The following is a 144179-nucleotide window of genomic DNA, read 5'->3' as shown; positions in this document are numbered from 1 at the left end:
ACACGGCGGCCGACGCTGGTTTGTCCTCAGAGCGGGAAGGAATAGCCAGGCTGTGAGTTGCAGTGATCTGCATGTTCCTCGAGTCCCCAGGAAGCCGAGCTGCACACCTGTTAGGACACTGCTCAGTCTCACTCAGTCTGGGGGCCACTTCGTAGCAGCATCGGCTCTTTCTTTTCACCTTTGTGTAAGAGTTTTGTCTCTGGTCCTTAGAGCAATTGCTCTGACAACCCAGAACCATTACTGACCGGCCGTCTCCCAGTCTCTATGGCTTTTGTTGCGAGTTGACAGGAGCCGGGAGTGAAGAGAATGAAACACATTTTGCAGAACGGAACTCTGGTATTCCGCCTGGTATTACGTCATGATTCTTGGCGCTGGTTTCCGGTTCGAATTCTGGTGGCATTGTTTCAGTCGGCTTTGTCTTTTTCCAAGCCCCCGTGGGTTTAGTTTCAGTCAAAAAGGAATGCTTATTTCTTATCCTGTAAGGGTTAGGAAAAGAGATTGCTGGCATGAGAAAAAGCTTCTGGAATTTAGTCTTCCTCCTTCCGAGATTCAGATTATGGATTTTTAAAAATGAGGGCATATTGGAGATTTCTATGTAGAATAGTATAATTCTTGTTCTTACCAGGGAGTTGGAAAAAATAGAATGCCACTCTTAAGTGATTAGAAAAAGTAGATATACTTGAAACAGTTTAAAATTCCGAATATTTCTGTTGTTTCTCTTGTAAAAAAGGACCCTTAGTTTATCTTTTCAGTAAGTGTCTTTTTGCATGTGCACAAAGGACTTAGGTTGTGTTTGGCCACCCCTAGTTGTCCTGATTCTGAGTGACTTCTTACTTGAATTTTAAGTGTATTTTAGGGAAGGTAGTTGAAAGAGCTATAAATGTAGTGAATCAATATCTTTTGCTTCTGGGCACATTTTGTGAGGGCCAGGAAAAGTTATTTAGCACTCATCTTATGAGAATGTTTTTGTTGCTGTTTAGTCACTAAGTCCTGTAGGACACTTTTCCAAACCACGAACTATAGCCTGGCAGGCTCCTCTGTCCATGGCAAGAATGGGCTGCCCTTTCCTTCTCTAGGAGATCTTCTCTACCCAGGGATCGAACCCACATCTGAATTGGCAGGTGAATTCTTTACCACTGAGCCATTAGGGAAGCCAATATGTAGGAACATAATGGTTTAAAGAATTTGTTGGGATTGCTCTTTTCGAAAAAAATTATGGGGGTGGGAGGTGGGAGGGGGGTTCAGGATTGGGAACTCATGTACACCCGTGGCTGATTCATGTCAATGTATGGCAAAACCAATACAGTATTGTAAAGCAAAATAAAGTAAAAATTAAAATTAAAAAAAAGAAAAAAATTATGCTGTGTTCATTATAATTTCTGGAATTTTATAGTATGCTGTATCTCACCCCAGAATAGTTTTTGATGTCAGTGTAAGTCATCAGAATGCAACACTGACACTTGTTTCCTAAAATAATGTTTTGAACTTTCTTATTTTATGGTAACAATATATTTTTCATTAAAGAAATTTCCCCAAATACAGACAAAATAATATATGTTGTTTGAATCATCAATTTTGAAAGATTATTTTTTCCTAATTTACTTCGGCCTGCTGCTACAGCTAAATACCCAGTTCCCAATTTGGAATGGTGTTGGTGTTGAATATGCAATTTGGGAGGTTGAGGGACTTATTAAAAAAAAAAATACTGTTTCTCCATTGAAATGTCAGCACCAGCAGAGGCTATTATGGCATTTCCTTAAAGAAAGGGATGTGATGATAAAATGCTTTAATAATTTTGAATATTATAACCACTAACATTAAGTGCTGGAAGTTTTTAAATGACAATATATAGGAAGGTTTTGAGAACTTAGATCTTTCTGTCATTTCTCAGTGATGTGTTTGAAGCCTTAAGATTTTCCTTGAAGCATTCATGTAAGAGCTATGGTTTGGTATCAAGGCTGCTGCTGCTGCTAAGTCGCTTCAGTCATGTCTGACTCTGTGGGACCCCAGAGACGGCAGCCCACCAGGCTCTCCCGTCCCTGGGATTCTCCAGGCAAGAACACTGGAGTGGGTTGCCATTTCCTTCTCCGGTATCAAGGCTAGTAACTTTCTTTTAGACTTTTTGACATGTTACATGAGCAAAATTTTGCAGTTTAAGATTTGAAGGTTTATATGGTACCTGAGGTCTCACAGATCAAATTAGTAAAGCATCCTTTGTCATTTCCCTTAAGTACCTTATATTTTCTTTCTCATTACTACTAGGTTTTTGAAAGGCATATCACTCGTACTTATAAAAATTCTATTATTTTAGATACACTTGACCCAGCAATTCCACTTCAGGGAATTTATTCCAAGGAATGGATTTGTACACAGGGTTAGTTACTGGATGTTTGTTATGATGTTGTTTATGATGATGGAAGTTTGAAAACACTAATTGTCCCTAAACAGGGTAATAGTAAAATAAAAGAAATTTGACAAAATGAGAAAATGGTCATAATATAATATCAGGATAAAAAAGAATAAATTCTTTAAATTTCTGAATATTATCCTATTTTGGGTAAAAGAAGTATGAAAAGATTGAATTGTAGTGAAGATTATACTCAATTCAGGCTTGCCACTTTGAGAGAAATTCTTCTGCATAGTATAGTGCTAAATTGCAAGAAGGAAAAAGAAAAGGCTGTGTTCACATATCTAGGCATTGAAACCATTCTATTTCTGAAATAATCACCGAATACCTGGAGATGAATGGGGAGTTTTCAAGTGTCCCTGCTTATCCACAAGGTTTACTCCTTTTTACTTTATTTGAGCCTTTTAGTCTTATTATAGATTAATAGATCTATTGTGAGGATTAAAAGACTAGCAAGTAGGTTCTCAGGTTGGCATATAAGTATCCAAGTTCAAAATATGTGATAGGATTGCACTGATGTACATCAAAATGTTAAAAGTTATCTCTGGAAAGATGAGATTTGGAGGTATTGTTTTTAGTATTTTCATTATTTCCCAAGATGTTGAAAAAAATTGTATTTTAATTTTATACCAAGATAAAGAAGTATGACTTAAGTTTTTTTTCCAGGTAGTCAATCATTTCACAGGGTTGAAGATCAGAAAGTTAAAAAACGATGTACAATGGAAAGGCTCCCTCTTTTGCCTGTTCTTCATCTTAATTCCCTTTCCTTCAATTTGCCTACCCTGGGTAGTCATTATTACTAGTTTATTGCTTGTCCTCCAGAGATACTTCATGCATTTCCACATCAAAATGGATTTACATTTCCCCCTTCTTAAATGTATTTGTAGTTTTCTTCCATTGCTTTTTCCACTTGACAGACAGTGTATCATAGAGATCTTTTCATATCAATATACATAGCATCCTCAGTAAATTTTTTTTTCTAAAAAATGATTGTCACAGAAAGAAAGAATAAAGATAGAAAATGGACCTTGATCAGAAAGCTGAAGAGGCAATTAAGAGTTTTCCTCATGGTTGTTGAGGTATTGAGTACAAGGCTCTCTTGCTTAGTGAAGAGGAAATCACTTTGAGTACTGATGTAAGGAACTGTAAAACCTTGCAGTTTAATTAACCAGTAAATTATTTTTAAAATGTTACTGCAAGATCAAAGTAACAATATATGTCATTGAAAAAATGTCAGTTCTTAAAAGTTTACTGCAGAAATATGTAACACATTCCTCATTTCTTTCTGGGGAGGCAACTACTTTCAATTCTTACAGCCTTTTCTTCTGTTATTTACCTCTGTCTTATTAAAAGATACTTTGTATCTACTTCTTGACTAAAATTATTTCATGGATTTTTTGATAAATTGAGAACTGATAATTTAAGATGAGAATTTATCTCCTTTTCTCTCTCTTTTATTTTGACTTCTTCCATCTTCTCAATTGAGATTTTATTTCAATATTTTGTTAAATCAGTAGTTGGGTTTTATATTATTATGACTAGGTAAATATGATTAGCCTTTTAACCGAAGATAAACTAAGATCATTGTTTTATTTTTTCCAGTTACTCAAATGCCTTCAAACAAATGCAAGAATCTATCAGTTATTTTCTCCTGTAAGACTTCCTTTCTCTAGATCTCATTTTTTCCTATTTATTTTAGCAGATTACATTCCATTATAGGTTATTACTAACTGTTGGGTATAATTTCCTGTGCTATATTGTAAATCCTTTTTGCTTATCTATTTTATGTATGGTAGCTTGTATCTGTAGAAGGCAGTGGCACCCCACTCCAGTACTCTTGCCTGGAAAATCCCATGGATGGAGGAGCCTGGTAGGCTGCAGTCCATGGGGTCGCTAAGAGTCAGACATGACTGAGTGACTTCACTTTCACTTTTCACTTTCATGCATTGGAGAAGGACATGGCAACCCACTCCAGTGTTCTTGCCTGGAGAATCCCAGGGATGGGGGAGCCTGGTGGGCTGCCATCTCTGGGGTCGCACAGAGTCGGGCACGACTGAAGTGACTTAGCAGCAGCAGCAGCAGCAATCCCATACTCATAAATTTGTTTTCTATGTCTGTGAGTCTGTTTCTACTTTGTATATAGATGCATGTGTATTACTTGCACATATAAGTGATATATAGTATTTGTGTTTCTCTGTCTGATTTATTTCACTACACATAATATTCTCTAGGTCCATCCATGTTGCTGCAAATGGCAACATTCATTCTCTTTTATGGCTGAATGATATTCCATTGTGTAAGCCAAGAGTTTGTTGATGGGCACTTAGGTTGCTTCCGTATTTGGGTTATTATAAATAATGCTACTGTGAATATTGTTTGTTTTGAATGGGAGTTTTCTTTTATCTTCTGGATACGTGCCCAGGAGTGGAGTAGCTAAATCATATGGGAGTTCAGTTTGGGGGAATTTATTTATTTTTGGCTGCGCTAGGTCTTTGTTGCTTTTCACGAACTTTATCTGGTTGCAGTGAGTTGGGGCTAGTCTCCGTCGTGGTGCCCAGCTTCTCGCTGCAGTGGTTCTCTTGTTGCAGAGCACAGGCTTTAGGCGCACAGGCTTCAGTAGTCGCAGCACCCGGCTCGGTAGCTGCGAAGCAGGCTCACTTGCTGTGGGGCACAGGCGCCAGAGCACAGGCTCAGGCAGTACTTGCAGCACCCAAGCTTGGTTGCTCTGAGGCATGTGGAATCTTCCCAGACCCGGGAATCGAACATGTGTCTCCTGCTTCGGCGGGCGGATTCTTATCTACTGTGCTACCAGGGGAGTCCAGTAGTTCTGTTTTTATAGACCCTAGCTCTAACCTCATACCTTTTGTAAAGGACCTCCATACTGTGTTTGTTAGTGGCTACACCAATCTATATTCCCATGAACAGCGTACGAGGGTTCCCTTTTCTCTACATTCTCGCCAAGATTTATTTGTATGTTAACTTTTTGATGATAGTCATTCTGCCTTATGTGAGGTGATAGCTCATTGTGGTTTTGATTTGCATTTCTCAGATAATTAACATTATTGAGCATCTTTCCATGTGCCTGTTAGTATAGCTTCTTTGGAAAAATGTCTTTGTATTATTTTTTGCCCATTTTTCACTATTTTTTTTAATTGAGTTGTATGAGGTGTTTATGTATTTTGTATATTAACCTCATGTTAGTCCCATTGTTTGCAAATGTTTTCTCCCATTCTGTAGATTGTCTTTTCATTTTTTTTTTTCCTTAATGGTTTCCTTTGCTGTGCAAAAGCTTTTAAGTTTGATTAGGTCCCATATGTTTATTTTTGTCTTTATTTCTTATGCTTTTGGGAGACTGAACTATGAAAATACTGCAGTGGTTTGTGTCAGCTGTGTTTCACCTGTGGCTTCCCAGGTGGCTAAGCAGTAAAGAGTTTGCCTGCCAATGCAGGAGGCTTGGATTAGCCTCTGGTCAGGAAGATCCCCTGGAGAAGGAAATGCCAATCCACTCCCGTATAATCCCGTGGACAGAGGAGCCTAGTGGGCTACAATCCATGGGATCTCAAAAGAGTCAGAAACGACTTAGCAATTAAATGACAACAACAGTGTTTCACCTGTGTTCTCTTCTAGGAGTTTTATGGTGTCATATCTTACATTTAGTTCTTTAAACTTTGAGTTTATTTTTGTATATGAGAAAATGTTCTAGTTTCATTGTTTTACATATAGCCGTACAGCTTTCCCAACGCTACTTGTTAAAGAGACTCTCTTTTCTCCAGTGTATATTCTTTGTTATAGATTAATTGAGCATGGGCTTATTTCTGGGCTCTCTATTCTGTTTCATTGATCTATGTTTATGTTTTTTGTAACAGTACCATGCTGTTTTGATTACTGTAGCTCTGTAGTGTACTCTGAGGTCAGGAAGAGTTGTACCTCCAGCTTTTTCCCTTTTTCTCAGGTTTTCTTTGGCAATTCTGGATCTTTTATGGTTCCATATAAATTTTAGAATTATTTGTTCTAGCTCTATGGAAAATGCCATGGGTATTTTGATAGGGATTGATTGCATTAAATCTGTAAATTGGTTTGGATTCTATGGTAATTTTAATGATATTAATTCTTTCAATCCAAAAGTATGGGATATTTTTCCATTTCTTTAAATCATCTTCAGTTTCTTTTATCAGTGTTTTATAGTTTTTGATGTATAGATCTTTTATGTCCTTGGTTAACTTTACTAGTTTTTTTTTTTTTAATGTGATTTTAAATGGGTTTTTTTTTTTTTTGCTTTCTCCCTCTGATATTTCATCATTGGTGTATAGAAAGGCAACAAATTTCTGTGTGTTAATCTTGTATCTTACTACCTTGCTAAAATCATTTATTAGTTTTTGTGTGGAGGCTTTAGGGATAGAGTATCATATCATTTGTAGTGAGTTTTACCTCTTCCCTTCCAATTTGGATATCTTTTCTTTCTTCCTTCCTTCCTTCCTTCTTCTATCCCTTCCTTCCTCCCTTCCTCCCTTCCTCCCTTCCTTCCTTCCTTTAATACTGTGTTAAATAAAAGCAGTAAGAGTGAGCATCTTTATCTTGCTCCTGAATTTAGCAGGGAGGCTTACAGCTTTTCACCATTGGTATTATGTTGGCTGTGAGTTTGTCATAAATTACCTTTATTATGTTGAGATATATTCCCTCTGTACCATCTCTGATGAAGGTTTTTATCATGAATGGATGTTGAATTTTGTCAAGTGCATTTTCTGTGATTATTAAGATAATCATATGGTTTTTGTCTTTCCCTTTCCCTTTCTCATTCTTTGTACTCTAATCTGGTCTGGTTCTAGGTTTACACCAACCTAAAGATTAGGATTTTTAAAGAGATGAGAAAGGAGATTGACCCATAAAATAAGAATTGGATGCTATGAGGGGACTTCCTGGCAGTCCAGTGGTTGAGACTGCGCTTCCAATGCAGGAGGTTGGGGTCTGATCCCTGGTCAGGGAACTAAGATCCCAAATGTCTCACAGTGTGGGCAAAAGAAAAAAATGGAATTGGATGCTATGAAAGAAAGCAATCAGAGAAGGGGAAAGTGCTCTAAAAATTAAATATATAATAGCCAAGATGGAATTCTGAACAAAAGTTCTCTTGGTTTGGTGCACAGCTGGGGCTTTCCTTCTTGTCTCTCCTAGTTTGGATCATTTGTTATATAGATCCTGGGTTGCTTTACTCAGTCACTTTGGTGAAAGACTTAGTCCAATTATTTTCTAAGAAAGGATAAAATTTCTAAGTCCTTGTGTGTCTCAGAAATGCCTTTATTTTACTCTTACACTTGAATCTCAGGTATGCTTCTTCTGGTGCTCTTCTTTCTGGTGTTCTGAAATTTTATGCTTACGTCACCTTACTAAGGTTCTTTTTTTCATTTATTGGGCTTTGATGCTTTCAACCTTTTTTCCCCCTAGTCTGCTGAAATTTATTTTGCAAATTCTTTCTTTCTATTTAAAATGTTCTCTTTTTTCTGGCCACAATTCATGAGTCCTCAGATCTCAGTTCCCTGACCAGGGCTTGAACCCGGGCCATGGCAGTGAAAGCTCAGAAGTAATCACTAGGCCACCAGGAAACTCCCTGTTCTCTCTTTTTCTTTGGTGTTTTAGACCTCCTGGATTGATCCTTTAGTTTTCTTCTCTCTTCTGTTTTTTGTTTTTTTTTTAATCCTTCTCTATCTCTTTTTTTGTTAACTTCTCAAGGAAATTTTTTCAACTCAATCTTCTAGCACTTCTATTTACTATTAAATTTTGATTACTGTATTTTTAACTTTAACCTTTTTCTCTAATTGCTTCTTTTCATGCATTCTGCTCTTATTTTATAGATGTATTTTCTTATCTTTTTAAAGATATTAGGTATAGTTTTATTTTTGGAGTTTTCTTTTGCTTTTTTCATTGTTTCTGCCCATTGTGGTCCTTTCTCTTGTTTGTTTGGCTTTTCTGTTTCTCCAGGGAGAAGCCTCCAGTACTCTGTAGTGTGGGAATAATCCTTGGTGTTGACATTCTGGGAGCAGGGCCAATGAAGGGGAATATGTCGCGATTACCTGAGACTATCTCTGGGAGTTCCTGGGTGGTCCAGTGGCTAAGACTCTGCACTCCGAATGCAAGGGACCTGGCTTCAATACTAGTCAAGGCATAGATCTCATGTGCTACAACTAAGACCTGGTGCAGCCAGATTTAAAAAAAGAAAGGCTACCCCCAAAGTTCAGTGATCCGCTAAGAGGACCTCAGCATGTAGACATACTTGCGTGTGTGTATGCTCACACTCTCAGTTGCTAAGTTGTGTCTGACACTTTGAGACTTCATGGCCACCGTGCTCCTCTGTCCATGGGCTTTTGTAGGCAAGGATACTGGAGTGGGTTGCCATTTCCTCCTCTAGGGGATCTTCCCTACCTGGGGATCGAACCTGCATCTCCTGCGTTGGCAGCTGGACTGAGCCACCTGAAAGCTGTGATTTAATATAGTGAGAGGATACAGCATAAAATTGGCAAAGGGAAAAGGTAGGTGAGGCAAAGTCCAGAGGAAAGTAGGTACAAACTTCCAGAGTCCTCTCCCACTAGAATGACTCAGGCTGTGCTGAACTGCTCCAGCACTGAACTGTATCAACACGTGTGAAGTATTGTCTATCAGGGGAGCTCATTTGCAACTCAGTACCCAGGGTTTTTACTGGGTGCTGCTCACATAGGTACCCTCTGCCTGGCACACACCGAAATTCCAGACTCCCAGAAGGAAAGCAAGTCTTCTGCACAAATCGCATTGTTTGTGTTTCAGTTCAGTTCAGTTCAGTCGCTCAGTCATGTCCAACTCTTTGTGACCCCATGAACCGCAGCACGCCAGGCCTCCCTGTCCATCACCAACTCCCGGAGTCCACCCAAACCCATGTCCATCGAGTCAGTGATGCCATCCAACCATCTCATCTTCTGTCGTCCCCTTTTCTTCCTGCCCTCAATCTTTCCCAGCATCAGGGTCTTTTCCGATGAGTCAGCTCTTTGCATCAGGTGGCCAAAGTATTGGAGTTTCAGCTTCAACATCAGCTTTTGTTTGTGGTTAGGTGCATTAAACCACTCTTATCAGTTAGGGGATGGTGGGAACCTTGAATGGCTAGCCTTGCAAACAGGCCTTTCAAAAGGATAGCAGTCATAGGCCTACTATGTGAGTTCTTTCCTGCATAGGAATTGAAGGCCCCACAGTTTAACATACAGTTGACATTTGGACAATGTGGGATTGGACTGTGCAGGTCCACTTGTACATGAATTTTTTTCAGTAAATATATTGGAAAAATGGAGATTTATGACAATCTGAGAAACTGGCAGAATGAATATCATATATGGAGATACTGTGCTTATCCTTAGATAAGCATAAGGTGAGTGATATTTAATATAAAATGAATAATGTGTTACTTTTTTTTTTTACTGTTTTATAACTTCGATTTCAAAGAATTACATTACGCATTACAGTATTATATGCCTGTCTCTTCCTTTTGCCTAATTGAATCAGCCGATTATCACAGGTAAGTGGTTTCTTTGGAGTAGGAAAATGGCAACCCAGTCCAGTATTCCTGCCTGGAAACTTCCATGGACAGAAGAGGCTGGCAGGCTTCAGTCCATGGGGTTGCAAAGAGTCAGAGAGGACTGAGTGACTAAGTACACACACAGGTGTTTTTTGGGAACAGATAGCAATGTTTCCAATATTGTATTATGAATATGACTGTAATATTGTATGCCATAAAATTTTATAATGACTTATTCATTAGTGGATAGCTAACTGTAAAGCAATAGCATTGATTACACTGGGCTACCATAAGACAATCATGTTGCTTCTTTGTCATTACTAATGCATGAATTGTTATACCTACAAATATACATTTCTTTTTCACATTATCTTTTCATTTTTGATGTCTAGTATTAGTAATACATTAGATGTCTGCTGTGTTTTGTATCTTATAAGACAATATGATGTAGGTACTGATGATTCTTTAAACAGGTATATACTTACAATATCAATAAATAGAGTATAGTGTTGTAAATGTATTTTCCCTTCTTATAATATTCTTCTTTTAATGTATCTTTAAAATTTTTAGTTGGAGGATAATTGCTTTACAATGTTGTGTAGGTTTCTGCCATACAACAAGGTGAAGCAGCCATAAGTGTGCACGTATCCCTTCTCCATCCCACCCCTTTAGGTGGTTGCAGAGCACCAGGCTGAACTCCCTGCCTTACACAGCAACTTCCCACTAGCTGTCTGTGTTACACATTGTAACGTGTATATTTCAATGCTATTTTCTCAATTGACCCCCCTGTCTTCTTCCTCCCCCACCATGTTCACGAGTCTGTTCTCTAGGTCTGTGTCTCTGTTCCTGCCCTGCAAGTTGGTTCATTAGTACCATTTTTCTATATTTTCATATATATGTGTTAATATACAATATCTTTCTCTTTCTGATTGACTTCACTCTTTATGACAGTCTCTAGGTTCGTCCACCTCAGTTCAACTGACTCAAATTCATTAATTTTCTTAATAACAGTTTATTTTCTCTAGCTACTTTATTGTAAAAGTACAGTGTGTGTGTGTGTGTGTGTGTGTGTGTGTGTGTGTGTGTGTGTGTGTGTGAAGTCGCTCAGTCGTGTCCGACTCTTTGCTACTCCATGGACTGTAGCCTACCAGGCTCCTCTGTCCATGGGGTTTTCCAGGCAAGAGTACTGGAGTAGATTGCCACAGTACATAATACATAAAACATAAAAAAACATGTGTTAATCAACTGTTTGTGTTATTAAGAAGGCTTGCAGTCACAGTAAGCCATTAGTAGTTAAGTTTTGTGGGAGTCAAAAGTTGTAGGTGGACTCACTGCTTGGGGATGGGGGTCAGTGTCCCTAACCCCACATTGTTTAAGAGGCGACTGCACAGGGTTTCTCTTAACCTCCTTGTCTTCTGCCTAGTGGCCTATCCTTGTCCTCTACTGGTGACCTGGAGGCTGGAGCCTTTCACCTACTGTAGGGCTGACAGTCACCTGTTTGAAACAGGGTAAGAGAGTGGCTCTGAGTGAGTGAATAGCCAACATTTTGCTGTTGACTTGTCCTATAACTAGGACCACTAATATAGTCTCGGTGTTCCTGAGATCCTTTTCATACTAACACTTACATGATGTTTGCCTTTTTCTTACAAGCATACAATGGAGTTTTCTAGAGCCCTATAGTGTTATAATATACTGAATGCAGAAATATAAAGCAATGCCACTCTTCTCACTAATTTATTTTTTGTTTTGGAAAATATCATTATTTTTCCTTAAAAATCATGAGATTATTTTTAAATGGACTAAAGTTTTAAAATAATTTAAATTTCTCAGTTTTTTCTTAAGATAATAAATCTAATAGCTACATATAACCCACATAAACAAAAATTCTTTGGAGTATCATTGCTTTTTAGTTATGTAGATCCTTGGACCAAAAAGCTTGAGAAACCTACATATTGCATTTTTCTGAGTCTTGCAATTTGTCCTTTTGCTAGTTGTCTATCTAAACCTGTGTTGTCCAGTTTGGTAGCCACTAGCCATATACTTAACTTTTAAATGTAAGTTAATTAAAATGAAATAAAATAACAATTCTGTTTCAGTCTTACCAAATTTCAAGTGGTCGATAACCAAACGTGGGTAGTAGCTACTAAAAAGGACGACAGATCCAGAGCATTTTTATCACTGCAGAAATTTCTGTTAGATGCCGCTGATCAAAGCTGTTCACATGTAGAAGCTGTTCTTATTTCTTCCCCTTATGCTTTTCTACTCTCACGCTCTTTGCTTACATCATGATAGCTGAGCACATAAACATATATTATTGGTTCATAAAACATTTCATCATCAGATAATGATGGGACAGGCTTTCCTAATGCACACACCCATGTGAAATTATGTAACTCACCATGTCCCATGGCTGGGGCATGAACCTAGCCAAAACCCATGGTCTTTTAACTGAGATCACATACCTGGTTTCAGGACTTAATGAGGCTCAGGTTCTTGATGTCTTATCACAGAAAGAATTCAGTGAGAGACAAAGTGATAGGTAAGAAATAGATTTATTTAAACAGAAAACACACTCCACAGACAGAGTGTGGGCCATCTCAGAAGGCTAGAGGCCTCAGGATATGGGGTTGTCAATTTTTATAGGGGTGGGTAATTTCATAGTCCAATGAGTGAGGGGTATTCTAGGCATTGCAGGGAGGGGGGTGGGGATTTCCAGGAATTGGGCCACTGTTCACTTTTTGACCTTTGATGGCCAGCCTTGGTACTGCTGATGTGTTTCAGTGAGCATATACTGAAGCTCAGGGTTTAGTGGAAGTTGACTTGTCCACCATCTTGAACCTATTTGGTTCTAGCAATGGCAACCCACTCCAGTACTCTTGCCTGGAAAATCCCATGGATGGAGGAGCCTGGTAGGCTGCAGTCTATGGCGTCGCTAGGAGTCGGACACGACAGCAACTTCACTTTCACTTTTCACTTTTATGGATTGGAGAAGGAAATGGCAACCCACTCCAGTGTTCTTGCCTGGAGAATCCCAGGGACGGGGGAGCCTGGTGGGCTGCCATCTATGGGGTCGCACAGAGTCGGACACAACTGAAGCGACTTAGCAGCAGCAGCAGTCATGTCCTTGGGCTATGTCATTGTCTTAAATGTTGTGCCCTTACTCTTTCCCCTCTGTTACAGTTGTAACATCTTTTATTTTTTTGTTTATTTTTGGCTCTGCTGGGCCTTCATACTCTTGTTGTGGAGCATGAGCTTTAGTCGCTAGGGCACGCAGTTGTGGCTCCTGGACTCTGGAGCACAGGATCAGTAGTTGTGGCACATGGGCCTAGTTGCTCCATGGCGTGTGGGATCCTCCTGGATCAGGGATCGAACCTGTGTCTTCTGCATTGGCAGGTGGGTTCTTTACCGCTGAGCCACCAGGGAATCCCAGATGTAACATCTTAATGATTCCCTCATTTAATTAGTGACTTAAATAAAATGTGTTCATTTTATATCTGTATGAAAATCATGGTTTTACCCATTTTTGAAAAATTTTCTCCAACAGGACATATATCTAGGACAAGAGGGATTGATTGAGTGACCTTACCCAAAGTTTTAAAAAAGCACAGTCTATAGAATTACACTCGGCTGGCTCTTTGAGGCACTCGGGGCCGCTGCACTGTGCACCTCCGTTGGGAACCATGCACACTGCAGCCTTTGTGAATGTGTTTCACTGCATACATGGAAGCATCATCTCCACTTCACAAGCATGCGTGTGGAACTGGAGGGAAGACATTAACGTGTTAGATGATTAGTCGTGTCCTACTCTTTGCGAGTCCATGGACTGTAGCCCACCAGGCTCCTCTGTCCATGGCATTCTTCAGGCCAGAATACTGGAGTCGGTTGCTATTTCCTTCTCCAGGGGATCTTCCCAACCCAGGGATCAAACCCAGGTCTCCTGCATTGTAGGTGGATTCTTTACTGTCTGAGTCACCAGGGGATACTGTATGGAAGTAGATAGGGCATAACCTTTGAAAGAATGATGCAGCCTGAGGACATAACATAAACTGATTAGAACCAAATGGGTCCAAGACAAGTTGACTTCCACTAGACCTTGAGCCTTAGTATATGCTCATTTTAACACATCAGCAGGCTAAATGACACACCTGCAGGCCCCATGCAGTTCCAAGACTGACCATAAAAGATCAAAAAGTAGGCGGTGGCTCAATTTCTGGAAATCCCTGCCTCTTTTCCAGAATAGTTGGAACAATCCTCCCAGTCATTAGCCTATGAAATTACCCAGCCCCTAAAAACTAACCACACCATATTTCCAGGCTGCTCTCTCCTTCTGAGATGGCCCACACTCTGTGGAGTGTGTTTCTCTCTAAATAAATCCACTTCTTACCTATCACTTTGTCTCTCTCTGATTTCTTTATGTGATGAGACATCAAGAACCTGAGCTTCATTAAGTCCTGAACCTGGGTGTATGATCTCAGTTAAGAAACCATGGGTTGAAGTCCCAATCTGGGTTTTGGCTGGGTTGGAGTCCTGGCACATGGGTTCAAGTCCCAACTGGAGTTGCACAGTGTCACAGGGAGTTTAAAGGAAGAGTTCATAGAATGGACACATTTACAGATGAAGACTGTTGGAATGAACGTGCAGACAAAGTCTGAACTGGCCTCTTCGACAGTAGAGGGAAATCAGCTGAACCTCTACCAGTCAGAGTTCACATGCCTAGACGCAAGAATTATTTTGCACCACTATCAGTTTTCTTCAGTAGAAACTGAAGAAATAGCTCTACAGCAATCAAAGGCTAGAATCAGATAATCTGGTAGAGTGTGATCCCAATGCAGCATAGTTTTCCAAAGAAGCACACGTTTTTCTCTTACAAAACTCATCCAGTGAAGTTTGGATTTTAATTTGCCTACTTGTGTAAAATTGCTGCAGGGAAGAACCAATTCTGACTCCATGTTGGATCTGTTTCTTTGACTTTATTTACCCTTTGTTTTTTCTTGCCTCTTTTTATTGCAGTCATACATAATGGCCTGCCTCAGGGAACCCTGCCCTGCTACCTGACTGTTGAAGTGCTTTTATTAGAGACAGTCTGACCTGGCCTACCTGTGAATGGCTGCAGACAAGAAAAAATTAACACATCCCCTCTTATTTTGCAAGATAAATAGAATTTTTTACTTTACTTCTTACCTCTTCTCCCTCTCTGTTCTGTAAAAGAACATGATATCCAGACCCTGATAAGTTGATATTTGGAGACATTGTTGTTATTGTTCAGTCACTAGCTAAGTCATGTCCAACTCTTTGAGACCCCATGAATTGCAGCATGCCAGGCTTCCCTGTCGGAGAAGGCCATGGCACCCCACTCCAGTACTCTTGCCTGGAAAATCCCATGGATGGAGGAGCCTGGTAGGTTGCAGTCCATGGGGTCGCTAAGAGTCGGACACGACTGAGTGACTTCACTTTCACTTTTCGCTTTCCTGCATTAGAGAAGGAAATGGCAACCCACTTCAGTGTTCTCGCCTGGAGAATCCCAGGGACGGGGGAGCCTGGTGGGCTGCCGTCTATGGGGTCACACAGAGTCGGACACAACTGAAGTGACTTAGCAGCAGCAGCAGCAGCAGCAGGCTTCCCTGTCCTTGACTATCTCCCAGAGTTTGCTCAAACTCATGTCCATTGAGTCAGTGATGTCCTCCAACCATCTCATCCTCTGTTGCCCCCTTCTCTTGCCCTCAGTCTTTCTCAGCATTAGGGTCTTTTCCAATGAGTCAACTCTTCAGTTTCGGCATCAGTCCTTCCAATGAAGATTTGGGGTTGACTTCCTTTAGGATTGACAGGTTTTACCTCCTTGCTGTCCTAGGAACTCTCAAGAGTCTTCTCCAGGACCACAATTTGAAAGCATCAATTCTTCAGTGCTCAGTCTTCTTTATGGTCCAACTCTCACATCCGTAGGTTTGGAGACATTAGTCTCCCATCTTCTTGGGTCAGCCACCTTTCTAAATAAAGTCATATTCCTTGCCTCAACACCTCGCCTCTTGGTTAATTGGTCTGTCATGTGAGCAGAGCAAGCTTGGACCTGGTAACAAAATTATCTATGTGAAAATTCTGGTTGACAGAGAGGTTACATCTAACATCGAAATGAGTAAATTTGTATTCTGGGTTCATTTTGTTTGCTAGGTTACTTGCTGGTTTTAAGCAAGTCGTTTAGGTTTATAAGGCAAATCAGTAATGAGCTAAGTAGATAATTTAGCTTCTCACTTTGTTCCCAGACTGGTTTCCCTACCAGTGCTGAGAGTGACTGACAGCTTTTAAAAATTCAACACTGCCTGGAGCTTGGAGGACATAGTAAGCCTCAGTCCTGTATTTTCACTAGAGAGACAGCCTTTTACATAGTGAACCATTATACAGTGTGATAGGTACTGTCCCAGAGGTGGGAAGGGGTGATGTAGAATCACAAACAAGGAAGCAGTGAAATTTGGCTGGAGAGTTAACATTTTGTCAGGGCTTTGAGGACAACTAGATTAACCAGAATGATTTTTCTATTCATACAAATAGGAGAACTTCCAATTGTACTTCTAAGTAAAAAGCCAGTCTCCTAGTTGATCCCCAGATCTAGCCTCCCAGTATTCACATATGGTATAAGGATTGCTCTGTATACCTGTATACATAGTGATGGAAGTGGCCGTGTATAGAGTCTAAGATTTGGTCATAAAAGACTTTGCTGCTTCCATGTGGTCTCTTGGCGTACTTGCTCTGAGTGTAACTGACTGTCGTGTTGTGGGAACACTTAAGCAGCTTGGTGAATAGGCTCATATGGGAAGAAATCACGTTTACTCTGGGCCAGTGGCCACTCAGCCAAAGAGTATTTCCTAGCTTCCCTGGAACCTAGGTTTATCTTTGTGACTAAGTTCTTGAGAGCAGAAGAGATATGTGCAGTTTCCAGTACTTGCCTTTAAAACATACTTTTGGAGTGTTTTTTTCATTATCACTACTGTAGGGAGCCTTCTTAGACATTTTTATCCCAGATTGCCCCCATGAAAATTTAATACCATAGGTATATCATATATCTGTTTATGCACTATATGTAAATATCTGCGCTTTAGCATAAAAAGGACTAAAGTTTTTTTGCCCTTCTACCACCCATGAACCAGCTTTTGCCCTTTGGGGGCATTGTGTCCTTGCTGAGAATGCACATTTTAAAGGACTGGTTTTGTTCTCCCCTTCTTCGGGTTTGTTCTCTATCTTCCTTCTTGTGGACAGAATTGTGTAGTGAGCTAACTTCAACTAGGCAGACAAAAAGAGAATGTAAGCAACAAAATAGAGGGAACTTGGAAGCTTAGGCAGCATCGCAGCCCAAAGCTGCTGGCCTGTGACTAGACAGTTAACTGAGAAAGAAGCGTACTCTGATCTCATCAGACTCATATATTGATCATTTGCTGCAGTTTTGTTTTGTTGCGTTTTTCAACCATTCGTTTTGTCGTAGTAGAATGTACTAGGAGCACATACAGGATCTTCATGAATATTTTAAGGTACATTCCAGAAACGTGAGAAAAAAATATTTGAGAATTTAATTCTTTAAACGTCAATAAAATGATAATAGAAGGGGATAAAAAAGGCAAAGACAGTGGAACAGGAGACTACAGTAATTTCAAGAACCTTTTAGAATATTGAAGGTTATTGTAGGACAGTGATCCCCAAAATGTAATCTCTGGGACAGCAGTATCAGTATCATATGGGCAGATCCTTAGGGAAATGCAGATCCTTAGGCCTCACCTCAGACCTACTACATCAGAAACCCTAGTGTGGAGCCCAGTAATCTCTTTTAACAGACTCTCCAAAATGATTCTGATGTGTGTGCAAATTTGAGCAGCATTTCCTTCAAAGAATGGAGATTGCCTTGAAAAGTTAGCCAGTTCAGTGTTGTCTTTCCCTCACCGTCCATGCTCACTATTTGTTGGCTCTAGGGGCTAGAGAAGATGGGATCAGATGTGCAAGCAGGGGTATCCTTTCGTCTTGGGGTGACCACCGTTAACATCCTGGTTACCATCCTTTCATGCACTTCTGTATGTGTGTACACGTGCATATCTTTTCATTTTTTACGTATGAGATCGTATTGATACTTTAATAGTCACTTTTTAGTTAATTGTTCTCTTCTTACATTCCACATCTTAGCAGTGTGGTCTTATATTAGCAAGATAATATATACATTTAAGCAAAATTTAGTTTATAAATATTTATAATTATATTGCTGAAATATAAATATTATTTAGCTATACTTTTTATGCATATATATATCATATATAGATACAACCCACAAGTTTTACTCTTTTGAGGTAATTCATTGAATCAAATTTTCTATCGTTGAATCAATTTTTATAATTTATGGTTTGCTGAGAAGTCATGTGTGTTCTTTTGATTTTCAAATTTTTTGTCATGGGGTTGCATGTGATTATCTCTTGCAGTTTATTTAGTCTCTTTTATATCTACTTTCTTCACCCTCCCCCTCCTTCCCCGCTCTTTACTAAAATCAGGGTTTTGGTTTTTTGTTCTTCCAAAGAACAAAGTTTTGGATTTATATATCCTTGCTGTTATTTTTAAAATTTGCTCTTGCATTTATCAATTCCTGCTTCGTGTTGTATTCTGCTTTTTATCCTTTTTCCTTACTTTGAATAATAATTTCTTTACATTTTTTAAAGCCTATTTAATGATGAAAGCATTTAAGACTTTAAAATTTCCTCTGAGAACTGTTTCAGTTTTTAAAGTAATATCTCATTGGTCTAAATTTTTCTTCTTTTCATCACCTTCTAAGTGGTTTGTAATTTCATTTCTGATTTCTTTGCTCCAAATAATATTTAGTAGTATGTTTGTTAATTTTCAAATATTTACGATTTTTAAAAATCTTTTTACTTTTGGAATTTTATTGACTGATTAGAGAATACAGCATGTAAAATGCCTTCTTTAAAATACTTTTCCATTGTTCAGTTTATTTTTTTTTCAATCACACTTATTCATTTTGACTGCACTGGGTCTTCATTGCGGCGGGCAGGCTTCTATAGCTGTGGTATGTGGGATCTTAGTTCCCCAACCAGGGATTGAACCCCTGCCCCCAGCATTGGGAGCGGAGTCTTAACCACTGGACTATCAGGGAAGCCCCCATCCATGGTTTATTTTATTTTTTAATCACAGTGTAATTGCTTACAATGTTGTGTTACTTCCTGCTGTACAGTGAAGCGAATCATCTATTGTTGCTCAGTTGCTAAGTCACGTCCAACTCTTTGTGACCCCATAGACTGTAGCACATTAGGCTTCTCTGTCCTTCACTATCTCCCAGAGTTTCTTCAGATTCATATCCATTGAGTCAGTGATGCTGTCTACTAACCATCTCATCCTCTGCTGCCTTCTTCTCCTTTTGTCTTCAGTCTTTCCCAGCATCATATTTTCCAGTGAGTCAACTCTTCGCATCATGTGGCCAAAGTATTGGAGCTTCAGCTTCAGCCTGTTTTTTCAATGAATATTTAGGGTAGATATCCTTTAGAATTGAATTGACTGGTTTGATCTCCTTGCTGTCCAAAGGACTCTCAAGAGTCTTCTCCAGCACAGTTTGAAAGCATCATTTCTTAGATGCTCACCCTTGTTTATGGTCCAACTCTCACATCTGTACATGACTACTGGAGAAACCATAGCTTTGAACTACATGGACCTTTGTCAGCAAAGTGATGTCTCTGCTTTTTAATACACTGTCTAAGTTTGTCATAGATTTCCTTCCAAGGAGCAAGTGTCTTTTAATTTCATGGCTGCAGTCACCGTCCACAGTGATTTTGGAGCCCAGGATAATAAAATCTGTCACTGCTTCCACCTTTCCTCCTACTGTTTGCCATGAAGTGATGGGATCGGATGCCATGGTCTTCGCTTTTTGAATGTTGAGTTTTCAGCCAGCTTTTTCACTCTCCTTTTTCACCTTCATCAAGAGGCTCTTTAGTTCCTCTTCACTTTCTGCCACTAGAGTGGTATCATCTGCATACTGAGGTTGCTAATATTTCTGCTAGCATTCTTGATTCCAGCTTGTGATTCATCCTGTACTGCATTTCACATGATGTATTCTGTATGTAAGTTAAATAAGCAGGGTAACAATATACAGCCTTGTCATACTCCTTTCCCAATTTGAACCAGTCAGTTATTCAAAGTCCAGTTCTAACTGTTGCTGAGTTCTAACTGAGAAACCCACTATAGGTTTCTCAGGACACAATTATAGGAATTAGCTATCAGTTCAGTTCAGTTCAGTTCAGTCGCTCAGTCGTGTCCGACTCTTTGCGACTCCATGAATCGCAGCACACCAGGCCTCCCTGTCCATCACCAACTCCCAGAGTTCACTCAGATTCATGTCCATCGAGTCCATGATGCCATCCAGCCATCTCATCCTCAGTCGTCCCCTTCTCCTCCTGCCCCAATCCCTCCCAGCATCAGAGTCTTTTCCAATGAGTCAACTCTTCTCATCAGGTGGCCAAAGTACTGGAGTTTCAGCTTTAGCATCATTCCTTCCAAAGAAATCCCAGGGCTGATCTCCTGCAGAATGGACTGGTTGGATCTCCTTGCAGTCCAGGGGACTCTCAAGAGTCTTCTCCAACACCACAGTTCAAAAGCATCAATTCTTATATGTACACCTATATCCCCTCCCTCCTTGGTTTATTTTAAATGACATAGCTGCTTGAGTACTTTTGCCCTGTAGGTTTTTTTGCTTTTCATAGAGAAGGATGGAATTACTAATTGACAAAATGTGTGCCATATATTTAAGAGTTTTGGTGCAAACTGGCTACAGAAACAGAACAAGAATTTCTTGGCCTGCTACTGCTACTACTGCTAAGTCACTTCAGTCGTTTTCAACTCTGTGCGACCCCATGGATGGCAGCCCACCAGGCTCCCCTGTCCCTGGGATTCTCCAGGCAAGAACACTGGAGTGGGTTGCCATTTCCTCCTCCAATGCATGAAAGTGAAAAGTGAATGTGAAGTCGCTCAGTCAGGGTTTTCTTATTTGTTAATTTTTTTCTACAGGCTTAGTTTAGAAGAGCTGAACAGTTAGCTCCATTTTGAGCTGAGTTTTCTTAGAACAAGGGCGGTTTGGATGACATGAAGTTAGGAGGTAAGGCCATTAAAAAAGCAAAATAAAAACAACTTAGGCTTTTTTAGATGCAACTGGGTGTTCTGGGAAGTTAACCAAAGTTTTGTAAGAATGTTAAGCTCCACACAAAGAAGGGAGAGCTTATTGTGTAAAAAGACTACTGTTTGCTAGTTTTGCTAAGAATATAGATTGATGTTCATAAGATTTAAACCTTATGATAGGTTGGGGAGGGTGTTTGGAGGGGAAGTTGTCCCAAACTGATTGCCTGTGGACCATTTGTTGGACTGTAACAGTGTTTTATGTTTAGGATTAGTTGCCAACACTTTAAAATAAATAAAGCAGATTCAGACTTCCCTGGTGGTTCAGTGGTTAAGACTGTGCTTCCAATGCAGGGGTCATGAGTTTAGTCCCTGGTCAGGGGGCTAAGGTCCCACATGCCATGACGAGGCCAAAAGAAAAAAAAGCAGATTCACTCACACACACACCCTGCATTCACACACACACACACTACACATGCACCAGTCTGCATTTCCAGTGTTTAAAGATTCCATGAAGGCTGAGATTACTTTAATGTGCTGCTGCAATAGACTGGAGCTGGGGTGTGCCTGTCTCTTTTAGAAAGACACCTCCCCTTGGATGTCTCCACCGTTCCTTTTGCCCCTAGTTTCGAGGCTAAGTGTCAACAGTCAGTTATCCTTTGTCCTTGTGCTACTGTTTTTTCACTTTAGTTTTAAGAAGGAAGGGCAGTATATTTTGAGTCCACTTTTCTCTCAAAAGTAGGGAAAGAAAAAGGCCTTTTGATTATTAAAAGAAAAAAAGATTTTTGTTGTGGAAATGCAGAATATTACTGTTTTAGTATGCAAAGTGTATCTGTATCAAAAGAGCACAAATTAAGATGTCATTTTATTTTTTTAATTTCAAAGCAGACTTTATTTTTATTATATGTTTATTTGGCCGGGTCTTAGTGGCAGCATATGGGATCTTCAGTCTTCATTGCGGCATGCAAACCCTTAGTTGGGTCTGCTGCTGCTGCTGCTAAGTCGCGTCAGTCGTGTCCGACTCTGTGCCCACCGGGCTCTGCTGTCCCTGGGATTCTCCAGGCAAGAACACTGGACATGTGAGGTCTAATTCCCTGACCAGGGGTTGAACATGGGCCTCCTGCATTGGGAGAACCGAGTCTTAGTCACTGGACCACTGGGGAAGTCCCAAGATGCCATTTTAAAACCAACCAAACACAGTAAGCACCATAACTAGTATATGGAAAAGTTACAATAGGGCTTGTTTTTGAATGTGAAATAAGGGACACTACTACAATATGTAGCTATTTACTTGGTAAGAAAAAAAATTCCTGGGCATCAATACCATATAGCAATGGTAAGTTCCTAAAGCAGTGCCTTTTGAGTAGAGCAGAAATTGTGTACCTCAAATGGAAAAAAAGTAAATGTAAATCTCATTGGAAATACTGTTTCATAGCATACTGAAGATATGGCCAGGTAATATTACAAATTTAAATCATTTGTGGCATTTTCGATTTAAGCTCATGAAAATACGTAAAGAGATAATATTACACAGTTAACGCATTTGTGATGCCTGAAAATTTTAATGAATTGAAGACATTTTGGATTTGTTGCCCATGAAATGGCAATATCAAGTGACTCTTACATATGTTAGAAAAGTCTGTTAAAATTTAATGTAAGTGTATAAAAATATATTAGCTTGGTTATAGATAGTGCTCCTAGATTAGTGAATAGTTGGGGTTAGCATTGGACCATGTTAAAAAGTCAAGGCCTAGATTTAATAATTTGTTTTTTACAGATTTTACTAGCTTAAAAAATGCAGCCAAGATAGTAATGATCACCATAAATTGGATACTAATTCCTGAACTTCAGATGGTTCAAGACTTTGAAGAATTTATGGTGTGCATAACCCTAGTCTTCAGTGTATAGTTTAGAGATGACAGTGCTTTTTTAATGGTTATAAAAAATCAATCTGTACTTGCATCCAAGGGAAAATCTTTCCTCTCAGTTTACCAGTGATGAATGACTCAACTATTTGGCTTTTTTGGTTGGCATTACAGCTCATCTAACTAGTCATCTGCAAAAAAAAAAGGATTATTTTTACAAGGGCATTCAAAAGGAGTGCCATATAATTCAGCTCTCCCATTTGTAGTAAATATATAAATATATATATATGGCAAACTTGTGGTGTTTTTTATTTTTTTGGTTCTGCAGCCGTTCCTGGACCAGGGATCCACATGCGCCCCCTGCAGTAGAAACACGGAGTCTTAACCAGTGGACTGCCAGGGAAGTCTGGCAAATATTTTTTAAGAAATAGTCTGGATGAAGTTGGTTTCCAAAAGTGAAAATTGTGGCCTTACTGTCATTCCCCCAATTATGGAATTTAAGACTGAATTCTAAGAGATTTTTTGATTTTATACTTTATGAAAATGAAAAATTAATTTTTCAGTTAATAACGGTAAGGTGAATGGATGGCTACAAATGAAAGAATTTATTTATTTATTTGACTGTGCTGGGTCTTAGTTACGGCATACGTGATCTTTAGTTGAGGCATGTGGATTCTAGTTCCCTGACCAAGGGTCGAACCTGGGCCCCCCTCCATTGAGAGCGTGGAGTCTTAGCCACTGGTTAGCTTAGCTACTATAACTTAGCCACCAGTTATGTTCCACAAATGAAAGTATTAAAAGCTAAATTTTATAACATCAGAGCATTAGAATTCTGAAATCCTAAATTCAAAACTCACTATGCAGAGCTTCATGTTTTTTTGAAAGTACCCATGTTTAAGAGGTGTTGTCTTCTTTTATGAAAATCAATTTTAAAAAATATACTGGATTCAAGGGCTGAGTTCTGTATTATAGGCTGCATGCTAACTACATTGACATCTTGGTACAAGTGAAAGGGTGTCAAGGTTTTGGTTCTAGATCGAAAATATATGAGCTGCAAGAAAATTTTAATAGTTTCTCTTTTAATTTGTTTTTTATTTCAGTTTCAAATTTATAATATCTAATATCATAATTGCTTGCATTTATGTTACATGCCTAAATCATGGTTTATTAAAAATAATGTTTAATTCTATTTCTGGCATTGAATTTGCTGTTATCTTGATCTCTTCAATTATTTCTGTTCTAGCTTGTCCCCCGTGTGTGTGTGTGTCCCCAGTAGGGGTTGGAATTTGTGACTCTTGTCATAGTTGAAAGGTAAAATGTTAGCTACGTCCTTGGGGAAGACGGCAATGAAAATACGGTGATCACATCATTCTAATTAATTTTACACTGTTATCACGTTTCTTTAACTTAGGCATTAAATCTATTTGCATGATGGTTTGTTTCATGGTGGCAATTTTAGGGAATGAAAATTGAGCATTTCAACATTGTCTAAGTATATATTAGACAGCTCAGTATCACGGTACCAGAGCTTTTCCCTTCACCCCTCTCTCACCCTCTGTAGAATCTTCAATGAGAGTTTCCTGTGAAAACTTCTAGGCAAAGCATTAAAAAATAGCACCCATAAGCTTTGATAGGATCAGAGAATCCACCCAGTCTCAGTTTAGACAGGTAATTCTGTTCAAGTGAGGAACCAGAGGCTGTGCTACTTACGTTTTGTACTAACTCCTGAGATACTGTCATTGCCTCACTGAAATTCTTTGGTTTGGGATCAGATGCGTGTAGTCTGTGAGAAGCTGCCTGGTACTCCCCTCTCCCTGGCAGTGCTATCTTCCCCTTGGCTCTGATGCTGCTACAGCTCTGCCTTCTCAATTGCTTGCTGTGTATTGCCTTTTCATAGAATTACAGGCTTGAAAGAGTGTAGTAAAGCTTTTGACCACAGAAAAAAATTTTTTTCTAGTTTCTAAACTGGCCCAAGGGAAACAGAGAAAAAGAGGATGATGGAAAAAGTTCTTCTAAATCTTAAGTAATTTGTAGGTACTGAATTGTCACTGTTATTATTTTCCTCTTTGGGTGTTTACATTTTAATTTTGCTGAATGTTTAGGAAAAAATCCATTTATTTAAGAAACAGCAATTTCAAAGGGTGAAATGGCAGCTCTTCACCTTTCTCCTTACTCCCTTTTGACCTTCTTTGGGGTCAGATAGGTATGACAAGAATATGTTTCTGAATCTGTTCTTCAGTAGTTCTCAGATGTGGTCTCTGTGCCAATAGTTTCCTGTACCGCCTGGAAATGTACTAAAAATGCAAAATCTTGGGCCCCATCCCAAGCCTACAGAATGAGAAACACTTGGGGCATATGTTGGTAGCAACGTGTGATGATTGTGGTATATGCTAAAATTTGAGAACCGCCACTCTATATGACTTGAATTATATCTGTGTTAGCTTTGTACATGGAAACCTATAAAAGTTTTAAAACTCCTTTAGTGTCTTCATGCTTTCCTTTCATCGCTTCGGGAGTCAAGGATAAAGTATATATTGTAGTGAACTGGGGACCTTTACCCTAGCTGGCTGGGACTTTTTTTGGTTGTTGCAGTCAGTGAACTGCCTTGAATGACAATTACTAATTGTTGAGGTAACGGGTGAGATAGAGATGCCATGGGTACTTTCAGAAGAAATCAGATCTGGCATCCCAGGAACTAGTGACCTAGTTCTGAGACAAGGCCAAGAGCAGTTATTCTCATCTTGATTAGTAGCGGTAGTTTAGTCACTAAGTTGCCTCCAACTCTGTTGCGACCCCATGGACTGTAGCCTGCCAACTTCCTCTGTCCATGGGATTTCGCAGGCAAGAATACCGGAGTGGGTTTCCATTTCCTTGTCTTCATTAGTTAGCGTATGCAATTCACTGGAGAGGAAAAAAGTCTGAGTATATGACTTTGCATGTGAAATCGTGTGTTCAGTTTCTTTTTATTGGGGTAAAATATGCATAACATGAAATCTACCATTGTGACCATTTTAAAGTATACACTTCAGTGACGTTAAGTACGTTCACACTGTTGCACACCTATCATCACTGATCAGCTCCTGGACTTCTCCATCGTCCCAAACTGAAATTCAGCACCTATTAAGCGGTAATTACCCATTCCTCCCTCCATGGAGCCCCAGATGACCACTAGTCTACTTTCTTCCTCTGTGCATTTGACTATTCTAGGTTCCTCATGTAAGGGGAATGATAAAATTTTTGTACCTTTGTGTCTGACTTATTTCACTTAGCATAATGTCTCCAAGGTTCATCTAGGTTGTAGAAGGTATCAGAGTTTCATATGTTTTAAGAGCCAAATTCCATTATGTGTATATACCACATTCTGTTTATCCATTCGCCTGTGGGTGAAATTCGGGTTGTTTCTACCTTTTGGCTCTTGTAAATTGGTATACAAATATCTGCTCAAGTCCCTGCTTTCAGGTCTTTTGAGTATATACTTAGAAGTGGAATTCCTAGATATATGGTAATTCTCTGGGCTTCCCTGGTGGCTCAGATAGTAAAGAATCTGCCTACAATGCATGAGACCCAGTTTTGATCCCTGAGTAGGGAAGATACCCTGGAAAAGGGAATGGCAACCCACTCTGGTGAGTTCAGTTCTTGGGGTTGCAAAGAGTCATGTAAATTACTCAAAATCAACTGATTCATGGAGGTAAAGGAAGAGAAATATGTATTATTGAAGAGGGCCAGAGGGACTGCTGTTGCCTTTTTCTCACTTTGTGAATATGCAGTCCATTCTGTAACAGTCTGTGGAAACAGTGTGTAAATAGTTTTAAGGGTCGCAAAGAGTCAGATATGACTGAGCAACTGAACTGAACTGACTATTTATAAAGAAGAGTTATGCGTGATTCAGGAGGTGAGACAAATGAACAGTAGTGGTATTTTTAAACTTTTGGGCAGGAATCTTAGTTTTAAGGAAATGTCTCACCCATCGCAGGATTTTTATTTATTTATTTTTGTTGAAGTATTGTTGAGGATGAGATGGCTGAATGGCATCGCTGATGTGATGGACGTGAACTCGGGCAGACTTTAGGAGATGGTGAGGGACAGGGAGGCCTGGCATGCTACAGTCCCTGGGGTCGCAAGTAGTTGGACACGGCTAGGTGACTGAACACACAGACACATCACTGATTTATAATGTGTTGATTTCTGCTATATAGCAAAGTGCTTCAGTTGTCTATGTGTTGTTTTTGGTCACTAAGTTGTGTCTCTTTTGCGACCCATAGACTATAGCCCGCCAGGCTCCTCTGTCCATGGGATTTCCAGGTGAGAATACTGGAGTGGGCTGCCCTTTTCTTCCCTACCCAGGGATCTCCTAGCAGATTCATTACCATTGAGCCACCGGGGAAGCCCCTCAGTTACATACACACATTCTTTCATTGCAGGATTTTTAGTACATCTGACCCTTGGCTGTTAAATGCTAGTAGTTCCTGAGTTATTGGATCTATCAAAGAACCAGTCCTGTAGATCTTCGAACATGAGTGGGTGGGGCAGAGGTTAGGCACATTCCATCTCGGGTTGCGAACACTAGAAGACCAAAAGAGGAAGAACGTAAGAAGGTCATGAAGAAAGGAAGTTGAGTGAAGAAGGATTAGAGGAACTGACCACCTGGTCTTTAGGATTGGTTGCACAAAACTGTGAATGCTGTATTTGAATAAAGAATTTTCAGATTATCTTGACCATAAAGCGGACAAGCAGGTAAGGTGGGTGCACTCAGTTTCTCTCTGGGGTTTCAGTTGGGCTCTCAGTTGCCAGCACCAGGGAGCTGGCAGGAAATGGACATGTGTCTAAGGAACTCTACAGTCTTCCCCCCTGACCCTCATGCAGGAGTGTTCCCCTGGGACCTGCACTGGTCTTGTCTTGCCGGGGCCACCCTGTTCCTTCTTGCTCTCAGAGGAAGGAAAGGGGAAACACCCTTGAGGGGGAGACCATCTTTGAGGTGAAGAAATAGGTTAGTGACTAATTTAAGAATTCTGATTTGATATAAAGTGTTATTGGAGTAACTAAGGAAGCGCAGAATGAATTCCGCATAAAGAACTGTTTTGACTGTTACAACTGGAAAGTCGCATAGGTTTCCCTTCAGGGACGGCTTTCCTTTCTGGTTTTGGGCATGGCCAGCCTTGGTCTAGAACTTCAGTAATAGACTGGATTATGCTCAGTTTTGGTCTCCACACTATTAAAAAGGTATAAATTCAGGAGTCCATAGAAGGGGATCAACATTTTTCCAGAACCCTGCTCCAAGGTTTGAATTTCTCAGTAGCGATACTACAAAAGACCACAAGATGGCAACAAAAGGACTCTAAAATGCCAATTTTTTTTTTTTTTAAGTAGATTTGGAAGAGGCAAGTAACAGACCAGATGTTCCTCGATGAAAACAAGAAAAAGAGCTTAAGAATGCTTATTTTAAAACTTACAGAATAATCAAAATACTTGCTCAGTAAATTTTTTCAGAGTAAATTTGTGGTTGTTTATTGTTTAGGTAAAGAATTTCATACGTGTTAAAAGACAGTATTGTGGTGTCACTTATATGTGAATCTAAAAAACAACTCAAACTCATAGAAACAGAGTAGAAAGTAGTTTCCAGGGACTGGGTGGGGGCGAGCAGAGTTCGTTAGATGGCATCACTCACTCATTGGACATGAATTTGAGCAAACTCTGGAAAATAGTGGAGGACAGAGGAACCTGTTTTTGATGTGCTACAGTCCATGGTGTCACAGAGTCAGACATGACTTAGCAACTGAACAATGACAATAACCACATCTTTATCCATTCCTCTGTCAATGGACGCTTAGATTGCTTCCATGTCCTGGCTGTTGCAAATAGTGCTGCAGTGAACACTGGGGTGCATGTATTTTTTTGAATTATGGTTTTCTCCAGATGTATGGCCAGGAGTATGATTGCTGGATCATATGGAAACTCTGTTTTTAGCTTTTTGAGGAACTTCCTTACTGTTCTTCATAGTGGCTGCAGCAGTTTACATTGCCACCAACAGGGTAGGAAGATTCCCTCTTCTCCATCTCTCACCAGCATTTGTTATTTGTAAGTCTTAATTTCTTTAGGATCAATTTCTAGATATAAAATTGCTATATTTAGGATGGAGACTTTTTTAAAAAAAAGGTTTTGTTAAGGTAAATTGCCTTCCAGAAAGATAGCATCCCCGTTGATATTGAATGGGAAAGCTCATTTCTGTTCTTTAGGAATAGGCCTTTCTCTGTTAAGCTCCTTCAGTCAGTTTGACTGTTTCAGTCTTGGCCTCTGTCTTTAGGCATCTTCAAGGTGGGGAGGCACAGCTTATCTTCCTTTTGTCCACAGTCTGCATCCCAGAGACTGGCTTACTACCTTGCGGTATATACCTTTGTCCCACCTAGAGTCATTTGGGGTGAGCTGGAGGAGGCCTGGAATGACCTTGACACATCACCTGTCCTGTTTCTGTGGCTCTTTTTGGATCCTTACCAGATCTCCCATCATGTCTCCTTCTGCACTTGAGATTTTTTTTTTTTGGCTGTGCTGGGACTTCATTGTGCTTGCAGGCTTAGTTGCTACGCAACTTGTGGGCTCCTAGCTCCCAGACCAAGGATTGAACCTTGCATTGGAAGGCGGACTCTTCACTACTGGACCCCCAGGGAAGTCCCTCTGTTACTTAGCATGCAGTAGAAGCTTTTGCAATGTAATAAGGTTAGTATATCTGACTCACACTATTTTGGGATTTCTGTCTAGGCAATAAAGGTGCCTCTTTGCAAGGCTATTTATGGCATTTACTGTATGTTTTCATATAGACCAGTTTGACTGAAGCTTGTTCTTTCCTGCCATAAATAGTCAATTATATGACTTAGAATAGTTTCTGACTTCAAGATACAGAAAAACCAATTCAAACAAATTCATTGCTTTACCTAGCAGTAGTAGAGTGGGCTTCAAACTGGTAAAACTCAGCAGTGGCTCATTTATGTCATTATTGCTGCTGTTGTTTAGTTCCTAAGTCATGTCTGACTCTTTTGTGATCCCATGGACCCCATCAGGCTCCTCTGTCCATGGGATTTCCCAAGCAAGAATACTGGAGTGGGTTGCCATTTCCTTCTCCAGAGGATCTTCCTGACTCAGGGGTTTCTTTACTGCTGAGCCACAAGGAAGCCCTGTGTCATTATAGAACCCAGGTTTATTCCTCTCTTCATCTGCTATTATCTGCAGAGGCTTCATCCTAAGGCTGCTTTCTCATGGTGGCAGGGGAGCTGCCAGTAACTCTGGAGAATACCACAGACTTCTTGGTGATTTCTTGGAATAGAGGCAAGGAGGATCTTATTCTACTAAAATGAAATAAATCTTTGAATTTGTTATAGTATTGCTTCTGTTTTATGTTTTGGCTTCTTGGACTGAAGGCATGTGGGATTTTAGCTCCCGTATCGCCTGTGTCGGAAGGCGAAGTCGTAACCACTGGAATACCAGGGCGGTCCCCTCACTTTTAAAAAAATTTTATTTTTATTGATTTGGCTGCACCCGGCCTTAGCTGTGGCAGCTGGGCTCTCCAGTCTTCAGTGCGGCATGCGGGGTCTTTAGCTATGGCACGTGAACTCTTAGTTGCCCCCAGGCCCTCTGCTACTGGACCACCAGTGGAAAAGTCCTTGAATTAACTACTGTGACCACGAGAATGGAATATTCTGATTGGTCATGTGTCTACTATCAGGTGTGTGTATGGGGGGTTGCAGATCAGCCACACATAAACTACTTAGAAGTGGTTCCCTTCTGGAAAAGGGTTTGGTTACTGGAAGAAGGCAGGAAAATGCTGGGAACGCAAAAACAACAGTTGCTCACTATGATGGAATTTTATTAATGGCAATTCAGAGGAGGTTAATTTGACTGGAGCAGTGGCCTTCAAGTTGTGGTCCCTAGACCTACTGAATCAGAATCTCTGAGGATGGGGCCGTCAGTCTGTGTTTTAATAGGTTCACCAGGTGATTCTGATACAGGATGAAGTTTGAGATCCAGTGATAAAGAGGTTTCCCTCAGGGGCTGTGGAAGTGCAGTGGACTCTCAGTTAATTCTGGGTATAGGGGCATTTCTTATGGGAAGCCCAATATTGTTGGGTCCTAAAGTAGGAGGCAGACCTCACTGTGAGGAAATTTCCATTTCGTACTCTCTAACTTCTGATTTTTCTTTTTCACTGAAGCCTGTGAAAGCCTTTCACTGTCAGTTTACCATATTTATCCTGCCTCTTTCAGCCACTGTGACTCATCTTTTCTTTCTCCTAGAATATCCTTTTTTTTGTTTTTTGTCGTCACTGATTTAAACCCTGTGTGTGTGCTCTGTGCTAAATCACTTCGGTCACGTCCAACTCTTTGCGATCCTATGAACTGTAGCCCACCAGACTCCTCTGTCCATCAGATTCTCCAGGCAAGAATACTGAAATGAGTTGCCATGCCCTCCTCCAGGGGATCTTCCCAACCCGGACATTGAACCCACATCTCCTACACTAGCAGGTGGATTCTTTACTGCTAGTGCCACACCCTAGCCATCCTTGAAGGTTCAGTTTAAACTTTTCTCTTTTCCAGGAAATCTTACCTGGTAATCTCAATTTTCATACATTTAATGATTCCTTGTATACCAGGTAGCACCGTGGTAAGTACTAAAATTGTCTAAATGAGTTACACTATTTGGTTTAAAGGATATATATGCATATTTTTGGAGAAGGCAATGGCAACCCACTCTAGTACTCTTGCCTGGAAAATCCCATGAACGGAAGAGCCTGGTAGACTACAGTCCATGGGGTCTCGAAGAGTCAAGACACGACTGAGAGACTTCACTTTCACTTTTCACTTTCATGCATTGGAGAAGGAAATGGCAACCCACTCCAGTGTTCTTGCCTGGAGAATCCCAGGGACAGGGGAGCCTGGTGGGCTGCCATCTATGGGGTTGCAGAGAGTTGGACACGACTGAAGTGACTTAGCAGCAGCAGCAGCATGCATATTTTTAAAGACGCTATTAGAATGCTCTCTAAAATAAAGGCTTTACCAGTTTACATATTCACCACCTTATGAGGACCCTTAGTTCCCTACATTCCCCTCGTCAGTATAGATACCATCAGTCTCTCTAATTTTTGCCAGTCTGAAAAATGAACTGTATCTTGTTGCTGTTTTAATTTGCATTCCTTTGACTTTTATTATATCTGAACATCTTTTCTTTGTTGGCTATTTGCATTTCTTCCGTATTTTTCCTGTTAATATAATACCTGTGTCAGTTTGTGCTTTGTCAGAATATCCTAGAATGAGTGACTTATAAACAACAAAAATTTATTTCTCACAGTCTGGAAGCCAAGACCTGGTTGCCAGCATAGTCAGATCTAGTGAGAACTCTGTTCTAGGTTGCGGCTCCTATCTTTTTGTATCTTCACATGGCAGAAAAAGAGCATAGAGCTCTCTGGGGTCTCTTTAAGGATACTAATCCTATTCATGAGAGTTCCACCCTCATGACCTAATTACATCTCAAAAGCCCCACCTCCTAAAACCATCACATTTGGGATTAGGATGTAGATTTATGAGTTTGGGGGGCTACGGGGTGGGGGATGAGTGGGGAGGAACACAAATACTCAGGACATAAAATAGTCTAAGGCCATTAGTTTTTTTTTAATTATGATAATAGTAAGTTGTAATACTTGTATTATTAAAATAATAAAGTAATAACAGAAAAAGTGATCTTTTTCTTTTGGTGTACTTTTTTTTTTTTGCATTTTAACCCACTCCAGTACTCTTGCCTGAAAAGTCCCATGGACGGAGGAGCTTGGTAGGCTGCGGTCCATGGGGTCACTAAGAGTCAGACACGACTGAGCAACTTCACTTTCACTTTTCACTTTCATGCACTGGAGAAGGAAATGGCAACTCACTCCAGTATTCTTGCCTGGAGAATCCCAGGGACGGGAGCCTGGTGGGCTGCCATCTATGGGGTCGCACAGAGTCAGACATGACTGACGTGACTTAGCAGCAGCAACACATATATAGGTTTATGTAACTGCCACCATAATCAGAATAAAGAACAGTTTTTGGACTTCCCTGGTGGTCCAGCAGCTGATTCCACACTCCCAGTGCAGGAGGCCAGGATTCAATCCCTGGTCAAGGAACTACATCCTGCATGCCACAACTATTATAAAATCAGGTGGAGCCAAGCAAAAAAAGAAAAGAACAGTTTCATCATTCCCAAAACTCCCCTGTGCTAGCCCTTTGTAGTCATACTTTTCCTCACCCATAACTTCTGACAACTACTGCTCTGCTCTCCATAACTATAGTTTTGTGGCTTTGAGGATGTCAAACAAATGAAATTGTAGTCAGTTCAGTTGCTCAGTTGTGTCTGACTCTTTGGGACCCCTTGGACTGCAGCACGCCAGGCTTCCCTGTCCATCACCAACTCCCTGGAGGTTGCTCAAACTCATGTCCATCGAGTCGTCCTTTGTTGTCCCCTTTTCCTGCCTTTGATCTTTCCTAATATCAGGGTCTTTTCAAATGAGTCAGCTCTTCGCATCAGGTGGTCAAAGTATTGGAGTTTCAGTTTCAACATCAGTCCTTCCAGTGAACACCCAGGACTGATCTCCTTTAGGATGGATTGGTTGGATCTCCTTGCAGTCCAAGGGACTCTCAAGAGTCTTCTCCAACACCACAGTTCAAAAGCATCGATTCTTCAGCACTCAGCTTTCTTTATAGTCCAACTCTCACATCCATATATGACTACTGGAAAAACCATAGCTTTGACTAGATGGACCTTTGTTGGCAAAGTAATGTCTCTGCTCTTTAATATGCTGTCTAGGTTGGTTATAGCTTTTCTTCCAAAGAGCTAGCGTCTTTTAATTTCACGGCTGCAATCACCATCTGCAGTGATTTTGGAGCTCCCCAAAATAAAGTCTGTCACTGTTTCCACTGTTTCCCCATCTATTTGCCATGAAGTGATGGGACTGGATCCTATAATCTTAGTTTTTTGAATGCTGAGTTGAAATTGTATAGTATGTGACCTCTTATGGCTGGATTCTTTCACCTAGCATGATGTTTGAATTCTTTCAAGTTGTTTCATGTATTTGTTCCTTTCAGTTGCTGAGGAGTGTTCACTGTGTAGATGTACTAAAGTTTGTTTATCCATTCATCCATCGAAGAACCTTCCAGTTTGGGACCATTACAAATAAATCTGCTATGGATATTTGTATACAGTTTTTGTGTGAACATAAGTTTTTATTTTTCTAGGGTAGATACTCAGGAGTTGGATTATTGGGGCATACAGTAAATGCATTTAACTTTGCAAGAAAGCAGCAAACCATTTCCTAGAGTGGCTGTATTGTTTTGCATACCCACCTCAGTGTATCATGTTACCTTACTGCCTTTGACACAGCTAATTAAAGCAGGGGCAAGTGCCTTAGACTCGTGAGTAGACTAGCATGAGAACTCTGCAGCAAAGAGGATAAGAACACCTCAAAAACTGAATCTGAAATTCTCAAAGAGAAAAGAAGCAAAAGCCAAAGTAGAAGCGAAGCACAAACCTAGAAATACTGAGTCACCTGTGGTAGACTTATTAAGTAGGGAACAATAAGGGCCTGTTTCAGGGGAGTGGAGAGATAAATCAGCAGAGCTGCTGTTGGATCATGAACAATGAAAAGCTCATAGCCCATTGTTCCTTGAAAAGTGGCCTGGCTGCTGACTTGAAGACTTACACTTTTAATTTTTTTTCCTTTCTGTGTAGCCTTAAACTCTCATTAGTTATGAAAGGAACTTTTAATATAAAAGCTTCATTGAGATATAATGTATATACCATAAAATCCATCCATTGAAACTATTCATTGTTTTTCAGTACTTCAAAAAGAATCTCAATACCCACAGTAAAACAGCCTTTCTAATTCTGGGAACCAAGTATAGTTCCTGCTTATCCCTAAGTAATAGGTTTACTTTTCTTGGATGCCTGTGAATGTATTCAAACAAGACAGTCACAGCCTACTGCTGGAACCAGGTATCAACCAGCTGCTGCTGCTGCTGCTGCTGCTAAGTCGCTTCAGTCGTGTCCAACTCTGTATGACCCCATGGACTGCAGCCTACCAGGCTCCTCTGTCCATAGGATTTTCCAGGCAAGAGTACTGGAGTGGGGTGTCATTGCCTTTTCTAGGTATCAACCTACATTCGCAAAACTGCAAAGCTTAGCTCCCACATGTGATTGTTCACTCCCATGGGGTCCCGTGTGATGTCCTCCTCCCCCAGGCTGTAAGTATTTGTTGTAAGTGAGAGCAAACTGCTCTCACTCTCATTTTTCCAGTGTTGGTTGTCATGTGTTCAGTCATGCCCTTAACCCTAAAATGGGCATCCCAACTTCACGAATAGGGCAATTAAGAAGGAAATTAAAACAAGCGCCCAGTAGTAGATTTGAGTAGGCAAAGCAGCACACTTTAAAATAGTTAATTGAGATTTTCCCATCAGAGGAGAAGGAAGGAAAAAAATATATATAAATTTTTTAAAAAGAACAAACCCTAAGAGATATGTGGGACAGCATCAGACATACCAATATATTACAGGAATCCCAGAGAGAGAGAAAAGAGAAAATACAAAAGAAGGACATTTTGAAGAAATAATATACAAAAACTTTTCTAGATTTGGTGAAAGACATAAAATTACACATCCAAAAAGTTTAATGAATTCCAAGCAGTATAAAAGCGATCACTGGGAGACACAGTATAGTCATACTGTTAGAAGAGTAAGACAAATCTTGAGAACTTCCTTGTAGATTTCTCTCATCCACAGAAAGGAGGCGAGAGAGAAAGGACCTGTCTTGTACAAGGATGCCTTAATAACAATGACAGCCAGTTTCTCTTCAGAAACCATATTGGCTAGAAGACAGTGGGATGACTTGCTAATGTGCTAAAAGAAAAAAATGTTAACCAAGAATTCTGTGTCTGGTAAGACTATCCTTAAAAAGTGAAAGAGAGTCATATTCCTTCGGCTGCCATCGCTGCCATCCCCAGGAAGATGGAAGGTGGGAGAGGAGCCTGTGTCACTTGTCACTCAAGTCCTCCAGTAGTCACCCCAAAGAGTTTAAGATAGTTCACCTACGCCAAGCTTGTTAGCGCTCCAGCTCTGATCCAAAGTGGCTCCAGGGCTACATCCAGCACAGTGTCCACATCATCAGTATTCTCTTTGACTACAGAGAGCTCTACAGTATTTAATGGGGCCCAGACTGTGTGTGTCTCAGCTAATCCAGTGGGAGTTTCTACTGGATTACTAGAAGCAATAGCAAATGCTTATTTTGCTAGACTGGAGCAATAAGCAAAGACATAGCTATGTAGTTATAAAGATAACTACAGCCAAACTTATTGACACAGTGCTGCAACAGAAGGGAGATCTGGTTCTGGTGCTGGTATTGAAACAGTCTTTGGTGGCCTTATCATTGGATATGACAGAAACCCTTCATGAAAGAAAAACAGTTCTCATATGCTCCTCTTGGATTTGCCTAGTCTGAAGCACTGGATCTCTTTTGTTTGGTGGTTGCTTTCTTGATTTTTTTTTTTTTTTGCCTTGTAACAGAAACTACTGCTTAAAATGTTTTCATTTGTATGAATTACAGATGTAATTGTGTATGTTACTGTGACTCTGAAAACTATAGTGTTGGTGTTGTGGAAATGTATGTTATTTCCAAAGTCATTTTATTGAAGGTAAAAACAAAAGACAAATGAAGGAGAAATGAAGGTATTCCCAGATAAACAAAAACCAAGAGAATTAGTTATTAGTAGACCTTCTTTATAAGAAATGATAATGAAAGTCCTTCAAGATGAAATGAAAGAGCACTAGACAGTAACTCAAAACTATGTGAAGAAATAAAGAAAAATACTAGAAGTATTGACAAAGGTAAATGTAAAAGTCAATATTATTGCAAGTTTGGTTTGTAAACTTTTCTTCCTATATGATTTAAAAAGTAAACCTATGGTGTAAAGTAATAACTATAAATCTATATTAATGGGCATGCATTGTATAAAGATGTAGTCGGTGACAATAACAACATAAGGAGGGTGGAGCTGTAAAGAACTAATTTTTTAATATAATCAACATCGAATTGGTAGAAAGTCTATTTTATCTAATACTAATATCGCCTCTTCAGCTTTTTATTACTGGTATTTGCTTCATATTTGTTTCCCATTCTTTTACTTTCAACCTAATTGTTTCAGTGAGTCTGTAGTGTGTGTCCTGTAGACAGCATATACTTGGAGATGCATTTTTATCTGTTTTGATTATCTCTGCCTTTTGATTGGATTCTTTAATCCATTCACATATAATACTACTTATATGATGGGTCTATGTCTATTTCACTTTTAGTTCCTATTAGTCTAGTAACTTTCCCTTCTGTTCCTCCTTCATTGCTTTGTTTTGTATTATGTAGTTGTTTTTCTAGTGTAACATCTTAATTCTTTTAATAATCTTTTGCTTTATATAGATTGTTTTGAATTATTTTCTTAGTTCTTGCTCTAGGGTTTACCATGTACATTTAGACTTTTCAGAGTCCATTCAGGTTTGTACTGACTTTGTAGTGATATTTAAAAGCATCACTCTTATAGAGTACTAGTGCCTTGCTCCCCTTTTCAGTGCTTTAAAAATAACATTATATATGTAACACGTGCCAAAATACAGTGTTATAAATATTCAGTTCAGTTCAGTCACTCAGTTGTGTCCGACTCTTTGCAACCCCATGAATCGCAGCATGCCAGGCCTCCCTGTCCATCACCAACTCCCAGAGTTCACTCAGACTCAGGTCCATCGAGTCAGTGATGCCATCCAGCCATCTCATCCTCGGTCGTCCCCTTCTCCTCCTGCCCCCAATCCCTCCCAGCATCAGGGTCTTTTCCAGTGAGTCAACTCTTCGCATGAGGTGGCCAAAGTACTGGAGTTTCAGCTTTAGCATCGTTCCTTCCAAAGAACACCCAGGACTGATCTCCTTTAAAATGGACTGTTTGGATCTCCTTGCAGTCCAAGGGACTCTCAAAAGTCTTCTCCAACACCACAGTTCAAAGGCATCAATTCTTTGGCGCTCAGCTTTCTTCACAGTCCGACTCTCACATCCATACATGACCACAGGAAAAACCATAGCCTTGACTAGATGGACCTTTGTAGGCAAAGTAATGTCTCTGCTTTTCAATATGCTATCTAGGTTGCTCATAACTTTTCTTCCAAGGAGTAAGCATCTTTTAATTTCATGGCTGCAGTCACCATCTGCAGTGATTTTGGAGCCCCCCAAAATAAAGTCTGACACTGTTTCCACTGTTTCCCCATCCATTTGCCATGAAGTGATGGGACCAGATGCCATGATCTTCGTTTTCTGAATGTTGAGCTTTAAGCCAACTTTACATTCTCCACTTTCACTTTCATCAAGAGGCTTTTTAGTTCCTCTTCACTTTCTGCTATAAATATTACTTTATATAATTTTATGTCTTTTAGAGAAGCTGAGAGAAGAAAGGAGAGCAAGTCTATACTTAAAGAATTTGCTATAGTAACCTTCTTATTTACCACGTTTGGTTCTCTTCACTTGTTCCTGTGTTTTCAGGTTACCACCTGGTGTCATTCCCTTACTGAAATACAGATTTGCTTTCATTCATTTTCTTCTATTATTGTCAAAATGGATTACATTTGTATGTGTTGTAGGTCAACCATACAATTATATAACTATTCTTTTATAAGTTGATTTTTAAATCACTTAAGAGAACAAAGGAAAATAAATAAACATTTATATTGTTTTTCATAATTACCTTTACTGGTGTCTTTCCTCTTCCTGAGGATTTCAATTACTGTCTGCAGTCTCTTGTTTTCCACCTTAATAACTTTGTTTAGCATTTCTTGTAAGATAGGTCTTCTTGCACCAGAGTCTCAGTTTTTGTTTATTTGGAATGTATTTATTTTACTTTCATTTTTGGAAGATAAATTTGCTGGATATAAGGTTTTTGGTTGACAACTTTTTTCCTGTAACACTTGAGTATGTCATTCCACTGTCTTCTGGCCCCCATTGTTTCTGATGAGAAATCAGTACACCATGAGTCATTTTTGTATTGCTGCTTTCAAAATTCTTTTTTGTCTCTGTCTTTTAACATATTTACAGTGATATGCTTGCATGTGGATATATTTATATTCATATTACTTGGATGAGCTTCATGGATATGTCGATTAAATGTTTCTCATCAAATTTGCGAAGCCGTTGGACATTTTATCTTAATTTTTTTTTAACTGCTCTTTATCTCCTGTCTCTTCTTCTGGTATTCCCATTATGCATATGTTGGTGCACTTCCTGGTATCCAGCATTCTTCAGAGCTCTGTTCATCTTTCTTCAGCCTTTTGTTTCCTGTGTTCTTTGAGTTGCATAATTACCACTGGTCTGTCTTCAAGGGGCTTCCCTGGTGGCTTGTGGTAAAGAATCCACCTGCCAATGCAGGAGATGTGAGTTTGATCCCTGGGTTGGGAAGATCCCCTGGAGAAGGAAATGGCAACCCCCTCCAGTAGCCTAGGAAATCCAATGGACAGAGCAACCTGGCAGGCTACAGTCCATGGTGTCACAAAGAGTCAGATACAACTTAGCAACTAAACAACAATAACAGCAACAATGACTGTTGTCAAGAGAGCTGATTCTTTCTTCTGTTAGTTCAGATCTGTTGTTGAACCTCTGTAGCTCAGTTCAGTTCAGTTGCTCAGTCATGTCCGACTCTTTGCAACCCCATGAATCGCAGCACACCAGGCCTCCCTGTCCATCACCAACTCCCGGAATTCACTCAAACTCATGTCCATCGAGTCGGAGATGCCATCCAGCCATCTCATCCTCTGTTGTCCCCTTCTCCTCCTGCCCCCAATCCCTCCCAGCATCAGAGTCTTTTCCAATGAGCAACTCTTCGCATGAGGTGGCCAAAGTACTGGAGTTTCGGCTTTAGCATCATTCCTTCCAAAGAAATCCCAGGGTTGATCTCCTTTAGAATGGACTGGTTGGATCTCCTTGCAGTCCAAGGGACTCTCAAGAGTCTTCTCCAACACCACAGTTCAAAAGCATCAATTCTTCGGTGCTCAGCCTTCTTCACAGTCCAACTCTCGCATCCATACATGACCACAGGAAAAACCATAGCCTTGACTAGATGGACCTTTGTTGGCAAAGTAATATCTCTGCTTTTTAATATGCTATCTAGGTTGGTCATAACTTTTCTTCCAAGGAGTAAGCGTCTTTTAATTTCATGGCTGCAGTCACCATCTGCAGTGATTTTGGAGCCCCCCCCAAAATAAAGTCAGCCACTGTTTCCACTGTTTCCCCATCTATTTCCATGAAGTGATGGGACCAGATGCCATGATCTTCATTTTCTGAATGTTGAGGTTTAAGCCAACTTTTTCACTCTCCTATTTTGCTTTCATCAAGAGGCTCTTGAGTTCTTCTTCAATTTCTGCCATAAGAGTGGTGTCATCTGCATATCTGAGGTTATTGATATTTCTCCTGGCAATCTTGATTCCAGCTTCTGCTTCTTCCAGCCCAGCGTTTCTCATGATGTACTCTGCATATAAGTTAAATAAGCAGGGTGACAATATACAGCCTTGATGTACTCCTTTTCCTATTTGGAACCAGTCTGTTGTTCCATGTCCAGTTCTAACTGTTGCTTCGTGACCTGCATACAGGTTTCTCAAGAGGCAGGTCAGGTGGTCTGGTATTCCATCTCTTTCAAAAATTTCCACAGTTGATTGTGATCCACACAGTCAAAGGCTTTGGCATAGTCAATAAAGCAGAAATAGATGTTTTTCTGGAACTCTCTTGCTTTTTTGATGATCCAGCGGATGTTGGCAATTTGATCTCTGGTTCCTCTGCCTTTTCTAAAAGCAGCTTGGACGTCTAGAAGTATGGATGGAGGTTCCTGACATTGTACAGGAGACAGGGATCAAGACCATCCCCATGGAAAAGAGATGCAAAAAAGCAAAATGGCTGTCTGGGGAGGCCTTACAAATAGCCTTGAAAAGAAGAGAGGCGAAAAGCAAAGGAGAAAAGGAAAGCTATAGCATCTGAATGCAGAGTTCTGAAGAACAGCAAGAAGAGATAAGAAAGCCTTCTTCAACGATCAATGCAAAGAACCCCTTTAGTTAACTTGTGATTTTAGTTATTGTACTTTTTTACCTCCACAATGTTAATGTAAGTTCTTTTTAAAAATTACTTCTCTCTGTTTATTGACATTCTCTACTTGTTGCAACTTTGTCATACCCTTATTTACTTCTAGCATGGTTTTCTTCAGCTCTTTCAATATGTTTATAATGGTTATTATGAAATCTTGTTAAATCCAATACCTGGGCCCTCTTGTAGCCAGTTTCTGTTGCCTATCTTTTTTCCTATGTAAGAGGCACACTGTCCCGTTTCTTTGTATGTCTTGTAATTTTTTTTTGTTGAAAATTAGAGCCTCTAAATAATATATTATAGTGAATCTGGATACTGATTAGCCCTCTCCCCTGGGACTTGTTTGTTGCTATTTGTCTACTTAATTGTCTACTTAATTGTTTAGTGACTTTACTATTTTAGTGAAACCTATTGTCCCTGTAATGTTCAGACTCTGTACTTGCTCCTCAGAGGTTATAGCTTTCAATGTGCACAGATTGCTCTGCGATGACAGTAGGGCTCACTTTGTGTCTTTCCCTGATCTCTCTGTTAAGCTGTCTGCCCCTATTGGTATCACACCCAGATTTTAGGATGATTTTTCTTCTGTTTCTGTCTGTCCCCTGGGACATAAATTTCTTTGTAGTTTGGTCCAGTTAAATTTGGCTTCCTTTGCTAGGGTACTTTTTTGAGACTAGTCTCTCGACATGTTTTCTGTCCTTAGAAGGCTATTTTAGCTTTTTCTTTTGCTGGTTCTCTCTGTTAAACTTGCTGACCTAACAGTTTAGCTTGCTGTTATTATTGAAGCTATCAGACTTCCTTTTAATTTCTTAACTCAATTTTTCCATTATTTTTGAGATAATAGAAAAATTGGCTTAGGCTTGAACTTGTCTATACTGTTTTAAATAAAGTCATTTCCTCTTAGCAGAGATTAATAGCTCTCTGTTGTTATGGCTGCCTTTCTGCCTGGGCAAAATTTCTGAGCCACTGTGTCAGAGCAGGTATTGGGCACAGTGGCCCACTTCTTTTGGAATGACAACCCTGCTTCAGGGCAGATCACTGGGTGGGGCTGTAGCCTCTGGTCTTCTTGGAGTTGAATCTCCGTCCTGCCAACAGCTTGAAGGAAAGTGAAGGTGTTAGCCACTCAGTCACGTCTGACTCTTCAGGACCCCATGGACTGTAGCCCACCAGGTTGCTCTGTGCATGGAATTGTCCAAGCAGGAATTGCCAAGTAGGTTGCCATTCCCTTCTCCAGGGGATCTTCCTGACCCAGGGATCAAACCCAGGTCTCCTACATTGCAGGCAGATTCTTTACTGTTTGAGCCACCAGGGAAGCCTACCAACAGCTTGGGACAAGGGCAATTAGGGCCACAGTATCTTTGGCCTGCTTCATCTGGGATTGAGCCTCCAATTTATGTGTGTGGTCTAGGCTTAAGAAGGAGCCCTAAATCTCTATGGTGCACTTGCCTAAAATTTATTCTCTGTAACACAGAGTTAGGAGGGAAAAGAAATGTTGGTGGCTCATCCTTCTGGGGGTGGGGGAAGCCATATCCCTTTGGAGTCAGGGGAAGAAGGAGGCCCATCTTCTTGTCAGTACAACCTAGAGTAGAGTTTCCATCACATGAGCTTGATGGGAGTGACAAGTGAGTGGGTTATGGGTAAAGTGCCACAAACTTTCACTTCTTACCAAGAATTAGTAGATGTTCTTAAATGTTTCTTCATTTGCTATGTACCTTTAGGGCAATTTAGAAAGAATTTAAATTATTGTTTTTAAAAATAATTTTCGCCAGTATGTTTGGTTCACTGGGGAGTATGTCTATAGAACTCTTCATGCTTCCACTCTTGAAATGGATCTTTTTCTTGAGTTGCTTTTGTAGCTGGTATGTAGAATCTATACAGAGATGTGTGTGTGTGTGTGTGTGTTGCTCAGTTGTGTCCAACTCTTTGTGACCCCATGGGCTGTAGCCCACCAGACTTCTCTATCCATGGAGTTCTCTAGGCAAATCCTGGAGTGGGTTGCCATTCCCTTCATCAGGGGATCTTCCCAACTAGGGAACTGAACCTGGGTCTCCCGCACTGCGGGCAGATTCTTTACTGGCAGAGCCAACAGGGAAGCCCACATGCAGAAGTATAGTGGTAGGTAATTCATAAGATGAAAATCCTGAAGGTAAAGGATTATTCTCATATTTTGTGCATGAGGAAACTATTTCTTTGTATTGCTTAGAGTTCAAGTCAAAAATTCTGTTACTTCTAAATCTCAGATGCAAAATAAATAAATAAATAAATCCCAGGTGCTTGTTCACTAACCAATATGCTTTTGATTTGTATTTTTAATGAATTGAGACCTTAATCTTCAGATAACAAAGGCATTTGTTATGTACTGCTACATAAAAAATTTCCCTAAAACCTAATGGCTCAAAACAAAACTACACTTTCTAAAAAAATCCTTATCATTTCTATGGGTCAGGAATTCATAGCTGGGCAGTTCCTCCTTAGAGTCCGTCATGAAGTTGCTTTCAGGATGTTGATTTAAGCTGTAGTCATTTATGCTTCACTGAGGCTGGGGGTTCTGCCTCCCAAGTGGCTCCCTGAAACGGCTGCCAATTTGGTGGTAAGTTGTTGGCTGGAAGCTTTAATTTCTCTCCTTATGGACTTCTCTGGCTTTCCCTAGTGTGAGTAATCCAAGGAGAGAAGGGAGAGTCAGTCAGAGTTTACCCTTTTCATGGCCTAGCCTTGCAAGTCACATAGCATCACTTGTACCACATTCTGTTCATTAGAAACAATCTGGTAAATCTAACCTTCCTTCAGAGGAAATGGAATTGGGCTCCCCTTTGTGAAGTGAGAGGCTTTCCTGGTGGCTCAGAGGTTAAAGCGTCTGCCTGGAATGCAGGAGACCCGGGTTCGATCCCTGGCTTGGGAAGATCCCCTGGAGAAGGAAATGGCAACCCACTCCAGTACTCTTGCCTGGAGAATCCCATGGAGGGAGGAGCCTGGTAGGCTACATACAGTCCATGGGGTCACAAGGAGTCGGACATGACTGAGTGACTTCACTTGTGAAGTGAAATGTATCAAAGAATTTGTGGACTGATTTAGAAACCACCTTAAGAGGAGGCAAACAGATTTCAGTCACCATTGCATTAGCTATGATAAAAACTCAGAAAAATAACTAGTTTTCTTGAGTTACTTTCTACAGTTCTCTATATATTATACTTGGATACACAACTTACAGTCTGGCATAAATCCTGCAAAATTCAAGTATCAGTAAGAACTATGTTTTCTCAATGTTTATGTTCTGTTGCAGGACCTGAAATGGTGTGGGATTTCTCAAATTTTCATCATGGCCCCTTGTCTATCCCAGTAGTTAGATTTGGATTCTAAAGACAATGGTTGCCCCCAAATTCTATTAGGATAGTTGCAGTTGAGATGAAATGGCGATGAGATTCTTTGTCATTGAAACAAAGCCCCATTTATGTTAACAAATCACAGGATATGTTTGTGATGACTATTCTTTTTCTAATACGTTTAGGCATTGAGCTGTGACTGTGCTGAACAGGCAGAAGCTGAGCTCTGGATAGAGCTGCTCCGTACTTGTCTGACCAGTCAGAAAACAGAGTGGGTAAAAGAAGAGGATGGGGAATTGTAAAATAGAGTGTAGGTGAGAAGAGGATATGGGGTAGGATAGCTTTTTTTCTGATATTAGACATTTTTAGATGGGAATGAGAATATCTGTAAGTGGTCCAAGGAGACTAGATGACATGAAATCCTGGAGTAGCATGAATATAGTAAGTAGACTCTAACGAGCCTGGCAGGCTACAGTCCATGGAGTCACAAAGGAGTCAGACATGACTTAGAGACTAAACAACAATAAGATTAAAAAAATATTTTGCCATGAATATTGATGAGCATCCTTCAGTTTATAGGAGATTTCCAGACTCACATCTTAATAGGCAAGCTAATCTGGTCCCTCCCTTAAAAGAGATTGAAAGCAGTGAGTTTAGCATCAGAGCAGGGACTAGAGAGATCAGTTCCTTATCTAGTGTTTTACTCAGTGTTTTTATATTGTCTTGAGTGGTTCCTAAGGCTTTGCATTATCTGGTTCCTTGATACCTCTCCGCCTTCAATCTCCCCTATATCCTGTCACCTCAGCTGAGCTGGCTTTCTTACTCCTCCAACACACCCAACATGCTCTCTGCTCTCCAGGGAGGACCTCTCTGATTACCTTATTGAAAGCATTACCCAGCCCCTGCTTCATCATTTTCCTTATTTGCCTTATTTTCCTTTAAAGAGGTGATTACAGTTAAATGAGATCAGATGGGTGGGACCTTATCCATTATGACTGATGTTCTTTTAAGAAAAGGGAGAAACACCCAGAATGCACAGGCATAGAGAAAAGCACACTTGAGGACCCAGCAAGAAGGTGGCCAACTTTCTTGTCCAAAGAGAGAAGCCTCAGGAGAAATCAAACCTGTCCACATCTTGATCTTGGACTTCCAGCCTCCAAAACCGTAAGAAAGTAAGTTCTTGTTGTTTAAGCCATCCAGCCAGTGGTATTTTGTTATGGCAGCTCAAACCAGTATTCCTTGTTTCCCTCCACTCATCTCCTTAGTTACTCATGCTGTTGCAGCCTTGTTGGCCTTCTTGCTGTTTCTCAAATATGCCAAGCTGGCTTTCGCCTCAATGAAACACCTCAGTGTTTTACATTTACTCTGCTTGGAATGCTCTTCCTCCCACATATCTGCAGCTTATGCTTAATTCCCACACTTCAGTCAGGTTTCTGCTCACATGTTGCCTTCTTAATGATGCCATCCTATTTAGGTTTTAGCCTCTGTCACCTCCCGGTTCCCTTTGTCCTGATTTCTGTGTTGTTTTTCCTCATACCACTTCTCACCATCTGACATACTGCATGCTTCCTTTATTGTCTGTCCCTCCCATTAAGGCTGGAGATGCCGTGAGAGCAGGAGTCAGTGTTGCTTTCTGGTTTGCCACTGTTACTTTGGTACCCAGAGGGCTCCTGGCACAGAGTAGGCCCTTGAGTAATATTTATTGGGTCAGTTGGTGGATGAACAAATGGCACTGGCCCATAGGTAGGCAAAAAGATGGGTAGGATAGACTAGAGAGGCTAGCTTTAAATCCATTTTCATATATAGGAATTTAATAATTTGTTGTCATTTTTTTTTAAAGGGAAGAAATTGCAGAGAAGGGGAAAATGGTTATTTACTTATATGGAAACTTCAAGGTTGATGTAATACATTTGAAAGAAGACAAAGTTAGGTTGCTACTTTTTATCATACAAAGAATTCATCTTAGATTAATTGTATGTCTAAATGTAAAAAAGTTATAAAATTGTAAGCAAAAATATAGAAATTTTAGAAGAATTTTTGGATAATTTCTGTGTGTATATGCTGTGGGTTGGGTGGGGTGGTGAGATGAGGCTTCTTAGACCAAAAGTAAACAATTAACAAACAAAATTCCCATGCCATTTAGAAGTCATAACAGAATAAGTGACAAATTTGATTACATTTAAATTTTATAATGGCAAAAGAAACTAAGAAATAAAAATTGTCAATGAGGAACCAATTGCAACATATTTGACAAAGGTTTATATTCCTTGTATACAAGCACCATCTCTTTATAAAAGAGACAGTCAGCTCATTAGAAATACAAAGTATATTAAAGGGCTTTTTAAAAAAAAACTCATCAGGATCATTCATCCTTTCATCAGAAATACACTGATTTTCTACTGTGTGCCAAGAATCATTCTAGGTATTAAAAGATAAAGCAGTAAAAAAAATCAGACAAATGTCCCTGACATCATAGAGCTCATGTTCTAGTGGAGGGAGATAGGTAGGAAATAATGAGATAAACTACATGGTATAGAAGGTGATAAGTGCTATAGAAATAAAGCCATGTAAGGGAGCAACATAAAGGAAATGAATATAAGCAGAGGTTAGTGTACCCAACTCTAGGGAAATAGAAAACTTAGATGGAATGGATGCTGTTTCTAGGAGAATGTAAATTACAAGAATGATTGTGGAGGCAGGAGAGAAATTCTAGTCAAATTATTATATGTCATAAAATATCTAGAGAAAGTTGTTTAAGAGCAACCCCTAGAAAAAGTGTCAGAAGAGGTATTTCAAAGATAAATTCTACCAAGGTTAAAGAGCGGACAGGACCATTGATTTTTAAACTATTTTACAGTTTAGAGAAAGAAGTGAGGTTGTAGAGAATGATCATTTGTTAACATACTTAATAACAATGGGAATTCATATAAGTTTTTTTAAAACTGTTGTGTCAATATCTAGTGAAATTAAATATCTATCTCCTTTAATCTGGCTGTCTCACTATTGGGATTCTTGCCTTTGGAAATAAAAAATATCAGTTGGTTAGGCTGTTTGTATAAAACAATGTTTGTAGTATCAACTTTAGTGTTCAACAGATTGAATTAATTGATGGGTGAGTTATACTATGAATATGTTATACAACTATTTTAAAAAGAATTTATATGATTTACTCGGAGAAATGTCAATAATCAGGGAAGCAAACAGCAGGCTAAGGTGTAAATCTTTAGGAAAAAAAGAATGAAGCACATTTCCCATTACACACAAATATGTTTGTGTTTGTTTATATGAATATAAAGAAATATATGAAAGGAAATAATCACACTTGAACCTTGATTATTTGGAGTTTTGGGAGAGCTTGGCGTTTTCTTTGTTGTTTTTGGCTTGTTACCTCTATCAAGATTTTTAGTTTGAAATGAATATCCAGTAAGATACTTTATAAAAGACTTTTCTTTCAGCATTTTCTATGCTAGTTTTAACGTGAATAAAAGAAGTACATCTGCTTGGGTACTAGGTAAAGCTGATGCTGGAAATAGGGTAGTTGGTATTAATTTGGTGGTATCCAAAAGGCAGGATTTGTGAATTTGACCAGATTTTGCCAATGATTGAATTTGTTTGGTGGTATAGTAGAGTTACTTTGAGAAGTTCTCTCAACGCAAGGTTTTTAATTGGTAAAAGAAAGGTTAAAAATACTTACCACATTCAGTTCAATTCAGTTCAGTTCAGTCGCTCAGTCGTATCCGACTCTTTGCAACCTCATGAACTGCAGCAGCCCAGGCCTTCCGTCCATCACCTACTTCCGGAGTTCACTCAAACTCAGGTCCATTGATGCCATCCAGCCATCTCATCGTCTGTCCTCCCCTTCTCCTCCTGCCCCCAATCCCTCCCAGCATCAGAGACTTTTCCAATGAGTCAACTCTTCACATGAGGTGGCCAAAATACTGGAGTTTCAGCTTTAGCATCATTCCTTCCAAAGAAATCCCAGGGCTGATCTCCTTCAGAATGGACTGGTTGGATCTCCTTGCAGTCCAAGGGACTCCCAAGAGTCTTCTCCAACACCGCAGTTCAAAAGCATCTTTTACCACCTTTTACCATCTTTTATTTTTATTGTTTAACAACTCAAGAAAGGATCTTTAAAGTGTTAAGCTTTTAGCTCAATAAGATTTAATTGAATTCAGATTTCCTGACATTTTCAGTGGCTATGATATACCTCGCATTATTGCAAGTCTATATCTATTTCTATAGCTTTATATAGAGGATGAAAGGCAGGCAAAGTATTACCATATGCAATGCTAGATGAGTACTATTTATTTTAATGTATTATTGAAGGCAAAAATGATCAGGGAAGACTTCATGGAGGAGGTGAGACAATGCAGGTCTTACATATGCTCATGATTTAGACAGGACAGTATTGGACAGGCACGGAACCGCAGAGGCACTGGTACCCGTGCCGGAGTTTTGCCAGGGACGCCTGGAGTACCACACTCGAGAGCGCCCCCTTCCGGAACCAAGTTCCTCGGGTCGGTTTCTCGCGTCTACGGGAGAACCCCGTGCCGCGGTACGCAGGCGCGGGCAGCGGATGAGGGCTCGCCAGAGCTCGCCAGACGCGCATGCGTGCGGCTCTCTGAAGGCGGTAGCTTCTTCGGCGTCGAGACTGGAGGCTGAGTGCTAAACTGTGGGGCGCAAATGGGATCCGGCGGTTAGTCGGGTAGGCATAGGTAGGACGGCTGCCTTGTGGGGAACAGGGGGCTGGAAGGCGGGAGCCCAAAGCGTGGGGGTCCTGAGCCTTTCCTCTACGATCCAGGCCGACTATTGTATCTGTGTCGCAGCGACTGCGCACAAAATGGCGGCGGGCTGACGGCGGGGGCGGGAGGAGATTGGGGGACCCCCGGGATGGGAAGGGAGCTTGGCTCCCCGGCCACAGCGTCGGTTCACCGCACTGCTCCGGAGGGTCAGGTCGGGCACCGGGGCTAGGACCCTGCTTCAGAAAGAGCCGCCTGACGCCTTTGCACTGGGCGGAGGAACGAAAACAGCCCTTCGGCAAGGCCGTGGCTGCCCCTTCCCCATCGGCGCAGGGCCGGCCGGGCCGCGCCGGGCCTGACAGGAGGAAGCGGTGGTGAGGGAGCTTCGCGGAGGGAGGAACCATTCCCGTCGGGCCCGGAGGAGAGGCAGCGGAGCTCGAGCTGAGCCCATTAGCCAGCGACATTGTATAAGGAGCGTGGAGGAGAAGAACGTGCTTGTGTTCGGGGCTGGGGAAGGGGGAGTTGAGGTGAAGGGGGAACGTACGATGTAGCGGCTTTGGCCGGTCCGGGTTTCCTCTGCCTGCTTTGTGCGGGAATGAAAGCAAAGAGAATGTCGTCTCTGTGCGGGATACGAAGGGCTCATGAACTGCTCTGATACTTATTTCCAGATTTCTCAGAGGAATCGAGAATGCGGATCGCTAGTGATTCCTAGCTTGGGCCCGTTCTGTTCAAGTTGGGGGGAGAACGTGTACCACATACAAGAATCCTTGAGGACAGCTGAAACAGATCTTCTGTTGAGATAACTGAATGAGGGAGACTTCTATTTTTACAAGATCTTTAATTGAACTAGACAGTGAAGGCTGCCTCAGGCTATTTCCTCTTAATCTTAAAATTTGCTCCTAGGAGAAATTTTGGGGGGGGAAATACTATTTTAGTCTGGAGGAGTTGTGAAAAAGAATTTGTTATCGGGATCCGGCGACTTAATGTTGGTTTAAATTCTTTTTCTAACCAGCTTTGGAATTGAGCAAACAAAAAAATTTTTTTTTATTTGTTGTAAAGGGTTAATGTATTTTTCAGGGATGTCGGCTCATTTACAATTAAAATTGATAAACTGAAAAAAACTTACAAAAATGAGTTTAATGAAATTTATACAGAAAAATGAACGCATAATTTACATTATTTCAACATAGCTTTAAATATTGTTGATGAGGTATTCTAGACTTAGTGGGCTTATGTTGTATTCTTTTTCTTTTTGGCAACATTTCATACACACTTTATTTTGTATTCCCATACTTTGTAATACACACTTTTAAATAATTACGTAATATACACTTTAAAATAATATGTAATATACATATTTTACATAAGACACTTAATATACACTTTTTAATAATTAAAAATTAACACGTTAATACACTAAAATATGCTGGACGATTCCCTTGATTGGTTGTTGAAACCAAGTGAGGGAAAGATAAAACAGTTGGAAGAAATCACAAAATCTCATCCGTTTTTATTACTAGCTTTATGTCACACGTATCTATTACCTTAAGTATTGGTTATATTTTAGTTTTGTAACTGTAATGTGTTATTTTGTTATGGAAGGTGTATGCAGCAGATACTCAGGTTTTAAAAATGCTTCTTAGAATCAGTGATCACTTTGTATTTCGTGGCTGTCTTAAAGGTTTTCTCTTGGGTGCTCTTAAGAAGGTCATCTCTGGAAATTTTGTTTTTATGTAGTGAAAGAAAATGAGAGACAAATAGTTTAGTGGAAAGAGAATAGGCTTTGGAATCAGAAGATTTGGCTTCGAATCCCAGTTTTCCTCTTACTGTCTGAGTGAGATGTGGGTAAGTTATTTTAGTCTTCCTGAACTTTTATTTCTTTGTCTGTAAAGTGGTAATAATACTGCTTCCTGCCTGAAATTATTGTGAGGGAGAAAATGTGTGAAAAGCCCCTATCCTTTGACACATAAGTAGGTGCTTAATAAATGTTAGTTGTTACTACTGCAAATTTTTAAGTGCGTTGGAAGCATCTTTTCAGAGAAAATTGTAACCTGCGGATAGTCCCTCTTAATAAAAGAAGAGGCTTAAAGAATGTAGGTTAAATTGATGGAATTTTGGAGCTGAAAGATCATCTAATCTTTCATTAAAATACTTTGTTCATCTATAAACTTTATGTATACCTCTCTTACTTTATGTATACCTCTCCAAGCACGTATCAAAATTGTAACCATTTATTTATATGATTGTTAGGCTCATCTTTGTATCTGTCTCAATGCCTAGTTTGTGTTAGACACTCACAGGTCGAGTGAATGAACTCAGCTGATGGTTGCCAGAGTCTGGGTAAGAACACAGGCTTTGGGGTCCAAATCATGCTCTGTCTCCTGTGACTTGTATACTGATCAGGGTTTGGAAAAAAATCTGTCCAAATGATTAATAAAATGCTTTATATACTGAGAAATAGTGCTTCTAGTCTGGGTACCCAGTAACATATTTTGTGCTGTTTTGCAAGTAAACAAGCCACTGAATGTTGAAATGAAGTGGTTTAGAGATCCTCCAAACTGAAAGTAATTATACTTGTGGCTAAAGCCAGTAAGCCCTCTTTATATTTAACTTTACTTACTCTTTCACTGCTTCAACTTATTTATTTACTGTAGTCTGAAATTTGTGATTGAAATGAAAATGAGAGGAAGATAGGTATATGAAAAATAAGAGTAATGGAAAGGAAAAAACCATGGTAGGGAAAAGTTAAGGTATAAAGTAAAACACAGCTCTAATGATCAGTGAAGATCAAGAGTAATGGTTTTGTATTGAAAAGAGAAAAAAAGTTCAGGGATTATAGGAGAAGGAGTTTTTAAGCTGTGCATATTTTGATATTTCTTAGTGCTACCTTGGGATACTTAGGTTTTGGATTATTTTTCAACTCTTGGGCCCCTTAAATACCAAAATATATTTATTGTTACAGTCTTTAAGTTTTCATACATTTTCCTTGTCTCATTTCCAGTCCATTTTATTAAACTTGCAGGTGATTTCTTTGTTGTCTCTGCTAATGAGTGACTGTTGCCAACATTCTATTCTTTTTAATTTCCTCACTTGTTAAAAATTTTTTTAATTAGGGAAAATTTTAAGCCTATACAAAAGCAAAGAGTATTATATAATGATGCACCCATATACTTATCACCCAGCTGCAACAATTATAATTTACAACAATTATAAGTAAATCTTGTCTCTACTCTCCACCCTGTTATTTTTAAGCAATTCCTACAACATATTCCTTAATTTATAGTTCAGAATTTTTCTCTAAAGTTTTAGAAAAAGACATGCATATCACACCTAAAGTAATAATAATTCTTTAATGTCAGAGATTCAGTCAGTTTTTCAGATCTCCCCATTTATTTCTTACATGCTATACCACCATATTGAAATTTTTGGAAATTACCTAGGTCTTAATGAAAGAAACAGATAACTGCCTGCTTCTTAAGTAAAGCATTTTGTTTATTAATGTAACATTTTTTGAGCCATCTGTTGCATGTCAGGGGGTTTAATTTTAATCATTTTTTACATCAACATTACATGGAGTCATGGGTTAATCAGCTTGCTGAGGCTCACATTTTTAGCACTCCAGGATCAGAATTAAAGCACTGAGTCTAGGGTCTAAGTTCTTACAAAAAACACTATGCTACGATAGTAAAGTTTGTTTATGGGAGTTACCCAATTTTGCATGAAATCACTTGCTGGCACCCTTCGTAGCAGGGTGGGTGTCTTCAGATCAGTGGAAGTTTCCCCAAAGATCAGATTATTATGGATTGCATAATGGTCTGACTAACAGTCAATAGTTAGGGAGTGAACATGATGTAGAAAAAGAATAGCCAAATCCAAAAAAGTGCTTAGGGCTGGTTTTTTTTTTTTTTTTTTTTAATCATTGCCAACTTTCTGCCTGTAGCCATACTTGCTTATAGTCCTTTTTTGACTGAGTATGTAACTACGATGTTAGGTAGCCCAATGTTGGGTCATTAACTATTTTTGAATGAGTTAAAATGCTGGCTGACAGGGGAATACCCTATTTCCCTTCCCTCTATCCTTTTGCATGCTTGAATGTGCATACACACCCTTATTTTTTCCCTGAACTATTTTGAAAGTAACTTGCACATACTGTGCTCTTAACCTTTATTAGTTTATAAGTTAGTTTAGTAGTTTATTTCGTAAGAATAGGATATTTTCTTCTGTGGTCGTAGTACAGTTACCAGTCTCCGTAAATTTAATGTTGATTTTTTTTTTTTAACCATTTTCTGATTTTTTTCAGTTGAGCCAATAATGTTACTTGTAGCAGTTCTCCCCCTCACCCCCCCCTTAGTATAGGATCAGTCTAGGATTAGGTAACTGCATTCAGTTATCATGGTTTTTTAGTCTTATTTACTTTGGAATGTTTCTGTAGTCTTTTTATCTTTTGTGAGGTTGACATTTTTGAAGAATACTGTTTGCTTTCTTTTTATTTAGTAGAATATCTCTCACTTTGGAATTTTTTTTTACTTCTTTTTTTGATGTTTCCTCTTGAGTAAATTATATGTCCCTGGCCAGAAAAATCAAGTTTCTGTGTTCCGCCATGGTAGTAGATCTAGAGATGCGTGAAGTCCACCTACCCTTTGTGAATTATGATGTCTGAGCACACATTTGGTCAGAATGTTTTCTTCCCCCTTGAACTAACTGATGATCTGTGGAGAGATTATTTAACACCACACAAATGTCTTATTCCTCATTAAAATTTCACTCAGGAGTTTTGCCTGAACTAATCTTTATGTTATGATGTTATACAGTGATTTTCCATCTTAGTAATTTCTCTATGTTTACAATGATTGATTGCTATGGAGATGTGGACACCTGGTTTTTTCAGTGGTTTGTAATTTATTACTATCCAGTTCTTTATTACTTTCTCTTATTACATGTGTATATGTAGTGTGTGTATTTGTGTGTGTGTGTATGTTTATATGTGTGTGTGTGTTAATCACTCAGTTACGGCCAACTCTTCACAACCCTGCAACCCCATGGGCTGTAGCCCGCCAGGCTCCTCTATCCGTGGAATTTTCAGGCAAGACTACTGGAGTGGGTAGCCATTCCCTTCTCCAGGGGATCTTCCTGATGCAGGGATCGAACCCAGGTCTTCTGCACTGCAGGTGGATTGTTTTGCCGTCTGAGAAGCAGGAAAGCCTGTATATATATATTTATAATCCTGTTTTCCACAGTGAGAATCCTGGTTCCCCGTGCTATAAAACATTCACCTAGCCTCTGCTCGATCTCATGGTATCAGTTCAGTTCAGTTCAGTTCAGTCGCGTCCGACTCTTTGCGACCCCATGCAGCACGCCAGGCCTCCCTGTCCATCACCATCTCCTGGAGTTCACTCAGACTCACGTCCATCGAGTCAGTGATGCCATCCAGCCATTTCATCCTCTGTCGTCCCCTTCTCCTCCTGCCCCCAATCCCTCCCAGCATCAGAGTCTTTTCCAATGAGTCAACTCTTCGCATGAGGTGCCCAAAGTACTGGAGCTTCAGCTTTAACATCATTCCTTCTAAAGAAATCCCAGGGTTGATCTTCAGAATGGACTGGTTGGATCTCCTTGCAGTCCAAGGGACTCTCAAGAGTGTTCTCCAACACCACAGTTCAAATGCATCAATGCTTCGGCGCTCAGCCTTCTTCACAGTCCAGCTCTCACATCCATACATGACCACAGGAAAAACCATAGCCTTGACTAGATGGACCTTAGTCAGCAAAGTAATGTCTCTGCTTTTGAATATACTATCTAGATTGGTCATAACTTTTCTTCCAAGGAGTAAGCGTCTTTTAATTTCATGGCTGCAGTCACCATCTGCAGTGATTTTGGAGCCCAAAACAATAAAGTCTGACACTGTTTCCACTGTTTCACTATCTATTTTCCATGAAGTGATGGGACCAGATGCCATGATCTTCGTTTTCTGAATGTTGAACTTTAAGCCAACTTTTTCACTCTCCTCTTTCACTTTCATCAAGAGGCTTTTTAGCTCCTCTTCACTTTGTGCCATAAGGGTGGTGTCATCTGCATATCTGAGGTTATTGATATTTCTCCCAACATCTTGATTCCAGCTTGTGTTTCTTCCAACCCAGCGTTTCTCATTATGTACTCTGCATATAAGTTAAATAAGCAAGGTGACAATATACAGCCTTGATGCACTCCTTTCCTATTTGGAACCAGTCTGTTGTTCCATGTCCAGTTCTAACTGCTGCTTCCTGACCTGCATACAGATTTCTCAAGAGGCAGGTCAGGTGGTCTGGTATTCCCATCTCTTTCAGAATTTTCCATAGCTTATTGTCATCCACACAGTCAAAGGCTTTGGCATAGTCAATAATGCAGAAATAGATGTTTTTCTGGAACTCTCTTGCTTTTTCCATGATCCAGCAGATGTTGGCAATTTGATCTCTGGTTCCTCTGCCTTTTCTAAAACCAGCTTGAACATCAGGGAGTTCATGATTCACCTATTGCTGAAGCCTGGCTTGGAGAATTTTGAGCATTACTTTACTAGCATGTGAGATGGGTGCAATTGTGTGGTAGTTTGAGCATTCTTTGGCATTGCCTTTCTTTGGGATTGGAATGACAACTGACCTTTTCTAGTCCTGTGGCCAGTGCTGAGTTTTCCAAATTTGCTGGCATATTGAGTGCAGCACTTTCACAGCATCATCTTTCAGGATTTGAAATAGCTCAACTGGAATTCCATCACCTCCACTAGCTTTGTTTGTAGTGATGCTTTCTAAGGCCCACTTGACTTCACATTCCAGGATGTCTGGCTCTAGATGAGTGATCATATCATCATGATTATCTTGGTTGTGAAGATCTTTTTTGTACAGTTCTTCCATGTATTCTTGCCACTTCTTCTTAATATCTTCTGCTTCTGTTAGGTCCAGACCATTTCTGTCCTTTATCAAGATCTTTTAGAAGTAACACCCAAAAAAGATGTCCTTTTCATTATAGGGGACTGGAATGCAAAAGTAGGAAGTCAAGAAACACTTGGAGTAACCAGCAAATTTGGCCTTGGAATGCGGAATGAAGCAGGGCAAAGACTAATAGAGTTTCGCCAAGAAAATGCACTGGTCATAGCAAACACCCTCTTCCAACAACACAAGAGAAGACTCTACACATGGACATCACCAGATGGTCAACACAGAAATCAGATTGATTATATTCTTTGCAGCCAAAGATGGAGAAGCTCTATACAGTCAACAAAAACAAGACCGGGAGCTGACTGTGACTCAGATCATGAACTCCCTATTTCCAAATTCAGACTTTAATTGAAGAAAGTAGGGAAAACCGCTAGACCATTCAGGTATGACCTAAATCAAATGCCTTATGATTTTACAGTGGAAGTGAGAAATAGATTTAAGGGTCTAGATCTGATAGAGTGCCTGATGAACTATGGAATGAGGTTCATGACATTGTACAGGAGACAGGGATCAAGACCATCCCCATGGAAAAGAAATGCAAAAAAGCAAAATGGCTGTCTGGGGAGGCCTTGCAAATAGCTGTGAAAAGAAGAGAAGCAAAAAGCAAAGGAGAAAAGGAAAGATATAAGCATCTGAATGCAGAGTTCCAATGAATAGCAAGAAGAGATAAGAAACCCTTCTTCAGCGATCAATGCAAAGAAATCAAGGAAACAACAGAATGGGAAAGACTAGAGATCTCTTCAAGAAAATTAGAGATACCAAGGGAACATTTCATGCAAAGATGGGCTTGATAAAGGACAGAAATGGTCCCATGGTATATCTGAAGTTATTTAAGAATTAATTCATCCATACCACTGCAAAAAAAAGCAAAAAAAACCAGACTACTAAAAAGAGTGAGAATTCTTAAAAGTTATCTTTTCTCCTAAGTCAAATAGTGGGTTTATAAATTACTTGAGTAGGTTTCTTTTTCCCTTTTAATGAGCTATGGTGTTCATTTGAAAAATGAATTAGTTTGCTTTCAGTTTAAGCTTTCCCCTCTTCTTCCCATCCTTTTTTAATTTTTAAAAAAAATTACATGGTTAACCTGACTCTGAAAGTCAAAATTATATAGTAAGATGTACTCCATAAAGTATCATTTCCATTTATTTCCTTTCAGTCCTTTCTGTTACCCTTATGTAACCTACTTAATTGTTTCCTCGTTATCCTACTTGTAACCGTTAAGCGGATGTGTGTGTCTTGTTTCTGTTTTTTACATAAAAAGACACATCGGCTGTTTTGTAGTCTGTTAAGACTTTAAGGCATTTGGCATTTTAAGATACTTGGCCACATAATTTAGGTATGCTTAATTGAAGATTTTGGATGGCATTACCGATGCAGTGGAGATGAAGTTGGGCAAACTTCGGGAGATGGTGAGAGAGGGATGACCTGGCGTGCTGCAGTCCATGGGGTTGCAAGGAGTCGGACATGGCTGGGTGACTGAACACCAACAAATTTAAGATTGTGGAAGCCCATTCTAGGCAGGTGGGAACATTTTTTGGCTCATGGACTTCTTGAGGGCAGGGAGGGCAAAGATGCAGTTTTACCTCAAGAACAACTGGGTAGTGAATGTCTTCAGTACTGTTTACCTCTTGGTCCCGCTTGTGTGTTACATTGGCATTATTTTGTTTCAGTGTTTGTGTTTTCTCACTAAGGTGGTGAGTATGCTGTCAGCTGCATTTTGGCAACAGTTTTTTCAGTACTTAGGATTTTTCTCATTTCTAGTTTTAAAAAAATCCCAGAAAAGATTTCTTTATTCCAGTTTGGATTTGGTGGTTTCTTTTGGACTAATGTGTTGTATTTTTGAGAATAGCGAAGTAATAAGCAGAACCACCATCTCAGGGGGGCATCATTTACTGGGAATACTGTGTTGTTGGTAAAGAATCATTTATGTGTGCAGTATGTATATTCCTAAAAAAAGAAAAAAAGCATGTAATTATACTCACATATCTTGTTTATAAAAAAGTTTGTGTTCCTGAAAATAATAACCACCGAATCATTGCTGTGCAAGGTTATTAATGGCTTTCATGGTAATCTCTTTCTGATATTGTGCATTATTAGCAAGTTGATCTTCCATTTTCTTTCAGATCTGAAATCATGGTTACCAATCCTTTGTGAAGTTTGTGATGCCCTTCATGATAAAAACAATGTTTCTAGTTTTCTGCTTATTTTTTCTCTGTTTCTTTGGCACGTTCATTGAGATGTGCCACATTTTGGCATTTTAACATCCAGTGTGATATTCTGTATTTACGCTTGTGACACCTTCAGAATTCTGTGACTTCCATACCTTTTGTGGGACAAAACTAAAGGTAGAACAGTGTTGGCTGAGTTGATCTGTCTATATATACTAGAGGAGATTAGAAGGTTGAGAACCAGTTAAACTGAGAAAAGCACAGAAGTAACTGGCCAGTGTAATACTTGTGTTGTTAGTAAGTGTGAAGGTAGACTTTATGTATTCGAGACACAGTTGCTCTGACACAGGGTATCAAATCAGGTATGTGGGTATAAAACTAGAAAAGTAATGTTAATGGTAGTTTTCCTTTTGTGGTAAAGTTAGAAGACTTTTTTTATGCATGTCATGAAGATGATTTTTCTTTCCTTTGGGGAAGGTGATCATGAACAGGTATTGCTTTTTTAATAATTAGGAAAAATAAAGCTATAAAATTTAAATTTTATGTACCTAGAATACAGGATGGAAAGAACATTGAGAGGAGTTCAATTTGTGACCTTGCCAATTAGTTCTAAGGCTTTACTTAATCATAAACTTGAATTCCCTTGCTTACTTGGTGATTGTAAGCTCAGATGAGATAATGAAGGTCAAAATGCTTTTTAAACCATGAAGTGCTTTAAAGTTCAAGTGTGGGGTTTGCTATAAATCTTTTCATTGTGAATCTAATTGGAGCCATTATGATCTGCATGACTAATTTTTGGTGATGCTTTTATATTTTTAGATTTCAGACTTCTTTATCAATACGTATAAAGAAAATGAAGGATTCCTTTCCATCTGAAAGACTGTATTAAAATAGCAGGTAGTTTTTGATTGTGGTAGTGGACATGTCAGAAAGTATCTTAAGGGATATAATGAATTTTTTAATACATCAGGCTATTTCTTCATTTCTGCCTCAAGAATTCAGTTTCTTCTAGATGCTTCCAGAGTTTTTCTCTTTGATATTTTATTGGCTATATCTTGTTTCAGAGAGGCATGTTCAAGTTGATAGGGCACGGAAGATAGTTTTTAACTGCTGCTTGTCTTCAGGAGTTCAGAATGTTTTCTGACCATTAAATACCGGTTTTGAAAAATATTGAACATAGGAAAATAAAATGTTGATTTAAAATAGCAACTAGTATAGTTCATACAATGAAGTTTTGTGTACCTTCTTCCCCTTCCCATCCATGTATATATGCACATATGCAAAACTAGAAGAAATTCCATCAAAATATTAGTTCATTATCAGTAATGATTTTACTGGTAAGGATGTCACTTGCTGCTTTTTATTGTTTTCTTTAACAAGCATATGTTATTTATATCATCAGGAATAAAAATTCATTTTAAAGGGTGAGTATTATTTAATCACAATTGTGTTCAAAGTAGTTAATAATTAAGGACTCAGATCTCAATTCAGATTTTTCTAAGTTAGTTTAACGATGTGTTGATTCTCTGTAAATTTGTTGGGTGGATGAACCTCTTTGTGGCCAGAACTCCTGGAGTTAAATGAAAAAGGCTTTACAACTGTTGTCTTCATTTGTTCAGTTGTTTTCCAGGTGTTAATGCCAAATTTACCCTTGTCTTACTAGTTCTTGTTTCTTACCACATTGCTTTTAGGTTATATCAGTTGCCTTCTCAAAAGACTTCAAGGTTTATTTTCTTTGGTGTGGGATAACCTAATTGCTAATAAGAGGCTTTATATCAAGAGCCCTTGGCTTGTTTTGCTTTATTTTACTCAATCTCACAAATAGTTTTTTCCCCACCAAAATAAATATTGAAACAGAGAGGAATGAGATATGTTTGTTATCTGAATGAATGAACTGTTTAATAACAAAGTCAGTTGAGTCAGGTGGGAAGAAACGATGTAGGGGAAAATGAACTAAATGAGATTTTAGACTTAAATCTGCATGTTATTCATATGTTGCCTGATAATCATAACAGATTAGCCGATTTTGGCTTTGTTAGACTTCGGTGTGATAATGTTACATTTGATAGAGAAGTATGAAGTTATGTTGGTTTTATACTCTCCAACCCTCCTTTTCTGTTTTCTGTTAAACATTTCATACTTAATATTTAGGACTCTCTTTTTTTTTTTGGTTGAGAGTAATGTTCAGACGTGTGAAAAAGTAGAGAGGAAAGGTAATAAATTCTTTTGGACCCGTCACTCACCTTCCTCAACAAATATTTTTGCTGGTTGTGCTTCATCAAACTTCCCTCACCCACTAAACACCACAGTTCACCCCTGCCAAAATGCATCCTTTGTTTTCTAGATTATTTTAATGAAGATCCCAAATTCTTCATTGCACTTGTTAGGTACAGTAACATTTGATTCTTTAAATACTGGTGCATCAGTGAACCTCTGTGGATAACTATAGATTTTCAGTTTATAATTGTCAAGGAAAAAGTGTTTAGTTGGGGGTTGGGGAGCTTGCCTTTTTCTAATCCTTTTGCATTTTTTTTTCCAAACAGACATTTCCATTATTATGAATTAATTGCTTCAAAACATTTTTTATAAAGCACAGTTAATTTCGGTGATTGCTTTTATTTTTGGATTTCCAGAGTACCTGTTATATTGTAGTTCTTCCAGGATGGATCTTGTTTTCTGGAGATTTAACTCTGTTCTTCTTCTGAGTCTGTTAGGATAGAGGTTGTATGTGAAAAGAGAGATTATTTTTATGATATCTGCTTTTGCTCATCTCTTAGCCCCCCCGCCCCAAATTTAACTCCCCTCTGCGTTGCAAGGATTAAAAAATACTGATGCTTAGGAGTGTAATTTACCTGCCTGAAAGGTCCCTGTTCACTGGAGTGAGGGGAGGGAGGGTGACACTAACGTTTATTGGGCAGCTCCTTTATTAGACATTATCAGTTCAGTTCAGTCGCTCAGTTGTGTCTGACTGTTCACGACCCTGTGACTCGCAGCACGCCAGGCCTCCCTGTCCATCACCAACTCCCAGAGTTCACTCAGACTCACATCCATTGAGTCAGTGATGCCATCCAGCCATCTCATCCTCTCTCGTCCTTTTTCTCCTGCCCCCAATCCCTCCCAGCATCAGTCTTTTCCAATGAGTCAACTCTTTGCATGACACCCTTTTCCAACAACACAAGAGAAGACTCTACACATGGATATCACCAGATGGTCAACACAGAAATCAGATTGATTATATTCTTTGCAGCCAAAGATGGAGAAGCTCTATACAGTCAACAAAAACAAGACCAGGAGCTGACTGTGGCTCAGATCATGAACTCCTTATTATTGCCAAATTAGAAATTATACATATTTATATTTCATCTAACTTAGTCCTTAACAGTTGGTGAAGGCAATGGCAACCCACTCCAGTACTCTTGCTTGGAAAATCCCATGGATGGAGGAGCCTGGAAGGCTGCAGTCCATGGGGTCGCCGAGGGTCTGATACGACTGAGTGACTTCACTTTCACTTTTCACTTTCGTGCATTGGAGAAGAAAACGGCAACCCACTCCAGTGTTCTTGCCTGGAGAATCGCAGGGACGGGGGACCCTGTGGGCTGCCGTCTGTGGTGTCGCACAGAGTCGGACACGACTGAAGTGACTTGGCAGTAGCAGCAGTCCTTAACAGTAATCCAGAGAGGAAGATACTGTCCCACTTTACTCATGAGGAAGCTTATGGTCTAGAGGTAAAGTAGCTTGTCCAAAACCTTAATAGTAAGTGGTGAACCTTGTAGAATTCAAACCCTTTTCATGTGACATACATTACTAGCTTAGAAATGAATTTGAATATTGCATGAATTACTGATAGCTGAAAGTGTGCCATTGTTCAGTTGCTAAATCATGTCCAACTCTTTGCGACCCTATGGACTGCAGTGTGCCAGTCTCCCCTGTCCTTCACTGTCTCCTGGAGTTTGCTCAGACTCATGTCCATGGAGTTGATGCTATCCAACCATCTCGTTGTCATCCCGTTCTCTTCCCACTGGAGTGGGTAGCCATTCCCTTCTCTGGGGGATCTTCCTGACTCAGGGATTGAACCCAGGTCTCCTGCATTGCAGGTGGATTCTTTACTATCTAAGCCACCGGAGAAACCGAAAGTGTGCCACAGGAAATGCGCAAAGAGATTCTTTTAGGGTGTGACTTTGAAACAATCTGGAAGAGTGAGTTTGGTTCAGAGAGCTAGGGGTACTCTAGGTAGTACAGTATGAATAAAGTATGAAAGCAAGAATGTTGAAAGTGATCAGGAGATGGCATTAGACCCATTTGGCTGTAGCATACATTTTTAATTTTACTTAGTTTTGACTGTGTTGGGTCTTTGTTGCTGTGCTGGCTTTTCTCTAGTTGTGGCAAGTGGGGGCTATTCTTCATTGTGGCGTGCGGGCTTCTCATTGCGGTGGCCTCTCATGGAGCATGGACTCTAGGTGTGCGGGCTTCAGTGGGTGTGGCAGATGGACTCAGGAGTTGCGGCGCACAGGCTTAGTTGCTCCACAGCACAGAATCAATCCAGAGTCTCCTGCGTTGGCAGATGGAGTCTTTACCCCCAGTGAAGCCCCTGTAGCAGAAATTTTTCGTTAAGTATTATTGGTTAGTAAAATGTGAAAGGTAGATTGAGATTAGATTATATACTAAATGCCAGGTTGACAAGTTTGGACACTATCTTGCAGGTAGCAATAAAGTGGTGAAGGTTTTTATGTAGAGGAGTGATAGTGAAAGAAATGCTTTAAGGATATTAGTAATGACAGAATGAATTGGGATGAAGGGCAGCTGTGGTGAGAGTGATGAGAGCTTGCAATAGGGTTGTGATGATGGTGAAAGGAAAAATAAAATTCTATATTAGAGATTTTGACAAGAACACATAGAATTTTATAGTTTAAAAAAGTTAGTTAAAAATGGAGATTAAGATGCTTTTGAGCCTCTGTGACTAAAGGAATTGGTGTAGAGAACACTGTTGAAAATGGATAGTTTGGGAGAAAATTCCAAAGTCAGTAAAAACAGTAACTAAAAGTTGCCATAAAGGAGAGAGGTTGTTGACAAGTATTTTTTTCCTGTCTTCATAGATAATTTTATTAAATAATCCTGGAGTTACTGAAGATTGACATGTCTTAACTGAAGCTGTATTTTGTCTTGGGCCAGAATACTATAGCTTTGTCAGAAACATGCAGTTGATAAATTTTATTAGTTTTAAATTTTTAAATCATCCCAGCAGTCTGTTTCATCTTATTACAATATTTTATTTAGAAACCTTAACCTAGGCTATTCTACTTTTTCTAAAATTTGATAAACACATGTTGAGTAAGACCTTGTTATCTGAAATCTCCTCCCAGTTTCCTCAAAACTCTAGAGGATACCCATCCTGTGAAGCTCAACTCAGGTATTCTTGACTTCTCCCAGAAATAAATCCATTCCTGATGCTTTTTAGCATTGTTGTAATAATGACACACTCTTTATTTTGTTTTTCTTGTTAGATTGCTTGCACTTTGCCTATAGGAATCATGTTTTACTTGGCTTGAATACTTCATAATGATTGTCATATTAGACAAAAATTTTTAATAAAGTGAATGAATGATTCTGAACTCATTCCTTTCCACTAAAATCAAAAGGGCCGGTGGGGGGATTGGGGGGAGATCTTTGGTGATAAACAAGAACTGAGAACTTACCGACCACAGCAACTGAATGTATATTTTCACCCCATCCCCCAATGGCATGCAGGATTTGGACACTTCTAAGAAGTTTTAAAAGTTGTAATTGCTGCTCTGCACCTAGGACAGCACCCAGCGCAGCATAGTGTACAGGAACTCTGGCTTGAGGTTTGGGGTTTGTATTCTGGATTCGGGAAAGAAGAGCAAGTTTTTGGGAAAGTTTGAAATCCTCATAAACACTCTAAAAATGTATGAAATGCCAGAATGGTTTCATGGCTTTGTTTCAAAATGTTTTACACTGGCTGTAGAACCCACTTCATGAAGTAGTTTGAGTTAAAATGATCTAATATTTGTGTTTTAACTTTCAGCTTTGTGTTATTCTTGGAAAATTTCGCACCACTTGTGAATTCCTTGAACCTGGGCATTGCAAACCCACTTCTGTTGGGCCCATCTCCTTTGCACTTTGCTCAGATTAAGACTCAGTTGGCGCTGCAGCAGCTGAATGCCATTGCCTCACATAGTTCAACACCACCTTATACTTTATTAAATCAGGCTTTCTTGAAAATAGCCATGTCGAGACCCAGGTTTAATCCTCGAGGAAACTTTCCACTTCAGAGGCCACGAGCACCTAACCCTTCTGAGATGAGGCCTCCAGGACCATTTATGAGGCCTGGATCTATGGGTCTTCCAAGATTTTACCCAGCAGGGAGAGCCCGTGGAATTCCACACAGATTTGCCTGCCATGAATCTTATCAGAATATGGAACCACAGAGAATGAATGTTCAGGTAACTCAACACCAAACTGATCCAAGATTGACCAAAGAAAAATTGGATTTTCATGAAGCACAACAAAAGAAGGAGAAGCCTCATGGTAGCCGATGGGATGATGAGCCTCATATATCTGCATCAGTGGGAGTGAAGCAGAGTTCTGTAACGCAGGTTACAGAGCAGAGTCCTAAAGTACAGAGCCGCTATACAAAAGAGAGTGCCTCAAGTATCCTAGCAAGTTTTGGATTATCTAATGAAGACTTAGAAGAACTCAGTCGCTATCCTGATGAACAGCTAACTCCTGAAAATATGCCATTAATCTTGAGGGATATAAGAATGCGGAAAATGGGGCGCCGATTACCTAATTTACCTTCTCGGAGCAGAAATAAAGAAACACTTGGTAATGAGGCAGTTTCGAGTAACGTGATTGATTATGGGCATGCAAGCAAATATGGCTACACAGAAGATCCACTTGAAGTACGTATTTATGATCCTGAAATTCCAACCGATGAGGTCGAAGATGAATTTCGGTCACAGCCAAGTATTTCTGCATCTGTTCCTGCTCCAAATGTGATGTGTAATTCTATGTTTCCTGTTGAAGATGTGTTTCGACAGATGGACTTCCCCAGTGAGTCCTCCAGTAATCAGTCCTTTTTCCCAGTTGAGAGTGGAAGCAAGATGTCAGGTTTACACATTTCAAGAGGACAGTCAGTCCTTGAACCTGTAAAATCTGTCAGCCAGTCCATTAGCCAGACAGTTAATCAGACAATGAGTCAGTCTCTGATTCCTCCTTCTATGAACCAGCAACCTTTTTCATCGGAATTAATTTCAACTGTAAGCCAACAAGAGCGGATCCCACGTGAACCTGTCATTAATTCATCTAATGTACATGGATCGGGAGGAAGTAAAAAGAATTACCAGTCAGAGGCTGACATCCCCATTCGGTCTCCCTTTGGGATTGTGAAAGCATCGTGGCTACCAAAGTTTTCGCATGCTGATGCCCAGAAGATGAAGAGACTTCCAACTCCTTCTATGATGAATGATTATTATGCAGCATCTCCAAGAATATTTCCACATTTGTGTTCTCTGTGTAACGTAGAATGTAGTCATTTGAAGGTGAGTGTTTTTAAAGATCACTGTATCATGATAACTCAGTGCCCAAGTTTCATCTAAATTCTCATATGTATGCTGGTGTTAACTAGTCATTAAGGAAATGGCAGAAATTTTGATTGCAATGTCAACGCTTAGTTGTAATCTAAGTAACCTGGCCTGAGTATTGAATTGAGTGTTAGGCTTTCTGTATTCCTGTGACTGGGCACACCACATGGATTTTTCCATTTATTTTGAACTTTTGAGAGGTTATCCCAGAGAATGCAACATAAAATTTATATTACACAAACTGTATTTATAAGACAATGTCACATGAATTACCTTTATCTGAATAAGAGAATTTGTTAGTATAAAAATAAAAATTTGGAATAAAATATTTGTACTGCACACTTTTAAAGAGACAGTATATTTTAGCCTTGCATGTATCTACCTGTCTTGAGCTAAAGATAGTTAATGTTGATTTAAATATTTTCTGACTCTATGATTCTTACCTGGATTTTTAGTGCTTCATGAGAAGGAGCTTCCTAAGATAACTAAATCCATAGCATATCAAAATTGAGTCAGAATGAATTAGTGGGACCAGCTGTGGGCTCAGAGCATAGAGTGTAAAATGATCTTTAGAGAGAAGAGTCTTTAAAAAACAAAGAAGCCTTAGGTGTCTTCATGGTTAGGAGAGTTAGAATGAAGTATTTTACCGAGGTCCTGAAGAATAACGTAGAATATATTGTTTGATAGTAATCACTGGTGGATTTGAGTAGAATTTTCTGAATATGTTTTATTTACTATATATGTTTGGAAACTTACTGTTTCTTCTATTTACTAATGTGATTTGAAGATTTATATTACATGTGACAAGGAAGGAATGTATTGCAGTATTTCCTATGGGAACAAGCTATAATTCAAGGCGGTAGCATTGGTTGTATACTTTAATAGGCTTAAAAGTCTATAGGTATTTATTCCCTTGTTTTTTTCCTCCTTCCAGTATTGTCCTTTTATTGTCTTTTTGTTACCCACTCACCAGGTTTCAGCCAACAAGAATATGATACCTGGAACTGATGCTTCGGTCAGAAACGTTATTGAAAGCAAAGGAAATCAGCATTCTACCTCATTTTAGCCAGATTTTCTGAGTGCTAATAATAATTGCCTTGCTCTATCAAAGGGAATAGCAAAGTCTTAAAAAAATCTCAGCACTTAGTTAAAATCTAGTAGTCCTGGCCCAAGTACTGAATTGAGTGTTAGCCCCTCTATGTTCCGTTTATTTTGAACTTTTAGTTAGTCATGATGAATCTAAGAAAAAATAATATCTTAAAAGTTTTAATTTTTATTCTGTTGAATAGAAAATACATTCAGTAACTATTTACTGGTTACTAATTTTGTACATGATGCTACATTAGGTGCTGGAATGAAAATAAACTACATAAAGTTTACATGTTGTTCTTAAGCAGTTTATACAGTCTCACTGAAGAAAAAAATTAAACACCTAAGGAATTTTTTAAGAATTAGAAGGCAACAAATAGTTTGGTGATTGTAACTGACTTGTTTGGATAGGCTGTAGGGAGAGAGAGATTTAATATTTCTATCTTGATTGCAGTCTTATATCAGTTTAAGTCAGCATTATCAATTTACCAATACTTTTGTGTATTTCACAGTGTATAATTAAAAACTATACTTTCTGGCATCAGAAGACTCCTATACTCCAGTTAGATAAGACTTGTTGAGTGACTAGATGCACTCAGTCTGTCTGGTCTAAAGTGATCTGGGAGGGAAGACTTCATGGAGTAGGTTAAAGGTGGTTCTTGAATGATGAGTAGGCTTAGATGTACCCAGGGGAAGAGGGATGACATTTCAGATGGGAGTAACAATGATAAGTTTGAGGGGCCTAGAAAAACTAGCCCAGGGAGTTTAGATGTAAAATGAGAGGCATTAAGAAGCTAATTAAGATTCTTGATACGTGAAATGACACATTAAAAAATATATTTCAGGAAGATAAATCTGACTGATGTGTGCAAGATGAATAGGAATGAAGAGAGAGAGGGTAGGACACCTAATTTGAGGCTTCCCTAGTTATTCGTGTGTGTTGGTGACAGTATGGATTAATATGATAAAAGTACAATAAAAATAAAAATCTTCCTGACCCAGGGATCAAACCTGAGTCTCTGCAGGCAGATTCTTTACCGTCTGAGCCACCAGGGAAACCTGTAATATGATAAAAAGACATTAAACATTAAAATAAATCATTTAATGATTATTAGCGTTCATAGAAATTGATTGCCTTTTTAAATGAACAGATACCTTTTAACAGTCGGAACAGCACAATGGACCTAACGAATTCTTCGCTACTAGATGACAAATGATAGGGATTTGTGAACATGGACTTAGGTAGTATAACCTACCTCTCTTGTTTCTGTGATGTATTTTGCTGCCCTGTAAGTGTGCATGTATTTGACATTACAAATGTGTAACCAATAAATATAAATTACCAACTGCAAATTTTTTCTTGCTAAGTAACAACTACCGATGTTACCTACCCCTGAGTCAAAACTACAGTCTGAAAAAGACAAGAAAATGAGAATTTTTTTTTCTAAATTGAGTTTCCGACATCAGAGAAGTCATGCTTAGTTTAGAAGTTATGTCTTTTTGACTGTCACAGTTGGTTTAGAAGTCTATCCTTGGTTTAAAGCCATGTCTTTCTGACTGAAATAATTCAGTTCAAAAAAATACTGACATAAATGTTTTTTTTTTAAGTAGTTGGTAGATAAGAGAGTGATATGGGTAGGTATTTTCAAAGTTGGATTCTGGGTCCACTCAAGTCTGCAGTCCTTGCAGCATCTTCTGCCTAGTAGTCAATTATTAGTCTTTTCTCTGGAGAGGAGTCCTGCTTTTGGACCCTTGTCTTATTGGAGAGTAGAAATCAAGGTGGTGTAGATACATTTACTGAAACTAAAAGTGAGTAATGTCTCTGAAGTGGATGTGTGTGTGTATATAGAACTGGACAGAGTATGCCTTAAATAACTTTTAGCTGTCAGCATTAGCTGATAGTTGCTATGTCAAATACATATCTAGTATTATATCTTCATGTTTTTTTTAAGAAAAACTGAAAATCTGGATTTTTACATGTTGGCAACTTATTCAAATAAAACGCTTTGTGGTCCGATTAAATCATGCCCAATTGATACTTGTCAGTGTGTCTAATGTAAACAATATCTAGTTACTATCAAAGACATGGGTTTAGCAGTACTAAAGACTCTTAACTGCCAGTCTCTTCTAGTTTTCTGTTTCCCTGAGCAGGATATGCAGACTTTATTTTTTGTAATCCACAGTCTGTTCCATGGCTTAATGAAATACTTTAGGGTTTGTCATAACCTGCTGCTGAGTATTGCAAGTAGCATGCACTTGTTTTCAGATAGTTCTTGACAAGGCAGATTCCAAAATTAGTATCAACTGTGGTTTTTAACTGGATAGTTCTAGTTTGTCTTTGGCAATGACAAACTAAAATGTTTTTGAAATGGAAATGAATAACATTTTCCTCAAGGAAAGTTTTAAAATACAGAAGGAACTGTTCAGTAAGTTTACTACCTGTCCAAATATTGGAGACACAGTAAAATGTTACTCACACTTTGGTTTTAACTGTTTCACTTGGGGGACTCTCTCTTTGAAAATTGTAGTGCCTTTAAAAAAAAACCATGTATCTTCCAGGAGCTTTTTATGGGTGCAAAATATAATTTTAGGGCAGCTTATGAGTGAAGTTAAATGAGAAAGCATTTTGTTCATTGTAAAGCTCTATATGTAAGGCATATTATGTCTTTGAAATGATACTGCTTTGCACTATATCCTGAAAATAAATGTTTTGATCAGCAGCATTTTTTCATATTTTTACTAATCTTATCCTTTGTCGGTATATAGTGAGTACCTTGTTTGGAATGGTATTGGCCCTAAGAGGTAGGATTTTTTGTTGTTAATGTTGTTAGCTTGAAGTTTAGAGTTGTAAGGCATCAAGACTATATTTTGGAGATGCCATTTCAAATATTTTTCTGTTTATAGAGTTCTTGATACTCTGTAGTGTGTGTGTGTGTGTGTGTGTGTGTTAATATTTGAGATGAGTTATTTCTGATCCATGCTTTTATTTTCTCCAAGTTTAAATGTATGTTTGACTTCAAAGTGAGTATCCATGGATAGGATTTTTAAAATGTTTTCTATAGCTAAAATGTTTTAAAATGGCATCAAGGAGTTGATATTAAGTGCTTTTGTTTGGAGTCCTTTTATTTTTGTTTGTGAAATTTTTATTGAGTAGCCATATGGTATTTATAACTAGGTTTGTTTAATTTTTGAAAAAACAAAGGATGCTGTGTCATGTTAACAAGCCTAGTGTCATTAGTCAAGTGAGGAATGTTCTAATTTGTGCACTTTTCTCCTTTTGCAATAGGATTGGATTCAGCATCAAAATACATCTACTCATATTGAGAGTTGCCGACAGTTACGTCAACAGTAAGAACAATTTTCTTCATTCTTATAGGTGGCAAATTTACAGAATAGTTAAATGTCTCAGGTATGATTGATTGATATCTTTAGTGTGGTACTTTGGAGAAAAATTTTTAGGAAGCTATTGCCTATTTGAAATACTAATTTTATACAAATATATTTAAACTTTTTCTAAAAGAGAATTAAATACAGTCCTTTTTTCTGACTCCTTCCCAGTAGGTAAATTTAATATAATTGGTTCGTTCCTGCTGCTTTGCCATCCTTGGAATGGTTTATCTGTTTCAGAACACAAAGCCTTCCCTTCTCCTATACTTCCCTCTCTTTCTTCCCACCCTTTCCTCAAAGGATAACTAACTAAAAACCACTAAAACTAGTGTTTAATTTCAGGTCTAAATCTCTCTTGGTTTAGAACCTGTTTTCAGGAAAAAACTCTTAAGTAGGAGATGAATAAGCTAGATATGGTGCTTCCTAACCATTGGTTCTTCAGTTCTTTCATCTTTTCCTTAAGACAGGGCACCTATGAAGGTAAAAAGTGTGATTTTCTCTTATATCATCTGGAGTTATATAAAATATGTGTTCCCCTAGTATTGTTAAACATGCTGATTCAGTTGTGTATCAAATTCCGGGTCATTATGCTGATGATAGTAACATGTTCTTGAGCAAATGAATTTGTGATAGCTGTTTTGGTTTTTCACATTGTTCTTTATGAAAATGTCACCACAATTTTTTTTGAGATTATTCATGACTCTCCTAATCATACATGATAAACCTTACTTGGACTAGTTTTTTAAAGTAAGAAAATTTATAAGCTCATTTAACTAGGAAGCTTGAGTGTTTCTAGTTTCAGGAACAGCTGGATTAGCTGCTCAAAATCAAAGTGTCAGTAATACTTTCATTTCTTGTCTGTTCCTTTCTGCTTTGTCCTCATGAGGACACTTCTCCACAAAGCAAAGTGACCCCCTAGTTCCACACTTAAGTGATCTGAATATCTAGCATTCCTGGAGTTAAAAATAAATAAAAGCACTCCTTTTCTCATAACTTCTGTGGAAGTTTTTGGTTTGAGTCTTTTGGACCACTGTGGGTTAGTTGTCCATCTCTAAACCAGTTACAGTGGTTGTAGGAATAGGGTACTATAACTTGGTTGGTGTCATGTGCCTACTCCTGATGGAGAGTGTGATATAAGCCCTACCTGAATCATATAGACTGAGAATAGAGATAGAGTTGCTTACCTGTATAGATCTGTGCACAGACATTGGTTTTTATTATAATTTGTTACTTGAATTGGGCCATACTGCCACTGTAACTGGATAATCTCTCCTAAAGTCACAAATTTTCCCACAGAAACCCAGTGGGATGTCTCATTTTTATGAAGCTAGGGGATTTAGATGTGAGAGAATTAGTTGCTGTAGGTAGGCATTAAATGCTAGTTACAGGAGTCTAGCTACATGCAGTGCCATCAATTTTCTACGCCAAATGGCATTTATGCCTACTGAAAGCTTTTTGTGTAGATAAGCCTTTTTTCCATGTACATAGGACCCTGATTTTAAAGCATGTAGTTTCTGTGCCTGCTACTGTGTTGCTCTGTTTTACGTTTTTACCTTTTTCAGGTACTCTTGAATAATTTCTTCATGGCTTTCTGTCTACTGCTCAAAAATTAACAAATGCATTAGATTTGATTAGGTGCTTTGGATCTTTGCAAGACAAAACATATGCTGTTTCATTCTTTTTTTTTATAAGCTGCATTGTGCTTCTGTACTTAAATCTATTTAGTCATTCCTTTACTGATTAACGTGTGAGTGCTCAGTTGTGTCTGACTCTTTGTGACCTCAGGAACTGTAGCCTGCCAGGCTTCTGTGGCCATGGGGTTCTCCAGGCAAGAATACTGGAGTGGGTTGCCATTTCCTCCTCCAGGGGATCTTTGCAACCCAGGGATCCAACCTGTGTCTCCTGCAACTCCTGCATTGGCAGGTGGATTTCCACCTAGGAAACCCGTGCTGATATATATTTAGGTTCCAATTTCTTTTCTTAAGGTTTATTATCTCTTCTCTCTCTTCGTCTTATTGAATCTTTCTGGATTATGACCAGAAGTAAAATTGATTAACTTGAGAAAAGATAGTACGTTAGCTTTAGTATTATAAATCATAATCAACATAATAAAGAGCTATATGCTCCTGTGTTGGACATTCTTCTCGGTGCTCTACACAGTGTCTGTAATCTTCAAAGCAACTCTGTGAGATCATATTTGAACCCTGTGAAGAAATAATATTTCATAATATTAACTGAAATATTATGTGAGAGATACATGTAATGATTGTTTGTGATTTTACCAGTGAGAGGCAGCTTCCCAGCTGTCACACAGCAAATAATTGGCATAACAATATATCTGTCTAACTCATGGCTCTTTGTTAAAACTTTTTTCCCCTCAGCACTTTATTCTGAAAAGTTTCTAAGGTGCAACAGATTTGAAGGGATAATAAACATAGTCTTCCTCTTTATTTAACCAATTGTTAGCATTTGATGTGTGTATTGTAGTATACTTTATATACAGTTTTTAAAAACTAGTTGAAAATACATTGCAGACATTGTAACACTTCACCTCTTAATTTAACATCTACCTCTTAAGAAAAAGGAAAAAAATTTTAAAGCTTTTATTTTATATTGAGATGTAGCTGATTAATGAACAATGTTGTGATAGTTTCAGGTGAACAGGGAAGGAACTCAGCCATATGTATACATGCCATTCTCCTCCAAGTCCCCCCTCCATAAGAATAAGGAAATTTTTCTACAGTGGTTATCTAACTACAGTGTAACACATGATTAACAATGATTTCATAATACCTTCTAATACACAGACCAAATTCAAATTTTCCCATTTTTTCCAAAATGCCCTTTATAACTATCCTTGGCTATTCCACTCCCCACACTTTTTGAGGCTATTTTCACAACAGTTGACTTTTGAAAGGTCTCGTAGACTATTCCACATTCTGCACCTTTCTGGTTTTTTCCTCTTCATTAAATTCAGGTTGAACATTTTTGTCACAAAAACTTTATAGGTAATATATATATACCTATGTATCACATTGGAATATAGATGATGTTGTTTACTTAGGTCCTTGTTCTTAGCCATTGTATTATATTGTCGTGTATTATGCTTCTGAAACATTTTTAAAAACTGGTTAGGTAACACACAGGCAGCAGATATAAGAACATGTATTCTAGTGGTTAACTTAGATCTGAAACATCATTTCACATCTGAAATATTATTACCCCCTCTTGAATTGGAAAGTTCTGGAAATTTAATAACTTCTCTGTGTTGGCAACGAGCTGTATTTCCAGGATCGCACATAAGAGAAAGCTAAGGCTTACTTGTATTAAGTAACTGACTTTCAGATTGTTGTACTCAATCACGTCTGACTCTTTGTGGCGCCATGAACTGTAGCCTACCAGGCTCCTTGTCCATGGGATTATCCTGGCAAGAGTACTGGAGTGGGTTGCAATTTCCTCCTCCAGCAAAATGCAGTACTTGGGTGTAATCTCAAAAACAACAGAATGATCTTAGTTTGTTTCCAGGACATATCATTCAACATCAGGGTAATCCAAGTCTTATCCCAAACACTGATGTTGAAGAAGCTGAAGTTGACTTTTTCTTTGAAGACTTAAAATATCTTCCAGAACTAATACCAAAAAAAGGATATCCTTTTCATCATAGGGGATTGGAATGCAAAAGTAGGAAGTCAGGAGATACCAAAATAAGAGGCAAATTTGGCCTTGGAGTACAAAATGAAGTAGGGCAAAGGCTAACAGAGTTTTGTCAAGTAGAGCACTGATCATAGCAAATACCCTTTCCAGCAACCCAAGAAATGACTCTACATGTGGACATCGCCAGATGGTGATGGTGACCAAAATCAGATTGATTATGTTCTTTGCACCCAAAGATGGAGAGGCTCTATACAGTCAGCAATGACTGTGGCTCAGGTCATAAGCTCTTTATTGCAAAATTCAGACTGAAATTGAAGAAAGTAGGGAAAACCACTAGGCCATTCAGGTATGACCTAAATCAGATGTCATATGATTATACAGTAGAGGTGACAAATAGATTCAAGGGATTAGTGCTGGTAGAGTGCCTGAAGAACTATGGACATAAGTTCGTAACACCATTCAAGTGGCAGTGACCAAAACCATCCCAAAGAAAAAGAAATTCAAGGAGGCATAGTGGTTGTCTGTGGAAGTTTTACAAATAGCTGAGGAAAGAAGAAAAGTGAAAGGCAAGGGAAAAAGGGAAAGATATACCCAAATAAATGCACAGTTCCAGAGAATAGCAAGGAAAGATAAGGCCTTCTTAAATGAACAATGCAAAGAAATAGAGGAAATAACTAGAAGGGGAAAGATGAGCGATCTCTTCAAGAAAATTGGAGATATCAAGGGAACATTTCATGTTCATGGAAGGATGGGCACGATAAAGGACAGAAATGGTAAGGACCTAACAGAAGCAGAAGAGAAGATGATGAGATGGCAAGAATACACAGAAAAACTATACAAAAAAGATCTTGATGACCTGAATAACCATGATGGTGTGGTCACTCACCTATACCCAGACATCCTGCAGTGTGAAGTTAAGTGGGCCGTAGGTAGCATTACTACCAGTAAAGCTAGTGGAGGTGATGGAATTCCAGCTGAGCTATATAAAATCCTAAAAGAAGATGAAGTTAAAGTCATAATCCCTTATTTATACACACATACATATATATATATAACATACATATATATACACACACAGTGGAGGTAACAAGTAGGTTAAAGAGATTAGATCTGATAGACAGAGTGCCTGAAGATCTATGGATGGAGGTTTGTAACACTGTACAGGAGACACCAACCAAAACCATCTCAGAGAAAAATTGTAGTAGTAGATGAAAAAAATTGTTCATGTTTGACAGTTGTTGATGCTGAGTGATAGATACACTGGATTGAAGTTTTTTGCCCTCTCAGTTTGTCACACTGATAGTTATATAAGATGCTCCAGCTTTCATGTCTGCTCTCAAAGCAGGAAGGATGGTGCAGAAATTTTCTCAGAAGTCTGCCAGTGGTTTTGTACCTATATGTCATTGGTTTGAACCTATCACTGGCTGTCTTCTAAAGAGACTGGGAAAGCAAATTTAGCTTTTTTTGACCTTTGTTACGGAGGCAGACCTGGGAAAAGGCAGTTGAGAATTGCGTTTTTGTTTGTTTTTGACTGTACTAGGTCTTTGTTGTGGCTCCCACGCCTCTCTGGTTATGGTACATAGACTCTCTATTTGACACACGATGAGAATTGCTTTTGAGTTAGCCTGCCAACAATATCTGAGACAAATGTCAACAAATAAAAACTGCTTACCTGTAGTTAGTTTTTGACCTCGCTTTATTTTCTTGTCAGGTGGCTTGCTGCCTACATTTCCTTACGTAACTCTCCTCTTGGCTACTGAAATTGTATTTTTGTACATCTGCGATTTAATAATTTAATCATCATTTCCATTAACATATAGAGTCTGGATTCTCTGGAATAGTTGAAGGTGAAGATGTCTTTTTCTTGGACGTCTATGTTATTACTTTTCCTCCTACTTTTTCTTTCTGTGATTACCCCTCAATTTCTTTCATTGGTGTATCTTTGCTTTACTCTTAAGTGTTAGTGTGCATAAGATTCTGTCCTCAACCCTCTTTTTTCCCCGGTAACTCCATTCTCTGTTTATCTCATTGACTCTTAGTGCTATGGTTGATGCCTAATTTCTAAATATCTCAACACTCATCTTTTTCTCTAATCTAGACATTTATTTCCAGTTCTTTTGCAAACATTCCTATGTTCCCTTCACTTCAGAAATGTTTATTGTTCTCCATTGCCTTTTACTTAGGTTCAACCTCCTTAACATGACTTCAAGGACCTTCATAGTTTGTCTCTGAGCTGTCTTGCCAGGTTTTCTGCCTCATAATTACTTTTTGTCATGTCCATGCTGTGGCCACAGTGGTTCCTGAATAGAACACGTTTGCCTCTAATCTTCCTTTTACGTATTGCCACTGTGTGAAACCTAACCTGATCCATACCTCTTGATAACTCTTTTTAAAGGGCTACCTGAAAAGCAACCTCTTCTTTGAACTGTCCCCTGAGATCCTCTCTGAGGAACACTTGGTACAATATAAGGGGCAGCATTCATGTCTCATTCTGTAGAATGGTGTCCTCTAGAGTTCTTCAGAGTGAGTGAACTGTCTTTTAATGCTTACCTAAGCTGGTGTTTTATAGCTCTTCTATACCTCTTAACAGTTTTATATGTACTTCCTGTTTTACCTAAATAAATGTCAAGGATTTAAAGTATGGGGAATGTGTTTCTTTTTCCTAGTTGCCTGAAACTTATTATTTATTGGACTAGACACTCAGAATATTTTACTTTGAAGAAAATATTTATACTTCAATATCCTAAGAAATCACTTAACTTTTAAAAATCTTTTAAATTTTTTTAAAATTAAAAAAATTTTTTTAATTAAAAATTCTTTTTTCAATTTTTTCAATTTTTTTATTTATTTATTTTTGCTGCACCACACGGCTTGTGGGATTTTAGTTCCCCACCTAGAGATTGAACCTGTGCCCTTAGCAGTGAAAGCATGGAGTCCTAACCACTGGACTGCCAGGGAATTCCCTTAACTTTTGTTTTGAACAGTATTCTCTATATATTGCAGGGGACGATTGAGCCTTATAATCTTAACTGTTCATTAATATTGTTTATTCTCAAAATAGGTATCCTGATTGGAATCCTGAGATCCTCCCATCAAGAAGGTAGTTATTTTTTTTAATAGTGGTATTATTGAAATTTGATTTTCCTTTAAAAGTAAACACGTACTTTTTTTTTTTAAGGCACTGTTTTGAATAGAATCTCGTTTTTACCATTTTTATTTTTAAACAGTAGGGAAATGCAACCATCTCTAGAAATCTTTAGTTACCCTAGTTTACCTGTAATAGCTCCCATCTGTGAACTTTTCTTTTTTAGTCTTTTCTGAAAATACTTTATACTTTTATTCTTATTTTATGTTTGTGGTATCTTAGATTATAAATGGTTTGAAGGCTGAGAATGGAGTTTCCCTATTCAGTGTATAAATACAAGTATAGGAGTCAAATATTTGTGGAAGGTGTAATCTCTGTGGGAAAACTGTTGAGAAACATTTGTTATTTCCTAAATTCTTTGTATAACTTAATACTTTCAAAACACAATTGGATATAGTAATGATATAGGAAAAATGAAAGAAATTGGTGATACTTATTTGTGAGTAAACAAAACAGGAATGTAAGCAATTAGAGAGGTGACGTCTGCTTTGACTGATCCTTATTCATTTACAAAACCAAACTGCATCATAACAAGGAGGTTTTTGCTTTACATAAATACATGGTATCAGAGTTTGGCATTGTTAATATTAATAGCTTGATTTTAAGAAGGTAAATCTGTCATTGATACAAATTTAAATTTATATAAAATTGTTGAATCTTGTGTTTTTTTCTTGCACTTTGTAGAAATGAAGGCAATAGAAAAGAAAATGAAACTCCAAGAAGACGATCTCATTCCCCCAGTCCAAGGCATTCTAGGAGATCAAGCTCGAGTCACAGATTTCGTCGATCTCGAAGCCCTGTACGTTGTATGTATAGACCAAGAAGCCGAAGTCCAAGAATTTGCCATCGTTTTATTCCTAGATACAGATCCAGATCCCGTTCACCGTATCGAATGAGAAATCCATTTAGAGGTAGTCCAAAATGCTTTCGATCAGTTAGCCCTGAAAGGACATCAAGGAAATCGGAGAGATCATCAGGTACGTTTATGTTTGTGAATAATAAGTACTTATTTTGACTAAACCAGTCCAGTTTTTTTTTTGTTCATTTGATTTTTTTTTTATTTCTGTATTTGCATTAAGCTTAAAATGTGACTTTTCTCATGATTTTTTTTAAAATGTTGACATTTTGAGATATTTGGCTCAGCTCTTTTTGAAACTTCTAAGGTTTTTAAGAAATTAAATGTCATAATGTATTAAATTTTAGAATTTCTGTATGAAATTTGACTCACATTACCACCTGTTTCATTCTTCTTCCCTTTATTATGTATCACAAGAAATGTGAGAGAGTGTATCTACACACCCAACATCAAACTTAAAAAAAACAGGGATATACAGATATCTTAGTTTGCCTTAGTAATTGATTATAGACTTGTCTTCCATGAATTAATTTAAAACATTTAAAAATTGTTCAAATTTTCAACGTGTGTCTTAATGTTGGTTTAGTGACCTTTCCAGAAATATTTTTTACAGTTTTTTTTTAAATCTTTTCAGAGGTCTGTGAGATTTTTTTCCTTTTTCAACTACATATCTCTGAAATTGGATTTTTCTTAAAATATGGTAGCCAAAATAGTGTATCCAGCACACTGGATGCAGAATTTTCTGATTAGAGAATTCAGATGTCTTCTTTTAAGCCCAACATTTAAGTGTTCAGAAAAACAGTACTCATCTAAATAATTTTTATTTTGAAAAAGTTTTTTATAAAAATATATTGTTTATGTTAGCATAGGAGTTTTATTATTAATATTTTTAAAATTCTATATTAGTTTCTTTTGTGCTAAATATTGATACAAATGCTCTTTGGAGTCTTCAGTTTTTAATAATGTAAAGGGATACTGAAATCAAAAGTTTGAGGATCTCTGGTGTAAGAGAAGCTCACTGAATAAAGGGTCTTCATGTGAATACCTTTTGAGTGAAGAATTAAAGACTAATAATTTTTTTGTATGTATTTGCCACCTGTTTGGCCTAACAGTAGCTCAGTGTGTTAAATATTTGGGCAGTTGAGGGGTTATATTATTTTTTTATAAAGTTCTTTTCAATTGAAGTAGTATTTGTGTACTATTAATAGATAGAAAAAAAGCATTAGAAGATGTAATACAATGGTCTGGGCATGAGTCAGAATTCAGTAAACAGAAGCATCTTGAAGCAGCTGATAAAGGACACTCACCAGCACAAAAACTTAAAACTGGCAGTGGAGCAAAGACATCAGTTAAATCTACAAGTTCTGCAAAGAATGATTCAAATATAGGAGGACATTGTACTCGTTACAAATCAAAGAATCTTGAAGATGATACCCCATCAGAAAGTAAACAGATGGCTGATAAAACTGTTTCTCTGCCACGTAAGGTCAGTAGTTCTTTGTTAGTGGAAGTGTGTACGTACACTTGTTAATATGACAAAGAGAAAACAAAGTTGTTCAGAATTTTTAATTTTCATATTTCTGAGGAAATTGTGATTTATTTTGATATGAAATATTCATTGATTTCTGTTTTGAACACAGGAAAGGTCCAATAATTACAGTCTTATAGATTACAGATATCAAAAGTGAGAACATTTTGATGGTTTGGTGTGTTTGGCTGACCACACTGATCTGTGTTACAAGTTTTGCACTCTGATTGGGGAAATGGACGTAATCAGTAGTACTAATGAGTTTTTGTAATCTTTGTTAGTAGTCTATGAGTAACTATCTGCTGAGAATCATTTTTACTCTGTTTTATGTTTTTTTATAGTATAGTTCAGAAGCTACTTTGTTGCCCAGTGTAGAATACTAGTCTGTTTTCTGGGTACTAATAGGTGTATTTTGTAATATTAACAGATCTTCAAGTGTTTGGGTATACATTTCTCTTAACATTGTCTTTAAACAATTACAGTTCCTTGCCCCCATAGAGCTTATATTTAACAGGGTGAACTTACAATAATCAACCTGATATTACAGAATTTTGAAGAAATATTGAGTATAGGGAATTACTTTTGAAAAGGCTAAATTGTTCTGTAACATTCATTTTGTTTCTGTATTTCTAGATGGCAGTAGTGGAACTTTAAAAGTTTTTTTTTGAGTCAATTTTTTATCATAGGTGGTAAATAATAAAGTATATTCAGATTGTATATATGAATCTATTAAAATATTATGCCTATCTAGATATATTTTTAAAATTCTTACAACAGACTAAGTAAAACTGTAACTTCAGTTTTACTGATGATGTGCCTTCCAGTTGCATATAGAAAAGTACTCTTTACTAGTTTTAGACCACTTCATAGGTCTTGTTTGTTATGAAATGCTTTTGTACAGAAAAGAGCATCTGTGATTGGTTGCCTGTAAATTGCCCGCTGTTGGGTTTGAGTGATAAAATATAAAACATTTCTTCCTCTGCTTTTCTTAGTATTTCAAAAAGTTTTTAAATGTTCTAAAATATTTGTATAAGCAGAAAGTATAAGAATTATTTATATTTATAAGTGGAAAATATAATATTTTAATAAAGATTACTTAAAGTACTAGGATTAATGGTAGAAAGATTATATTGGGAATTATTGTAACTATACTTTGTCACTTAATTTGGTTTAATTTTTATTCATCTCAAAAAATAGCTTCGGAAGGACCAGTCTTCACATTATGGTCCTGTTCTTCTGATATCTGAATTACCAGAAGATGGCTGTACTGAAGAAGAAATTAGAAAAATATTTCAACCGTTTGGAAAAGTTAATGATGTCCTGATTGTTCCATACAGAAAGGAAGTGAGTTATTTAGTCTATTCTAAAAAGTCATAATTTTATTTTCTAAAGACTTGTCAGATCTTTCAGCTTTTACTTCATATACAACTGTTACTTGAGTTACGTAAATGTTTGGAATTGAATGAACAGGGTTCCTAAATACTGCTTTATATCCTTTAGAACAGCACACTGTTTTTTCAGATGAGCACACTTTTTCTTTGAAGGGCCAGATAATATTTTAGGTGTTGCATGTCATAGGATTTCAGCTACTCGCTCTGCTATACAACTCTGTTGTAGTGCTTTACAGTCATAGATGATATATAAATGAATACGCATGGCTGTGTTAAAAAAAACTTATTTACAAAAAAACAGACGGCAGGCCATAGTTTGCCATTCATTGCTTTAGCACTTCAGTAAGGTGATGTTAAAAAAAAAAGATTTTGTTTGTACAGTATTTTTTACATTTGAATTGTAGTTCTATAACTTACATAGTAAAGTTCTATGAAGTCTACAAACCCTGGAGTAAACAGAACATGAAATTAGGAGGTAAAACAAGGGAACATAGTTGGTATAATTTTCCTTGCTGCAAGAAACCTTAAAAAGGTCAAATTTAACAGCAGCTAGACTAGATCCTGCCTTCTTTCCTATTGTTCAGTGAACTCTGCCTTCCTGTTTCTTACTCTTTTATGATCTTGCCATGGACTGCTTCCTTATCTTGGTAATGGTATAGAAATTCTGTTAGGTTAAAAGTCCATTTTGTGTGTGAAAACATCCTAAAGATCAGATTACACGTTAGCAAGAGGTAAAAGTGAAAAGAGGTAAAATCAACCAGAACTTGAGGTAATTTCAGTTTTATATTCCGCAAGGAAGTATTAAGTCACACAGAAATTTAAGGTAGATTTTTGACTTAAGGTATAATATGTTTCATTTTAGGCTTACTTGGAAATGGAATTTAAAGAAGCAATTACTGCAGTCATGGAGTACATTGAAACAACACCTCTTCTGATAAAAGGGAAAAGTGTGAAAATATGTGTTCCAGGAAAGAAAAAGTCACAGGTAAACTGAATTTAGTTCTTACACAGTTCATTGTTGTTTAGTTTAATTTTTTTTAAGTATCTTATATACAGAGACGTGCATAAAACTTAAAAATGTTAACTCCATGGACTGTGTATAAATTCACATACACTGAACTTAATTTCGTGTATGCGTATGTGTGTGTGTGTGTGTGTGTTAGTTGCTTATTTGTGCCTGACTCTTTGTGACTCTGTGGACTATAGCCCAGTGGGCTCCTCTGCCCATGGAACTCTCCAGGCAAGAATACTGGGGTGGGTAACCATGCCCTCCTCCAGGGGATCTTGCCCACCCAGGGATCGAACCCACGTCTCATGTCTCCTGCATTGGCAGGCGGGTTCTTTACCACTAGCAGCACCTGGGAAGTCCCATATGGGTTTCATAGTTGTTTGCTAATTCTGTTACATTGGTATTTTCCCCTACTGGATTGCTTGCCAAAATGGCAGATTGCTTGCCACACTGTAAAGAATTAATGGTAAGCAGTCGAGTAGGGGAAAATATGTAACAGAATTAGCAAACATTTATGAAATCTCTGCCTAGGTCCAAACTACAACCTTGACTACATCCTGCAAGCCCCTTGCATATTTCAGTCACTTATTTGGAGATCAAACCATGTTAATACTTAGATTTTCCTCATTCTTTCAAAGTTCTATGTGGCATTACTTTGTATGAATATACCATGATTATTTTATCAGTTCCCTCGTGGACTGCTTTTTAGGTTATTTCTAGTTTTTCATTACTATAAATAGGACTTTAGTAAACTTTCTTGTATATGGCTTTCATAGGCCTTTCTCATGCATTTTGAGGTGATAGCTATAGTGGACTTGCTGGGTATTAGGATATACTGTAATAAATGTTGGATCACCTGTTAAATCGCTGTAATAATTCACAGTCTAATAATTGATGTGAGTACAGGTGTCTCTCCATTATAAATGACATTTTATTATTTGCACTTTTAAAATCCAGTATGTAAAAAATGGTATCTAGTTTTGATGATCATCTTTAATGTTGTGTTTGAGTTGCCTTTTTTTTTAATGTGTTATCTGTTGTAGTTTTTGGATTTGCTGTTCCCACAAGGTTTTCTATATATGTATAAGGTCTTATAAGTTGCTGGTCTCTTTCCTGTGCTAAGTTATCTTAGCTTTTGTTACTGTTGTTGTTCAGTTGCTAAGTTCAGAAGCATGCCAGGCTTCCCTGTCTTTCACTGTCTCCTAGAGTTAGCTCAAATTCATGTTCATTGAGTTGGTGATGATATCTAATCATCTCATCCTCTGCTGCCCTCTTTTCCTTTCCCCTTGAGTATTTCCCAGCATCAGGGTCTTTTCCAATTGAGTTGGCTCTTTGTATCAGGTGGTGAAAGTATTGGAGCTTCAGCTTCAGCAGCTATCCTTCCGTTGAATATTCAGGATTGATTTCCTTTAGAATTGACTGATTTGATCTTGCTGTCCAAGGGACTCTGAAGAATCGTCTCCAGCACAATTCAAAAGCATCAGTTCTTCAGTGCTCAGCTTTCTTTGTGATCCAACTTTCACGTCCATACACGACTACTGGAAAAACCATTACGTTAACTATACATACGTTTGTTGGCAAAGTGATGTCTCTGCTTTAGGTTTGTCATAGCTTTCCTCCCAAGGAGCAAGAGTCTTTTAATTTCATGGCTACAGTCACTGCAGTGATTTTGCAGCCCAAGAAAATAAGATCTATCACTATTTCCATTGTTTCCCCATCTATTTGCCATGAAGTGATAGGACCAAATGCTTGCATCTTAGTTTTTTGAATGTTGAGTTTCAAGCCAGCTTTTTCACTTTCCTCTTTCACCCTCATCAAGAGGTTCTTTAGCTCCACTTTACTTTCTGCCATTAGAGTGGTGTATCATCTATATTTCTGAGTTTGTTGATATTTCTGCCAGCACACTTGGTTCCAGCTTGTAATTCATCCAGCCCAGCATTTCATGTGATGTACTCTACATATAAGTTAAGTAAGCAGAATGGCAATATACAGCCTTGTCATACTCCTTTCCCAACTTGGAACTGATCTGTTGTTCCATGTCCAGTTCTAACTGTTGCTTCTTGACTTGGATACAGGTTTCTGAGGAGACAGGTGAGGTGGTCTGGTACTCCCATCTCATTAAGAATTTTCCACAGTTGGTTGTGATCCACTTAGTCAAAGGCTTTAGCGTAGTCAGTGAAGCAGAATTAGAAGTTTTTCTGGAACTCCCTTGTTTTTTCCATGATCCAGTGAATGTTGGCTATTTGATCTCTGGATCCTCTGCCTTTTCTAATCCCAGCTTGTACATTTGGAAGTTTGCGGTTTAGGTATTGCTGAAGCCTACCTCGAAGAATTTTGAGCATAACCTTGCTAGCATGAGAAATGAATGTTTTAGCTTTTGCTTGTCTATAAAGCTTATGATTTCTCCATCGAATCTGAAGGAAAGCTTTGCTGGGTAGAGTATTCTTAGTTGCAGGTGCCTCCCTTTCATCACTCTAAATATAACTGTGCCATTCCCTTGTGGCCTACAGAGTTTATGCTGAGAAATCAGCTGATAATCTTATGGTCCCTTGTTTGTTATTTGCTTTTCCCTTGCTTCTTTGAATATTTTTTTTTCTTTGTCTTTAGTTTTTCTCAGTTTGATTACTGTGTGTTTCACCATGTTCCTCCTTGGGTTTATCCTGCCTGGGACTCTGCTTCCTGGGACTCTGTGGACTTGGATGACTTTTTCCTTCCCCGTGTTAGGGAATTTTTCAGCTATTACTCTTAAGTATTTTCTCAAGTCCTTTCTCTCTTCTCCTTTTGGTACCCCTATAATGTGAATGTTGGTGTGTTTAACGTTGTCCCAGAGTTCTCTTAGACTGTCTTCATTTCTTTTCATTCTTTTTTATTCTTTTCCATGGCAGTGATTGTGACCATTTTGCCTTCCGGGTCACTTATCCATTATCTGCCTCATTTACTCCACTATTGATTCCTTCCAGTGTATTTTTCTCTGCAATTATTGTATTTTTCATCTCTGTCTGTTCTTTAGTTCTTCTGTCTCTTCTTGCATCTTCTTGATCTGTGCCTCCACTCTTTTTCTGATATTGTGTTTCATCTTCATCTTCACTATCATTATTGTGAATTCTTTTTCCAGTAGTAGGTTGGCCATCTCTACTTCACTTAATTATTCTTCTGGGGTTTCACGTTTCCTTCTTTTATGACATACAACTCTTTTCTCATTTTGTCTTATTTTCTGTAGCTATTTTGTAGGCTACAGGATTGTAGTTCTTGCTTCGGCTGTTGCTCTCTGGTGTATGAGGCTGTCTTAAGCGATTTGTGCAGGCTTTCTGATGAGAGGGGCTGGTTCCTCCCCTGTTGTAGACTGAGCTGTGTTTTGTCCCTCTCTTGGGCAGGGCCATGCTCAGGGAGGTGGGGTGTGTTCCTGTCCTGTTGGCTGTTTGGCTTTGAGGTGACCCACCACTGAAGCTTATAGGCTGTTTGGGGGGACTAATGCGGGCCTCTAGAAGGACTGATACCAATGAGTACTTTACAGAATTGCTGCTTCCAGAATCTTTGTTTCTGCAGTGAGCCACAGCCATCCCTGCCTCTGCAAGGAGATCTTCTTGTAGTGGGCAGGTAGGTCTGTCCGAGTCTCTATGGGGTCCTGCTTTTTTCCCCTGAGTCCTGGTGCACACAAGACTTCGTCTGCTCCCTTCCAAGAGTGGAGTTTCTGCTTCCTCCAGCCTTGTGGAATTCCCGCAGTCAAATCCTGCTGGCCTTAAAAACCCAATTCTCTAGGGACTCCTTCTGTTACCAGACTCCAGACTGGAAGCCTGACATGGGGCCCAGAACTTCCAATCTTGTGGGATAACTTCTGTGGTTTAATTGTTTTCCCGTTTTGTGAGTTGCCCACCTGGTGAGTATGGGATTTGATTTTAACATGATTGCACCCCTCCTGCTGTCTCATTGTGGCGTCTCTGTCTTTGGATGTAGGGCATTTTTTTCTGGTAGGTTCCAGCTTTTTTTTTTTGTCACTGCTGCTTCAGCAGTTAGTTGTGATTTTGGTGTTTTCCTAAGGAGGTGAGTTCATATCCTTCTGCTCCACCAACTTCAGTATTGACTTTAATTTATTTGTTTTTTCAGTTTTCTAAAATTGAGGTTTAATATATTTACAGTGTTATGCTAGTCTCTACTGTACACAAGGTGACTCAGTTCAGTCGCGTCTGACCCCAAGGACTGCAGCACGCCAGGCCTCCTTGTCCATCACCAACTTCCAGAGTTATTCACACTCATGTCTATTGAGTTGGTGATGCCATCCAACCATCTCATCCTCTGTCATCCCCTTCTCCTCCTGCCTTCAATCTTTCCCAGCGTCAGGGTCTTTTCAAATGAGTCAGTTCTTTGCATCAGGTGGCCAAAGTATTAGTTTCAGCATCAGTCCTTCCAATGAATATTCAGGACTAATTTCCTTTAGGAGGGACTGGTTAGATCTCCTTGCAGTCCAAGGGACTCTCAAGAGCCTTCTCTAACACCACAGTTCAAAAACATCAATTCCTCAGTGCTCAGTTTTCTTCATAGTCCAACTCTCACATCCATACATGACTACTGGAAAAACCATAGCCTTGACTAGACAGACCTTTTTTGGCAAAGTAATGGCTTTGCTTTTTAATATGCTCTCTAGGTTGGTCATAACTTTTCTTCCAAGAATAAGCATCTTTTAATTTCACAGCTGCAGTCACCATCTGCAGTGATTTTGGAGCCCCCCAAAATAAAGTCTGTCACTGTTTCCATTGTTTCCCCATCTGTTTGCCATGAAGTGATCGGACCAGATGCCATGATCTTAGTTTTCTGAATGTTGAGTTCTAAGCCAACTTTTTCACTCTCCTCTTTCACTTTCATCAAGAGTCTCTTTAGTTCTTCTTTACTTTATGCCATAAGAGTGGTGTCATCTGCATATCTGAGGTTATTGATATGTCTCCCGGCAATCTTGATTCCAGCTTGTGCTTCTTCCAGTCCAGCATTTCTCATGATGTACTCTGCATATAAGTTAAATAAGCAGGGTGACAATATACAGCCTTGACGTACTCCTTTTCCTGTTTGGAACCAGTCTGTTGTTCCATATCCAGTTCTAACTGTTGCTTCCTGACCTGCATACAGATTTCTCAAGAGGCAGGTCAGGTGGTCTGGTATTCCCATCTCCTGAAGAATTTTCCACAATTTGTTGTGATCCACACAGTCAAAGGCTTTGTCAATAAAGGCGTAGTCAATAAAGCAAAAGTAGATGTTTTTCTGGAACTCTGTTGCTTTTTTGATGATCCAACAGATGTTGGCAATTTAATCTCTGGTTCCTCTGCCTTTTCTAAATCCAGCTTGAACATCTGGAAGTTCACGGTTCATGTATTGCTGAAGCCTGGCTTGGAGAATTTTGAGCATTACTTTACTAGCGTGTGAAATGAGTGCAATTGTGCAGTAGTTTGAGCATTCTTTGGCATTGCCTTTCTTTGGGATTGGAATGAAAACTGACCTTTTCCAGTCCCGTGGCCACTGCTGAGTTTTCCAAATTTGCTGGCATATTGAAAGGCAGTACTTCACAGCATCATCTTTCAAGATTTGAAATAGCTCAACTGGAATTTTATCACCTCCACTAGCTTTGTTTGTAGTGATGCTTCCTAAGTCTCACTTGACTTCACATTCCAGGATGTCTAGCTCTAGGTGAGTGACCATACCATCATGATTATCTTGGTAGTAAAGATCTTTTTTGTACAGTTCTTCTGTGTATTCTTGTCACCTCTTCTTAATATCTTCTGCTTCTGTTAGGTCCATACCATTTATGTCCTTTATTGTGCCCATCTTTGCATGAAATGTTCCCTTGGTATCTTTGATTTTCTTGAAGAGATCTCTGATCTTTCCCATTCTATTGTTTTCCTCTGTTTATTTACATTGATCACTGAGGAAGGCTTTCTTATCTCTCCTTGCTGTTCTTTGGAACCCTGCATTCAGATGGGTATATCTTTGCTTTTCTCCTTTGCCTTTCGCGTCTCTTCTTTTCTCAGCTATTTGTAAGGCCTCCTCAGACAACCATTTTGCCTTTTTGCGTTTCTTTTTCTTGGGGGTGGTCTTGATCCCTGCCTCCTGTACAATGTCCCAAACTTCCATCCATAGTTCTTCAGGCATTCTATCAGATCTAATCCCTTGAATCTGTTTCTCACTTCCACTGTATAATTGTAAGGAGTTTGATTTTGGTCACACCTGAATGGTCTAGTGATTTTCCTTTCTTTCTTCAATTTAAATCTGCATTTGGCAATAAGGAATTTATGATCTGAGCCACAGTCAGCTCTCGGTCTTGTTTTGCTGACTGTATAGAGCTTCTCCATCATTGGCTGCAAAGAATGTAATCAGTCTGATTTCAGTGTTGACCATCTGGTGATGTCCATGTGTAGTCTTCTCTTGTGGTGTTGGAAGAGTGACTCAGTTATTCTCTTTTATATTCTTTTCCGTTATGGTTTATCACAAGATATTGTATATAGTTCTCTGTGATGTACATTAGGACCTTATTGTTTATCCATTCTAAATGTGATCATTTGCATCTACCAACCCCATACTCCCAGGCCATCCCTCTTCCTCCCCCCTCCACCTTGTCAACCCCAATTCTGTTCTCTATGTCTAAAAGTCTTTCCATTTTACAGATAGTTTCATTTGTGCCATATTTTAGATTCCACCCATGTGATATCATATGATAATTGTTTTTCTCTTTCTGACTTCACTTAGTGTGATAATGTCTATAGTTGTACCCATGTTGCTACACTTGGCATTATTTCATTTTTCATGACTGAGTAGTATTCCATTGTATATATATCGTATCTTTGTCCATTTATTTGTTGATGGAAATTTAGGTTGTTTCGGTGTCTTAGTTCTTGTGAATAGTGCTGCTATGAACATAGGTGTTCATGTGTCTTTTTGAATTACAGTTTTGCCTGGATATATTCCCAAGATTGCTGGATTATGTGGTAATTCTATTTTTAGTTTTCTGAGGAACCTTTTTGTTTTCCGTTGCAGCTGTACCAGCTTACATTCTCATTAGCAGTGCAGGAGGTTTCTCTTCTCCACATCCTCTCCAGCATTTCTTATTTATAGACTTTTTTAATGATGATCATTCTTTTGGCTGCTGTGAGATTGTACCTCATTGTAGTTTTGATTTGCATTTCTGTAATAATTAGTGAGGTTGAGCTTCTTTTCATGTGCTTACTGATAATAGCTGTTGAGGTGGGAAATTAACTATTGAGATCTTTTGCCCATTTTTTGATTTGTTAGTTTGTTTTTTTGTTCTTGAGTTATATAAACTGTATATTTTGGAGATAAGCACTTGTTGGTCTGATCATTTATAGAAATTTTCTCCCACTCCATATCTTGTCTTCATTTTTTTGTTGTTGGGTTTTTCTTACAGTTCTCTTTGCTTTGCAAATGCCTGTAAGTTTTATTTTTTCTTTTTATATCTATTGCCTTGGGCGACTAAGCTAAGAAAGACGTTGGTACCATTTATATCAGAATGTTTTTGCTATGCTTTCTTTTAGGAGTTTTATGGTGTTAAATAAAACTAGACACTGAAGGTGGCAGAGCACAAGGATATGAACTCACCTTACAAAAACGCCAGAATATGTTTTAAGTCTTTAAGCCATTTTGAGTTCATTTCTGTGTGTTGTGAAAGGGTATGTTCTTACTTCATTTATTTACATGCAGCTGTCCAACTTTCCCAGCACCATTTGCTGAAGAGACTGTCTTTTTCCCATTGTTTATTCTTGCTTCCTTCGTTGAAGATTAATTGACCGTAGATGTATAGGTTTATTTCTGGTCTCTCTATACTGTTCCAATCATTTGCATGTCTGTTTTTATACCAGGTGCAAACTGTTTTGTTTACTGTTGCTTTGTAGTATTGTCTGAAGTCTGGGAAAGTTATGCTTCCTGTTTCCCCCCACCTCTGAAAATTGCTTTGGCAATTGTGGGTCTATGGTTCCACATAAATTTTTGAGTTATTTTACTTCTGTGAAAAAATGTCATGAGGGGGTAATTTGATAGGGATCACATTTAATCTGTAGTTTTCTCTGGATAGTGTTTCCATTTTAACAATGTTCTTTCAATTCAAGAGCATGGGCTATTTTTCAATTTCTTTGACTCTTCTTTTATTTATTAATATTTTATAACTCTCAGCATGTCAGTTTTTCACCTCCTTGGTCAAGTTTATTCCTAGGTTTTTAAATTTTTTTGGTGAAACTTTTTTTCCTCATGGAAGGTTTATTTTTTTCCCAGTTTATTTATTTTTAATTGGAGTATAATTGGTTTACAGTATTGTGTTTGTTTCTGCCATGTATCTTTTGGTGAGATTTTAAAGGACATTCTCTTTCTGATATTTCATTTTTACTGTGAAGGTAATGTGACCAATTTCTGAATGTTAATCTTGTATCCTGCTACTTTGCTGAATTCATTTATTAGATCTATTCGTTATTATGTATAGTTCTTAGGGCTTTCTATATATGTATCATGTCACCTGCATATAGTAACAGTTGTACCTCCTCGCTTCCAATTTGGATCCTTTTTATTTGTTACATGATAGGAGTTTTTATCTTGAATGGATATTGAATGCTTTTTCTGCATCTGTTGAGATGATCATGTGGTTTTTGACTTGTTAAATGAAATTAAGTCACTTAGTCGTGTCCGACTCTTTGCGACCCCATGGACTGGGGCCCATCAGGTTCCTCCGTCCATGGGATTTTCCAGGCAAGAGTGCTGGAATGGATCACCATTTCCTTCTCCAGAGGATCTTCCCGAACCAGGGTTCGAACCCTGGTCTCCTGCATTGCAGGCAGACGCTTTACCGTCTGAGCCACCAGGGAAGCCTTTTGACTTGTTACTGTGATGTGTTATGTTGATTTGTGTATGTTGAACCATACTTGTGAACCTGGGATGAATCCCACTTGGTCATGTTAAATATGCATCAATGATACTGACCTGTAATTATCTTTTTTGGTGGTTTCTTCCTCTGGTTTTAGTATTAGAGTGATGGTGGCTTTATACAATGTCTTTGAGAGTGTTCTCTCTTCAGTCTTTTATATTCTTCTTTGAGAGAATCTGTCTATGACGCCCTCTGGTCCTGGGCTTTTTGTATTGGAAGTTCAGTTTTGTTTGCCCTTTCAAAGAACCAGCTCTTGATTTTGTTGACTTTTTCCCCCTATTGTTTTCTTCATCTCTATTTTATTTCTCCCCCACCCCCATCTTTATTTCCTTCCCTCTTCTGACTTTAGGTTGTTTATTTTTTTTTAAATTCTTTTGTGTAGTAGATTAGGCTTTTTACTTGGGATATTTTTTCTTGTTTTTGATGAAGACCTGTATCACTATGAACTGGTCTCTTATGAACTGCTTTTGCTGGATTGCAGAGGGCTTCCCTGGTAGCTCAGATGGTAAAGAGTCTGCCTACAATGTGGGAGACCCAGGTGCGATCCCTGGGTCAGGAAGATCCCCTGGAGAAGGAAGTGGCAACCCACTCCAGTACTCTTGCCCAGAGAATCCCAAGGATGGAGGAGCCTGGTAGGCTACAGTCCATGGGGTCCCAAAGAGTCGGATACACAGAGCAGCTTCATTTCACATAGATTTTGTATGATTGTGTTGTCATTGTTTGTCTCAAGGTACTTTTTAATTTTCCTTATTGAACCCTTTTTTTTTTTAAGTAGCATGTTATTCAGTCTCCATGTAATCTTTTTTTTTCCTTGTTTCCTTTGGTTGATTTCTTGTTTCATGCCATTGTGATCAGAGAAAATGCTTGAAATAATTTCTGTACCCTTAAATTTGTTTAGGTTAGTTTTGTGCCCCAGGACATGTGGTCAATCCTAGAAAATGTGTGTGCACTTGAAAAACATGTATATTTTGTGCGGTTTTTTGGATGCAGTGTCCTGAAAATATTACTTCTTACTTTTCTGTTGTAACATTTGGGACCTCTGTCTGGAAAATCTCTCCATTGATGTTAGTGGGGTGTTAGTCTCCTACTACTGTTGTCTTCCTGCTGATTTCTCCCTTCATATCTGTTAGTTATTTATGTATTTGGGTGCTCTTAAATTATGTGCATATTTGTTGATGAGTGTAAAATCTTTCTCTTGTATTGATCCTTTTATCATTGTATAGTGTCCTTTATCTTTGTAGCCTTTGCTTTAAAGTCTGTTTTGTCTGATAGGAGTATTGCAAGTCCCACTTTCTTTATTTTTGCATGAGATATCTTCTTCCATGCCCTCACTTTCAATCTGTATGTGTCCTTTGCCCTAAGGTGGATCTCTTGTAGGCAGAATATTGTAGGCTTTTATTTTTTAATCCAGTCTGTCACTCTTTTATTTTTTTAAGAGTTTTACACCTGATAGTGTATATCCCTTCTTCATTTTTAAAAATTAATTTTTGGCTGTGCTGGGTCTCTGTTGTGTGTGGGCTTCTCACTGGTTTCTTCTTTTGTTGCTGAGCACAGGCTTTGTGGGTGCTGATTCAGTAGCTGCGGCACACAGACTCATTAGTTGTGGGGCCAGGCTTACTTGCTCTGTGGCACGTGTAGTCTTGCAGCACCAGCGATCGAACTTGTGTCCACTTCATTGGCAGGCAGATTCTTATCCAGTGCACCACTAGGGAAGTCCCACTCTGTGTCTTTGGATTGGAGTATTGACATTTAAAGTAATTATTGATTCATGTATTTATTGCTATTTCTTTTTTTTTCTTTAAAAAATTTATTGAAATACAGTTTATTTACACTTTTCATTAAAAAAAATGAAGTGTAGTTGATTTATGTATTGCCACACCAAACTGTTTTCCAGTTGATTCTTTGCTTCTTCCTTTCTTTTACTTTTTGTGATTTGATCATTTCCTTTTCTTCTGCCACTCCCTTCTGGCCTGCAGTATTTATGTATCGAAATCAACTGATAGCCTTCTGGAGGTTCCCTAGTAATGAACTCTGTTTTTGTTTTGCTGCCTTTAGAATTCTCTCTTTAACTTTTGCCATTTTTATTATGTCTTGGAGTAGGTCTGTTTGGGTTCATCATGTTTGGGACCTTCTGTGCTTCCTATATCTGGATATGTTTCCTTCTTTAGGTTTGGGAAATTTTCAGCCATAATTTCTTCAAATACATTTTCAGTACCCTTTTTTCTTTCTCTTTCTTCAATCTCTGCATAGACTGGCCTGTGTTATATTATCCCGTAGGTCTGTTATATTGCTTTTTTTTTTCATTTGGCTTTCTGTCTGCTCTTTTGATTGGGTACTTTCCATTAGTCTGTCTTCTAGGTCACTTATTCTTTCTTCTACATTATTCATTTTGCTATTTACTGCCTTGAGCTCAGCTTTGATCTTGGCAAATGAATTTTTAGATTTTACCTAGCTCCTTTTCACAGTTTCTAGTTCTTTTTTTTTTTTTTTATAATAATCTGTATTTCTCTTGATAGCCTTTCTTAATTCTTTCAGTATTTTCATTATCTCATTTTTCAACTCAGTGTCTGTTAGACTGAAGAGTTTTGTTTCATTGTTCCTTCAGGGAAATATTTTTGATATTTTAACTGAGAGTGGTTTCTCAGCTTCTCATTTTCCTTGTATTTGTCTTAGTCTGAGAGTTTAGGAGAAACAACTATCTCATGTAGTCTTAGAGGGCTATTTATAAGCAGAAACATCTCTGTATAGCTTGTGTGGGTTTTAATATTTTTTTGGTGTGAAGGCTGTTTTTGATTTGGATGCTTGCTGTCTCTCTTGTCAGCATGTGCTGGTTGTTACCACCTTGATGAGGGGTATGCAGGTGCACAGATGCTAGACTCATGCAGGTTCCCAGGAAGGTGGGGGCTGCAGTTGTGTTCCTCTGCAGTGATGGTGTTATTTTGCAAAGCCCCAGAGAGGTGGGGCCAGTGGTTGGCATCGGGTCATGAAACCCTTGGCAGCAGTGGCAGGCCTCACATGCTCCCAGGGAAGTTGACCCTGAGTACAGACTCGGAGCAGTGGCAAGCCATGCAAGTTCCCGGAAAAGGGGGGGCATTGACCTGCATCCGTTTGTAAAACCTTTGGCAACGGCAGTGGCTCCAGTCCGTGCCTACCTCTGGAATCTGAGATAGCAGCCACGACTTGGACCCACCCCTGGAATTTGTGTGGGGCGCCTATGAGCATATGGAGAAAGAAGCTTCTGTGATATCCCTCTCCTCTCGCCCCCCCTAACAGTGGTCCCTAGTCTCTGTGAAGGACCCAGGCTTCTTCTTGGACTCCATCAGTTGTGGTGTACTACCTCATAACCCGTTCAGACTGTCTTCACACAGCCAACTCCAGTCCTGCCCTTTGGGCCTGACCTCCAAAGCCCAAGCCTCAGGACACAAGCTCCACCTGCCCTAGTGGTTGAATGGATGAGCATCTTAGGCTTTGGGGAGCTGGCCAGCACCAGCAGTCTGTTCAGGTTTCTCTTGGCTTTGTCCTCTGCATCTCTGTTGCTGAGCTCTCCTCTGAGGCTCCATTCCTCCATCTCTGTTCCCAGCTGATCTCATCAGTGAGGGGACTTCCCAGTGTGCAGAAACCTTTTCCTCTTTCACAGCTCCCTCCCAGAGGCACGGGTCTTGTCCTGATTCCTTTCTTTATTTTCTCTTTCCTTCTGCCCTTCCCTGTTATGTGGAGATTTTCATGCTCCTTTGAAAGTCTGTCTTCTGGTATTGTTCAGTAGATGTTCTTTGTAAGTTGGTCTACATTTAGATGTACTTTTGATGAATCTGTGGGAGGAGAGCGCTGCATCCTATTTCTCACATTTTTCTATTGGGTTATTTGCCTTTTGAAAAATGTTCATCTGAAGGTGTTCATTATCCTAAGATACTAATTTTGTATCGTACATGAGAAGTATTTTCTTTTAGTCTGTTGCTTATGTGATACTTACAGTTTTTTTAATTTTGGTGTACTCCAGTTTTATTGCTTTTTTACTCTTAATGGCTTTTTCCTTTTATTTTAGAAGACCTTTATACCAGTGCCAGAAAGATATGTTTCCATTATTTTTTAAATCTGTTATTTGTGATACAATGTGTGAATGATACGACTGTTTGCAAAATGGATAACCAATTAACCCAACACTATTTATGCCTTATTTATCTTTCCTTATTGATTTGTAAAGCTGTCTTGTGTATAAATGACCCTATACACGTAGATCTGTTTCAGTCTGTTTATTTTTGTATGAATACTGTGTAGTTTAAATTTTTATAACTATAGCTTTATAATACTTGTCATTTTTCTAATAGAATCGTTTTTCTCTGTTTTCTCCTTCCATGTATTTTTGCTTAATCTTAAGCATTTACTTCTACATATTAGATTTAGAATCAGTTTGTTCTCTAAAAAACCTTAATGGGCATTTAATTGGTACTGTACAGAATTTGTATTGATGTATTTACAGTACTAAATCTTTCTGTCCAAAAACAGGTTTTATTTCTTCATTTATTTAGACTTCATTTTGTGTCCCTCAGCGAGTTTTTACATTTTTTTTCCATAACATTCTTTTGTAATGTTTCCATAACATGCATTTTGGAAGACATGTTATTTTTTATTTATTTGTATATGTCATAAATATTATTTCAATTGCTATTAAAAGAGTTTTATTTTTTATGTTTTCTGGTTAGTTATTATTGGAGTAACCCATCATCCCAGTTTACTAATACTAGGTACATACATGCCCATCTCATTGTTCCATTGTTCTAATTTGAATAATGATTACATGATGACCATTGTCATTACCACTTTAGAAGTTTTTTCATTTTCAGTTAACAGAAAACTTCTCCAGTGGTTTATTAAACAAATAAGAGGTTTATTTATAACAGGAAATTGGCTGGTGGGTGATCTGTGGCTGATAGAACAGCTCTAAAATATCTTCAGGAACCCAGCCTTTTGATTTTTCTAATTCACTGTCATTAACGTGTACTTTTTCATCCTTTTTGTAAGATGGTTATTGTACCTTCTGGCATTATTTCAGTCTTTCAAACAGAAAGAAAGGAATGTGTCAGGAACACAATGAATTTTTAGTGTCCCTCCTCCCCTCCGCACACACCCCCAAGAAGGAGGAGTTCCCCAGCAACTTCCACCTACATTTGATTTATCAGAACTGTGACACATATCCTCCTCTATGGCAGAGAAGAATAAGGGGAAGCAAGAATTGAATGCATAATTTAATAATTTAAACTTTATTTTGAGACAGTTAAATGTTATTCAAAGTTTTCAGCAGGGCTATGACAGTGAAATCGATGGATTTGAAAAATTCATCAGGAAGTGATCTGCAGAATGAATTAGTTGGGCAAATGACTCTGAAGGCAAAGAAAGCATGTTGATTAAAGGAAAGAAGAGAAAAGATCACTGAAATCCGGTTAGGGCACTCATCTAGACAAGCAGACTACTCTTAAGAGTAGTAAAAGTTTGGGGTAGATTAGTAACCTTGGCAATAGAAAGAAATAGCTTTTATACCATTGACTCTCAAGCAGGACTAGCTGATTATTAAAGTTTTAAATGTGAGATCAATATTCTTTAATTCTAAAATGTTTAATCTGGGAAAATGACCGAGTAATGATACATTTAGGGTGTTAGAGAATTTCAAACAGATTAAAATAATTCTCTTAGATGACTTTTTTATAAGGTTGGTAAGGCAGCAGTGTAAGTTGAATAGTTCAGACATTTACTATTTTGATTTTCTTAATAATGAATGGCCTAAGTATCAGCACTGAAAACTAGAAAACATGCCATCTACCTGTCACAAACATTGATGTTCTTCAGTTAAATATGGTTTGAATGGTGCTGAATTTACACATGACTTCGCTCTTGTGATTGACCAGAGGGAACCCGCAACAGAACTCTGGTTATGGCTTCTTCAAGGTTAGAAGTTTATGGGACAATCTTTTGGCCTGTTACCATAGGGGAAGACATTAAGATTTCCTGTCAGAGCAAGCACAAAATAGACTGGAAACTCAAACTAGGAAAAAGAAGGTCAGCCCTATAGCTTTCTTGGTCTACGCCTTAATTTTGGCATGAATAGTTAAAACCATGACAAAACCTTTCTGCCCATGTTTGATGTTTCATGTTATTTCATGTTAGGACTGTCTTGAACGCCATGATTCAGAAAATATTCTCTTCATTTTGCTACTTCTTGGAATCAGTAATAAAATGTTAGAGAAAAGGTAAAAAATTTCTGTATCCCTGTATTACACCTGAAGGATTAAAGTATGGTTCTGCACAGTTCTGATGACAAACTTTGTCTGACAAATACCTTGTGTTTAATTACAAGCCAGCATAGACATGAGTCTTTAACAATGATTCTTAACCAGTCTGCTGAAAGCAAGCATTCTTCTTTTCCAGAAAAATGGGCACATGTTGGTACTCAAAATTTTCCTTAAGGAAGCAGGAGCTCTTGATACAGAAAAAAATATAATCAGAGTTTTCAACAGACAGAAGGACCTTTGCAGTTATAAAATAGTGCTACGGCTCTTCAAGAAAACAGAAAAAACAAGACTTAAAAAACAGATTTACTGGTTTCAGCAAGATTCATGGTGACATTACATCTAAAACCTAGAGCAAGCAGTTAGCTTAGATTTAAGAAGACTGCATGGAGAACAAAAACAGTGCCAGGAAGCAGTGCATAGTGGTTTGAGCATTATGGAAAATCTAATTAATAACAGATAAAACTGAGGATATACAATCAGTTCAGAAGAGGGTTTAGTTTCATTTTAATTCAAAAATTATTTCTTGGTACTTCCCTGGTGGTCCAGTGACTAAGACTCTATGCTTCCAATGCAAGGGGTGTAGGTTTGATCCCTGATCAGGGAACTAGATCCCACATGTGACAACTAAAAGTTTGTGTGTTGCAACTAAGAACCAGCACAATCCAATAAATAAATATTTAAGGAAAGAACTATTTCTTAAACATCTTTTGGATGTCAGCCATTGTGGTACATGCAGAAGATGCATTAATGAACAAGGCAGATGTGCTTCCATCCTTCTTAGGACTTAAGAATCTATTAGTAAAGGTTAAAACGTCTAATGAAGAGGAAGTCATGGCGGATACATCTAAGAGACCCAATCTGCATATAACTAGGATTCCAGAAAGAAAATACCACTTAAAAACTGGTGAAGATGTTAAGTTTCATAGTTATAAAGGTGAAAGCCCTAGTGATCCAGGCAGAAGCTATAAAAATGTAAAAAGAGGTAGACCAGCCTTAGATAGCCAAGCAACTCATTCTCAAGGTTGCGTGAAAAGAAGATTGTCCATGGGATCGCAAGAGTTGGACATGGTTTAGTGACTAAACAACAGAGAGTAATAAAACCATTTAAACATAGAGCACATGTATGCTCAGTTATTTCTGACTCTTTGCCACCCCATGGACTATAGCCCACCAGGCTCCTCTGTCTGTGGTATTTCCCAGGCACGAATACTGAAGTGGGTTGCCATTTCTTCTTCCAGGGGATCTTTCCGGTCCAGGGATCAAACCTGAGTCTTTTGGATCTCCTAAATTGGTAGGCAGATTTTTTTTTTTTTTTATCACTGAGCCACCTGGGAAGCCCATTTAAACAGGGTAAAACACAAATAGTTGTATCTTTATAAAATAGTATAAATTGTTAAGAAAGAATTAAAAAAAAAAAACTTTGTCCTAAAATAATGTCATCAAAAATTAGCATGTACGCCAAGGTGTAAGGGCTTTTAAATTTATAAGAAGAAATCAATAGTTTCATATTTCTTTTGAAATTGGAGATACCCATTAGTAAAATGGCAAGGAGAAGGCAACGGCAACCCACTCCAGTACTCTTGCCTGGAAAATCCCATGGATGGAGGAGCCTAGTAGCCTGCAGTCCACGGAGTCACACAGAGTCGGACACGACTAAAGCGACTTAGCAGCATTAGTAGAATATAAGCAGGAGGATGAGTATCTTCTAAACTACTGGGGGTAAGGGAGATGTTTGGATAAAATCCCATATGGCACAAAAGGAAATGGCAAAGATGCCTCCAAAGAACAGAAAACGTAAAATGACAGCAATTGTAAGTTCACATCATTTTAACACATATTTATTGGATGTTCACTAATTGCCAAGCTTAAAGAGCAATGCACCTTTCAGTAAGGTAGTTATGGAAGGTCTCATTAAAAATGTGAAAAGTAGGTAAAGGTGTAAATTGTTCCTTGAATTGGGAGCATTCCAAACAGCAACTGCAGAAGACTTCTCAAGTCCATGCCTATGTAGTTTGTTTTGTTTTAGGAGTTTAAAGGGTGCTTGGGATTGGAAGTAGTTCAGTTCATCAGTTCAGTCGCTCAGTTGTGTCTGACTGTTTGCAACCCCATGAATCGCAGCACGCCAGGCCTCCCTGTCCATCACCAACTCCCAGAGTTCACTCAGACTCACGCCCATTGAGTCAGTGATGCCATCCAACCATCTCATCCTCGGTCGTCCCCTCTCCTGCCCCCAATCCTTCCCAGCATCAGAGTCTTTTCCAATGAGTCAGCTCTTCGCATGAGATGGCCAAAGTAATGGAGTTTCAGCTTCAGCATCATTCCTTCCAAAGAAATCCCAGGGCTGATGTCCTTCAGAATGGACTGGTTGGATCTCCTTGCAGTCCAAGGGACTCTCAAGAGTCTTCTCCAGCACCACAGTTCAAAAGCATCAATTCTTCTGCGCTCAGCTTTCTTCACAGTCCAACTCTCACATCCATACATGACCACAGGAAAAACCATAGCCTTGACTAGACAGACCTTAGTTGGCAAAGTAATGTCTCTGCTTTTGACTATACTATCTAGATTGGTCATAACTTTTCTTCCAAGGAGTAAGCGTCTTTTAATTTCATGGTTGCAGTCACCATCTGCAGTGATTTTGGAGCCCAAAAAAGTAGAGATGGCTGTAAAGAGATATGTGGTGATTTGGGGGTAAAGAATGGGTGAAATGAGTAGAGTAAACTTTTAAGTATTAGCTTTTTTTCTGAGTGTGATGAAAGGTTTTGAGTTTAGGACTGGCAGTTATCAATCTGGTTCTATGTTAAAAATGAAGTGAGGGTGGTTGAAAAGCAAAGACAGAAGCAGAGACCATTATGAGTCTATTATAGTAATTAAAGCAAAAGATTGTGATAGATCTGACCAGAGTGATTGTAATTAGATACCAGAAATGGTATGGCACTATTAGAAATGTCTTTGAAAGATAGTGATAAGAAAATGTCAATAAGTGATAAAAGACAAGATGTAGGATTACACTGTATAATTACAAGTTGAAAATGTTTTATTTCTGTTTATAAATAGAAAAAGTAATTAGCATTTTTACTTTAGGGTAAGATTTTTATTTGTGGTTGTACATGTGTATAAATTTCATATGCTTTTGTGTTTTTTGTATATTCCCTTTTATAATTTGAGAAGAGGCTTAAGGTTTTCAAAATATTTTTCCTTCATAGAACAAAGAAGTGAAGAAAAAGATGTCAGATTCAAAGAAAACATCTGCATCTACTTTAAAGTAAGTAATTCTATGATTTTCTGTGTGAGAATAAATAGGCATATGAATTAAATTTTAAAAGTTTTGACAACTACATTTTTAATATATTTTAATCTCCCTGACTCAAATGGGACATCATTCTAATTAATTATTTTAAACTTTTTTAGATTTAAGCTTTGCATCTTTAGAAGATTTTGGTCTTAGAATTTCTTTGCTAATTTTTTTTCTTCTTTTAATAGAAAAGATACAGATGCTTCCACAGGTATTGAAACTGTGACTGCAGCTTCTACTAGTAAGTTGTTACTTTTAATACTCCTCTAATATATTTTGTCAGTTTACTGGAAACTTCTTGCAAGGTGATGGTAGGAAAATAATATTCATTGTGCTTTAGTAGAAGGGATCCACATTGGCCCCTGTTTTAAGCTAGTGATCCATTGGAGAATGCCCATATTCTTCAGCCTTGCATAAATGACCCCTTACCCTTTCCCCCAGATTACTTTTTCAGTCTCTTGTCACGCAGATGTACATTATGTTTCAGTTACTCGGAGCAGTTTATTTTCCAGCTGTTCTGTCCTATTTCATTTCACAGCTCTTTATACAGTCCATTCATGTGGAGTCATTGTCTTAAGTTCCAGTTAACTTTACTTGCTAACAACCTGCTCCAGTATTCTTACCTCTAGATCCCGTGGACAAAGGAGCCTGGCGGGCTGCTGTCCATGGGGTCGCACAGAGTCGGACACGACTGAAGCAACTTAACATGCGTGCATGCATTGGAGAAGGAAATGGCAACCCACTCCAGATCTTGCCTGGAGAATCCCAGAATAGAGGAGCCTGGTGGCTGCCGTCTATGGGATTGCACAGAGTCGGACACGACTAAAGCGACTTAGCAGCAGCAGTAAGCACTTCTGAAGTACCTACTTAGTAGGTACCAGGCCTTGTGCAAGATAATGAACATACAAAGCCAATTAAAACTCCTTTTGGAGGGTCAAGGTGGAGCAAATTCGAATTTATTCTTTAAGGGCTATCTCAGAAAATGCTTCTTTTTGATACCTTTCATGATCCTTAGGCAGTTCAGTTCAGTTCAGTCACTCAGTCGTGTCTTACTCTTTGTGACCCCATGGGCTGCCCTAGGACAGGCTTCCCTGTCCATTACCAACTCCTGGACCCTGCTCAAACTCATGTCCATTGAGTCGGTGATGGGATCCAACCATCTTATCCTCTGTCGCCCCCTTCTCGTCCTGCCTTCAGTCTTTCCCAGCATCAGGGTCTTTTCTGATGAGTCCGTTCTTCACATTATATCTTTGATCTGCTTGCAGTCTAAGGGACTCTCAAGAGTTTTCTCCAACACCATAGTTCAAAAGCGTCGATTCTTTGGCACTCAGTCATTTTTATGGTCCAATTCACACATCCATACATAACTACTGGAAAAACCATAGCTTTGACTATACAGACCTTTGTTGGCAAAGTAATGTCTCTGCTTTTAACATGCTGTCTAGGTTTGTCATAGCTTTTCTTCCAAGGAGCAAGCGTCTTTTAATTTCACAGCTGCGGTCACCATCTGCAGTGATTTTGAAGCCCAAGAGAATAAAACCTAGCCCTTTCCACTTTTCCCCCACCTATTCACCATGAAGTGGTGGGACCAGGTGCCATGATCTTCATTTTTCGACTGTTTGAGTTTTAAGCCAGCTTTTTCACTCTCCTCTTTAACCTTCATCAAGAGACTCGTTAGTTCCTTTTTGCTTTCTGCCATGAGGGTGGTATCATCTGCATATCTGAGGTTATTGATATTTCTCCCCACAATCTTGATTCCAGCTTGTGCTTTGTCCAGCCCAGCATTTCGCATGATGTACTCTGCATATAAGTTATATAAGCAGGTGATAGTATACAGCCTTGACATACTCCTTTCCCAGTTTTGAACTAGTCTGTTGTTCCATGCCTGGTTCTAACTGTAGCTTCTTGATCTACATGCAGGTTTCACAGGAGGCAGGCAGAATACCAAGGTGGTCTGGTGTTCCCATTTCTTGAAGACTTTTCCACAGTTTGTTGTGATCCACACAGTCAAAGGCTTTAACGTAGTCAGTGAAGCAGAAGTAGATGTTTTTGTGGAACTCTCTTGTTTTTTCTATGATCCAGCGGATGTTGGCAATTTGATCTCTGGTCCCTTTGCCTTTTCTAAATCCAGCTTGAACATCTGAAAGTTCTTGATTCATGTACTGTTGAAGCCTAGCTTGAAGGATTTTGAGCTTGACCTTGCTAGCATATGAAATAAGTGCAATTGTGTGGTAGTTTGAACATTCTTTGGCATTGCCCTTCTTTGGGATTGGAGATTGGAATGATACTGACCTTGTCCAGTCCTGTGGCCACTGCTGAGTTTTCCAGATGTGTTGGCATATTGAGTGCAGCACTTTCACAGCATTATCTTTTAGGATTTGAAATAGCTCAGCTGGAATTCCATCACCTCCACTATCTAGTGATGCTTCCTAAGTCCACTTGACTTCACATCCCAGGATGTCTGGTTATCTAGATCAGTAAGATCCTTTTTGTATAGTTCTTCTGTGTATTCTTGTCCCCTCTTGTTAATCTCTTCTACTTCTGTTAGGTCCATGCCGTTTCTGTCCTTTATTGTTCCCATCTTTGCGTGAAATGTTCCCTTGGTATCTCTTAATTTTCTAGTCTTTTCGCATTGTATTGTTTTCCTCTATTTCCTTACGTCATTCACTTAGGAAGGCTTTCTTGTCTATCCTTGCTATTCTTTGGAATTCTGCATTCAGATACTTATCTTTCCTCTTCTACTTTGCCTTTAGCTTCTCTTCTTTTCTCAGTTATTTGTAAGGCCTCCTCAGACAACCATTTTGCCTTTTTGCATTTCTTTTTCTTGGGGATGGTTTTATCATTGCCTCATGAACAGTGTTACAAACCTCCATCCATAGTTTTTGAGACACTCAAGCAGATCTAATCCCTTGAATCGACTTGTCACTTCCAATGTATAATTGCAAGGGATTTGATTTAGGTCATACCTGAATGGTCTAGTGGTTTTCTCTACTTTCTTCAGTTTAAGTCTGAATTTTGCAATTGGAGTTTATGATCTGAGCCACAGTCAGCTCCCGGTCTTGTTTTTGCTGACTGTATAGAACTTCTCCATCTTTGGCTGCAAAGAATATAATCAGTTTGATTTCAGCATTGAACATCTTGTGATGTCCATGTATAGAGTCGACTCTTATGTTGTTGAAAGAGAGTGTTTGCTATGACCAGTGTGTTGTCTTGGCAAAACTCTGTTAGCCTTTGCCATGCTTAATTTTGTACTCTAAGATCAAGCTTGCCTGTTACTCCAGGTATCTCTTAACTTCCTATTTTTGCATTCCAGTCCTCTATGATGAAAAGGTGTTAGTTCTATAAGGTCTTTCAGTTCATCATAGAACCGTTTAACTTCAGCTTCTTTGGCATTAGTGGTTGGAATATAGACTTGGATTGCTATGATACTGAATGGTTTGCCTTGGATAGGAACAGAGATCATTCTGTCATTTTTGAGACTGCATTTCAGACTCTTTTGTTGACTATGAGGTCATCATAGAACCATTCAACTTCAGCTTCTTTAGCATTAGTGATTGGGGCATAGACTTGAATTATTATGATATTGAATCATTGGCCTTGGAAATGAACTGAATTACTAACATATTGAATGGTTTTCCTTGGAAACAAACTGAGATCATCCTGTCATTTTTGAGACTGCACCCAAATGTTACATTTTGGACTCTTGTTGACTTTGAGGGCTATTCCATTTCTTAGGGATTCTTGCCACCAAGAATCAGATACAGTGATCATATGAATTAAATTTGCCCATTCCTGTCCAGTTTAGTTCACTGATTTCTAAAATGTGAATGTTTACTCTTGCCACCTCTTGTTTGCTACTGCTGCTAAGTTGCTTCAGTTGTGTCTGACTCTGTGCGACCCCATAGATGGCAGCCCACCAGGCTTCCCCATCTCTGGGATTCTTCAGGCAAGAACACTGGAGTGGGTTGCCATTTCCTTCTCCAGTGCATAAAAGTGAAAAGTGAAAGTGAAGTCGCCCAGTCATGTCCAACTCTTAGCAACCCTGTGGACTGCAGCCTACCAGATTCCTCCATCCATGGGACGTTCCAGGCAAAAGTACTGGAGTGGGGTGCCATTGCCTTCTCTGATCTCCAGTTTGACTACTTCCAATTTACCTTGATTCATGGACCTAACATTCCAGGTTCCTATGCAGTATTGTTCTTTTCATCATAGGACTTTTACTTTCACCACCAGACACATCCACAACTTGGCATTGTTTCTGCTTCGGCTCAGCCTTTTCATTCCTTCTGGAGCTATTTCTCTGCTCTTATCCAGTAGCATATTGGGCATCTATCATCCTGGGGAGTTCATCTTTCAGTGTCATACCTTTTTGCCTTTTCATTCTGTTTATGGGGTTCTCATGGCAAGAATGCTGAAGTGGTTTGCCATTCCCTTCTCCAGTGGACCACGTTTTGTCAGAACTCTCTACCATGACCTGTCCGTCTTGGGTGGCCCTGCATGGCATGGCACGTAGTTTCATTTAGACAAGGGTGTGATCCATGTGATCAGTTGATTCGTTTTCTGTGATTGTGGTTTTCATTCTCTCTGCCCTCTGATGGATAAGGATAAGAAGGTTATGCCAAGTTCCCTCTTTCCTAAATGTAAATGATATTTTTTGTAATGTGTTATTGATGTATTTTTCTTATTATTTTAGCCAAAACTGGACAAACCAAGACATCTGCAACCAAAGTAAATAAATCTTCAGGTATGTTTTCTATATTAGGATGTTAGACATACTAATTAAATTATTTAAGACGGTTTTGTCAGTAGTCTTGGATTTCATGTGATAAAGTGTTTGTTGAATATATACCAATTTTTGAAATTTACAGTCATCTAGAAGTTTTAAGAAGGCATATTTAGTAGACAGTGCTCTTTTCCTGCAGTTATTATCAAAATAAAATAATTTAACTGGCAAATATTTCTCATGGTGAATATTAGAAATATTTCCCTTTTTCTCTTTTTGGTCTTCTCTGTTTACTTTTCTTTTATAAAATAGTCCAGATAACAAACTTATGGCAAATTATGTTCTATTTGCCTTTTTTGTAGGCTACATTATATTTTAAAGTAACTAATTTAATTTTTTTCTCCTTGCCCTAGTATTTATCCCTCTTTCTGTTTTTCCTATACTAGAAGTAGTAAAGTGAATTTCTTTGTGGTAATAGCATAAAATAGTGAAAGAAACACCTTAAGGGTTCATTTGGGCTAAGGTTACTGCAGTGTGACAAAACTTGGGCATGACTAGGAAATGACTGGTTAAATGACAATATAAAGAGTAGTATTTCTCTTTTTGAGCAAAAATTAAGGTCTCTCTCTGGATATGAACAGTGGATTTGTAAGCTATTTTGATTAAGTATTGTAGATGTTATAATTTCTTTTAATAACTTTTCAAAAGCATGATCATATTTTTACAGAAGGTCCTGTTAAATAGGGTGATTACCACCATTGTTTATAAATAGGGTAGTGTGCACAGAAATCAGTAAATTTCCCCAGACTTCACAATTTAACGTGGAATTCAGCTTGGATTTAATGACTTCTGATCCTGGGCTTTTTCATCATATACTGTCTTGCTACTTGTTGAGAATCCTGATTTTAAGAACTAAACCTCTTGTTGCTCTCTGAATAAAAAGATTCAGTTTTTCTTGTTCTCTGGCAGTCTTTTTAGTGACACTTAGATGATCAGAGTCTTTATATAAACATCATTTTGGAATATAGGCAACAGTAATATATGCATATGTACAAAGTATTAAAGTTCAAAAAGTTCTGTTAAAATAGGACCCATTATGAATGAGTGAAAACAATCTTGATGTGGCCTGACCATGATATAGGTATTCTTAAGGGCTTCCTTAGTGACTCAGCTGGTAAAGGATCCGCCTGCAGTGCGGGAGATCTGGGTTTGATCCCTGGGTTGGGAAGATCCCCTGGAGAAGGGAATGGCTACCCACTCCAGTATTCTGGCCTAGAGAATTCCATGGACCGCATAGTCCATGGAGTTACAAACAGTCGACTGGGAGCCAAGGAAGTGTGAATTGGGAGGTCCTAAATATAACTGCTTTTGGAACCATTAAAGCTATCAGAAATGTTTCTATATCCTGTAGTTAGTAATTTTGCTTCTAGTTGATTTGATTTAAGTAACTTGCCTGAATGCTATTTTTTAAGTACCCGAAAAGGGAGGTGAATTATCATTTCTAATTTAGCAAATGATCTGTATCCCTAAAGATGATAGCATTTTATGTTTTGAATAAAATATAGTCTGTTGCTCTTACATCCTTTGCGAGGTTCTTTCAGTATTGTTGATACTAGTTAATAAATAAACCAGTTTTGACTGAGCTTTTGTGATTTAGGGAAGTCAGCGGGTTCTGTCAAATCTGTGGTAACAGTAGCTGCTAAAGGTAATAAAGCTTCAATCAAAACAGGTAAGACTGTTGAAAGGTTATATTGTTTATTCTTAATTCTGTTTTAAAGACTATAATAAATATATCAAAAGCAAGTTTTAAATTTATAGAATTTGTATCTAGCAGTAGCAGTATCTAATAACATCTTGAAAAGTTTAGTAGATACTTCTTTGATACTTAAAACTTAACACACATACAACTTTTGTTTTTAGGTGCTTTGGTCTTTGACAGTTTTTGCCATTGCAGATATTTTTGGAAACAATTCTGACAGCTGTATAATATTAGGCTGCTATAACCACTTCCCCCCTGTTTAATCTTTCTTTTCCTCATGTTTTCAGAGTTCTCACTTCATATATATTATCTTTCTCAGCTTATAGAACTCCCCTAATATTTCTACTTTAAATATTTTCTTTCCATGTTATAAGAATGTATCTTCCATCAAGAAATGAAACACTAAATTGTAACATGTTGAAACTAACATGATCTGTTTATTAATATATTTTCCCAGTAGACTAATGTAATTGTAAAGAATCTTTGTGGAAATGATAAAATAGAATTTTTGTGTGTGATTTTGGTGTGCTTTTGGCACATGAGGATCAAATTTGTGAATCATTAATAACCCTTAACAAAAATTATATCTCAGTTTATATTTTCTTTAAATCTTACTGGTAAACAGATATTGAAAAAAATTAGAAATACCTGGAAGAGAGCTGCTTTTATAATGAAGTTGAACTACTTATTTACTAACATAGTAGTATGAAACATGCTAAATGACTGAATAGAGCCTTATAATAATGGCTCAACTCTTACTTTTAAAAGCAAAATCTGGTGGAAAGAAGTCTCTGGAAGTCAAAAAGGCTGGAATTGTCAAGAACAAAGACACCAGTAAATCTGTGAATGTACCAGGTAAGCTTGAATTGTTATCATTCAGTGCTTTTGTTTCATTAAATCCTATCTGTCTACATTGGAGGTATATTTCGGAGTAGTTGCTTAAAAATCAAAAGGATTGTTTTGTGTTTCAAAGGAAAATTTGTATTAGCTTTGTCTTTACTCAGGTCAGCTTATGGAGACTTGAAATAACAAAATAACCTAGCTTAAGTTCCTGTTTATATTCATTAGTTTAATTGTATTAGTGTGTTTTTCTAGACTAATAAGAGCTCAGCTGGTAAAGAATCCACCTGCAATGCAGGAGACTTAGGTTCGATCCCTTGGTTGGGAAAATCCTTTGGAGAAGGGAAAGGCTACCCACACCAGTATTCTGACCTGGAGAATTCCATGGGCTATACAGTCCATGGGGTCACAGAGTCGGACGCAACTGAGCAACTTTCACTTTCACTGTAATCTTGCAGAACGCTCTGAAATGAAGACAAATGTGGAAGTGAAAACCACTGAAAATGGAGCTAAAGAAACTATTTCAGGTAGGTAAATAGAAATTTTAGTTTATTGTCTTATGTTTAAAGATGAAAGATTAAAAATAAATTTTACTAAGGTTTTTGTATCATAGGTATATATATGTAGAAGATATATATATTACATATATAATATAACATATATAATATGTTGGAAATGACAACCCACTGCAGTATTCTTGCCTGGGAAATCCCACGGACAGAGGGGCCTGGTGGGCTACAGTCTATGGGGTCGCAAAGAGTTGGAAACAGCTGAATGATTCAATAGCAACAACTATAGGGTTATACCTAGGTGAATTTAAGAATATTGTGATTCAGATCTTCACCTTATCTCTTGATTTTGCTCTCAGAAGAAATAAAACTGAATGTATTATTTAAAAGCCAGTGATTATTGTAACTGTATCCTACTTAAATTTCTCTGGTCCTTTGCCTGTTACATACATTTTCGTGAAGCTACTATTTAATCCATTGTGGAATAAAGTTAGATCTTGATAAATAAAACACATTTGTATGAATTCTTATTTTATTTTGTATCTTCAGCTGCTTTGGAGGCCACAGAAAATGAACCAGTCAACAAGGTCAGGTTTTAATTTCACTTTTTTTTTTAAAGTGTAAGAGATTGTGACACAGTGTAGTTTTCTTACTATAAACCTAGGTAAAAAATGTACATATAAGGTATGGTGAAAATCCTGGTCTTTTGTGACCTTGTAAATATGTTTTGAGTTCAAAAATCTTGAGTTGCAGAGTAAGTCACAGAAATTTAGGTGCAGATTATCCTAAGTAGATGTATTTATTGAGCATTTCTTTTCACTGAGAAGAAAGTATTAGGCCAGCTGGGTTTTTGAGTAGAAAAACAACAGAATTTTGTGAAATTTCTTTTTTTCTTTTTTCTTATGGAAGCAAATGGGAGGTATGTTAATACTTAGAATACCAGTTAATTTTTTGTATGTTAGAGGAGCAGGTGGCATTTGCAGTTCTGTTTCAAGGGCATTAAGTTCACTTTGTTTTTCTGTGTTTATATGTGTCATTTTGAATATGTTAAAATTTCATTAATTTAGAAATTAGTGGTTGAGATCTTGAGACCCTTCAGATGCTGAAGATAAGTTCATAATAGAATGGTTGCCCTATTCGTCAAGTAGTAGTGAAGTAGTATGTGTTAACTTACTATTTTGGTTTGAGAAGAATATCAAAATATTCTACTGCTGTTTAAAGCAGCAGAAGAAGATATAGATTTACTTATTGCATTCTAGAAGGAATCATTTACGAACACAGTTTGCATGCTATTTAAAAATCATTCTCAACTAGCTTATGAAAATTATAATTTCCTACCCTCTCACCCTCCAGAAAGAAAAGTTACAAGTTGCCAATTTACTATAATGCACTTTTGTGGATTTCACCCAACATCCGCTAAAGGAAAAGTTGGCATTTTGGGGGGGGTGTCATCTTGAAGAATGAAATAGATCTAAGAGAAAAGAAGGCAGAAATGAAAGTATTTTGTAGTGATGATTGGGTTATGGGGTAAGGATACTAAGAGACTAGGTAAGCTTTTTTATATTGCTTAAAAGGGATTATTTTACTCAGTATGATAAAAGAATATGCCCTGATTTCCAGTAGTCATCTATAGGTGTGAGAGTTGGACTGTAAAGAAAGCTAAGCGCAGAAGAATTGATGCTTTTGAATTGTGGTGTTGGAGAAGACTCTTGAGAGTCCCTTGGACTGCAAGGAGATCCAGCCAGTCCATCCTAAAGGAAATCAGTCCTGTATAGTCATTGGAAGGACTGATGCTGAAGATGAAACTCCCATTACATTGGCCACCTGATGCAAAGAACTAACTCATTTGAAAAGACCCTGATGCTGGGAAAGATTGAAGGCAGGAGGAGAAGGGGATGACAGGATGAGATGGTTGGACGGCATCACCGACTCAATGGACATGAGTTTGAGCAAACTCTGGGAGTTGGTGATGGACAGGGAAGCCTGGCGTGCTGCAGTCCATGGGATTGCAAAGAGTTGGACGCGACTGAGCAACTGAACTGAGCTAAGCTGATTTGGAGCTTCAAATATTAGCATCACAAGGCACAGGAATGGGAACTGTACATGAAAGAGTTACAGTCAAAGACAGGCAGCGTTATGTTTTTAAACTTGTTTTTTAAGTAGTGGTTACAGAAGAGAACTAAAGACCTTGACTAGATGACAGAATTACTCTGTATACTTAAAGAGTGGGAAAATGCATTTTGTTCTGTTTTTAATTTGTGGTTTAGACCAACTTTCTGAATTAATCAGAATATTAAATGCAATTTAAATTCTAACAGTGATCTGCAGTGTAAAACTTAAATATAACTTAAGTAAATAACAGTTAAGTTTTAATGTCAATTCTGAAATTTGTTTTGAAGGAAACAGAAGAAATGTGTATGGTACTTATTTCTGATTTGCCTAGTAAAGGATATTCTGTTGAAGAAGTTTCCAACCTTGTAAAACCATTTGGTGGTTTAAAGGATATTTTGATTTTATCATCTCATAAAAAGGTAAGAGTTGAAAATAGTTGTGAATTCATGTTGTCTGCAAGCATATTTTGAAAAATATTAACTTTACAAAGTTTGAAGGGTTTTAAGAGCAACACCTCAAAATAAGCTGTCTCAAGCTAAGGCATTTTTAAAATTTTGTATTTTTAAAATACAAAATACAGTTAATCACTTAATTTTAAAGTTTTATTCTATAATCAGGTGTAGTTTTATGGTGGGAAGGATGGATTTCCCCATTAAAAATTTGCTTGAACATTTAACAGAAAATACTTTATATAATAATAGTTTACTAACAACTTACAAAGTTTTGTTTAGCTGTCTTTACTAGTATTTCTGCTTTTTATTTTTTTACCATTTATATTCAAATGGGAAATAACCATTTTCAGACTCAGACTGATGGAGTCATCAGTACATAGAACCAGCCTAGTTTTATCTGTATGTCTTCAGTTTTCTATAAGTGTTTATTCCTTTTGTAATTTTAAAACAAAATGTGTTAATAATGAACAACTTGTAGAAGATATTTATAGGACATGAAAGTTCAGAGAAGTTTAAATAATGGAAACAGCACCCTCAGAGTGGTGGGAAGTAGCATTCTTATAGAAAGGAGTTGGTGATCATTAGAAATTTTTGAGAGTCGAACCAGTGTACTTAAGAAAACAAAGAAGGAAGGGATAGTAAGTGTAAGTAATTATATTCAGTTTTACCTTATATCAGAAGTAGATTACTTGAATGGTTGCACAGTTCTACATTAAAAGTCATTGAATTGTATACTTAAACAGGTGAACTTTATGATATGTAAACTATATTTCATTAAAGCTATTTTCTAAAAAGCACATTATTTATAATGTTTCAAGATGGATAAAAATTGAAAAAGAAAACATTTTTTAAATATAAGAATTTTATGTGATAATACATTGAAATGGAAATTGTGAAACTCTGGGAATAAATAATGCAGATTCGTAATTTGCATCATATACCGAAGTGAATGTGCACAAACATAAAATCCAAATACCAATCTAGATTATTTATGCCCAGTTTTGATTAGAGTTGAATAGACAAATAAGATTTTTGAGATTTAATATTTTTCTAGATGTTATGTGGAAAAATATCAGATTCACTCATATAAAATTTCAAACATTTTTGAAATTAAAATTAACATAAAGCAAAATTGAAATAAATGATTTTTAAAATATTTGTGTAAATGGGAAACAAAAGATTTGTATGAACATGCTATAACGTACTAAAAGTTTGATAAATATGCTGGCTAATGACATAAAGAGATAATTCATTTTAAAAAACTATAACTATAAATAAAAATATGGACTGTTTTCACCTCATTAACTATCAAACATATGGAACAAGGTTCAATTGTTTTACTTCCCAGGTATGAAAATTAAAACCAAGTTGTATGGTATTCCAATTTTATACTTAAGAAAATAACAGAACATAATTTGATAACCATTACACATTTCTTTGGTTCTTTCATTCCTCATATTTCTCATATTTTGTCAATCATTGAGTTTGTTTACTTGATTCATGTTCATTTAATGTCTGCTACATGCTAAATACTGCTCTAGGTAGTAAGGATATAGTGATGAATAAGATAAATAAGATTTCCTTAGTGTCATTTACTACAGTGTCCCTTGTTATTCCTCTTTAGTATTGCCTTATGAGTTCAGTCGTTATTTCTTGGTTTTAGTTGTAGTGTTCTTAGTGTGTAGGTCTTACCTTTCTAAGGAATGCATTTTTTATTTTAAAAATATTTGGTAAGTTATGAAATTCATCTGAGTCTTAAGTATTATATTTTTTAAGGAGAAGTAACTTAATAAGACTTTTTTTTTTCTTATACTTTCTATTTTAAAAGGCATTTATAGAAATAAATAGAAAATCTGCAGATTCTATGGTAAAATTTTATACCTGCTTCCCAATATCAATGGATGGAAATCAACTCTCAATAAGTATGGCTCCTGAAAACATGAATTTAAACGACGAGGTAAATAATAGATTTACCATCATATTTACTAGAATATTATTAAAATTTTTAATCAAATTTATTATAATCTGTTTTGTTTTCTAGTTTTCTTCTTTAGGTCATGTGTTTTTTCTCAGACACTAAGAAAGCATCTCCCTGTTTCTCCATAGTCTCCCATCTCATTGTTTGAGAGTTACTTCCCTACTGGGGGAATCCAATCCCTCATGTATGGTGGAAGGGATTATTTCCTTTCATTTCTCATAACCAGCTGGTGCTAGGTCTGATCTGTTTTAACTCCTGAAATTTCTGGAATTTGCTCTCTCTCCATCCCATTCACCTGTGCTTCACCTTTAAGACTCATACTAAAAATAGTTGTTTGTTATATGCTCTGCCTTCAATTTTGTCTCCCTCAAAACCTTTTTCACAAAGTCATGACACTGGCATAAAATTCAAATTTATTTGAATTTAACTGATTTAGAAGTCCTTCATTGTTTCTGTGTGGCCTGCAAACATTTACTGCTAAGAGGCATGAAGCAGAGATACTAGGAATCTCTAGAGAAAGGTGGGAATGCATGTCTTTTGAAAAAACCTTCCATAGAGAATCATTCTAATGTGATATAATTGCTGGGGTAGTTTTATATATGTCAGCATTGAAGAGAAAAAAAATTTAAGAACTCTTGTCTCATAAGGTAAAGTTTGTTTTCTGTACATTTAAGCCTTTCATCAGCTAGCTTCTTCCAGCTTTGATGTCTTTGTGTCGTGCCACTCTTGGCCACTTTATATAATTCAGTAGCATTAGATTGTTGTACACTTAATAACCTTGTGATGTTTTTTTCACTAGCTTATATCTCTGTTCTCATCTTCGAGTTTGCTTTGTAATTTGAGTTCTCTTACTGTCTGCTAAATTAGATCTCTTATTCCTTGTATGTGAATTTGAGTGTCTTTCCCTAAATGGTACCCTGTTACTAGTCTTTAATGTTCTTAGGGGAGTAAGAAGAATTAAAGTCTATGGTCAGGTGTGATTTAAATAACTTTTGTAGGAAGAGGGAAAGATTTTTGGAAGGAACAGAAATTTTGCTTGACTCTCATTTTATGAGGTAGTTCTTAATGCTTGTTCATATTTTATTATAAATCTTGACTAATTAAATATATAAATAAGAAAGAGTGTGCACCTTCAGTCTTCTTTGTTTTGCTTTTCTAGGAAGCTATATTTACAACCCTGATTAGAGAAAATGACCCAGAGGTAAATTTTGCATTTAAACGCTCTTGTACACTTGTTTAATTGATAAAAACATTGTTTGTTTTATTGTTTTCATCTGTCAAGAATTAAAGAAAATCTTGGCGCTAGTTTTAAAATATTGAAGTGATGGAGATGTCATATGAGTCTTCTCTTGGTGAAAAAAAATTAGAAATAGAGGATAAAGGAGTCCCTAATGTGAAATATTTCTTAGATTCTGGAACCATATTAACTGACCTGGGTAAATATTGGGTATATTAGGTATTTTGAGTAAATGTTATGTTGATAGAAAAAAGATTATACTTCCTTTTTTAGTATATTGTTTCACTGATCATTCAGATATAAAATTAATACCACATTATCTTTACCTATATAGTCATTTTCTTACTCTTGTGAGAGGATGTCACCTGACCTCTGAAAAATTAAATTATTGTTAATCTGTGTTTTATAGTTTGATGCTTAAGCTGTGTGTGTGTTTCTAATGCTATCTCCTAAAAAACTACAGGTAAATATAGATAAAATTTACGATCGATTTGTACATCTTGATAACTTACCAGAAGATGGACTTCAGTGTGTACTTTGTGTCGGACTTCAGTTTGGGAAAGTGGATCACCATATATACATGAGTAATAAAAACAAGGTAACAAGGTCCCTTCTATTTTAGCTGTATATCTTGTAGAGAATATGTTCAGTTCAGTCACTCAGTCGTGTCCGACTCTCTGACCCCATGAACCGCAGCATGCCAGGCCTCCCTGTCCATCACCAACTCCCAGAGTTTACCCAAACTCATGTCCATCGAGTCGGTGATGCCATCCAGCCATCTCATCCTCTGTTGTCCCCTTCTCCTCCTGCCCTCAATCTTTCCCAGCATCAGGGTCTTTTCAAATGAGTCAGCTCTTCGCATCAGGTGGCCAAAGTATTGGAGTTTCAGCTTCAACATCAGTCCTTCCAATAAACACCCAGGACTGATCTCCTTTAGGATGGTCTGGTTGGAACACCCAGGACTGATCTCCTTTAGGATGGACTGGTTGGATCTCTTTGCAGACCAAGGGACTCTCAAGAGTCTTCTCCAGCACCACAGTTCAGAAGCATCAATTCTCCAGCGCTCAGCTTTCTTTATAGTCCAACTCACACATCCATACATGACCACTGGAAAAACCATAGCCTTGACTACATAGACCTTTGTTGGCAAAGTAATGTCTCTGCTTTTGAATATGCTATCTAGGTTGGTCATAACTTTCCTTCCAAGCAGTAAGCGTCTTTTAATTTCATGGCTGCCATCACCATCTGCAGTGATTTTGGAGCCCAGAAAAATAAAGTCAACCACTGTTTCCCTATCTATTTGCCATGAAGTGATGGGACCAGATGCCATGATTTTCGTTTTCTGAATGTTGAGCTTTAAGCCAACTTTTCCACTCTCCTATTTCACTTTCATCAAGAGGCTCTTTAGTTTCTCTTCACTTTCTGCCATAAGGGTGATATCATCTGCATATCAGAGGTTATTGATATTTCTCCTGGAAATCTTGATTCCAGCTTGTGCTTCCTCCAGCCCAGTGTTTCTCATGATGTAGAATATGTAGCTGAACTCTATATTCAGTATGCTGTGCAACTTTTAATTCAACTTCTGAACTGTAAACATTATTCAGCCTCAGAACAGAATTATAATATACCATCTTATTTTCTCCTGGGCTATAATAAGAAGGAAGAACTCCTAGTTTTAAGGGGAAATAGAAACTTGCACAAGGTAGAAAGATAATGTGTGCAAAGACCATTATCTTATGGGGAAGTTTAGACTTGAGTTCATCTAGCCTTAAGTACCTTTGTGACCTTAGCTAAGTTGTTTACACTTTAGTTCTTGTTTGTAAAAGGAAAGAATGTCAACCAGGTATTTTCTAAAGTCCTTTCCAGTGTTAAAACACACAGAGATAACTCTGTTAAGTTATATGTAAAGAAGTAGAAATAATCATTCCTTATTTTCATAATTTGGCTAAAGCCAAAAGAATAAATCCTTTTTACATTTGCTGTACCCTTTGTCTTTTCTTAATTCAGCCATGTGCCCGTGAAAATTAGGGCTTCATTAACTATGTATTGGGGCTTCCCAGGTGGCTTAATGGCAAAGAATCTGCTTGCTAATGTAGGAGATGCAGGAGACATGGGTTCAATTCCTGAGTTGGGAAGAGCCCTGGAGGAGGAAATGACAACCCATTCCAAATCCTACGGACAAAGGAGCCTGGCAGGTTACAGCCCATGGGGTAGCAAAGAGTCGGACATGACTGAGCAGACATGGACACAACCGTATATTACCTAGAAAGTTCGAAAGGGTTTTATAGCAAACTTGACAGTGTTTGCTCCATAAAATACACCCGATCTACCAAGTAGAAGTGAAGTGAAGTGAAGTGGCTCAGTTGTGTCCGACTCTTTGTGACTCCATGGACTGTAGCCTACCAGGCTCCTCAGTCCATGGAATTTTCCAGGCAAGTGGAGTGGGTTGCCATTTCCTTTTCTAGGGGATCTTCCCAACCCAGGGATCGAACCCACGTCTCCCGCACTGCAGGCAGACGCTTTACCATCTGAGCCACCAGGGAAGCCCAATCTACCAACTAGTAGATACTAATTCTTCGGACATGTTTAAGAAATTTCTTTAATTATGTTTGTCAAAGTTGAATAGTGTTAACCATATTTACATTATTGTTCAGCCATCACCACTCTCCATCTCCAGGGCTCCTTATAAACTGAGACTTCCTGTCCATCAAACAGGAACTCCCCATCCCTCTTCTTCCTAGGTCCTGGCAACCACCACTCCACCATTCATATTTTTGTCTCTCTGAATTTGATTATTGATATTTTAGGTACCTCATATAAGTGGAATTGTACAGTATTTGTCCTTTAGTGTCTGGTTTATTTCACTTAGCATAATGTCTTCAGCATGCTTTGTAGCCTGTGTCAGAATTTCCTTCCTTTTTGAGGCTGAGGCTGATAAAATATCCCATTATATGCATGAACCACATTTTATTTCTACTCCTCTGTTGGTTGATACTTGTGCTTTTGCCTTTTGAATGTGTGAATAATACTGTATGAACATGCATGTACAAATACTTGTTCCAGTTCTGGCTTTCAGTTCTTTTAGGTATATATTAAAAAATGAAATTGCTAGATCTGATGGTAATTTTACTTTTAATGTTTTAAGAAACTTAATATTTTTTTGTCTTCTCTAAAGGCAATTCTTCAGTTAGATAGCCCTGAATCTGCTCAGTCAATGTACAGCTTTCTGAAACAAAACCCACAGAACATAGGTGACCATGTATTGACCTGCACATTATCTCCAAAGATGGACTCATCAGAGGTAAGATTATTTTGTATCAGTTTTTGTTTGTGCTTTTAGAAAATGAAGGAGACATAAAGGTTATTCTCCCAAAGTTAGAGGATATAATCTGAAAGTAATTTTGAAAATTATTCTTGGGCAGTAGTCAAACTGGTTATGAGTTTAGATAGTTTGTTTTAAAATTTTATTTTGCGATCACTATTCCAGTTTTTATAGTTTATGGAACAGTGTGAATTTGTCTAAATGAGAATAAATTGAGGTAATCTTAGGAAATGTAGCGTATATGGTCAGAGCAATTCAGTATCCATAGCATGGTTATCTCCAGAATGCAGAGTCTACACTGAGTCCATTTTTACTTCCTCCTGATAGAAGTTTGTTGTTTTCTTTTAAATTACTTATAAACTCTCTTCTTATATAAGAAATAAAATTTTACAGTTTCTTGGCTTGCACCACAGTAAAAACACTGTCGTCGTCGTTACTCAGGTCATAGAACTTAGTTACTATTTGTTGAATCTGCTCTCAGAGCTGTTTTTTCTCACACTCTGTTCTGAATTTTTGGTCATTTGCTTTGTAAAGCACCTGTATACCTCTGCTTTTCTTTTTATTGGTCTTCTGAGTTACTTCTGTTATTTCTTGGACTCTGTATCTCCTATTCTCTTGGATTACTTTCTGTTTGCTAGAACACATTGTCAACTAATTTTCCCAGAAAGTATGTGTGGCCAGTAGACCTTTTGAATCCCTACATATTTGGAAATGACTTTATTTTTCTCTTACTTATTTCATTGGTAATGTGTTTAGGTGAAGAATTCTTTGCCCATGCTGTTCTTTTATTGTTTGTTTTTTTAGTGGAGTAGACAGATGGTCGATAATTCACACACACACATATACACCTTATCTATTATAAAATAGGCTAGCTGTAATATATTGTGTGTGTGTCAGGTGGTTAAAAAGTGCTGTAAAATACTGTGGAGACAAATCAAGATAAAAGGATACGGAGTGCTGAATGACCGGGTATGCCAGGGCGATATGTGTATTTTAGACTGGTCAGGCCCCTCTGAGAAAGAATTATTTGAGAAACCTAAAAGAAAGAAGAGAGCAAACTCTACTAACATAGCAAGGAGAAGAGGTTTTTGGAGAAAATAAGCACCAAGGCCTTAAGGACAGTTTGGTGATTTGGGAGGATCAGTATGATTAAGTACAGTGAACAAGGTTTTAACTTGGTTTGGATTTTATTTCCTACGTTCTGCAGATCTAAAAATTAGTATGTTCCTTCACCTGAGGAAAATTTTTCTCTTATGTCTTTGAATATCCTCTTCAAAGTTTAATGTTCTGTCTTTTTGAAAGTAGCACGTGTATTGATACTTTAGATGCTATATCCTATTGAATTTTTAAAATTTTCAGAACAGTTCTTAAGAGAGTATTCTTTCGAGCTGTTTTTAAAGGAGTTCTCTGAAATATCTGCAGTCAGTTTTGTATGCTTAACTTGTTCTCGTGCATTTGTTTCTCTCTTACTAATTTATGAATAAAGAAGCAAGTTAGCTAATACAGGTATCTGGTGTAGATTTCCTTCACTATCATATAGGTTGGTTTTGTTTTCTAAGAAGTTTTCTTTAACAAGAGAAAACTGTTCGTGAGCACTGTGGATAGGGTTTATACTGCCATCTCTAGTTTTCTTTATATATCATTACAATGTAGATGCAGTACCTTACCAGGTATCCTAGTAAAGAAGGCCTTTACTCTGGGATGTCAACTCTCACACTAGGAACCTCTCTAGAAATAGTATTCCATTTTTATATAATATAGTACTCTGCTTTTAATCTGACAAGATCTAAAGAGAGATCATTCTCAATTCAGCACACATGATTCCCACAGAAAAAGCCTCCAGCTAGTATGTAAAGTTCTGAAATGTGGATATTTTTGCTGTTTTGTTCAGTGATGTATTAAGTGCCTGGATCAATGCTTGGTACATAAGCACTGAATTTTAATTCCTGCTTCTTTCATTTTGGGCTCCAGGACATTGCTTTCTTGGTGGTTCAGATAATATGTTTAAAAGGATTGTTGTTAAAATTTGTCCAGCATTTCTATATGTTTTGTATAGAAAGCTTTTTAAGTCAACTAGTCTCCCTTATTAATAGAAGTCTTTTAAAATTATAATTTCACACAAAAAAGATGTTGGTGTTTCAGGTTTTTATTTTTAGCAGAAGTGGCATTGCCAGGCTTTTAAAGTTAAAATTTTTCCTATTTACTATCAGCATTATGGAAACTTATTTTTCTCATTAATTTCTGTATATCATTTATTCTGTATAACCTTATTTAGAGCTCTTTAAAAATGGGGGGAAAAGTTCTAAAACGTAATTATATGGACACTGAGAACTACCTGTTTTGATATATTTTTAAGGTATGGTTTTGTCTTTAGCTTAGATTTTTAAGAACTGAAAGCACTGCAGTGATGAATTAAATATTTGAAATCCAGTAGAATAGACGCTAATAAAATACGGAATTATATTACAGGTGAAAGCTGAGAAAGACTCAGAACTAAAGGAAAGGTATGTTTCTTTACGTGTGCTAACACTTTTTATAAGTTGAATTACTGAATTTTATTTCTATATTTTATGGTAATTGTTTACTTATAAAAAGTTTATCTTTCATGATAATTTTGTGTGTATATGAGTGTTAGGGTGTGTTTTGTTTTGTTTTGTTTAAGGGTTTTAGGGGCCTATGTTTGACTTTGGGGCTTTTGTTACTGTTGTTTTTGCTCTCTTTCAGATATTTACTGAATTTTTTGTTTTTAAGAAAAGAGAATGTATACACACAGTTTGTATTAAATGTATAAATTTGACTTCTTTATAAAATGTTTTACTAAGACTTGAACAATTCAACTGTTATCATTATTTGTTAGACTTTTCTATTCCAAAATAGTTAGGCACAGTAGTAAGTTTTCAGTTTTTTTGTAGAACCCTTTGAAAGCTCATTGAGTTTTTAAAATGAAAAAGATACCTTTAGTGTGTATTTTGGTATAAAACAATAAGTACACTGCTTTATATTTTCAGAGGTTGAAAATTTTTTCTTCAGAGTCTATACAAACAAGTAACTCAACCACTTTTTTGGACCATATATGGTATATCCTGCGATTAGTGACTTTCTCATCCTGATAAATATCATACTCATTACCACCTTTGTCCCACCGCTGAATAACCCCCCGTTTTACTCCTCATCATTGAGAATCACTCATTGAGAATTCTTTCCCTTTTATAGTAAGGAGTTTACCCTTATTTCTTAGTCAGTTGTAGTAAGAGCTTATCAATTTGAAGGAGGAGTTTAAATGTTTAAATATGGGAAGTTTATCTTACTTGATACACTGCCTAATTATAAGATGCCTGAAAAACAGAATATCTTACAAGTTTTTGTCTCAATTTTTATTAAATGAGACTTTGAAATGGTAAAGCTGATTATAAGTATATTTATAAGCAATAGATTTGCTATATAGGTTCACACAGACTTTTTTAAGTTGCACATCATTGTGCCAGTTATATTTACACGCTAAGAAGTAGAAACCAATAGCAGTGTTTGCTATAAAAGCCTACAAAGGGCTGAATAACCACACAGTGCCACATGTGGTAGTATAAATAGACCTGCAGTTTGGGCACAGTAATTGGCTGGTAAGTAAGTAGGCTCTTCCAAAAATCCACTTTATATATTTCACTTGACAGTTTCTTTCATGTGTGAAAGAATAGTTATTGTGTGTGTTTTGGTCATTTTCTCTTTCATTGTTTTGACTTTTAAAATCAGGTGTGTCTTAATTTACAGATAGTTGTCTGAGCTTATAAAAAGAATTTTTAAAGTTCTAGCACTAATAATTTTTAAATTTCCATTTTGCAATAATTTTTTCTGATATGTATGACATTAGAGAAAAGAGACATGGGATATTGCTGAATACTTCACGTTGCTTTTTTCTCTCTTTTTTATTCACATTTCTTTATTGGAGTGATCCTGAGAAAATACTGATGCTTGTTATATTTTTTTTGTTAAAGCACTTAAATGAATACTAATTCATTAATGTGATCCTCTTGTTTATAATTAAAGTGTTTGCTTTTTAAAAGAAATCTCAAATGGATATATTAATAATTTAATAAAGTTCTGCATTTTACCTGTTCTAACTGCCCCCCATGTCAGCATTATTTATCATGTGATTAAGACTGCAAATAAGGGCGCAAAATGAAGTGTTTGCAAGTTCATTAATAATGTTGGGAAAAACTCAGTGGCTGTAACTAATCTACAGTGTTATGTCTCATTCTAAAGTTTCTCGGAAGTATGTTGTTGTTCAGTCGCTAAGTCATGTCTGACTTTGCGACCCAGTGGACTGTAGCACGCCAGGCTTCCCTGTCCTCTACTATTCCTCCTGGAGTTGGCTCAAACTCATGTCCGTTGAATCAGTGATGCCGTCCTACCATCTCATCCACTATCGACCCCTTCTCCTGCTGTCAGTCTTTCCCAGCATCAGGGTCTTTTCAAATAAGTCAGCTCCTCCCATTAGGTGGCTAAAGTATTGGAGATTGCAGCATCAGTCCTTCCAATGAATATTCAGGATTGATTGCCTTTAGGATTGACTGATTTGATCTCCTTGCTGTCCAAGGGACTCTCAAAAGTCTTCTCCAGCACCACAATTTGCAAGCATCAGTTCTGCTGCACTCAGCCTTCTTTATGGTCAAACTCTCACACCATACATGGCTACTGGAAAAACCATCACTTTGTACCTTTGTCAGCAAACTTATGTTTCCACTTTTTAATATGCTGTCTAGGTTTGTCAAAGCTTTTCTTCCAAGGAGCAAGCAATCCATTTAATTACATGGATGCAATCACTATCCACAGTGATTTTGGAGCCTGGGAAAATTAAATCTATCACTGTTTACACATTTTCCCCCATCTATTTGCCATGAAGTAATGGGACCCAATGCCATGGTCTTCATTTTTTGAATGTTCAGTTTCAAGACATCTTTTTCACTCTTTCACCCTTACCAAGAAGCTCTTAGTTTCTCTTCACTTTGTGTCATTAGAGTGGTATTATCTGCATATCTGAGGTGGTTGATACTTCTCCTGGCAGTCTTGGTTCAAGCTTGTGATTCATCCAGCCCAGCATTTCATATGACATACTCTGCATATAAGTTAAAGAGACAGAGTAATAATATATAGCCTTGACTTACTCCTTTCCCAATTTTGAACCAGTCTCTTCTGTTTCTGGTTCTGTTACTTCTTGACCTGCATACAGGTTTCTCACAAGGCAGGTAAGGTGAACGAAGTAGATGTTTTTTCTGGAACTCTCTCTTGCTTTTTGGATGATCTGACGGATGTTGGCAATTTGATCTCTGGTTCCTCTGCCTTTTCTAAATCCAGCTTGAACATTCGGAAGTCCGTGGTTCGTGTATTGTTGAAAACTCGCTTGGAGAATTTGAGGCATTACTTTCCTATCATGTGAGATGAGTGCAATTGTGCGGTAGTTTGAACATTCTTTGGCATTGCCTTTCTTTGGGATTGGAATGAAAATTGACCTTTCCAGTCCTGTGGCCACTGCTGAGTTTTCCAAATGTGCTGGCATGTTGAGTGTAGTACTTTATCAGTACCATGTTTTAGGATTTGAAATAGATGCGATGAAATTCCATCACCTCCCCTAGCTTTGTTCGTAGTGATGCTTCCTAAGACCCACTTGACTTTCACACCCCAGAACATCTGACTCTAGATGAGTGACCATACCATTATTGTTATCTGGATCATTAAGACCTTTTTTGTACAGTTCTTCTGTGTATTCTTGCCACATCTTAATCTCTTCTGCTTCTGTTAGGTCCTTACAGTTTCTGTCCTTTATTGTGCAAACATGGAAAGTGTGTGTATGGGGTTAATCTTTGATCTCATGGCCAGCTTTTATTGTATACCTTCTCTGAAGGTTTTGAAACCCTGGTGTTATGGTGGGGTGGGGATAGGACGGCGATGGGAAATTAGATACCTCTGTACTGAATCCTGCCTTCCTGAAGTCCGTTTTGGTCTAGTTTCCAGAATATGGTTATGTTTTCTTTGATCTTTTAAGAGACTGATTTTTTGACTCTGGTATGAATAATTTCACTTATTTGACTTCTCAGACTGACTCTCCAAGCTAACTTGGTGAACACTGAAGCTTTTTCCATATTAGCCAGAAAACTAGATACTATTTGAATCCTGTGAAGAAAGCAGTATAATTTTAAAAGACTGACACACAAGAACAAATACAGAATTAAGCTATTTTCCCAAGTAGGCTTATGCTGTCTGTCAGAAGTGTGGACGTGCATAATGATTCATTATGTTAAAAAGATAATAGCTTTTTAAATTTATTGACAAAATTGAAATATGGTGGACAGGAAGGACTTGCTATATCCTAGAGCCAGGAATCAAAATCACCATTTTTCTCTTTCTAAAGCCCAATAAATTGGTAGTTTCATATAGCCCTAACTTGTAAAGCCTTTAGGGTTAATGTGCAGTTCTGTAATGAGGCAGGAATTTGAATTAAATGATTATTGGAAATCAGTCTCTTAAAAATGAAACTTACAAATGAAGTTATAAATTTATAATTTAAAAATGAAAACTCACTTTTTGAGAAGTAATAATTACATGACTGCTTTAATTGAATATCACAGCTTTTTCTTATCTTTGTCATATTTGTGCTTGCCAACAAGTTTTTTCTTGACTTGTGTTAGAATTTGGGACATCAAAAATCAGCCATTTTATATTTTAGTATAAGGGATATGAATTATTTCAAATAAAAGTCTTTAAATCTTTTCAGTATACAAAGGATAGCTTATACATGTGAATAGAATATTATTTGATTAAAGTCTATGGTTATTGACTTTTTAGTTTAAATATTTCTTGGAACTCTTTGCCTTAACAGCTTTCCTATTCAAGAGGTGTTGCTCTCATCTCTTAGGAAAGTTTTCTCCTTTGGAATTTTAAGTTTACCATCTTTGAGGAAGAGAGAAATTGTTTATTGGCTCATATGATTAGACCCTAATGTATAGCAGTTTTTCCAAACTTTTGAAATATTATTAATAATATCTCACAGTATATTTTGCAATATTATCTGTATTACACAGATAATACATCATCTTGCAGTAACTGAAGAGTAGTATATCTTCAATTATTCTCTGTAACTGGAAAGATTTAATGTCTTTCTTCTTGTGATATAGCAATGGCACGTACATACTTTATAATAAGACTACATGTTTATATAAAGATGATCTTATCAGCTTTGCCACTAACTTTAAATTTCTGACAAGAGTATTTAAAAGATATTTCCCAAGAAAGTTTTCTTGTAAGTATTACTAATAAATACAGTTCTTGGGAAATTAAAGACAAATCTGTTTCACATCCTAAAGAAAGAGGTGACATGTTAAGAGTGTGAACTTGCACTTTCTGTTTATGTTCCTGTTTGGTAAGGCTCACTTAGAGAATTGTAAATTTTAAAGCATGAGTCGTTAGTTTTATGAACCATGAACATATTTTACTGTTGGGAAGCTAGGATCTAATAATAATTTGCAATGTCTTGAACTCACATTTAGTCTTTTAATATCGGGGGATGGGGGGATGACACAGAAGGGGAAAAAATGGTTATAACTTACATGGGTAAAAGGTTCATACCAGTGGTTATAATATTGCCATTATTTCATTGAGCTAAAAAGAAATTATTACTGCAGTGGAGGCTCTTTTTAAAATTTTATATTATCTATATATTTACATCAAAACTTCTTAACCATTTTAATGTTGATTGACTGGATTTCCCAGTGCTTATCGCTATTGCATTAGGAAGTCTTAACAGTTACCATAGGCAGGGTTATTTATAATGGTTGAATTCTCATCATAGTTTGATTTTTGTTTGTGTTTTTATTTGTATTCTTTTGTTTTTAAATACTTTTAGCCCTGACTTGAAAAACAGTCCAGTTGATGAAAGTGAGGTGCAAACAGCAGCTGATAGTCCCTCTATTAAACCTAGTGAGGTTGAAGAAGAATCTATTCCCAACGTTCAAACAGGAACTTTTACACAGCAGAAAGAGCCTTTTGAGGAAGAACCAGAAAAAACACTATGTGTCTCTGATTTTGCTCTTGAAACATTTGAAGTTGAAACTCAAGGAGAGGAGGTCAAAGTGGAAATTCCTCTTGTAGCATCCACGTCAGCCAGTATTGACTTATTCACTGAAAATGTAGGGGACTCTGTTTTAAATCAGCAGGTGTATACCAGTGACTTTGAGAAGGAAGAAACAGATATTATTAACCCGGAAACAGAGTTATCAACATCTGATAATACATTTATAGAAGAAAAGAACATCAAAGGAATTCTAGAAGACTCTCCATCTGAAGCAGATTTCTTTTCTGGAATTACACAGTCTGTGATAGAAGCTGTAGCTGAAGTAGACAAACAAGAAACTGTTTCAGAAATAGTACCATCTACTTGTGTTGTGGCCTTAGTACCTGGAATTTCCACTGGGGATGAGCAGGCAGTGAGCATAAAGGGAATTTCTGAAAAAACTAACATGGATGAGAAGGAGGAGAATGAATTAAATACTAAGGAGGCCAGAATGGATCTGAAAATAGGAAGAGAGAAGGCTGAGAAGAATGATAGGCTGGTTACAGAGAAGCTGGATAAGGTTGTAGCTGCAGTGAAAGAAAAACCTGCAGAAAACTCAGTGACCAAGGCATGTCCAAATAAAACAGTGGTTCAGGCCGATAAGCCTGATGAAACTAGTAAAATTAGTATGCTGGTTGCATCGAATGCATCTAGCAGTAAGTCAGGCCTCAAGACTGATGTGGTCTCTTCTACAAAGGCAAAAGCTACAGCTGCAAAATCTGAAAACCAGAAAAGTTTTCTAAAATCTGTACTCAGAGATCAAATAAATGCTGAAAAGAGGCTTTCAGCCAAGGAATCAGGTCTGCTTAAACCTACAAGTGCCAGGTCAGGCTTGGCTGAAAACAGCAGTAAATTAAAACCCATTCAGAGCGGTGTTACCAGAGGAAGCAGTGGAAGGATCTCGGCCCTGCAAGGCAAAGATTCTAAACTGGATTACAGGGATGTTACAAAACAGCCTCAGGAAACAGAGGCCAAACCTTCCACCATGAAACGGGATGACAGCAACAATAAGGTGAGGAGGGCAGGAAGAGCCAAGTATCTTTGAAGTGATTAGTCTCTCTATTGTAGCTAAGGAGTAGGAGATGTAATTCCGCTTTATACTTTCATCTCCTCACTCCTTTTGCACCCAAGCTCTCTTTTCCCTTTCTTAAATGACTCCATTGATTTAAGCCAGTAGACGCTTGGAATAATAAGCTCAAATTTGTAATTTATTAACATGTGAAAGCATTATTTGGATAAAATATGGTCAGTAATAAAACTTTGCATTTAAAACAAAATTCTGCAGTGAATCTCCTGCAGTGATTTAACATCCTGCTTCTGAAATGGGAAACTCTTTTCTCTTTTAAATTAAAACTTCATTTATCAACTTACTGATAAGACATTGTAGCTATTGAGAAGAAAAGATGAGTAAAACTAAGTTTAACTACAGTTTATGGAGATGATTGTTGACTTCACTTGGAATACCTATTAAATATTTGTGTCATTGAATGTGTTTGGGTAATATTTGCTTTCTGCACTGATTTTTTGTTTGTTTTAAAGGACATTAATAATCTAGTTGTAAATTCTGTTTTTCTGTGTTTCTTATTTAATATTTCAGACTTTGACCGCGCAAAACACTAAGAATCCTAAAAACACCACTGGTAGAAGTTCAAAATCTAAAGAGGTAAGAAACAGTCCACTAATATGGACCCATCTGTTCCTTCATTCCGTAAGAGTTCGTCTACCTTGTAACTTGTGTCTCTCCTATAATAATTAGCTTGATATAGAGCAAGGGACAGGAATGGGATATTTTATTTTTGACCTTAACTACCAGTTTGTTTTCTGACCTTGAGCTAAGCTAAATAGTTTGTGTTCTTAGTGTGGGGCAAAAAATTATACAGGGATGGAAAGGGAATTAGAAAGGGAGACACCTCCAGTCTCTTCTCAATAAGAATAGGTTGTAATACAGAATAAAGTCTTGTGTGTAAAGGAGATTGACTTTTGACTGGAGTCCTCTCCAGTTTGTGGTCCTTTTGGTATGGTTCAATTTACCCTAACTAGATGGGTTCTAAGATTTACTTTCTGGTTTCTGACATCTACTGCCAAATAAACATACTATAATTTTTATTTGGCTGTTTGGTATTTTAGGTTTCTGTTACTCATAGATTATTTTTTCAGTTATTTTACTTTTTTTCTTCTGGTAGGGGATAAATTTGAGCCTGTTTTATTAGAGCAAGGAGAAATGTTACTAGCTTAAAAACCCAGAAGTAAGGATTATGGTTGGTTTCATGGCTTAATAAATTGATCGTACAGTTGTGTACAGATTCCCCCTCCTGCCCCCAAATTAGTGGGGTATGTATTCTAATGCCATTATTATGTTTGCTAGTAATTGACCATTGATAGCATACTAAATGTGTAGGAGGCCTGCCAGGAATTTATTTTCTTTAGTATTAGCACCATTTTTCAAATCACAGATAACTGTTTCTTTTTTTTTATTGTAGTTATATTTGTCATTAAGTCTTAGTAATAAGTTTTCCATGTGACTTCCTCAAAACATAAACCTTACATAGGCATACCTTAGAGATATTACAAGTTTGGTTCCAGACTGCCAAAGTAAAGTGAATATCACAAGAAAAGTGAGTCACATGAATTTTTTGGTTTCCCAGTGCATGTAAGTTATGTTTGTGCTATACTGTACTCTGTTAAATGTGCAGTTGCATTGTGTCTTTAGGAAATGTACATACCTTAATTTTAAAATTCCTTATTGCCAAAAATGCTATCATCTGAGTCTTCAGTAACTTAGTAACTTTTGTAAATAGAAGCATCAAAGATCACTAACTAGGGATCATCATAACAAATATACTAACAATGAAAAAGTTTGAATAATGTGAGAATTAGTGAAATGTGACAGAGACATGCAGTTAGCAGATGCTGTTGAAAAAGTGGAGCCAGTAGACTTGCTTATCACAGGGTTTTCACAAATCTTCAATTTGTAAAAAAATGTATCTGCAAAGTACAGTAAAGCAAAGTATGCCTGTATCTTAATATTGCATATCTTAAAATATGTATTATATGTGTAAATTCATCACTGGAACAATCTAGTTAACTGTTAACTTTCTAGTTTCATTTGAAGTGCTTTTAGTAGTCTGTGAATTCTTCAAAACTCTCGGTAGATATCATTTAACATATGGAAGCTGTAAGCTTTTACATTGTATTGTTTGATAAGTGCTTTAAATGCAGTATTTTTGTGGGTCATATTTTAAAACTCATACATCATTTAGGAAATAATTGTAATCTTACTGAAATTGGATTGATATTGTTAGGATTTACCTTTGGCATTGTTTACTCTTTGGCTTTTGGGCTCTTTGAAAAATAATTTCAGCTTTAGGAAACATCTCTGCTGAAATTCTCATACCGTCTCTTGAAATTTTCACAAATGATAGATACATCATGCACATTTATTGAAACTGTTTGGGACCTAGCCAGTTATCAGTAGTTGTTCACAGTTCTGATTTTTTTGTTGTTGTTGTTCCAAACAGGAACCTTTATTTCCATTTAATTTGGATGAATTTGTTACTGTGGATGAGGTTATAGAAGAAGTAAATCCTTTTCAAGTCAAGCAGAATCCACTGAAGGGAAAAAGGAAAGAAGCTCTCAAAAATACCCCTTCCTCTGAACTGACCTTGAAGAAGAAGAAGGGAAAGATGTCTGCTCCTCGTGTGGTTGAGGGAGAGTTGTCTTTTGTAACATTGGATGAGATTGGGGAAGAGGAAGACGCAGCTGCACAGCTAGCACAGGCTCTAGTCACTGTGGATGAAGTAATTGATGAAGATGACATAAATGTGGAAGACATGGTTAAAAATTCAAACTCACTTCTTACATTAGATGAGTTAATTGATCAAGATGACTGCATTTCTCACAGTGAAACTAAAGATGTTACTGTGCTGTCTGTGGCTGAAGAGCAAGATCTTCTCAAACAAGAACGCTTGGTAACTGTGGATGAAATTGGGGAAGTAGAAGAGCTACCTTTAAATGAGTCAACAGATATCAGTTTTGCTGCTTTAAATACTAAAGGAGATGAGGGAAATACTGGAAGGGATTCTATTGGGTTCATTTCTTCTCAGATGCCTGAAGACCCTTCTACTTTAGTTACTGTAGACGAAATACAGGATGACAGCAGTGATCTGCATTTAGTGACTTTAGATGAAGTAACTGAAGAGGATGAAGACTCTCTGGCAGATTTTAACAACCTTAAAGAAGAGCTTAATTTTGTTACTGTTGATGAAGTTGGAGAGGAAGAAGATGGAGACAATGATTTAAAAATTGAGTTAACTCAGAGGAAAAATGACCATCCCACTGATAAGAGAGGTGATAGAAAAAAGAGAACTGTGGACAAAAAGAAGACAAAACTTGAAGCTTTGTCTCAAGTGGGCCCAGTAAATGAGAATGTTATGGAAGAAAATCCGAAAACCATGATTGAAAGACATTCAGCAGGTAGATACTTAGAAGTGGTAATTTCTGTTTTATGAAAGGACTACATTTAAATTTTTTAAAATATATTTTATAGTGTTACTGATAATGTCATTGTAGCCAACAGATAGTTGTGGCCAAGTGATATTTTCCAAAGAAATATGTTCAGGATTCACAAAGTTGTCTTAGTTCAGATCTGAGGCCTAAGGTACTGTATCAAGAAAAAAATAACAAAAACAGAAGGCAAACTAGGGTACCCAGATTAGAGTTGGAATGACAATGTTATATTTGTATTACTGAGAATAATACAGCTTTTGATAAGTAGAAGGCTATTTATATCAGACTGCCTCCTAGTTTTTGCTTAGACATAGAATTTAGGAAAGTTTGTGAAGGTCCCATTTCACTTTTAAGTAATATTTTGATGGTATACAATGATAGGGCAGTTCACTTTTAGTACTTTAGGGAGAGCAAGATAATTTCCAATACAGAAATCTTGAGTGATTTAGCCATACTGAGAGTAAAAAATACTAGAAAGATCTCACAGACTTGTGGAACAAAATAGAAAAAAATGTGTGTAGATTCTTTAAGAAAAGCATGTAGAGAAGTATAGTTTTGGTCAAGATAAATGGGAAAATAAAAGGAGAATGCTTAGACTAATGCTGAATGTTTTAAAATAGGATTCTCCTATTTTTTTAATTAGAAATAGGTTTCCTTTGCAAATTTGTATAATACTGTATTTTTTGTAAAGAAGTATTAAAGTTGTTATTCAGAATTAAAACTAACTTAAACACTGTTACTGTTGTAATAAATTAGACTTTCTCTTTAAAGCTACAGTGCCAACCAAGAGAGTTAGAATTGGAAAAATGCCACCATCAGAAAAAGTTGTTACAGTGGAACCAGTGAAAGATGAAGAGGCCTTCCAAATTAGTGAAGGTAAAGTAAGATTAATTGAAGTGGGAGAGAGAGTAACACCACATGAGGTGGTGGTGGTTAAAGTTCCAGAGATCTACTAAGAAAAGTGTCAAAAAAGATTGAACAGGGCAAGGGATGGGAGTGAGGGGAGGCAGCCTATTAATAATTAGATCTGGGTAAAGATTTCTTTGGAAGGAATGATGCTAAAGCTGAAACTCCAGTACTTTGGCCACCTAACGCGAAGAGTTGACTCATTGGAAAAGACTGATGCTGGGAGGGATTGGGGGCAGGAGGAGAAGGGGACGACAGAGGATGAGATGGCTGGATGGCATCACGGACTCGATGGATGTGAGTCTGAGTGAACTCCGGGAGTTGGTGATGGACAGGGAGGCCTGGCTTGCTGTGATTCATGGGGTCACAAAGAGTCGGACACGACTGAGCGACTGAACTGAACTGAACTGAAAGGTTTTTATTATTGCCATTATAGAGATTATTGGAGTGGGACAATAGAATAATAGGTGATCCTGTTGTAATTTGTTACTAATTTTCATGGAAATGATCGTGAAAGGTGTTCTGACCATGCTGCAGCATCAAGTAGGGATTGTTTACTAGCTAACTCTCACTTGTGGTCCAGGTTCCTTGCTTTGTGGACGCTGGCAAGTAGCCAGCCAGTGAATTAAATAAGATGTCTTAATAACATTAACATAATTTATGTTGAGACAAATAAGAAACCATATCTAGAATACTCCAGGTACTTAACAAGTAGTTGGTACTATTTATGTTATGTGTGTTAGGCACTTCAGTCCTGTCTGACTCTGTGACCCCATGGACCCCAGAGAAGCCTGCCAGGCTTCTCTGTCCATGGATTCTCCAGGCAAGAACAGTGGAGTGGGTTGCCATGCGCTTCTCCAATGTCTGTTATATTCATAGCAAAATGCTAAATTCCTTGTACCATTCTCTTTGCAGCATCCTCATTGCCCTCTTGCTTTTGTATCCCATGTTCTCTTAAGGAAAAATGACCAACTGTGATGCAGTCCAAGCTCATTGACCTAGCTCTCAACTGCGTCCTTAGTGCTGTTCCACAATTTATTTAGGCCTCCTTCCTTTCCCATTTCCTAACCAGGTGTAATAAAAACTTGAAACCCTTCTGCTTTTTGTCAAGCTGGATAAAATTTTTTTCTTTTTAGTCTTACTTGATTTCTGTGTATCATTTGTTACTGTTGATCATGTGCTCTTTCTTGATGCTCTCTCTCAGCTAAGTGGGTACTCCTCCGTTGTCTATTCTTCTCCGTTAACCTCTCCTTGATACCAAGCCATAGACAGTGGTTTTGTTGTTGTTTAGTTGTTCAGTTGTGTCCAACTCTTGTGACCCCTCAGACTATAGTCTGCCAGGCGCCTCTGTCCACAGGATTTCTCAGGCCAGGTTACTGGAGTGAGTTGCCATTTCCTTCTTCCCAACCCAGGGGTTAAACTGTGTCTCCTGCACTGCAGGCAGGTTCTTTACCACTGAGCCACCCCGGAAGCCCATCAGTGGTTTTACTAACTGAAAAATGCTTCTAGCATGACTTCATCAGAGCTTTCCCCCCTCAGGATTTCTCTTGTGACGTGGCAGCTTCAGCTATTAGCTTGCTTAGTACTGCCTCATGTCCACAGAAAAATAAAGGATCACTTCTTTACTGCTTCTGTAACCATTTATTTTCATTATTGGGCAATATGTTTGATGAAGAACATAGCTTAAGAAAGTCATTTCTTAAAACAATTTTAAATTTAAAATACTTGTTTTAATCTTAATTATCTAACTATATATATTAATAATACATGGTATTGTTGTTTTTATTATTAGATAAAGGTGCCTTTGGAATGGTAGGAGCAAGTGTGTTTGAGAAAGCTTGTTACTCTGGTAAGGGAATAATTTCTTACAGCAAAAGACTGGAGGCTGTTTTAACCGTCAAGTCAAGAAAAGGGAGACAGTGTTTTCAAAATCAGCTCTTTGGGACTTGATGACTGTTAAAGGAATAAAAGAAGAGTATAATGAATTAAATAGTTTCTAGCCATCCCGTCAGATGTGGTAAACAGTGGCCCAGTTACACGGGGAGAGCACTGAACTTGAAATCACAAATCTCCCATCACTTCCTGGCTATGCAACCTTGAACAAAATCAGTTTCTTATCTCTTGGTTTTGCTTTCTCCATTGTGAAGAAATACGCATAATAATGATTTGACCTTCCTATCTCACATGTGTTAAAAGTCAAATGGGATATATATATAAAAGATTTGTCAAGTGCTATATTACAGTTAGGTATTTCACCTACTAAGGGTAACTAGAATTGCCTGGAACCAGTTTTTGGTTTTGTCCTCCCCCAAGATCATATTATGTAGTCTGCTGATAACATTGAGTGCTTTCTTAGATGTTAATGCACTTTGCTGGATTTGAATGTTTGTAATTTTACTTGTGATTCAGTCTAACAAGGGTCTTAGTCCATTGGTGTAGACTCTGTTTTTCTTGGTTGGAATGCCTTCTATAGAGGCCGTCAGAATTATTCTCTGCTCGTGTGCTTTTCCCTTTACTCTGCACTCTTCTCCCAATCCAGCACTTTTGCAAACACATGCTAACTGTTATCCGTAATGTAGAACTTGAACTTCTCCCATTAACCTTTGAATTTTTTCTGGAATCATGTATAAATATACTGTTAAACTTCAGTCCCATATCCTTAAGTCCATTTAATAAGGTTGAACCGATTTACCCACTTATTCCTTATATAAAGACTCTTGGAAAAATAGTTGGGTGAGAAAGGTTTACTTAGAGAGATGATCCATAAATTAATCTTTGTAGGCAGAGATTATCTGACGTTAGCCTCGCAAAATCTAGAAATGGACCCATTTGCAGTGAAGGGATGGAGATGCAGATGTAAAGAATGGACTTTGTACACACAGTTGAGGGACTGAGTGGGATGAATGGAGAAAGTAGTATCAACATATATACACTATTGTGTGTGAAGTGGAGAGTTGGTAAGAAATTGCTGTATAACACAGGGACCCAGTCTGGCGCTATGTGATGACCTAGAGGGTTGAAATAGGGGGAGGGGAGGGGGGAGGCTCAGGAAGGAGGGGATGTTATGACTGATTAGCGTTATTATATACCAGAAACCAACACAGCTTCGTAAAAATTAAAAGACAGATCTGTAAATCTATTTTGAGTAACTTTTTTTCTTTGAAAAATTTAATGACTTTGGTTGGTGAAGAATCTGGATTAGAGGATTCAGAACCAGAACAGAAACGCAAGAAGACTGAGGACTCTTCAGGGAAATCAGTGGCACCTGATGTCCCTGAAGGTAAAGTAAAAATGACATTTTTCCTTATCCACATGAAATAAAAATTCAGTATCATAATAAGTATTCTGTTGTTTAGGTAAGAAATGTGGCAAACTTGCATAGATGATTAGAGAGGAAATTAACAAGTTTTGCACACTAGCATTTCTGTGTTTTTACCTGGCAAAGATAGTTTTATCGCACTCTTGAAGTTTGCGATATGTACTCTCTTTGTTGCTCTGATAAAAATTGAGTTATACTTTCCCAGACAGAAATTACAGTTGAGTATTAGGACATGCTGGAAAAGCTTAGCTAGCAAACTTTGTTCATGGCCAGCTCAGATGAGGTGGGGGGCACCTTCTTTGTTTACCTAATATATTCCTCAAGCATATGGTTGCCTGTCATTTTGCCTCTTTGTACCGTTATACCGTTTCTTTTTTTAAAAAAACAAAACACACAGTGGATGCTTAAGAGATTTATTTCAAAGACTGCCAGATTCTTTCCCAGTGCCCTGGCATCCTGGAAGCTCTGGAATATTGTAGAATTCATTTAAAAATAAAGACCTCAGTTTCATGATTAGAGATTTAATTGCTCTTGATCACTATGTTTGTATATATATATATATGTATATGCTGTGCTTAGTATGTTTGTCATGTTTAGATAAATTTATTAACACAGCTATAGAAAAAATATCATTGATTTTTTTTTTTTCTTTCCTTTTCCCCTTCTCTCTTTCTGAATTTTCAAGATTTAGACTTTCTTGTACCGAAGGCTGGATTCTTCTGTCCAATTTGTTCCCTCTTCTACTCAGATGAAAAAGCAATGACAAATCACTGCAAGAGTACACGTCATAAGCAAAATACAGAGGTAAGTTTTTTATTCTTTACTCTTCATAGAATCTTCAGATGTTGTTACTACAGTCAGAGTACTGAAGTGTCCTTACAAAATGTACATTCTTTCCCCTTTAAAACAACTTTTTAAGGTTTGTGCCAGTTTACTTGTGTCCTTCACTGTATCTTGCCACTAACTTCTAGTTTTTATTCCTTATTTTCTCGTAACATTTGCCAGAATAGATTTTGTGTATTACTAGTCCCATGTGACACTCCATTAAAATGTGGGAAACTATATAATCTGATGCCCTCTTGCAGAGTCATGGACACATAATATATTAATGTTTTGGACTTGTCTAGCCAAAGAATCCACTTAACTTTATTTAAGCCATTTCCTTACACCACTACCCCCTTTTAAAGTCGTATATATCTTTGGGAAGCATTTAGATTACAACCCCAGAGAATCATCATTAGCCATAGTTGAAACAGTGGTCCTCATTTCCTCCTGAATGTTTGAGAGTTGCTCTATGTATCCTCTATATTTAATTTGTGCCACAGACACTCACCTAACATTATTTGAGCTGTTATTTATTTGCTGGAAGCGTATTCAATCCCCCAGTCAACTTAACAAGTATGTAAACCCAAGGATCTAATCCCCAAGATCACATAGCTAGTTAGGGGCAGATTTAGGATTTGAACCTACTTTTGTTTTACTCTAGGCTTGTGCCCTTAAACATTGTGCTGTGCTACCTGTGCTCTTAAGTTAACATGTCACTTTTCCACTCGAAATCTTCCACTGGCTTCATATTACCCTTAGAATAATACCCAAACTTCTTATTGTGGGTCTTTAAGGCCCTATGTGATCTGATTCTTTTCTGCTTCTCTGACCTCCTATTATTGCTCACTGTGTTCCAGCTTTTTTTGTCTCTTGTTTTATTTTTCCTATATTAAAGGCCCCTTTGCACTTTTATATTGCTATTCTTTTACCCTTTCGTGACCCCTTTTGTCTAACTGGTTCTTCATCATCTTTTAAATCCTAGCTCAAACAACAGCATCCCTGAAAGGTCTTTGACAGAAAAAAGACCTAGCTAAAATAGAGAACTCCTCCCACCTAAAAAAGAATCAGTCTCACTTACTATACTGTCTTTCTTTCCTTTATAATACTTACTGCCACCCCCAAAATTATCTTAATTGTTTATTATTTCTCTTTCCCCACTAGAATGTGAGCTCCATGAGGTGAAGGGTCTTACCTATCTTGTTGACCACTGAGTCCCCAAGCATCAATATAATGCATAGAATATCATAAATACCAGATGATTGATGAAAAGAAGGAATGTTAATCTAAGGCACTATGTTTCTTTAATCTTTATTTTGTAGGATCAAGCTTATTAACTTGTAAATACAATGAAATGTGTTAGGTATAATTGTAACACACCAAAGCAACATCTCATAAATATATTATGAATTGCTTTTAACAGAAGTTCATGGCCAAGCAAAGAAAGGAAAAGGAGCAGAATGAGGCTGAAGAAAGAAGCTCTAGGTGATTGAGGGGGTGGGGGGAAGAATTCATTAGAAATTTGTTTAGGGTCCAGTTGATTTGTGTATTTTTGTTACCACTTAATTTGTAATTTTTGTTTCAGAAGCAAATATTCATGTTGTACAAATTTCTGATTGCCCTTGATGTAGAGAGACTGATGGGGAAAGTATGATGGGTTTGATTTTTATATCAAATCATCAGGCATGGAGAAATATCTTTTAGAAGTGTTAAAATAAATGTTCCTACTGTATATTTAAAATAATTATGTTGTGTTTGTGGCTGATTTATTAAAGACTTGCTTGCCTCTGGTTGCAGACAGACTTCTCTACAACCACTGTGACTTGGGGTGCTTGGGATTCTTCTACCATTACTAGGAATCAAGGCATGACAGTGTTTGGCTTTGCTTCAGCTATCCTTGTACAGGTCAAAGATTTCTTAAAATTTTCAGTTTTTCTGGATAAAATTTAATTATGGCATGCTTAGCCCAGGTAGGTTTGAGTAAAACTTTGCTTGACTTTTTTAATGGATTAGAAAGATACTTTTTCTGCTTCTGGTAACAGCTGTTTTTGCCAGGACCCATTTAGGGTGATTCCTAGCAAGTCATTTAATAGTACCTTGAAACTGTGAAGACAGAACAGCTTTTACTTCCTGTAGACCACAGGAATTGCTTTGTAAATCATTTGAATTATTATTGAATATGTTCGTAGGGAGTTGTAAAGGTGCAAAAAAGGAACTCACTGAAATTGTTAGGTGCTGGACACAGTCCTGTACTGTGACGTTGTAGATGAAACCGTGCTTCAGACATAAGCCTACTGACTTTGAATTTTTAATATCTGATCCTTCCATCTCTTAATATTGCTGTTGTTTGAGTTGCTAAGTCGTATCTGCCTCTTTTGTGACCCTGTTAACTGTAGCCTACCAGGGCCCTCCATCCGTGAAATTTTTCAGGCAAGCATATTGGAATGGGTACCCATTTCCTTCTCCCAACCCGGGGATCAAACCTGTGTCTCCTGCATTGGCAAGCAGTTTCTTTCCCAATGAGCCACCAGGGAAGCCCCTCTTTTTATTAGAATGCACCAGTTAACAAAGAGGGTGAATGGAAGGAAACAAGAAACAACTATTTGTTTAGATCTGTTACTCCCATAACAGCGCACATTACCTCACAGTCAGCAAGAGAGAAATGAAGAACACAAGACAGCATTTTTCTGTTGTTGCTCATCACACTAAGTGCACACTCAGTTCACACTTAACCATAGCCTGAGCAAAATGGCATATTTTACCACATGTCACAAACTAAGGAATGGTGTGTGGAGAGGGATGGCTTGTGAATGCCAAGAGTCTATTATAATTATTAAAACCATATAGATGAATGAGGTGACAAGAGAGAGAAGAACTATTAAAAGATTGGAGTATAAGGTACTGGCAGGCACTTTTACTGCCAAGGCTTGCATTCATTCACTCCCTGGTCTGGAACTTCTATTTTTGGCTGTGCCTTTGCCAGCAAAGGTCTATCTAGTCAAAGCTATGGTTTTTCCAGTAGTCATGTATGGATGTGAGAGTTAGACTGTAAAGAAAGCTGAGCACCGAAGAATTGATGCTTTTGAACTGTGGTGCTGGAGAAGACTCTTGAGAGTCCCTTGGACTGCAAAGAGATCAAATCAGTCAATCCTAATGAAAATAGTCCTGAATATTCATTGGAAGCTGAAACTCCAATACTTTGGGCCACCTAATGCAAAGAACTGACTCATTTGAAAAGACCCCGATGCTGGCAAAGATTGAAGGTAGGAGAAGGGGATGACAGAGGATGAGATGGTTGGATGGCATCACCGACTCGATGAACATGAGTTTGAGTGAACTCTGGGAGATAGTAATGGACAGGGAATCCTGGTGTGCTGGAGTCCATGGAGTCACAAAGAGTCGGACACAACTGAGCAATTGAACTTAACTGAACTGTGGCTTTCAGGATCTCAGTTACCCAACCAGGGACTGAACCCAGGGCATGGCAGTGAAAGCATAGTCCTAACCACTAGATCACCTGGGAATTCCCTAATCATAAGAGTTTAAATGTGAAACATTTATTTCCTTCAAATTAGTTATCGGGACATTGAGATTCTAAATTAAAAGGAGCTGTTAAGATGTGAAAGTATAGTAGAGGGGATTTATGTGTTTGTTTCATCCTAGTAACAGATGTTGATGTTTTCACTATATGTAGTAACCAGTGTCCTCTCTGCTGCTGTCCGTATTTAAGACTGGGAAGTTTTAGGGCTCCATATACGAAAGATTTTTATTTATTTATATTCCCTTCCCCCCACCCCCGCCAATAAGCATATATTCTTTGCATATAATCTTAGAAGTATTCTATACTTTTCCAGAAAAGCTTGGAAATATCTCCCTCCCTTTATTCACACTACACACATGGACTGTTATTTGCATAGTAGTTTCTGCTTACTAGTTAGTTAAGGGATATAATTGGATTGCAACTTTTATCATTTCATCATAGTTTGTATCATTTCTTTATCTAGACACCAGAGCAAGAAAAGGTTGTGTTCAACACCTCTATAAAAGCGTTTAGATTTTTTACCCTTTCTTGCACAGAATGTGGTGGAAGTTTGCCTCTCCAAAATGGCTCCTTTTGAGTTCTTGTTTAAAAAAATGTATGAGTCAGGTTTTAAAACTTAAAATTTTTATTTTAATGTTTTATTATATGATTGTAGAAAATATCAAGCATTTTAAAAAGAATGCAGTAATTTATCTATACATTACCTAGTTACCTAGTTTCTTATACATTACCTAATTACCTAGTTTCACTTCTATTATTGTAAAGTAAATTTCACCATGTCATTTTACCCATAAATGTTTCGTTATGTATTTCTAAAAGATAAGGATTCTTAACATAACCAATAATATGATTAAAAATATTTCTTACATAAAAATCAAGTTCAGATTTTCTACTCTTTCATAAATGATTTTTCTTCTACTGTTTGAATCAAGATCAAAGTTAGATCCATATATTGTTGGTGTTCATAGGTCTTTTAAATTATTTTTAATATATAGACTCTCTTCTGGTATTGTATTTAATGAAGAAATGAGATATTCAATTCTGTAAAGCCATGCTACTCAGAATTTGGTCTTTGGATCTAGGGCCAGTCCACAAACTGGTATTAGTACAGAAAGTGTTGAGAAAATTTATCACAGTTTGACAGAGACTCTGTCCCTTGGATCTAATAATCTTTAAAATTGGGCTTGTATTTTTTGTGTTTTTTATTTGATTAAAAAAATTGTAGAAATATTAGTCTGTGATAGATTGAAAAATAGGGGTAAAAACTAAACTGATCCATCACATAGTTTGAGAAGCAAATTTTAAGTATTTGAATTCATAAATCTTAGTATATTTGTTGCAAAACCTTTGCAATATTAGCCTGCTGATATTCAAATTGTTTAATTTTTGGCCTTTTTTATTTGACTTTTAATTCTTTTTAACAGGACACAAGTAATTTTCGTAGGTCCCTTGCTATTCGTATGTGAAGGTTTTGCAGACTTGCTTTGTATACCTCCTGCCCTAGATCTGAAGTCAGCCATTTCTTAAAGACCAGTGGCTATTTAGAGTGTTCATTGCTTGTATTTGGTTATTGCTCTTTAGTAGATGGAACTTGGAATTATATGTTTTGGTTTTTAAGTAAAATGCATCATGGAGACTTCCCTGGTGGTCCAATGGCTAAGACTCTGCACTCCCAATGCAGGTGACCCAACTTCAATCCCTGGTCAGGGAACTTTATCCCACATGCCACAACTAACACCAGATGTATTTAATCTCTTCTGTCATAAATCTAAATCTTTCTTTCTCCTACGTTAGAAATTCTGATTCTTAAGGACATCAGTTAGAATTAATACGAAGAGCACAACCAACAATGTGATTATTGAAAACAAAATTTTAAACTTAAAAAAAGCTTTTCCATATCAATAGAAACCATAAACAGAATGAAAAGATGATCTTCAGAATGGGAGAAAATATTTGCAAACAAAGCAACCAACAAGATTAATCTCCAAAATAATTGGGCTGGCCAAAAGTTTCTTTCAGGTTTTTCCAACCAGAGCGAACTTTTGGGCCAAACCAATACACAAACAGCTCATGTGATTCAATATCAAAAGAAACAACCCAACCAAAAAACGGGTGAAAAATTTAAATAGACATATCTCCAGAGAGACATACACATAGCCAAAAAAGGACGATGCTCAGCACCATTAATTACTAGAAAAATGCAAATCAAAACTACAGTGAGGTATCACCTCACACCAGTCAGAATGGCCACCATCCAAAAATCTATTAATACTAACAGTAAATGCTGAGGAGGGTGTGAAGAAAAGGGAAACCTGCACTGTTGGGAAGGTAAATTGGTATAGCCACTTTGGAGAACTGTATGGCGGTTCCTCAAAAACCTAAAAATAGAGCTACCATATCATTCAGCAATCCCAATCCTGGGCATGTATCTAGAGAAAATCATAATTCAAAAAAATACATGCAGCCCAGTGTTCATTGCAGCGTTATCTACAATAGCCAGGACGTAGATGCAACCTAAATGTTGTTCGACAGAGGAATGGATAAAAGATGTGGTACTTATCTACAGTGGAATATTAATTAGCCGTAAAAAAAGAATGAAATGACCTGATTTGCAGCAACATGAATGGACCTAGAGATTGTTTCAAAAGTGAAGTAAGACACAGAAAGACAAATACATGGTATTGCTTGTAAGTGGAATCTAAAAAATGTTACAAGTGAACTTATCTACAAAATAGAAATATGTATTTGTATAACTGATTCACTTTGCTGTATACCTGAAACTAATGCAACATTGTAAATTAACTGTACTCCAATAAAAGTTAAAATTTTTTTCTACTTTCCTTTCACTTTGTCTTCAAAGTATAGGGCTTTCAGGTCACCTCCAATAGTTAACAGTTATGCTGCCATCTAGATTAACATTGAGGTTTATTTAATTTCATTTTTTATTTCTAAGGGTTACCTTTTCAATTTAATTTTGTGTTACATAAAACATTTTACATCGTTCTAAAGCGACTTCACTTAAAGTCACACTTAAAAAGAAGCCTAGCTTCTCTGTTCTCTTGTTTTTCTTTCTGATACAAGTAACCTTTCTTTGTTAATTTCGTAATATGTTTTTATGTATATATGCAGACTCATACCCATGGGATAATCCAGTAGCCTTGTGCCGTCGATTGCTAACCTAAAAGGAGACCTTGTTCATGCCTGTGTGCCCAGTCGTGTCTGACTCTTGGGACCCTGTGGACTGTAGCCCACTAGGCTCCTCTCTCTGTAGGATTTTCACGCAAAAATGCTGGAGTGAATTGCCATTTCCTGCACCAAAGTATCTTGCTGACCCAGGGATCAAACCCATGTCTCTTGGGTCTTTGGCCTTGGCAGGTGGATTCTTTACCACTGTGCCACCTGGGAAGCCCAACCTTGATGGGGATCCAGTGACAGTAAAAACAGGTTGAAGGTGGAGGAGAAGCTGGGAATATCTGAATCCTTTATAAACATAAGAGGAGGGGATTTGCCAGATGCTGAATCTTTCATATATTACAAAAGTGCTGAAGTTAAAATTACATGTTCCATGAGCTGAAGTACATCTTTTAATAAGACTTTAGTATTTTTTCCTTAAAGGAGTGGTTTTTATAATAAGATCTTTAGAAAATTTGAAAGGAGAGAGTGGGAAATGGAAAATGTATTCTATGCTACAGAATCCATGAAAAAAGGGAGATAGGGTTCTGTGACTGACTCTCTACCATTTTGTTCTGCCCTGACATCTATGAATCTTCATCAGCAAAACATTACAGGCTTCTGAGGTATTTGCTGAACTTTAAAACAAAAAGGGGTATGTGTGTATATATTGTATATAAATCATGTTCCTGTCTTTTTCAAAGGGTTATATGGTAACAATAGCATAAAAAGATAGTTGACAGCTTCACCTATGCTAAATGCCGAGAGGTATAGATGTTGAGAGTTGGAACATATGGAAAAGTAAAATATGGAAGTAACATGGAAAAGAAAAAGTACAACAGAGAGGAGGAAGGTTAGTAAAATGGAACTATACTGTTGTAAATTTTTATGTTACTTGTGAAGTGGTATAATAACTCCAGATAGGTGGTGATAAATTAACCATCTACCACCAAACCAAAAAAAAAAACCTGATAGGTTTAAAAAGTCAACAGAGCTTTTTTTCGGCCGGAACCGCCATCTTCCAGTGATTCGCCAAGATGACCAACACAAAGGGGAAGAGGCAGGGCACCCGCTACATGTTCTCCAGGCCTTTCAGAAAAGATGGAGTTGTTCCTTTGGCCACATACATGCGAATCTACAGGAAGGGTGATACCGTAGATATCAAGGGAATGGGTACTGTTCAAAAAGGAATACCCCACAAATGTTACCATGGCAAAACTGGGAGAGTCTACAGTGTTACCCAGCATGCTGTTGGCATCATTGTAAACAAACAAGGGCAAGATTCTTGCCAAGAGAATTAATGTGCATATCGAGCATATTAAGCACTCTAAGAGCCGAGATAGCTTCCTGAAACGTGTGAAGGAAAATGATCAGAAAAAGAAGGAAGCCAAAGAGAAAGGGACTTGGGTTCAGCTGAAGCGCCACCCTGCTCCACCCAGAGAAGCATACTTTGTGAGGACCAATGGAAGGGAACTCGAACTGTTGGAGCCCATCCCCTATGAATTCATGGCCTGATGGGTGTAAAAATAAAGACCTGGACTGTAAATTTGTTTCTCTTAATTGAGTAGAGGTGTTGTGTCCAAATTCAGTGGGTAATGTCTTTTCAAATTTAGTGTTTTTTCTTCCTGAAAGGTGTAAGATAGTTTGTTGTTCGATATGCTCCATTTTTTAATAAACTGCCAGATATTATTTATAAAGTAAAAAAAATAAGTCAACAGAGAAGATAAATGATTACTAAAAAATAATCTAAACCCCCCCCAAAAAAAAGGAAAGAGCAAATCAAGGATTAAGTTTTCTATTTGAAAACTTACAGAAAGATGATAGACTTGGACCCTATGTATATCAATAATTTTATGAAATGTCAATGGACTGTACATTTCAATTGAACTGGCATGAACTGACACTAAGTGATTGGCACATCCTCACTTGACCAGCTTCTTGTAGTGGGCACTAAACTTGTAGATGAAGGTTTTACTTTTATTAAATTTTTAGTTTTCATACAGAGAAAGTAATAAAACCTGTGAGGAAACAACTCCAGTGACTGGAGTTGTATAATTCGTATGAAAATTCTTTCTTAGGTAAGATGAGCTAATTTATCAAACTAGACGTTGGAACTAGAGTCAGGAGTGAGTGAAAAAAAAAAAATACTGTCTGGTAGAGTGTGGACTTGTAGTATTCTCATAATCTGGGAGTATGTGGAATATTAATCTTATCTATATACCAGAATGCTAAATGTTTTGCAGCATTCTCAGTTAATCTTTGAAATAATTCTAGGAAATAGATGCTATAATAATTCCCATTCTACTTAATGAAGAAGCAAGCTCAAAGAGATGGTGACTACATCTAGCAAGTGATAGCGCTGGGATTGAAAACCATTATCCTAGAGCCCCATGCTTTTTTTACCCTTCAGAGTTCTGGTCAGCTGATTAAACTCCTTGGGGTCATGA

General features: G+C 37.8%; 1 protein-coding gene, 1 non-coding gene and 1 pseudogene across 5 annotated transcripts; all 3 read left to right on the top strand.

The window, feature by feature from the left end:
- TRNAS-GGA lies at window positions 43926–43997 on the top strand. The gene has a single exon. It is a non-coding gene; the product is annotated as a tRNA-Ser (tRNA).
- ZNF638 (zinc finger protein 638) lies at window positions 49027–136764 on the top strand. Of its 4 annotated transcripts, none has more exons than XM_005686375.3 (28): window positions 49027–49123; window positions 64334–65849; window positions 70267–70328; window positions 77083–77121; window positions 77851–78143; window positions 79231–79508; window positions 80748–80894; window positions 81804–81926; window positions 100346–100404; window positions 100623–100675; window positions 105128–105178; window positions 106815–106886; window positions 107685–107771; window positions 108215–108283; window positions 108815–108852; window positions 110665–110796; window positions 112658–112786; window positions 113967–114008; window positions 114508–114642; window positions 117220–117345; window positions 119836–119870; window positions 125261–126479; window positions 127065–127130; window positions 128986–129940; window positions 130745–130849; window positions 134070–134159; window positions 134884–135002; window positions 136444–136764. In XM_005686375.3, the coding sequence occupies exons 2-28, from the start codon at window positions 64536–64538 to the stop codon at window positions 136507–136509; spliced, it is 5904 nt and encodes a 1967-aa protein (XP_005686432.2). In that variant the 5' UTR covers window positions 49027–49123; window positions 64334–64535; the 3' UTR covers window positions 136510–136764. The 4 variants fall into 4 exon arrangements, with proteins under 4 accessions (XP_005686432.2, XP_013822964.2, XP_005686435.2 ...); XM_013967510.2 differs by having other exon boundaries at window positions 49027–49133; XM_005686378.3 differs by lacking the exon at window positions 77083–77121.
- LOC106502599 lies at window positions 142716–143278 on the top strand (annotated as a pseudogene).

The sequence above is a fragment of the Capra hircus genome, chromosome 11 (genome assembly GCF_001704415.2).
Source record: "Capra hircus breed San Clemente chromosome 11, ASM170441v1, whole genome shotgun sequence".
Classification (NCBI taxonomy): domain Eukaryota; kingdom Metazoa; phylum Chordata; class Mammalia; order Artiodactyla; family Bovidae; genus Capra; species Capra hircus.
This window is presented reverse-complemented; position numbering and strand designations above follow the sequence as displayed.

Excerpts from the sequence above, each read along its gene's own strand:
- ZNF638 (XM_005686375.3), top strand. The coding sequence starts at position 64,536 with ATGTCGAGACCCAGGTTTAATCCTCGAGGAAACTTTCCACTTCAGAGG. Across the intron at positions 108,853-110,664 it reads AAAATGAACCAGTCAACAAG|GAAACAGAAGAAATGTGTAT; the intron begins GTCAGGTTTTAA and ends TTTGTTTTGAAG. Across the intron at positions 135,003-136,443 it reads GTCATAAGCAAAATACAGAG|AAGTTCATGGCCAAGCAAAG; the intron begins GTAAGTTTTTTA and ends TGCTTTTAACAG.